This window comes from Eumetopias jubatus, unplaced genomic scaffold (genome assembly GCF_037043125.1).
Source record: "Eumetopias jubatus isolate StellerSeaLion01/CBP00866 unplaced genomic scaffold, mEumJub1_p1.0 scaffold_109, whole genome shotgun sequence".
Classification (NCBI taxonomy): Eukaryota; Metazoa; Chordata; class Mammalia; order Carnivora; family Otariidae; genus Eumetopias; species Eumetopias jubatus.
This window is the reverse complement of record NW_028274915.1, coordinates 127,619-249,514: the sequence shown is the minus strand read 5'-3', so window position 1 is coordinate 249,514 and position 121,896 is coordinate 127,619. Positions and strand designations below refer to the sequence as shown.

The window sequence follows — 121,896 nt, the reverse complement described above, 5'->3', positions numbered from 1 at the left end:
GACAGAGCCTTCATTTAAAATAATATATTATTCTAAATGTATTAAGTGGAAATGAATATTACAAAAATGTAAGCCTTTAATCTTCAGGATTTTTAGAATGTTAAGTTAAAAATATTACAATTTTGTTTTATTAAACATGGTAAAAACCTACCAAAAGGAGCCCAAGAAGAGTCAGTTTTTACAGAGTTATTACAACCATGGTGAACCCTATCTGTAAATGTGCTGTTAATTTCACCAGGAATAGAAGAAATTCTTTGGATTGGTGGACAAAGAACAATGGTGATGGGGAAATTTAATTTCTTTATTTGCTTTAGGCCTCATCACTTTTTTAAAGTAATCTCTACACCCTTGGGGCGTCTGGGTGGCTCAGTCGTTAAGCGTCTGCCTTCGGCTCCGGTCATGATTCCAGGGTCCTGGGATCGAGCCCCACATCGGGCTCCCTGCTCCGCGGGAAGCCTGCTTCTCCCTTTCCCACTCCCCCTGCTTGTGTTCCCTCTCACGCTATCTCTCTCTCTCTGTCAATTAAATAAATAAATCTTTAAAGTAATCTCTATACCCAAAGTGGGACCTGAACTCATCACTCCAAGATCAAGAGTCATAGGCTCCACTGACTGAGCCAGCCAGGGGCCCTAGCCTAATCACTCTTTCAATGCTTTCTTTGCTTGCTTAGTTTTTTTAAAAAAAGATCTTATTTATCCACTTGAGAGAAAGAGAGCATGAGAGGGGGCAGGGTCAGAGGGAGAAGCAGACTGCCCGCCGAGCAGGGATCCCAATGCAGAACTCGATCCCGGAGCTCCAGGATCATGACCTGAGCCGAAGGCAGTCGCTCAACCAACTGAGACACCCAGGCGCCCCTGCTGACTTAGTTAAAAGGCAAGGGCTGTGCATTAGATGTTCAGGGATCTGGGTTTTAGTCTAATGCCTTTTTGGCAATCCACCCTGAACCTCTACCTCACCTTTCTCCAACCGGTGCCCTGAGCCCCAGTCTTTTTGTCAACAGCATTTAGTACAACAAACCAAAGGGAAGAATCTCCTCCTAGGAATAAGGTGCTATTCATTGCTCTCAAAGTGAACGCTAACCAAGCTCAGGTGCAGAGAGTAAGAATCTCCAGGAAGAGTAAAAAGGCCTCGATGTAAGGAAGCAACATTTTGGATCAGCCTGGCATTGTTCTAGTCCAGAGGATGAGTGGTTTCCAAACCCGGGACTGTGGAAATAGTACCAGAGATCTGTGAGTCCTGAACACACCTCCCAACTCGTGGACACACCGCATGTAGACCTCACACATCCTGGGCTGCTGTTTCCTAATACATGGAAGTGCTGCTTGAAGGATCAAATTCCAAAGTTCCTTCCACAAAGTGATGTGGAAATGAACTCACAGTAGCTTTCTGTTGGACTTTTTCAGAGGAGCCAGATCACAATTCTAGCTCCTCAAACACAGCCCATAGAAGAAGGAAAGATTTTTCTTTCTAAAGAAATAAGACCAGAGTTTAACTATAGAGAACAAACTGATGGTCACCAGAGAGGAGGTAGGTGGGGGATGGGTGAAATAGGGGATGGGGATTAAGGAGGGCACTTGACGTGATGAGCACCCGGTAATGCATGGAAGTGTTGAATCATTATATTGTACACCTAAAACTAATATGACACTGTGTATTAACTACACTGAAATTCAAATCAAAACTTAAAAAAATAACACCAGAGAGAGTCTAGAATATGGGACACTAGGCGACATGGAGGCTGAAAACTAGAGGGTTTGGTTCCAGTCTACAGATAGAATGTGGATCCTCAGGATGCCTTCTTTAGCCTGTTTCCAGATCACTGGCAAACAGACATTACCCCACTGCCCTGCCTCAGACAGACGGTTGCATTCGTGTTCTCTCAAACCTGCGCATCTACACCCCAGATACTGACATTTGGGGTTACCTCAGTGAGAAGGTCAGCTATTTAATTTCTTTAAATTATATGCATCTGTTAAATTGCAAGAATGGGGTATGAAGATGTCCAGTGTCCTCCTCGGGAGGTTTGCTACTTCCTGCGGTGTGTAGTCATCCTCACTCTGCCTCAGTTTTTCTACTGTCCTTGAACCCTTGTTTTCATGACATTTTATAGGTAACCTGGACTTAAAAAGATGAAAACTGAAATTCTTTCAGCAGCAACTGTTGGTTTTTTTTTTTTTAATTCCCTGGACTGATCAGAGGGTGCTCCTTATATATCCTTAGGACTGTGAAGAATTACCTAGAGGCAAGATAAGAGCTCATTAATTAAATATTTCTGTACTGGACACTCATCATGCCTGACAGTTCTCTCATTATGCCTCTGAGAGGGACACTAGCTGTCAGCAGCTGATGTAAAATAATTTTCTCACTGCTGCAACTGGAGGAGAAAAGGCTTGATAGCAGTTTTTCATGTCTATTAGGTAAATTATTTGAGAAAAATGGTTTTGCACAGAAGGGAAAGTCAAAACATCTCATGTGAAATCTTAAATAATTTATTTTTCATGACAAGAAAAAAATTAACTTTCTTCAAATGTAAACATCTTTTACTGTGCCCTAGGGACCCCTCCACTTTAGCATTTGCTGCCTCTTTCCTCAGGTACATTTGTCTATTTATTATATAGAGAATATTCTACGTGCCCTGATGTACTGTAACAGAAATGCTGAGGTTAAAGAATTCAGTTGTTTTTAGTGAATGTTGTGAACTGAGAAATCCAGTACTCTGTGGACTTCTTGGTGGGTGAGATCTCTGGGTACTTTTCAACATTCTTTTCCTTGACAGAGATGAACATATTTAAAAATCCATATCTATGTCCATGATCTACATTTATATATCTATCTATACCCAAAGCTGATGAAAAATTTTGCTTTGTGATTTCATTTTTACATTAATTATAAAAGCAGAGCTCTGGTTATTTGGCCGATCATGCTGGTTTCCATATATAAAACTAGTGGATCATATCCTGATTCCATAGCTGATTATAGCCACATGCAGAAGAATGAAACTGGACCATTTTCTTACACAATACACAAAAATAGACTCAAAATGGATGAAAGACCTAAAGGTGAGACAGGAATCCATCAAAATCCTAGAGGAGAACACAGGCAGCAACCTCTTTGACCTTGGCCACAGCAAGTTCTTGCTAGATGCATCTTCAAAGGCAAGGGAAACAAAGGCAAAAATGAACTGTTGGGACTTCATCAGGATAAAAAGCTTTTGCACAGTACAGGAAACAGTCGACAAAACCAAAAGACAACTGACAGAATGGGAGAAGATATTTGCAAATGACATATCAGGTAAAGGGTTAGTATCCAAAATCTATAAAGAACTTACCAAACTCAACACCCAAAGAACAATTCGATCAAGGAACGGGCAGAAGTCATGAACAGACATTTCTCCAAAGAAGACATCCAAATGGCCAACAGACACATGAAAAAGTGCTCAACATCGCTCGGCATCACGGAAATACAAATCAAAACCACAATGAGAGACCACCTCACACCAGTGAGAATGGTTAAAATTAACAAGTCAGGAAATGACAGATGTTGGTGAGGATGCAGAGAAAGGGAAACCCTCTTACACTGTTGGTGGGAATGCAAGCTGGTGCAGCCACTCGGGGGAACAGTATGGAAGTTCCTCAAAAAGCTGAAAATAGAGCTACCCTACGACCCAGTAATTGTACTACTAGGTATTTACGCCAAAGATAGAAATGTAGTGATCCGAAGGGGCACCTGCACCCCAATGTTTATAGCAGCAATGCCCACAATAGCCAAACTGTGGAAAGAGCCCAGATGTCCATCGACAGATGAATGGAATACAGTGAATACAATGGAATATTATGCAGCCATCAAAATTGGAAATCTTGGGCGCCTGGGTGGCTCAGTTGGTTGAACGACTGCCTTCGGCTCAGGTCATGATCCTGGAGTCCCTGGATCGAGTCCCGCATCGGGCTCCTTGCTCAGCAGGGAGTCTGCTTCTCCCTCTGACCCTCTTCCCTCTCGTGCTCTCTATCTCTCATTCTCTCTCTCTCAAATAAATAAATAAAATCTTTAAAAAAAAATGGAAATCTTACCATTTGCAATGACATGGATGGAACTAGAGGGTATTATGCTAAGTGAAATAAGTCAATCAGAGAGATAATTATCATATGATCTCAATGATATGTGGAATTTAAAAAAAAGGCAGAGGATCATAGGGGAAGAGAGAAAAAAATGAAACAAGATGAAATCAGAGAGGGAGACAAACCATAAGAGACTCTGAATCAGAGGAAACAAACTGAGGGTTGCTGGGGGGGGAGAGGAGGTGGAGGGATCGTGTAACTGGGTGACGGACATTGGGGAGGGTATGTGTTATAATGAGCACTGGGTATTATAGAAGACTGATGAATCACTGAACTCTACCTCTGAAACAAATAATATACTATATGTTAATTAATTGAATTTAAATTAATAATAATAGAATGAAGCAAAGGAAGGCACATCTTGAAGGTCGTCAGAGACTTACCTCCAGGGCAGCACTGGATCCAAAGAGTCTTACAAGCAATTCCTGGAAACTTTCCTGAAAGAAACACTATTTTAAATATTTCAACCCTTCACAATTGGGTTTTATAATAACTGATGCTCAAAGAAAACCATGTATAAAGCTAGCCTGATGCAAAAGTATCAGATTAGAAAAACAAGCGGGACTAAGGTTTATTCTGAAATACAGGTATTGTGGATGTGTTGATGCCCCGCCCACATCAGACTTCCACCAAAGTGAATCCTCAGCTATTCTGCCCCTGGGGCATCTCCCAGCCTAGGGGCTTGAGCTGTCTACAGGCAGGTGCAGCCCAGAGGTGTGCAGGAGTTTATGCCTCAGAGACAACTCACAGCCATTGGGATGAAAACTCAATGAGGATGAATTACAAGGTGCATCATACACAATTCCTCTGAGGGAGCTTAAAAGAAATTGAACACTAGTTGCCCTCAGCAGTCATGAGCTTATCAATGCATCCTTTATTTTCTTCACCTCCTTCCCTGTCTTATTCTCCCCACTCCCTCACTCCAGTTTCCTGGTCACCTCTCAAGTAGACTACCTGTACCAACATACCTGCCTCTGGTTCTGCTCTTGGGGAAACACACTAAGATGTGGAAATGATTCAATATTAGGAAATCTCTTCATGTAATTAATTTCATGAGTATATCCACAGAGAAAAGCAATATAATCCTCTTAACAGATAAAAAAAAAATTCACTATAATTCAACATCCATTCTGATGAGAACTACTGTTAAAATTTGAATGGAAAACATTTCCTTACTATCTCTATCAGTTAGGGTCCATTTAAAAAAAATAGAAACCACTCTAGACTTGTAAAACAAAAGTAATTTGATATGGGAATTGATTACAAGCATAATGGAAGGACGGGAGGAAGGTAAGGTCACTAAAAACAGTAACCGCAGTGAATGACCAGTATCCTCGGGCTTGAGGGACGAGGTTTTCCAGCAGTTAAGGGAATGATGCCACAGAGGCTCCTGCTTTTTGGTCAGCTGCTACGCAGGACTCAGGAGCCTGCACCCCCCAACCACTGTTGGCCATTGCCACGGTCACTGTTGGTGGTGGTGTTGCCACTGTCCTTGCTGTGCTGCCACCAGATATGCCATCAGAGACTGGAAGTAGGAAGAGGGTTCCATCCTCGTCTTCTGGTCTCCCACCAGCAGAAAGATCAAAAGTCAGCTGGTGACAATACCTGCGAAATGCGGTCTTTGGTATTCCAGCCCTCCTACTATATATATCAAAGTACAAACTTGGTAACCAAAATCATACAAAACGGAAATAGTAGCCTGGAATATTTTCCTTTATTGTCAGGGACAAGACAAAGAGGCAAGGTATCACAACTCCTTTAAAATATATATATATGTATATCTGCATATATATATGATGATATACATATATATCATCATCCATTTTAGGTGTACAATTCAGTGATTTTTTAGTATATTCATAGATACATGCAACCAACAGCACAGTCAATTTTTGGCAATTTTTATCACCTCAGAGAGAAATCCTGTGCTCTTTGGCTTATCACCCCCTTTGCCCCCTCCCCTGTCTCCACATGTTTCCTCCATCCAGCCCTAAACAACAATTAATCTATTTTCTGTCTCTTCAGATTTACCTATTCTGGATTTTCATATAAATGTAGTCGTATAATACTTGGTCTTTTGTAACTGGCTTCTTTTGCTTAGAGTATTTTCAGTGTTCACCCATGTCTAGTATGTATCAGTACTTCATCACCCTTTATGGCCGAATAGTATTGCATTGTATGAATATGCCTATATTTCACAACTCTTATTTAATATTTTCCTTAAAACTGTAATTTGGTTGGCTAATATTTTTCTTTAAGTTTCCTTTAAGTTGTAGCTCTTATTTAATATTTTCCTTTAAGTTATGAAAGTAAGCATGACTATTGGAAAATAAAAGAGAAAATTATCTTTATTTTCCGATTATATGATTGTCTACCTTGAAAACCAAAAGGATTAAGGAAAAATGATTATAACTAATTAAAAAGCTCTGCACAGTGACTTTCCTGTATAACAGCCAGTCAGCAAATACTGTAGAAAAATATTTCATCCATAATATCAACAAATGCTTCTATACTTATTAACAAAACTATGGTGCAATGTACAGGATACCCACACACACAAATCTCAGAAACATGAGACTTCCATAATGAAGCTGTCCTGTTGCTAAAGAGAATATTGTAAATGTACTGTGAATTAATTTATAAATATGTTGCTTTCAAATGAAAATCCTAATGACACTTATGTAGGAGCTTTATAAAACAGTTCTTAAGATTACCCAGAAGAATAAATGGATGGGAATATATCAGTAAAATCTTAAAAAAGAAAAATAGTGAAGAGAGAATTTCATTATTAAATATTTAATGTATTACAAATAAAATAATTTAAGCAGTTTTCTTATATACCAAGAATAGACAGAGTAATTGGTAAAATGTAATATATAATCCAGAGGCAGTGTTAAATATGAGTAAGAAATTAGTATATGATAAAAGTATAATTAAGATTCATCATTATTATTCAATAGGACACCTGACTAGTCATTGCAACCTTGCAGTCATGAACGCTCCTAGTTGCAGACATAAAGAAAAAAAAAACACTTTAATAAGCTGTCTTATGCTACATTAGCTAACATTATTAGGTAGCTTTCAGAATTTTCAGAGTTGAAAGAGAATAACTTGTATACCTAGCAAAAATATCCTTCAGAAAGAAGGTGAAATGAAGGTATTTTCAGGTAAAAACTGAGAGGATTATTCACAAACAGATTTGCACTAAAAAAAAAAAAAGCTACTAAAGGAAGGTCTTTAGGCAAAAGCAAAATGATCCCAGAAGGAAATAGAGAAATACAGGAATAAATGAAGAACCACAGAAGAGGTAAATAGGTAGAAAAATATAATGGATAATGGAAAAATTGTATAAAAAAACCATAATAATGATGTTATTGGGTTTTAAATATATGCACAATTAAAAGGCATGAAAATAAGAGTTTAAAAAGGCGATGGTGATGTAAATGGAGTTGAAATATTCTAAGGACCTAATATTGTCTGGGGAGTGACAGAAGAATTGAATATAGATACAAAAGTTCTAAACAAAATATTTGCAAATAGAATATCAATTTATTAAAAAAGGTAATATATCATAATCAAGTTCTATTCTAGGTAGGCATGCAAGGTTCTTTAATATTAAAAATGTCAATCAATGTAACTCAACACATTAACAGAATAAAGGGGAAAAATAATATGATTTTCTCAGAAGATGAACACACAGTTGGTAAAATTCAGTACTTACATTTGTTATTTAAAAACTTAGGAATAGAGAAAGCTTCTTTAATCTGTAAATATGTGTCTTCAAAAAAACCTACAGTAAAATCATAGTTAATGGTGAGATACTGAAAACTTTCCCTCCGATCCCAGGAATGAGACAGATGCCTGCCATCATCACTTCTGTTCAACATTTCCTGGAAATCCTAGGCACAGAAAAAGGCAAACAAAAGAAATAAAATATATAAAAATTTGAAACAAATGAACAAACAAATACATCTTTCATGAATTGTAAATGTCATGATTACATGTCTAGACAATCAAACAAATCTGCAGAAACACTATTAGAATTAATGAGTGAATTTCGGAAGGTCACTAGATATAAGATCAGTATATAAAATTCAAGATGCAACAAACAAGTAGAAAATAAAATTTTAAAAATAATATTACAATATCACTGAAAACATTAAATAACTAGGAGGAAGATCTAATAAAAGATATGCAAGACTTTTATACAGGAAACTATAAAACTTTATAAAAACCACAAAACTATATAACTAAACGAGAGATGTATCATTCTCATGGACTGTAAAGCTCAATATTGTAAAGACATAGTCCTCCTAAATTCATCTATAGATTCAATGCAATCCCAAGTAAAATTGCAGCCGACAATATTTACAACAAAACGAGGTGACCATGGGTGGGAGACAAGGACATGTGCCCCTGAAGGAAAGACTGGCTGCCCAGCTCCGAGGAGCTCTCAGCGATTTCAGGATCTGCCTCAGCTGCAGAGAGCCACCTTGCCTGCAATCATACCTTTCCCGGGGCAGGCCACTTCCAAGAGCTGAACAAGAGGAAGTATACACTTGGCGCCGTTTGCATCCACGGTGGGACAGTTGTGACAGGCAATACTTTCTCCAGACCTCTGCTGGGTTGCTGGAGGCATTGCCAGCATGCACTGAAGTTCTGCAAGTCCTTCTGCCCCATCATTCCTTTCATCTGTGTTGTTTCCTAAGAAGCACTCTGCCCTCTAAACTCCATCATAATGGATGCTTCTGGCAATCCCCAACCTGAGACATAAGGCATTCCTGTGAACTGTAAAATACTAGCAAGCAGGAAAAACCAGTAACTATCATGATACCTGCATGGGACCTGCATCTTCACTGGGGGAAAGCAGAGGGAAACAATGCAATGTTTGACCTGAGAAGAGCAGATCTCTAAAGTCGCCTCTAAGTATTTTCTAAAAAGCCTGATGGGCTAGGTTGCAATCCCTGAAAATGATATATCCCCTCTGGGAGAGGTTTTGCCAAGTCTGATAATGGGTTAGTGCAAGGGGACAGTGGTAAGGCCTGAAGAAGATGAAGAAATCTAGCCCTTGTGAATTTTCAAAACTGACCATCCAGGATTCCCTTCTTAGTGTCCCAGATGAGTATGACAGGGATAACAGGTGGGGGGAAGAGCAGGTGTAGGTAAAGGTGGGAGATGGGGACAGACCTGGGGAATATAAGAAGTTAAGCTGCTATATTTTTGAACACCAAAAAAGCAACAGAAGAGGGAGCTCTATAAAGAAAGCTGCCCCGAATTAGGCCTCCATATAAAAGTTTTTTTTTTTTTTTTTTAAGATTTTATTTATTTAGGGCGCCTGGGTGGCTTAGTCATTGTGCGTCTCCCTTCGGCTCGGGTCATGGTCCCGGTGTCCTGGGATCGAGCCCCGCATCGGGCTCCCTGTTCAGCAGGGGGCCTGCTTCTCCCTCTCCCACTCCCCCTGCTTGTGTTGCCTCTCTCGCTGTGTCTCTCTCTCTCAAACAGATAGAATCTTTGAAAAAAAAAAAAAGATTTTATTTACTTATTTGAGAGAGAGAGAGACAGAGCATGCTCAGGGGGCAAGAGGCAGAGGGAGAGGGAGAAGCAGGCTCCCTGCTGGGCAGGGAGCATGATGCGGGGCTCGATTCCAGGACCCCGATTCAGGGATCATGACCTGAGCTGAAGCCAGACACCTAACCGACTGAGCCACCAAGGCGCCCCTCCATATAAAAGTTTAGGAAAACAAATTTCATGTGATAAATAAGCCACAGAAATTATTGAGGTAAAATCCTACATAAAACTGTAAGAAAAAAAATCACTGTTAGAGATAATTATACCATTCCAGAAAGACAAGCCAATAGGACAGATGAAAACTGTAAACTCCTATTTTAATGTGAGCTAGAAGACATGAAGAAAATACAAGACATGACCCACTCCCCCCCGAAAAAAATCAGAATTAGAAAAACAGAGAAATGAAGTGATAGGACTCAGAAAGAATTAGAAGAAGAAATACCATATGACCCAGCAATCCTGCTTTATCTATCCAAAGGAATTGAAATCAGGGTCTTGAATTGCTATCTTCACTCTCAAATTTATTGCAGCATTATTTACAATAGCCAGGACATGGAAGCAACCTAACTGTTCATCACAAGATGAATGAATAAAGAAGATGTAATATATAAATGCAATGGAATATTCTTCAGCCTTAAAAAAGAAGGAAATCCTGCCATTGGTGACAACATGAATGAACCTGGAGGATATAAGGTAAGTGAAATAAGCCAGACATGGAAGGAAAATTGCTACATGGTACCACTGAAATGAGGAATCTAAAATAGTTAAACTCATAGGAGTTTAGAGAGTAAAATGGTTTAGAGAGTAAAATGGTTTAGTTTAGAGAGTAAAATGGTGGTTGCCACAGCTGGGGGCGGGGAGAAACAGGGAGGTATTAGTCAAAAGCTATGAAGTTTCATTTTTTCAAGATGAATAAGTCAGAGAGATTTACTGTAAAACAGACTGTCTATACATAATAATACTGTATTTTATACTTAAAAATTTGTTAAGAGATCTGATGTTAAGCGTTCTTATCACAAAGCAGTAAAAATAAAAAAAATAAGTAAATAAATAGGGCAGGAGGAAACTTTGGGAGGCAGTGGATATATTTATGGCATAGATTGTGGCAATGGTTTCACAAATGTATATTTACCTCCATATTCAAGTTGTGTCAATTAAATATATACAAATTTTTCTATGTCAATCATACCTCAATAAAGTGGTTTTTAAAAGAGAGAAAGAACTAGAAACTAAAAGAAAACAGTAACTTCAGACATAAATACTAAACTAGAAAGAACACAGGGATAAACATTTTGGAAGAGCATTTAAATATTATTTTTATTTATCATGCATGTAGGTTTACATGCTTAATCATGAACATCTAGACTCTAGACTTCCATTCTTAAGAAAGATATTCACACAGAAAAAAATCTCTCAGTGAAAAATGATAGATTATGACATCATGAGTTAGAAAAAAAAAAACAAGTTCCCTGACTTCAGAGGAAGAACTTTTAAGTCACCCAGCCAATCTTCCCCTCCACCCGCTACCTTTCTTGCACACCTGGAATACTCTCTTGCCCAAGTTGCCAAGGGCTTTACTGCCACACTGACATGGGTTAGAATCTTATTGCATGATCTCAGACAAGTTATTCAACTTCTCTAGGCTCTATCTTCTTGATCTGTAAAAGCAGATAATATATATAATCTACCAATGGTTTAATATGTGAACTAATGTCTGCAAAGGATTTGGCACATAATAGTCAGTGCTCGGGAAATGTTAGCACCCTTTCTTATCACTCATGAATTGACCCTTCGGTTTATCATATTTGGCTAGGCCACAGTACCCAGATATTTGGTCAAACATTATTCTAGATGTTTCTGTGAAGATATTTAATTTTTTTTTAATTTTTTTAAATTTTTTTAAAAGATTTTATTTATTTATTTGACAGAGAGAGACACAGCATGAGAGAGAAACAAGCAGGGGGAGTGGGAGAGGGAGAAGCAGGCTTCCCGCCCGGTAGGGAGCAGGATGGGGGGCTCGATCCTAGGACCCTGGGATCATGACCTGAGCCCTGGGATCATGACCTGAGCTGAAGGCAGACGCTTAACCACTGAGCCACCCAGGCGCCCCAGGCTACTGATTTTAAATGTTAATCTCATCTTTAAAATACACAGAGGGGCGCCTGGGTGGCTCAGTCGTTAAGGTTAAGCATCTGCATTCGGCTCAGGTGAAAGAATGAAAGAATCTCTGAAATGTCCTTTTTCTTCTTTTTCTTTTTTTTTAAGATTTTATTTATTTATTTGAGAGACAGAGAGAATGAGAGAGAAAGCACATGAGATGGGGGGAGGGTCAGAGGGAGAAGCAGACTCCCTGCTGAGCAGGGAGCCCGATGCGGGACTCGATCCGGGGACTCCAGGATCATGACCTGAGCCGAAGGCAGTCGCTCAACCAACTGAGCCACCCAGGCGCCCTGAAATGTCCTTTTTCCCCACTCCTGGCCAAACACTGTGCCCCAAAGCTACCCCTTTTCTCTTGCCTACCTCATCTTATGAATCCTGCTTATGACTGGGGCGCCTGGGGAGATGATGATGCTTTCGAATTGAATACGTTCGGTGCATTCTTCAAGGAGGGCCCTCTCTGGCTCTGACAAAGGCCGTTCAGATCCTAGAGGCTGGGAGTTTTGTAGGGACAAACGGCTGAGGGAAAAGAGAAGCAGGCTTTGTGCGAAGCCCTGAATGAAGCACTTTCCATATAGAGAGTCTGAATGGGAGTGGTCTTATCTTGTATTTTTGTGAAAACCAGCTTTCTTTTCCTCTCTTCTCATTCCCTCTATCCCTCTGTCTTCCTTCCCTTCCTTCCAAAAAACAGTTAATTAGCTGGTACTATGTTCCTGACACTGTTTATATGTGCCAGAGATGCATCAATGACCAAGACAAAGTACCTGTACTCGTGAAGCATGAGTTCTAGTAGGGGAGAAACACATATAAAATACAGATAAGAACAGACAGTGGCAAGAGCTAGATAGAGAGGGACTGAGAGGTGCTGTTTATCAGGATTAGGCAGGGAAGTCCTCACATTGAGGTTGAAACCTGAATGGAAGGAGGCAACATACAGAACTCTATGGGAATATGATCCTGGACAGAGGGGACAGAGTCAAGAATGTGGTGTGTTTGAGGGATGAAAAGATCAAAGTATCAGGAGCATGGTGGGCGAGGGGAAAATGGCAAGAGGTGAGATTGGAGAGGGAGGCAGAGGTCATATCACATGGACTTTGGAGGCCAAGGTAAAGAGTTTGGATTTTATTCTAATAATCGAGGGAAGCCATTGGCAGGTTTTAAGCAGGAGAGTGATGGCGATCTGATTTATGCATTCCATATATTTTTGACCTTTTCACTTGAACCCTGGCTAGTAATTTTGAGTCTGGCAGTGCCATTAGAAAGCCTCAAATTACCAGCTCTAAATCAAATTGGTCAGAAGTGCTGTCACCCTTAGTTGAGAGTTGAAGTCAACATAGGAATCAACCCAATTTAAAAATGAGCAAAGGATTTGAATGACGTTTCGTAAAAGAACATATATGAATGGTCATTAAGCACATAAATAGATGAATGAACATTAGTCAGGAAAATGCAAATTAAAATCACAGTGATATATCACTATACACACACTAGAATGGCTAACATTAAAGACAGACAATATTGAGTGCTGGTAAGGATGTGAAGTAACTGGAACTCACATACAGTGCTGATGGGGCTGCATAATGGTACAGCCACTTTGGAAAATAGTTTGGCAATTTCTTATATTTTCACTTTACTGTAAGATTCAGAAATCCCCCCCTAAATATTTACCCAAGAGAAATGAAAGCATATGTCCACACAAAGACTTGTACACACATGTCCATAGCAGCTTTATTCATAACACCCAAAACCTGAAAACAATCCAAATATCCATCAACAGGTGAATGGATAAACAAACTGTGGTGTATTCGTACAGTGAAACTCCACTCAGCAGTAGAGAGGAATGAACTTCTGCTACAAACAAGCAGGAATAAATATGAAAAATATTTGTTTAATAAACAAAACATTGTTTAGCAAAAGAAGTGAGATGAAAAGACAGTGTTTAATGTGGGATTCCACTTATATGAAATACAAGAACAGACAATAATCCACATCGACTGAGAGGAAATCAGTGGTCGCCCCCGGGACTTGGGGTGAGACAATAAAAGCCTTGAGGAAATTTCGGGGGATGATGAAAATATCCTGTATCTTGACTGTGGTGATGATTACACTTGTGTAAACAAATCAAACCATATATTTAAAATGGGTGCATTTTATTTCTGTGACTATAAAAACCAGCAGGAAATACTTGCAGGATATTCCCACGAGGGAGCCCCTGCCTTTCAGAAAAGCTTGTAATCCCAGGCTCTGTTAAGCCTTGGGGAGTCAATACAGAGACACACCTATCTTCTTCCTTCTTTCCTTCCGTTTCCCACTTCTAACTCCAAGTAACCCCAACTCCAAGTTTCCCCACCAACTGAGTCAAGTATGACATGGAATTATCATTTCTAATAGGCAAGACTAATAAGCTACCCAAATATCCAGCAACAGTAGAATGGATAAAAGACATACTAATTAACAACAAAATGAATGAATTACGGCTACCCACAACAAAATGGGAGAATCTCACCAACAGTACCGGGTCCAAAAAAAAAAAAAAGAGCACTCACCTAAATATACCCCTCTACCCCATGGAGTTTTCTAGGCACCCATGTTGAAAAGCAATTAACCACAAATTTAAGGCTTTGTTTCTGAACTTTCAATTCTGAATTTTTGCGAGTTCTATGCTGTCTACATTATTCTAACGTTGAATAAAGTTTTGGAATGGAAAAGTGTGAATACTAAAATTTTATTCATCTTTTTCAAAACTGTTTTTCACTATTCTGGGTCCCTTCTGTTTCCATATAATTTTAAAATCAGCTTGTCAATTTCTGCAAAAAAGTCAGCTGGGATGTTGAGAGGGATGGCACAGAATATGTAGATCAATTTGGGGAGTACTGCCATTTTAACAATATTAATACTTCTAATCCATGATATCTAGGATGTCTTTCCATTTACCTAGGTCTCCTTTAGTATATTTTGACACTGCTTTGTACTTTTCAAAGTACAAGTGTTGCACTTTTGTTGCTTATTCTTAACAATTATTTCATTTATAAGTATTTTATTCTTTTTAATGTTATCATAATGGAATTTTTTTCTTAAAAAAATCACTTGAGCCTTTGGGTGTGTCTATTTCTGGGTTCTCCACACCATTCCACTGATCTTTATTTCTTCTTACACACTGTGTTGGTAAATAAAGCTAGGTAGTATGCCTTAACATCAGGAAGTGACCCTTCTCACTCTATTCTCCTTATGAAGGCCGTTTTTGCCATTTTAGCCTTGACAAATTAGTTTTAGAATAAGCTTATTGTGTCTAAAAAAGTAAAAACAAAAAACAAAACTTCGGGGCACCTGGGTGGCTCAGTGGTTAAGCATCTGCCTTCGGCTCAGGTCATGCTCTCAGGGTCCTGGGATCCAGCCCCGCGTCAGGCTCCCTGCTCCATGGGGAGCCTGCTTCTCCCTCTCCCACTCCCCCTGCTTGTGTTCCCTCTCTCGCTGTCTCTTTCTCTCTGTCAAATAAATAAATAAAATCTCTTAAAAAAAAAAAAAAAAAACCTCGCTGAGATTTTAATGGGAACTGTATTAAACCTATATTCAATTTTAGGAAAACTGGAATTTTATAGTGTCTTTGATTACTTTCATGAACACAGTTATTTTCAGCATACCTAAGATTTTGTTTTCATTAGTACTGCCTATAAGAGTACTTCATTTTTAATTTCAGTTTCCACATGTTGGAAATGGGATTGGTATTTGAGTGGTGATCTTATAATTGGCCACTTCGCTGAACCTATTCATTATCATTAGTTCCAGGTTTTTCATCAGTTCCTTGGGATTGTCTATATACACAATCATGTCGTCTGCAAATGGGGACATTTTTATTTCTTCCTTTCCAATCTGAATTCCTTTAATTTCCTTTACTTGCCTTATTCTATGTAGCTAGAAATGTCAGTTAAATAACAGTGGTTAAGAACAAACATCCCTGACTTACTCCCAGTCTGAAAGGAGAGGCATTCAGAATTTCACTGTTAAGTATGATGTTGGCTCTATGTTTTTACAGATGCCCTTTAAATATAATTAAGGTAATTACCATCTAATCCAAACTGTGGATAGTTTTTATCATGAATGGGTGTTGGATGTAGTCACATGTTGATATGATCATATAATTTTTTTTTAACCTGTTCATAGAGTGGATTTCACTGGGTGATTTTAGAATGTCGGAATGGGCCTTAAGTACCTGGAATAACCTCCACATCATCATGATGTCGAATTTTCTATCTATATTGCGGATATCAACACGCAATTATTTTCTTAAAGAATTTTTTTTGTGTCTCTATTCACAGGGAATATTTGTTTTCTCTTGTTGTGCTGTCTTTCTCTTGTGCTGACAGGAGGATAGTAACTGGACTCCTAACACGAGCCTGGGCAGTGTTCCATCCTCAATTATATTCTGGAAACTACTGTGTAAAAATGACACTAGTCTTCTTTAAGAGTCTCAAGGAATTCTTCATTGAAAACATCTGGACCTAGATATTTCCTTCCTGGAGATTTTAAATTGCTAACTCCATTTCCTTACGGTTTGTAGAACCATTCATACAATCTGTTTAATTCTGACCGAGTTCGGATAGTCTGTGGTTTGGGAAGAATCGGTCCATCTCATCTAAGCTGGGGTACAGCTGTCGGTGGCGTATTCCGCAATGACCCTTTCAATGGCTCGGGACCAGCGGTAATGTCCCCTCTGTCATCCCTGAGATTGGTGAATACTTTTGCTTTCACTGATTTACTATCTTGTCTTCCTATTCTCTGTTTCACTGATCTGCTCTGATATTTATTTCCTTTCTTCTGCATGCATTGGTTTAATTCTGCTCTTCTTCTTCTAGTTTCCCAAGCGAGGAACTTGGATTATTAATTTGAGATCTTAAGTCGGCACTGACTGCTATGAAATTCCCTCTCAGCACTGCTGTACATGCATTCCGTGTACTTTGTTGTCTTTTCATTTTCATGCAGTTATATATATTTTGTTTCCGAGATACTTATCTCATAACTAGAGCACACTGTTTACTTTTCACATATTTTAGAGTTCTCCTGTTGCGCTGTTTCTAGTTTCTACTTTGATTCTACTGTGATGAAACAACCGCTGTATGATTTCAAATTCTTTTCCAGTTTTTTGAGGTTTTATGGAAATGCTTTATCTTGGTACATGTTCTATGGACACCTGAAATAAATATGTGCTCTCCTCCTGTTTGGTAGAGTGATCTGTATACGTCAGTTAGATCTGGCTGGCGGATTCAGTGAGGATCTTCTGTCACTGCTGATTTCCTGCCCAGCACTTCTATCCAAGGCTCAGAGAGTGGCGCTGAAGTTCTCACTCATAACTGTGGATTTGTCTATTTCTTTTGTTCAGCTCCAACAGTTTTTGATTCATGACTTTTCTGATTCCGTTATCTGGTGAGTGCAAATTGAGGATTATTTTCTTCTTCCTGATGGGTAACCCTGATATCATTATGTGATGTCCTTCTTTATCTCCAGTCATTTTCTTTACTCTGAGCTCTATTTCACTGGATATTAATATAGGCCCTCCTACTTCTGATCAACTTTTTGTGGTTTATCTTTCCCATCCTGTTACTTTCTTTCATCCTACCTGTGTCATTGGATTTAAATTCCTCGTGAATGGCACACAGCTGGGTCTCACTTCTTTATCCACTCTATCTCAGGATTGGTATATTCAGACTGCTCATAATAAAAGTAATTACTGACACATTAGAGTATAAGTCTGCATTTTATTATTTGTTTTCTATTGGTTTCCTCTGGTATTCATTCTTCGGTTTCAAATTTCCTGCTTTCTTGTGTGTTACCTGAACCCTTTTCGGGAGTCCATCTTAGTATCTCAGACTGTATCTCTATGCATATTTTTTGTAGTGTTTGTTCTGGGTACTAAAATATACATGCTAATACTTATTAAATTGTTTAAAATATTTATTAAATTGCATTCCCTCAAAAAAACAGGATAAAGAAACTGTCTTTCAAATTTACCTGTTAAAAAAGATGTTTAGGCTGAATAACGAAGGAGGACCCCTCAAGTGTCACCTTCAGTCCTGCTCTGCTTGTGTCCCTCTGGATCCTTCTCAAACACCTGGACTTCAGAGCCGATGTTAGGACCTGGACAACCTTCAACTTCTAAGTCTCCTGTTCCAAACAGTTACCCTCCTTGACACATTCCTCAAGTAGTAATATTGAAGTCGACAGATTCGTCTACAATTTTAGGTACTTCTTAGGAGGGTGCCTTCTTAAGCCAGGAAACAATCTTCTTCGGGTTTTCCTTCTTCGCCCTGCAAGCATGATCTAACCTTGACTCTGCAGAGTTCTAGCCTACCACTTTCTAAGTGCATGTCAATGAGCTGCTTCTCCTACGGAGAGTTTGAGGCTGGAAAACGAGGAGTTTATACCCGGACTCATCTAACATGAAAGCCCACATTCTACTCTCTCCCATTGTCCAGGCTGCTGCTCTCCTGTGAGCTGTACAACACTCCCTATACCCGCAAACCTGGTCCAGGTTTGGTGAACACACTTCAAACACCCACACAATGACTATCAATACACTAAGTTTAATTTCACATTCAGATACAGAATTAAAAGGGCTACCCTCAAATGTAAAATCCACAATGGAAATATCCAAGCATTAATTCCTGAGTAGCAGTATGGTTAAATAACAGAGAAATTACTTTTCTGGTTAGTGATAAGTACTGCTAGGATCCTTAAATAAAAAATAAAAGGACAAAGCCATTTGCAACCATATTGTTACTATTTCTTTATGATGGTTAAGTCAACCAGTAACTTTTATCACTACAAAAATCACAAAATTGGTTTAACAAATATAAATCCACTAAAAATTTATCATTTCATAGTAATTACTAGAAATTATATCTCAAATTTTTCAATATGAGTGTAAAACTGGAAATATAAAAAAACTAAGTCAGGTACAGAGGCCACCCCTATTTTTTAGCGTACAACAACATTTCCTAAAGGCTAGTGAAAATATTTTAGAAGTCCTGCTGCTACCAAATCTGTAAACATCAGGGTCAGGTAGGGACCGTACACATGCTCGTATACAATATGGATCTAGTGCGGGAGGACTACCCACACCGTGCTGCCCAGGGAGCACTGAAGTGACAAACAGAAAGAAAGACGTACAGCTACCACCGCATTCAAGTAAAACGTTTCCCTGGACGTCTACAAAGGCCCACGTCACTCATCCATCTCTCACAGGTGGAGAGCAACCTGGGGGCCAGAGAGAAGCTCAAGGGGAAGGCCCAGACACAGATCTAGATGTCTGTCTTTCACATCCATCTATAGAACTGAAGAGATGAGCTCTTACAACGTGGCCAAGATGGGCTCACGTGTGACTCAGTAAAAATGTGAGCACCAAAGGGTGCACCACTCCACCAACCTAGGCTGCAAAGGGAAGGAGAATGCGCATAAACAGGAGAGCAAAGGAAATGAGAAGGCCAAACAGCATTCCCTGAATCACAACGAGAGACTATCTGCTCTTCAAATCCCACCATCAACACTATACCGTCTCTTATAAGGGAAACAAGAGGTGATGGAAGTCACTGCTGACAGCAGGTCCCAGCCCCGAGTCCACACTGCTGGCACTCCCACCTTCTCCAGGCAGGCCACTGTGAGCTGCCCTGTGGAGGGCCCCCCCCACCCCCCCCACTGTGGACAGGAATGAGGGAGGCCTCCAGCCAAAATCTCATGGAACTGAGGCGCTGAACCTGCCAACAAGCCTCGAGTGAGCTGGAGGTGACGGCCACTCAGCTGACTACAGCCCCGAGAAGGACCCACACCAATCTATACCCCAATTCCTGACCACAGAAACTGTGAGGTAATCAACACTGGTGTTTGACTCACATATGGCTCAATCATCTCTCATGTCAGCATTTATCCTACAGAAACAGGCAGAGATGGATGTAGAAGGGTGCTCACACAGCACTTTATAATAACAGCACAACACAGACACCACCTGAAAATCTAAGCATGGATCAAAAGCTAGTAACTTACAGTGTCCAGACAACTGAATGCTATAGAAATGAGCTCCAAAATCAGTTTGTTCAATTTAGTCCCATTTTGTAAAATCAAACATACCCAAAAACATTCTCTGTATACAGATTACTGTAGCAAGATAAAGCCCACTTTAGTCTTGAGGAAAAAGACCTTCTTGTACCAAACATCTCCACGATGTGGCTCAGGCTGGGTACATGGCACCAGATGGCAGCATGGGCTCCAACTATTCTTGGAAGAGGCCCTAATACAACTTCTCAAACAAGAATGTTTTTTCAAAGCTGTTCTAGAGCTTTAAAAACAGAGAGAAAAAAAAAGAAAGAAAGAAAAAGAAAAACCAGAGGCTGTGCATTCATGCACCGTTCCTCAGAGAAGTCAGGACATGCAGAAGTACTGCATCCACAGCAGGTGGCCCACCCAGTCACCCAGCAGGGCACCTGAAAACTTCCCAGTCTGACACTGAGGGGTTTCTTAATGGCCTTTTCCTACAATGGCCTAATAAGCCTTTTCTTTCTAATATTCTCTTACTTCCACTGACCTTTCCTTCTTGAAGTTTCTCAATCCCAAGAATAATATCCAATTCCCATGTGTAACATATCTGTCTATAAAAAGAGGTTTTAGAAAATGAAACATATTCTAAATAGGTTCTAACTAATGTAATTCTTTGGTCCAATGAAATAATCCTAACAATGCAATATTAAGCAGTTCACACATGTCTTCTTTTAGACAAAATACACTTTCACCCGCACACACTGAGTGCACTGAAGCCGGCTCCGGAGAGTCTGGGTTTCCTTTATGTCCATCGTATCTTACACAAGGAGTCACGAGTTAGAATCAGTGTCTCAGACCATTTCTCTTCAAAGTTACTGCAATCAGGCTAAACGTTAATCACTGGCATAGACAGGTCTAAAATATATAGAAAATGCATCAACCTTTTCCACTATGATGAGGTCTCCAACTTGTATGTCTGAACTCTTAACTTGCACTTTACCTTAAAAAAAAAAAGAAGTATAATCAACTCAAGGAAACAACAGCACACCAGAGTTAAAGTTTCGATTGACAAATAATACTTTAGAAATAACTTTTGGGGAGGGGGGGAAACACTAGGAATTTATCTGTACTTATACTTTCAAAATAAATTTATTTCACACACAGTCACTAAAAATTAACTTCTCTCAGTCAGCTCCAAAGTGCAAACAGTTAACTGCCCCCCAATCAAAGATGCGGGGTGTGGGACATGGCTCCAGCCGGAAGGTTCTTCCCAAATCTGCCATTATTTCAGGTCTGGGTCCAGCAATGACGACGAGAAGCAGCACTAAAGATGATTTAATGAGTGAATAAAATGAAGATATAAGATCCTCATATTAATATTGTGAATGGCACTGATGGACACGGAACTGACAGAACAAAAGTAAAGAAAACGATACATAAAATCACCGTGCACTGGTAGCTTTACAGATGGTTCCGTACTGGTAACTGATACCGATAAGGCTGAAAGCCTTATCGAGAAGTGATTCTTCTACATGATACAGTGTGTAAATTCTTAGATTATCTATATAATATCTAGTATCATAATCATCTATAAAATTTAACAGACAGCACTATATAATGTGAAGATCATACAGAGTAGATGAAATGTTATATACATAACTCGAGATGCCATCCTACATAAGTAACAAAACTTACTCAAGTTCTCTCTCTCCCTGGGACTCTGGACCCTCCCTCCCTGCCTCCGTCAATCTCCCTTTTAGAACTGGCAACAGCCTTGTGGATCTGTTTTTACCTTTTAGTGGCTCTTTTAACATGGGAAAAGACCTATGTCTTTCCATTCAATTTATTCTGAAAGCTCACAGAACAAGAGGTAAGTTCATATCACATTATCAAAAACTAATATTACCAGCCATACCACTTTTAGACCACGTTCAACTTATTACAAACTTATTTCCTAAATACTTCTTGAAGCAGCTGAGTTTCATCAGTGTCACACCTGTTCCTAAAGATGTTTTGAGGACATCAAAAAAAAGTTCTGTAACTATTATATTTTTTCATGTTCCTCAAATATACAATAAACACATAAGGACTAGAACTAGTGGGGGGGAGCTATTTTTTTATTCATATTATAAAATAGCAATGTTCTTTAAAATTACATGTGAAACAAATCTTAAGATATCTTCATAAGTGGTAAGTATACGTCTATTCATAGCCAGAAAGTATACTTACAAAAGAATGTCTATTTTAATTATTTTTTCATTTGGTCCCTTCAAGCTTCATTGTCTGTGCTCCCACGATTATGTTTTCTATAGCTAAGCACCAGGCAGCAAAGTTACTCACTGATCTCATGCTGAGTATTAGTCAACAGAATGCCTGTCTTATCACTTAATTTTATTTTCTCTCCTACTATCCAATCCACTTTTCCTTCCCTTCTGCTTTTCTATATTCTTTACAATGGACCCATTCAAAAAGGAGAGGTAGAGAAAGAGCTGTAATCATAAGATAAAATAAATGTATACATAATTGATACATATTTTGAAACAGAAAAATATATCCTTTTCTGACTCCTTAATCAAGATCTTATATTTCTGAGAAAGAGAGATATTACTCACTCGGTCACATAACAAACACAATTTATATTTAATAGCCTTTAGTTTGGGGGCATTATATAGTGATTTTTATTCGTTTCTATGGAACTTACTTACAATTATATGTTTCAGGAAGACAAGTGAAAGTAAAATACACTGGAGAAAGTTCTCACGTTACAAATATGACAATATGAACAAAACAGAAGGCTATCATGTCAAACCAGTATGGCAATCTGCCTCACATACCTCCTCAAAGTACACACTTCTGAATTTTGAAGAATTGGTCAAATTGCTTAATGGCTCTTGGCTCTCTAACAATTTTAATTAATCTCTGTGCAGGGGACTCCTTGTACTTCCTTTACAGCCTTGGTCCCATGAACTCACTGACTTCTCTTCTCTTTCTTCAAGAGCAGTTAGGACATTAGACAGAAAAGATGGAGGAATATTACTTGCTCCCCAGGCACCTGACCCCCTGCAGTGACAGCCCAGCACCATGACCCTCGCTGCCCAATGGGAACAGCTCATGCCCACAAGAACGGTTTGATTTCCGGCCACCCTTTGTGAACTGAGCTGACAGCTGACCATAGTGACATACTATTATCAGAGTTGGGGGACTGATAACAGAAGAAAAAAAAGAAAATCCCTAAATTTTACATGTCATAGCACAAAGAAAAGACAGAACTGCCACCTGCTCTCACAACCCAATAGAGCCATCAACAACGCAAAGTGTTTTTGAAATGGGCATTTAATATTTAATAATTTCAGGGGTGCCTGGGTGGCCCAGTTGTTAAGCATCTGCCTTCGGCTCAGGTCATGGTCCCGGGGTCGAGCCCCGCATTGGGCTCCCTGCTCAGCGGGAAGCCTGCTTCTCCCTCTACCACTCCCCCTGCTTGTGTTCCCTCTCTCACTGTGTCTCTCCCTGTCAAACAAATAAATAAAATCTTAATGAAATAAAATAAAATTTAAGAATTTCAGAGTTACACTTGAGAGAAGCAAGTTCTAAATACAGTAATGATGTATAGGCCAGCACTTATACCTAAGGACAGTTGTTTTTAAAAATACTGTTTTCAATTCACCTGGAGTACAAGCTGGGGCCTTTTCTGGTGAAATGGTTAACAGTGAATGTTACCAAATAAGGTTAACAGCCATCCTTCCCCCTCTCTAAACGACTGCAATGAAATCCTTCCATTAAGCTCTCCTCCTAGCAAAAAATGTTCCCAGCCACCATGCTTCCAAAGTGCAGCAGCTTACATGTTTCTCACAGAAGAAAAGCATTCGACTGGCTTGTTGCATGAACCAAGTTTCACAGGCTTCTTTGAAAGATCAAGAAGTAACTCAAAGGACTACTTCTCCTTACTCCAAAGCTTCTTAAACATAGACCCTGCCCACCAATCTCAGTGCTATTCATTTTTTACCTGAATAAAGAGAATATTCCCCTGCCCACCAATCTCAGTGCTATTCATTTTTTACCTGAATAAAGAGAATATTCCCCTAAATGGTCTCCATTACTATCAACTCCCTAATTCAATATGAATTCCAGATGAAGTGGGTGGCAAAAGTAAGGATTATGTTTATCTCCACCAAAAAAAAATCTCCATTATTTGACAATTACTTAGAAGATAATTCAGACTTACATCATTATACACATATTCTTCACAACCAATCTCAAATTAATTTTCTGGCTTTAAAAGGGTCTACATTTGCTTTTAGCACTGTATGCTACAACTCTCTGGGGCCCGAGTTCTCTATACTTGCTGTTTCTTTTGACTGGAAGCCCTCCCTTCACAGCCCTCCTTAATTCCACAGCAAACAGAGCCTCCCAAAGCCTTCAGGGACCCACAGGAGCACCCAGTATGCACGCACACCTCTGACAATGTGCTTACCTGCTATGAACAGACTAACATCACAGTGTCTACTAAACCCAGATCCTGTGACAGGTTCAAAGCATAACTGAAATATACTTTTATGACATTTAGTTTGTTTTTTGCAAATGCATCAAACTTACCCCACTTCAAAACAAGACAAGTTTATGACCAATCTATTCTTAATCAGTTAAATGAGCCAAATGTCGTAATGGACCAATGGCAAAGTAGCTCTATAAGCCACACTGAACCAGACACAGATTACCAAATAAGGATGAAATTATATCATTACTTCTTTCCCAACAAAACACACACAGGCAATAAGAGTGGAAGATAATTAAGCGACTTTTTAAAAAAGGAACTGATGACATATAAATGGCACTCTAGAAGGTCACCAGGGGATGACACATGTAGTTCCCAGGCAGACAACTGCACACTACATTAGCAGGTCGTGTGGCTTGTCTTTGTTGTTTGGGTGGGACCGGCACCCCCCACCAACTCTCTCAACACTTTAAGTGGCTGAGGAGGTCGAAGCCGAATTTAACATGGATTATGAAGCAAAGTGGGTAGCTGGGAAATGTAATTAATACGTTTATTTACATATAGAAGTAAACTATATTTTAAAAGAGACCTAGACTCTGAAAAGAAATATTGCTGAGAGAAATTTTAAAACTTAAATAAAGGGAAAGATCTATCTCATTCATGGGTCAGAAGACGTAGTATGAATAAGATGTTGATTCTCCCTCAAATTTATCTATAGATTCAATGCAATCCCAGTCCAAATCGTAGCAGGCATTTTCTACAGAAATCGACAAGCTGATTCTAAAAGTCATATTGAAATACACAGGACCTAGACGACACTCTGAAAATGAGAAACAAAGTTGAAGGGAAAACAGTACATGATTTCAAGAATTATTATACAGCAATGGTAATCAAAAAAGAATGGTATTAGCATAAAGAGAGACAAACAGATAAATGGAGAAGAGAGTCCAGAAATAAACCCACAGATAAAAGACAAGTGATTTTTTTTTTAAAGATTTTATGTATTTATTTGAGAGAGAAAGAGAGAGAGCACAAGCAGGGGAAGCAGCAGAGGGAGAGGCAGAAGCAGGCTGAGCAGGGAGCCAGATGCGGGACTCGATCCCAGGGCTCTGGGATCATGACCTGAGCCGAAAGCAGGCGCTTAATCGACTGAGCCACGCTTAACCAACTGAGCCACCCAGGCGCCCCAAAACACAACTGATTTTTGACAAAAGTGTAAGGCAATGCCATGTGAAAAACATCACTCTTCCAAAACATGGTGCTAGAAGCATTTGGATATCCACATGCGAAAAAAGTACTTACACAAACACCAGGTACTGGTACAAAACTTTACTCAAAATGGATATACCTAAGGCAAACCCTAAAACCAAAGAACTTCTAGAAGAAGAAACATAGGAGAAATATAGCAGAAAATCTTTCTGAACTTTAGTTAGGCCAAGCAAAAGCACAATCCTAAAGGAAAAAACTGCCAAATCAGACTTCTTCAGCTAGAACATGACAGGGGCTGGAAGCAGCATGAAGGCATTAAGAGCAAGGAATCGGCAGCTGAAAGCCACTGGATCGGGTGTATGAGGGAGGAAGAGGGAGAGACAGGAGGAGTGCCTTGCGCCAGGTGAAGCAGCCCTAGGCCCTGCTTGAAAAACCACCAGCACGTGACAGGGCTGCAGAGGAAGAGCGCACTCAATGAAGTCCAGAAGGTACACCAGGTACATCGGAGAGGTCTGCAGTGGGAGCCAGAGGCAGGGAAGGAACCTGAGGGCTAGAAACACAGCGGAAAAGGCAAGGGTACGAATAGAGATGGACAAAGTCTCGTGACAATGAAGGGCGCTTTACAGTCTGAGGCTGTCCCCGGTAAGCGATGGAAACAAAGACGGGCCCCGTGAAACCCGTCTGGGAGCCCACAGGCCAGGACTCTGCTCCGGCTGGGTGGCCCATTCTGCCTTCAGCTGAAGGCGCGCAGGGGCAGGGAGGCATGTGGTATCCCTCCCCCAACACAGGCTGGGGGCAAAAGTGGGAACAAAATGGGCAAGGCCCTGCCCACAGGAAACCTACACTCCAGAGAGCTGACAGAAAGCAGAGCGAGATCAAATACAGTGATGTCTGAACGGTAGTAATTACAGCCTAGGACATTAAAAAAAAAAAAAAAAAAAAGGAAATACTGCTGTTTTGGGGTGAGGGTTATAAAGCATCTTGCTGGAAGTAACCAACTTTTACTCTTAAACATTCACTAGCAATAATTAGAGTAGTTTTAAAAAGCATTCTTTAGCAATAACAAAAAAATTAAGATGCTCAAGTTAAACAAAATCAAATCTTTTTCTTGTTCCATCAGTAAAAAAAATGAGATAGCTTTAGAAAGAATATGGAAATAATAAAATATTCTATCGTGGTAAGAAACATTTAAAGCACATAATGTTCTTTACTGGATCAATTATATTAGGCAACCACTTCCCCTCTAAAATGATGTCCCTAGCTAAAACAGTCTATACCATCCATGTAATTACCAACAGAGTTCAGAAGCTGCCAGAAGAGCGTATCCATACAGAATACTTTATAGCCCACCACGGCACACATCTTTTGCCTGAAGCAATATGCAGAACTAAATAATGAAATTAAGTATCGATTGCAATTCACTGCGTTAACTGAAGATTTTGTAGAAAAGTACAAGGGTTTGAAAAATTAGTATCTCAATACTAAATATTTTCTCAACTAACAGGTACAAATGAAAATTTTTAGGGTCTTACTACTGACAGGACATTTCAAAGTCTTGGTGAAGCCTGCTGGTGTTTGCATAAGAGAAATGTCTAATCTTTGTTTTCTGTGCTTAGAAAGAATTGTTATACATCTACCAAATGTTAAAATACAAAATATTGTTAATATGAACAGTCCATAATTAACAAGTTCTAAGGTTCTCAAACACGAAAACCAGAAGCTTTAGGAAAAAGCCTTCCTCTCTCCTGGGCCTACAAAGGTACAAAAACTCCAAGGCCCTACATGAATCAGCATGGTGACATTACTACTGAGAGGTATATGAACTAAAGATGGTTCAAAATTGTCCCTAGTCTCTCATTTCCTTAGATTTTCAATAATCCCATGGCAGTTTCTTACTGCTCAAAGACTCCCAAGTGTGGAGGCTGACATCGATCCTTGGTAGAAGAATGAAGAAATCACGGATGAAGACGGCAAGCCACCATGAGCCTATTTATGAGGTTTCGACGCCACTGGTCTAACTCACAAGCAGAAGGAAAAACTCCCAATCATCTTATATTTAGAGTGTTTCGTGTTTCTCAGGGAAAACAAGAAAAAAATGAAAACGAAAAATAACTGATGGAGGAAGGGAGGGGAGGAGGGAGCGAGGGAAAGATTTTCCAAGACACTAGAACATGCTAAAAAGGAACATTATTTAAAACTGGAATGGAACTGGCACGGAAATCTGGATGAGCCCGTGCAGCAGACAAGAAAGCGAAGAAAAGGGCCCAAACAAATCTGATCCATTTCTCCAAGGTCTGAGAAAAGAGCTTTAGTAACGTTAATAACTGCTTTTAAAGGAACTAACTAACCATTTGAGGAGAAAAAAGAAGACAGATCCCTTTCTCCATACAACGCACACCTGATACGTAAAATTACAAGCGGCTACGGAAAATGAACACACAGAAACACTGTAGGGAGATTAAAACACTCATTTACATCGGGGTTGAATGGACCTTCTAAGATTGAAGTAAAAACCACAGAGGAAAAGATCAGATCTACATACATAAAAAGTACAAATTTATCTACATTTAAAAGAAAAAGATACAAAAATGAGTCAAGACAAAAATATTTGTCACCAGATAAATTTCTTAGAGAAATTATGAAAAGGTAAAGATGTATGAAAAAAGATGAATAAACTTTTATCAAAGATCAAAATGAACAATGAAATGTTAAAAGGTAAGCAGCAAGCAAAACACAAGGAGAGCATTTTTCACCACGGAAGTTGGCAAGTTAAAGAAAGTAAAGCGGGCAAGGACGTCAGGAAAAGGGAACCCTCACTGGGCGGCTGGCTGACAAGATCAGGCTTCAAACTTTTCCTATTTGATCTGGAAATTCCTCGGGTGTCATCCCATTTCCTGAGTCCCTACATATGCCAGCCGCCCTACGTAACTCGGGAGAAAATAGCGGTATGAACACAGCTGAGAAGCCGATAATTAACGGTGACCACCAGAGTGACACCAGGTAGCAGAGAGAGGTCCCAGATGCTAGCACATATAGGTACCTACACACAAAACAACAATCACTTCTCACCTGTGAAAAGGTACTTTGTGTTAGCCAGTTTTTTCCATTACTTTCTCGTGGCCCCTAATCTCCAAACGATGCAATAAAAAACACGGTGTAAAGGGGGATGCCTGGGTGGCTCAGTCGGTTAAGCGGCTGCCTTCGGCCCGGGTCATGATCCCAGGGTTCTGGGATCAAGTCCCACATCGGGCTCCTTGCTCAGCAGGGAGCCTGCTTCTCCCTCTCTCTCCCTCTGCTTGTGCTCTCTCTGTCAAATAAATAAGAAATCTTAAAAAACAAAACAAAACAAAACAAAACATGGTGTATGAATATCATGAAGTGAAGCTCATACAGATCCTCTTAGGGTGACGTGAGGAAGAAAGACTGGTGAGGGTAATGAGTACATACCTAGTTCCGGGTATCTATGTCCACCTTGGTACAGCCACAGAGAACTGAACTGATGAGATAACAAATCTCAACTGTGTGTGTGTGTGCCTGACACATACTAGGATCAAGAACTACTGGGCGCCTGAGTGGCTCAGTTGGTTAAGCGACTGCCTTCAGCTCAGGTCATGATCCTGGAGTCCTGGGATCGAGTCCCGCATCGGGCTCCCTGCTCAGCAGGGAGTCTGCTTCTCCCTCTGACCCTCCCCCCTCTCATGTGCTCTCTATCTCATTCTCTCTCTCAAATAAATAAATAAATAAATCTTAAAAAAAAAAACTACTATTATATGGTACAAATGTAGTAATGTATACTGTACATTCTTCTATGGATGCTTTCCAAACGCTGCTCAGACCACAGACAGGAAAGAAGACCGCATGATGTAAACACGTGAGAAGGTGAGCACATTTATCAAAGGACTGCTCTGACTACATACAGAAAACACACAGAAAGGACTTCCAAGTACCCACTGTTCTTCACCTGCACTGTCACAAAAGTGGACCACTGAGAGATGAAACCACTCGAATAAGAGAAGGAAAGTCACTGACGCCTCTCTGCGGACTGCATGGCGACAATCCATTCTGATTACTTCTGAGTTTAGGAGCTCTCAAGCAATTTCTGATGGGAAAATTCTGCTAACATTTGAGAATACTGTTTTTTAAAAAACCCAACTATCTGAAGACATGACTGTCACAAAAGGAAATCCTTCTTACCAAGTGGAACATGCAGTAACTCATGAAACCAGTTACATATTAGGATTTCCCTGTGAAAGTGCACATCACCCACAATGTGTAAAAGGCAGTAAAGACGGATTTTAAGATCCCTTGATTTTTCAAGAATAACTATGACACACAATTTCATTAAAAGATGAATTTCATTAAGATAATTCATGATATTTTATGTAAAAAAAAGCTACTAAGAATTTTAACAAGTATGTAGCAACAGTGTTGACGGTAAGGATCAAAGATGCTAAAACAGACAGGAATAAAGGACATGGCCACTTTCTGTGGATAAAGTTCCTTTTTGGCAAGGAAACTGGAACACCAGAAGCATGTAAATATGTAAATGTTCTTCCTCGCATACACACATGTGCACACACGCACAATGCACAATGTTCAAAGACAACAGACTTCCCTCTCTCCTATGTCTGAATATTAGAAAGCACGTTAAATAACAAAATGCCGTAACCATGACAAGAAACAGCTAAGACGGACTGCAGTCATCACCTGCAGTCACCTGCATCATTCTGCAATCACAGAATTCCAGATCCATTTCTGAATCGAAAGTCCCACATTAGCTTTAGGTGTAAATTTGGAATTTCCACCAACAGTGGGTGACACGATGTTGTCCTGCTGAGATCTGGTGGCTGATGAAGACAAAAACAAAACTCTGAATTTATCGTCCCTGCTAGGATAGTGCATGAACTCTTTAAAAAGCGTCGTCCAGGACTTACTCATGTTTGAATCCCATCAGGTCATCGCAGTGTCTCACACACACTGGGTTCTTAGGGACTATCGGGAACCGAACTGAGAGCCAGCCAGTGGAATGACTGCAGCCAAGTGTGCAGTTCAGACACCTCTCCTGAGCAAGAGGTAAAAAGAATCAAAGTACAGAACGGCCCCACAATTCAAAGTCCTTGTCAGGGATTTTTGTAAGAGCTGCCAACAATTTCACATTCTCCTGCTAGGCTCTGACTCAGATGCTGTCCATTGGGCTAAACATGAAGAATAAAGTCGTCACAAACAGGGAGAAAGCAGTGACAGGGGCAGCAGCAGACACAGAGAATTCCCACACGGCAAGAGAAGCAGCTTCTCAAGTAACGACACATGCAGCTAACTAAACAGCATCCGTGTCAGGGCACCCGGCTGGCTCCACAGGAAGCACATGACACCCCTGATCTCACGGTCGTGAGTCTGAGCCCCACACTGGGTGCAAAGATAACTAAAACAATAAATCAATAAACTGAAAAAAATAAATAAAGAATCTCAGTGTTGACTGACATGGCATACCAGTTAAAATACTCTCTGCTTCTAACAAAGCACCCCAAAGATAGGAGCATACTTAAAAGTGGACATGGCTTTCCTTTTCCACAGAAAACATAGAGAAAACTTTTCCCAGAGTATTTCTACAAGAATGTGCTTAAGAACTCCAAATACAAAAAGATCAAATACTGTAAATATAACAAACCACAGTTAAGTCACATAAGGAAGTAGCCATCAATGCCATTCAAAGAACAGATCACTACGAAATACTAGAAATTAAGGAGATGAACGTATTCTTCACAAGAAAACAAATTTCAAACTAAAGTCAATGAGCATATACATGCATTTTTTTTTACATCCCAGATTTTACCTATCAGTCATTTGCATCAGAATAACCAGCCACAGAGCAAAGCACTACAGTTGAAAGAACACTGGGTTTGACATCAGAATGGTCTGGGTTCAAATATGAACTCTACCAAAACTGCAGTGGTTCAGGGGAAATCACATGGCCTGAGCTTCAGGTCCCTCACCTCTAACATGGAGATAAGCCAACCTACCTTGAATGGCAGTTATGCAAATGAGCAAGTTACTGACACTCACGAGGAAGTCAAAAAAAAAAGCAGTATCATCATCATCTACACGTAAAAATGTCCTTCCAAAGATCACCAATGATGATCTATCTTGTTTAAAAAGGTAAATTTGCATTTGTCTTTGAAATAAACCCACGGACAATTATTTTTAAAATATTCTGAGTTGGAGTGTCACAGAAGTGTAAAAGATATGATTAGTATGCCTTCTTCATTTTTTACTATTTTTAGGTGACAATGACATAACAAAATCAGCCATTTTAAAGTGAATACAGCACTGAGTCCATTCACGATGTTGTGCAACCCACTCTATCAAGCTCAAAAACATTTCCCTCACACAGAGGACGTGTCATGCCCACTAAGCAGCTGCCCCCCGCCCGCCGCTGCCGCCACTTCCCAGGGCCGTGGCAACCACAACCTGCTTTCTAGCTCCATTCATCTACCTGTTCTGATACTTCGTGTAAATGACATAGAGTCCGTGACCCTCTGTGTCTGATTTCTCTCACAGAGTGTAATGTTTCCAAGGGGCATCCGGGTTTATCAGTATTCATTAATTTTTATGGTTGGATAATATTCCAATGTGAAAAAACACCATAATTTGTCCATTCACCCACCGGTGGACATGTGGGCAATTATAAATAGTGCTGCATGAACATGGGTGGATGCCTATCTGCCTGAGTCCCTGTTTTCGATTCTAAAGGCATCTGGAAATGTCTCAATCCGCCTTCATTTGTGAATGAGAGGTTTACGGACATCCACTGCTTTGTGGTTCATTTTTTTCTTTTCCCATCTTAATAATGTCACCCCACGTCCTTCTGACCTCCAGCGTTTCTCACTCAAGAGCCCTTCCTTGTGTGTTTCTCTCTTGCTGCTTTCAGAATATCCTCTTGGTCCTCGGGTTTCAACAGTTTGATTGTCATGTGTCTCAGTGCGGATTTCCTTGCATTTATCTTTCTAGGGATTCACTGATTTTCCCGAGTATGTAGAGTCATGTCTTTCATCAAATTTGGGAAGTTAATGGCTACTACTCCCTACAACATTCTCTCCACCCTTTCTCCCTTCCAAGATGCCCAGTGTGTGCACATGTAGTACACTTGGCACCACCCACAAGTCCCTTAGGACCTGCTTATTTTCCTTCACTCTTCCTTCTGCTTCTGAGAATGGGTGATTCCACTTGAAATTATCTAGTTATTGAAATTACCTAGGTTCAAGGTCACTGATTCCTTCTTCTGCCAGCTCAACTCTGCTGAAACTCTCCAGTGAGTTTTTCCTTTAATTTATTATACTTTTCAGCACCAGAATTTTTGCCTTTCGCTTCTTTTATAATTTCTATACCTTTATTGGTATTCTGTATGTTAATACATCATTTTTCGGGGTGCCTGGGTGGCTCAGTCGATAAGTGTGTCTGCCTTCGTTTCAGGTCATGATCCCAGGGGTCCTGGGATCGAACCCCACACCTCGGGCTCCCTGCTCAGCGGGAAGCCTGCTGCTCCCTCTCCCTTTGACCCTCCCCCTGCTTATGTGCCCTCTCTCGCTGTGTCTCTGTCAAAGAAAGAAATATAATCTCAAAAAAACAAAACAAAACAAAAAAACCCATCATTTTTCCTAATCCTGTCAGTGTTTTTCAGTTGTTTCCTTTAGCTCCTTGGACAGACTTAAGGCAGCTGATCTAGACTTTGTCTCCTAAGTCCAGAATCTGGGCTTCGGCAGGGACGGTTTCTGTTCATTTCCTCTGTGACTAGGCCACATGGTTTCTCTGCATGTTCTGTAAGTTTTTTGTGGAAACCTGTACACTTTGACTATTATAATCTGGTAACTCAGGAAATCAGGCACTTCCCCCTCTTCTGGGTTTGTTTTGTTGTTCGGTATATGCTGCAGCCATGCACGTAGAGTGACTTTTGTAGACTCATTTTGTAAAGTGTGTATTCTTTGTCATGTATGGAGAGAAGTCTTTCAGCCAGTGTTTTGGAAAGGATTTCCTTGCATGGGGAGGGGGCGAGACTAAGAAAGGGAAGGATGGTGGGAGGGAAGAAGGAAGGCGTTGCGAGGGGGGAGGAACGAAGCAAGGGAGGGAGAAAGGGAGACCAACCTCTCCCGATCGTCGCAGACTGCCTCTGTGCTGGGGACTCCAACACAGAGCCAGGCTGCCTAGAACTCAGCCTGAGCTTTCACCTCTGCTTGCACTGAGCCTAGAGACTGGCCAGAGGCAAAACGCTTTCTCGGGGTCTTTTCTGAGTGTGATCTAGGGCTGGCCTTGGATGTGACTTTCAAAACTCCCCAGGAAACACGGGCACTTTTACATGCCCCAATTTTCCAAAGAAGTCCCCTCTCCAGCTTCCTTGGCTTGGCACGTGACCCTCTATTCTGTGTGTCGACTGTCAATGCTGGCCCCAAGCTACTGCTGCCTCTCCTCAGCCTGACATGGGCTTGAGAAATGCCCACCGGCTTTTGGCTCCTCTGTCCTGAGTGACATCCATGTTAGATGAAAGAAAGACATCCTGAGTCCGTCCTTCATGTGTCCCTCACAGGTTGGACAGACAGACACAATTCTCTGCAAGTAAGTTCTGCTCTACTCCCTTCAGAGCAGGGTCCAGAGTCCCCAGTCCAGATTGTGGGCTGCATTCCTCATGGCAGGAGCTTGACTTTTCCGTGCTTCTGTGGAAGAAAGGAAGGGCATGCAGGACTGCCTCCTCTGCCAGTTTCTCAGATGCCACCATACCATTTAGTTCTGAATGATACAATTAATACACAGAAACAAATCTTTACACAGTCCAAATACCACAGTTAAAAACAATTTAAAAAATAAGCCAGGATCTGTATTATATTCTAAAAAAGACATACCAAGGTTACACCTAATTTGCCTGGCCATTCTGGGGACTCTCTTTTCCAAAACGCAAGCATACCTCTTTTCTACAACACACCTAACCTCTATCATGCCACAGCTTTAAGCATCAAAGCTTCTTAATAGTTAATCATTCAACTTAACCTCAAAAGAATAGTCTTTTCAATAAATGGTACTGGGACAACTGGATACTCACATGCAAAGGAATGTGAACCCGTATCACACACCATACACAAAATATGAAATGAAAGTGGATCACACATCTGAATGTCAGAGCTAAAACTATAAAATCCCTGGAAGAAAATAAAGAAGTAAATCCTCGTGACCTCGGGTTGGTAAACTGTTTCTTAGCTCCAATGCCAAAGGCAAAAGCAACAGAAGAAAACACAGATGAGTTGGACATCATAACATGAAAACTCTGTGCGTCAGAGGATACCGAGAAGAAGAAAACACATGCCACAGAACGAGACAGAATATTTCCAAACCATATATTGACAAGAGATTTAAATCCAGATTGTATAAAGAATGCTTACAAGTCAATAATTAAAAAACAATTAATCCAGTTAAAACAGTAAGCCCGGGGACGGGTGAGCCTGGGGATGGGTATTTACGAGGGCATGTTCTGCATGGAGCACTGGGTGTTGTACGCAAACAGTGAATCGTGGAACCTACATCAAAAACCAATGATGTAATGGATGGTGACTAACATAACACAGTAAAATAAAATTTAAAAAAAAAAGGTTGTATGTTTTTTTTTTTTTCTCATTAAACTTTTGTTTTAATGGGTCTCAAAATTCTGTGACAGATTTTTGGTCAAGTTGTTTCCATTAAAAAGTACTGATTTTAAAATCTAATAACTTAAAACTGCCACACACACACACAAAAAAAACATGGTCCACAAAACATTCTCCTTTCCTTCTGAAGGTTTTACGATGCATTGTTATCATTAACCCGTCTTTTACTATTAAACTTAAATGGCCAATTGACACAAACAGTTCTGAGACCGTTCTTCCACCACTGATTAAGACTGGGGTGGCAGGTATTGGGGATAATATTCATTTAGCCTTCTGAGCTTTCTGGGCAGACTTGGTGACCTTGCCAGCTCCAGCTGCCTTCTTGTCCACTGCTTTGATGACACCCACAGCAACCGTCTGTCTCATGTCACGAACAGCAAAACGGCCCAGAGGAGGATAGTCAGAGAAGCTCTCAACACACATAGGCTTGCCAGGAACCATATCAACAATGGCAGCATCACCAGATTTCAAGAACTTGGGACCATCTTCCAGCTTTTTATCAGATCGACGATCTATTTTCTCCTTCAGCTCAGCAAACTTGCAAGCAATGTGAGCCGTGTGACAATCCAGCACAGGTGCATATCCAGCACTGATTTGGCCTGGATGGTTCAGGATAATCACCTGAGCCGTGAAGCCAGCTGCTTCCATGGGTGGGTCATTTTTGCTGTCACCAGCCACATTGCCACGACGAACAATTTGACAGATACGTTCTTGACATTGAAGCCCACATTGTCCCCAGGAAGAGCCTCGCTCAAAGCTTCATGGTGCATTTCAACAGACTTTACTTCAGTTGTAACATTGACTGGAGCAAAGGTGACCACCATCCCAGGTTTAAGAACACCAGTCTCGACTCGGCCCACAGGGACAGTACCAATACCAATTTTGTAGACGTCCTGGAGAGGCAGACGCAAGGGCTTGTCAGCTGGACGAGTTGGTGGCAGGATGCAATCCAGAGCTTCAAGCAGTGTGGTGCCACTGGCATTCCCATCTTTACGGGTGACTTTCCATCCCTTGAACCAAGGCATGTTAGCACTTGGCTCCAGCATGTTGTCACCGTTCCAACCAGAAATTGGCACAAATGCTACTGTGTCGGGGTTGTAGCCAATTTTCTTAATGTAGGTGCTGACTTCCTTAACGATTTCCTCGTATCTCTTCTGGCTGTAGGGTGGCTCAGTGGAATCCATCTGGTTAACACCAACAATTAGTTGTTTTACACCCAGTGTGTAAGCCAGAAGGGCATGCTCACGGGTCTGCCCATTCTTGGAGATACCGCCTTCAAATTCACCAACACCAGCAGCAACAATCAGGACAGCACAGTCAGCCTGAGATGTGCCTGTAATCATGTTTTTGATAAAGTCTCTGTGTCCTGGGGCATCAATGATGGTCACGTAATACTTGCTGGTCTCGAATTTCCACAGGGAGATATCAATGGTGATACCACGTTCACGTTCAGCTTTCAGTTTATCCAAGACCCAGGCATACTTGAAGGAGCCCTTTCCCATCTCAGCAGCCTCCTTCTCAAATTTTTCAATAGTTCTTTTGTCGATCCCACCACATTTGTCGATCAGATGACCAGTAGTGGTAGACTTGCCCGAATCTACGTGTCCAATGACAACGATGTTGATGTGAGTCTTTTCCTTTCCCATTTTGGTTTAGGTTGAGCGGTGGTTTTCACGACACCTGTGTTCTGGCGGCAAACCCGTTGCAAAAAGCAAAAAAGGTGGTATCTTAAAAGAGGTACACACAATGAGAAAAAAAAAAAAAACAGTAAGCAAAAAATCTGAATAAACATCTCTCCAAAGACATACAACCACCTAATAAGCAGATGGAAAGATGCTCAATAGCACTAGTCGTCGGGGAAAGACAAATCAAGCCACAGTGAGATACCACTTCACACCCGACAGGACGGCCACAATAAAGAAGACAGACAGTAACAGTGCCCGTGAGGATGTGGAGAAACCGGAACCTTCACACACTGCCGGTGAGAATGCAAAATGGGTAGCCAATTAGGAAAACAGCTTGGCAGTTTATCAAAAACATAGTTACCATATAATCCAGCAATTTCACTTCTAGGTATATTTACAAAAGAAATAAAACAATGTTCACACAAAAACACTCACATACGGACATTCGCAGCAGCACTATTTACAACAGCCTAGAGTGGAAACAAACCAAACGTCCGTCTACAGATGAATCGGTGAACACAACGCGGAATACCCCAGAGTGGAATATTATTTGGCAACAAACAGAAATAAAGCCTGACAGGTGCCACAACACCGACGAACCTTGAACACAGAATGCCAAGTGAAAGAAGCCTGTGACAAAAGCCCACATACTGCACGATTCCACTTCTGTGACCTGTCCTAAGAGGCAAATCCACGGAGACAGAAAGCAGACCGGGGGCTGCCTGGGCCTGGAAGAGGGTCAGAAGGGGCAAGAATGGGATGATGGCTAATATATTCAGTTTCTTTCTAGAATGTTAAAAATGTTCCAAAATTAGGGGCGCCTGGGTGGCTCAATTGGTTGGGCGGCTGCCTTCAGCTCAGGTCATGATCCTGGGGTCCTGGGATCAAGCCCCACGTCCAGCTCCCTGCTCAGCAGACAGCCTGCTTCTCCCTCTCCCTCTGCCTGCCACTCTGCCTACTTGTGCTCTCTGTCGAATAAATAAAATCTTTAAAAAAAAAAAAAAGGTTCCAAAATTAGATGGTGCTAATAGTTTCATAACTCTGTGAACATACCAAAAACCACTGAACTGTATACTTTAAATGGATAAACTTTATGTTATATGAAATATATCCCAATAAGCTACAGAAATATTTTTTGGAGAATTATTTCAAATAAATAAATCCAGTGTACAAATGTCCACATGTAAACAGAAGATACAAACTCCATTTTAAACCTCATTTTATAAACAGGCTTCCAAGTTCTTATGCATACTTGTCTAGCTCTTCAGTGCCCTCCTTCACTGTCCCTCGCTGAGGTAATGACTGTCACGGTGTCACTTTCCGACAGGCATAATGCCCGCCTATAATGGCTTCTCGCACACTCCTCTACACATCGCTTCTTCTCCACTGGGACTGAGAGACCAAATAAACAAGCTCCTTAAAAACATAAAATTAGGGAAGGGTTAAAGCCCTGAATGAAGTGAAGGAGAAATGGGCATAAAGCAGTTATCATTTTGGATCATGACATTTATTGTAGGGGCTCCAAGTCCCTTCACTTAAGGCCATGGTACCAGATGTCTGTCCAACCTTTACGACTGCGTTTAAATAGAACACAAACAGAGATTTTAGGTAAGGTGATATTCACAGAAAATGTGCATACACCAGTTGGGTTTCACATGTGTTCTCTTGAAATTGTAGTCATGAGATTACTAAAAAAAATTAATTAGATACCATATGTAATCGAAAAATACTATTTTGTAACAGAATTAAGACACGTTTTCTTTCACTTATGTTCACTCTAAAATGATGATTACAGTTAGCAAATGATAAGCTAGATCAAAAGGGTCTTGCTAACCTCTTACTGTAAGCTTGCTGTATAGCTGTGAATTCACTTCCTTGTCTCGCTGAAAACGCCGGAATTCATCAATTGCTTCCCTCATGATAGTAACAGCCAAAACAAATCCCTATAAAACAAAATAAAATATGGTATTTGAGAAAACTAGCTTTAACAAAAAAGTTAAGGGAATATTCTTTTACCAAGCAGTTTTACTTCCCCCCCATTTATATTACTTCTAAAACATAAACGAAAACAAAGAAAAAAGACAAAAAAGTAATAATGAAACACTACAAGAGGAATATAACACATACTAAATGATTTACAATTCTCCCTATTCCCAAATAATTTTTTTAAAGTCATATCATAACATGTACAAGCTAAACATCAGAAAATACTTAGTAACCCAAAGAAAAAAGAAATCAACAATCTGAAAAAACAAAAAAACAAAAAAAACCCCAGGAATTCTATTTAGAACGCTCATGCCTTTAAATATCAAATTACCAAAGGCTGACATAAAATCTTATGCTTTCTGCGCTTGAATTCTGTTGGTGGAAGAAAGCAGGAAGGAACGCGGCGCAATCCCAACACGACAGCCTCCTCCTGTGCAGGCTTGTCCGCTTTGTAAGCGAAACCTCAACAGGTCAACTTGAGGCTACATAAATAAACTCTGATGTGCTTGTGATCTCTTGTGAAATCTGTTATGCCCCCGACATGTGGCTGACAGCTCAGAGGCTACACTTGTGTTTTCCGAGTGTGAACACTCTTCAAGTCTACCTATGACCACAGACTCTTCAGAAGGCTGCATGTTACACGGACGCGCATTCCCCAGGCTACTCTGTGAATGACCCAACGCTGGACAACTGCCCTCAAAGGACAACAGTCTGTCACTCCAGGGCTGTGTCTGTGTCACCAACAGGCCACATGAGGTGAGCCCTTGTGTTTACTCAAAGTTGATCCTCCCTGCTACGCTGAGTTGTACCATCACCGTCATCTGACTGTAGACTATTCTCATCACCCCAAAGAGAGAGAAATCCCACACTGGACAGTGGTCACCCTCAGCTCCTCCAGCCCCCAACCCCTGGCAACCACTAGTCCAACTTTCTGTCTCTATGAATTCGCCTCTTCTGGGTGATGTGGCCCGTTTAGCATTTTGATGAACAGCCAAGCTTCCTCCCAAAGTGGTTATAACCCTTAACGTGAGCTTATTGGCCATTCGTATCTTCTTGGGATAAATGTGTGTTCAGATCCTACACCCACTTGTTAACGGTGTCATTTGTCTTTTCACTGTGAAGCTGTAAGAGCTCTTTGTATTATTCTGGAAACAAATACCTCGTTAGACATGGGATTAGCATATGTGAGAGTACAAATATTTTCCCCCACTCTAGGTTATCATTTTATTTTCCTGATGGTATCCTCTGATGTCCAGAAGTTTTTAATTTGGATAAATACAATTTAAGTTTTTCTTTAGTCACTTGGGCTTTTACCGTCCAAGATCACAAAAATTGGCCTCTATGTTTTCCGCCAGGAGTCTTACAGTTTTAGCTCTTCCGCTGAGGTCTATGATCCATTACGAGGGGTTTTCTGGGTATGACCTGAGGGAGGGGCCCAACTTCCTTCTTTCGCATCCAGCTGTCCAGGTGCCCCAGCACCATTCGTGGAGTGCACTGAACAATCCACCGGACGGTGTGAGCATCCTTGCCGAAAACCAATCTGTCATGAATGTAAAGATTTATTCCTGGACTCTACGTTGTGTTCGTTGGTCTATTCATTTCTCCTTCTGCCAGTCCCACACCTTCTTGATTACTGTGGCTTTGAAATGAGCTCTGAAATGGGGAAGCAGGAGTCCTCCAATGCTGATCTTCTTTTCTGGGTTGCACTGGCTACTCTGGGTCTCCTGCATTTCCATATGAATTTTAGAGTCAGCTCGTGAGTTTCTGCCAAAAAGCCAAGTGGGATTTTTGACAGATTGTGCTGAATCTGCAGATCAATTTGGAGAGTGCTGCCACTGTAACAATACTGTCTTTCAATTCCTGAACATGGGATGACTTTTATTTATTTAGATCTTTGATTTTTTTTAAAAAAAATGTTTTATTAGTTTCCAGCAGGCAACCCTGTATTTTAGCTAAATCTATTCCTATTGTTTTCTTTCTGATGCCACAACAACGGAACTGTTATTGTAATTTCATTTTCAGATGATCACTGCTGGTATACAGAAATACAAGTGGTTTTGTGTATCTATGTTGTACCCGACAACCTTCCTACCTCATTTCTTAGTTCTAACATTTCTCTGTGTGTGGACACCTCAGACTTCCCAGTGTACAAGATCACGCCACTGTGAAAAGAGCCCAGGCCTCCTTCTTCCCTTTCTATCTAGATGTGTTTTAGTACAGGTAAAGACAGAGAAAAAACTATGAAAATCCAAAGCAGGAGACACCAAAATATTCTCTTAACAAACTTAGTGTTATCAAAAGCCTTAAAGTTTGCACACACTTTAACCAAACAGTTTCACTTCTGGAAATTTATCCTAAAAAACAAAACAAAACAAAAAAACAAGGATCCCAGCAGCAGCCAATATAAAAAACTGGAAATAACCTGAATGTCTATAAATAGGAAATTCATGGTACACCCATATGTTGAAATACTGTATTTCCTGAATTCAAAGATGCGGTTAGTCTCAGGTGGGAAGACAATACCACTTTAAAAACAAAAACTCTAAGTCTCAACTGAGTTTTAGTAACAGGAAACATAACGCATCCACCGTAGCAGGAAATACAGTTCTATGCAGCTGTTCTCATGCAGGAGAATATTTACTGTTGCACACCATGTTCACAGTGTATATGTAATTCTTACAATTCTACTTGTGACCCCCTTGCCTTGAGAGAGAGAGGGGACAATGGCTGTCAAGCCTATGTTCCTTAGAGACTGAAGACAGTATTGTCAGAGGAGTGGCTCTGAATCAGGCAAACGTGGCACCATCACCGGGAAGGTTTTCTGCACTACAGATCTGCTCGAGCCCTCTGCCTGGGACGTGTACTTTCACCTCCCCTCTCCAAGGAACAGGCCCACACATACATATGTCACCTAGACTCTCCAGGTCAGTCTGCCTTCCACCCTGGACACCTATGACTTAAAGACAGCAAAAGTTACTTCTCCATTCATCAAGTAATTATAAACCACAAAACATAATAGTTCCTAGTGCTTCCAAGAACTCAGGAAGTGAAAATAAGCTCTCATTTCTAAGGCAGTAATATTAGAGAAGATCACCAAATAGGGGCAGGTCCCAACTTCTGAAACTGGAGGGAAGCACTCTTCAAGGAGACAGAGCCCTGGTCACAGGCAAAGACTGCTAGGACCTGCAAGCCACTCTGGGCCACACCTCAAATCTAGGGTTGACCTGAATACAGGACAGATGTGCAGGACCAGCAACAACCAAGAGGTGTCACGCCCATACTACCATGTCAGTCGCCGGCATATCTACCCTGAGAAAAGCCCCAAGAGCCAGCCTTGCAACATAAAGCAGGTGACGAGAAAGGCACAGCCGATGCCATGCCACCATTTCCTTCTTAACAACTGGAGTCTACCACACATGGGCCTCCACCTTTAGGGTTTAGATCTACTGGGTCGTAACTGGATCAGAACAGACCGGTGGCCTATGGAAGATGTGGACAAGTGGCCCCACAGGAGTACCTGGACCTTCCCGTGACCTCAGCACCAAGCAGGTCAAAGATGGAAGCTACAGTAATGCCACCTAGAAGAGCCAAAAGCAAACCCAAGAGGGTGACGGTATTTCACAGCAAAACCACAGTATTTGTGGCATCAGTCTGTCAGTCACAATGCCTGACAGGAATGTGTCACACAGCCGGTTCATGGCCCGGGACTAAATCTTGTACCACAAAGTAGAATTCCTTCTTCCTACTTCTCCGGATGGCCCAGGGGCCATGTGGAGTAAGTGCCAAAACAAGAGGTATTTTTATAAAAAGAGAAAAAATTCTACTGATATATCATGTATTAAATATTAAATTATATAATTATATAATTCTATTGATAGAATATCAGTTTAACCACACCAGAAACTTTTCTATGTATTTTAAATAAGCTACCTTTTAAATGCCACAGAAACGCTCAGCTCTACTTAAGACAGGGAAACTCAGACACAAGCAGCACACGTACCTTTGCAAAGGTCACACTAAATGTGCAGCTTATGTTAAGCATGTTTGTCTCTGGACAGCAGGAGGTATAAGTCTAGGTATGATTTGGTTTCTCCTTTCTATACTCCATCCACACCTCCAACATGCAGAGACACTAAGAAGAAAGAGTGGACAGAAGGAAGGACCGAAAATCAGAGTCCTCGCAGACTGACTGATCACCTACGCAGTCTATCTGGCTTTCCATTAACAAAATACCATGAACACAGCTTATGTGGAAGATGCCGTGTTAACGATCCAGACCTCCTTTATCTAAGAACCGCTTGCATGGCTAGATCTATTCTACCCGATTAACTGATAGAAGCATTACAATCCGTTTTCTTACTATGATTACACTAGCTTTTCCTCAAAGAGCTGCTGTGGAAACTGAATGATGCAAAAGGTAATCTTCATTCTGACACAAGAATGCAGTAAAATCACTTATTTTCAGTTTGCTCTCCTGTTCTATGGCAAATATAACAGAAATTAGATCAGAGCTGAAGCTAGTAAATAACATTGCCCAGAGTGCTTGATATAGAAAGATTATTAAACCATCACTGTCTTCAGAAATACCCTCGAGGTGGAGAGCAGAACAAATGTGAAGTGCCCTGTTTAAAACTAGTGGACGTGAGACGTAAGATTTTATAACTGCCGGCTGTATGATGGTTTTATGCTTCCCTGGCAGGCTTCTGGCAAGGAGGAATCTGGAAATGCTAACTAATTCCTTCCTCTGGGCAACCTTACAGGTACTTACAGAACCTGAGAAAGCAGGCAGAGAAAAGACGTCAAACACTGAGTGTGTGTGTAAGGACCACATGCTAGTGCAGGCCCTCGACACAGGACAGGGCCAAACACAGTGGTCAAGAAAGAGCAAGGAATCGGGAGCTAGGAAGGAATCCCGCTGAAGCACACCTCCTTTATTTAAAAAAAAATATATATATAGGGCGCCTGGGTGGCTCAGTTGGTTAAGCGACTGCCTTCCGCTCAGGTCATGATCCTGGAGTCCCGGCATCGAGTACCGCATCAGGCTCCCTGCTCAGCAGGGAGTCTGCTTCTCCCTCTGACCCTCCCTCCTCTCATGTGCTCTCTCTCTCTCTCTCTTTCTCTCTCTCAAATAAATAATCTTTAAAAAAAATTTAAAAAAAAATAAAAAATATATATATTATGTGTGTGTGTATACATTTACACATTTTAGATGTAGATTTAGTTTAAAGGTTCTTTAAGTTTGCCTAGATTAATAAAAAAGATCTTCTGTATATAATATCTGAATTTTCAGTTTAAAAAAATTTTTTTCTGAGGTGACTTTGGATCAACGAACCAATATACCTCAGCCTGCCTCTTGGATTCAAAGGTGAATCTAATGGACACATCACCCTTTTAAGAGTTTTGCTAAATCAGAGGTTAAGATGTATATAGCAGTGCAAGCATAGATACTAACAAATCTTCAGTATCGATTATCTGATGAAAGGCATCGATCGTGGCTGCTACCCAACCAAAGAACAACAGGACATGGTTTCGTAAAGCAGACCACTTCTGAGGTCTAATGGTGCGGTATGAGAGCAGGGACATGAGAACCTGGCCAGGCATGTCACCAGGCAACATTAAGCGTTACGCAAATGGGAAAAATGGGCTTTTCATCTTTCTTTGGGGCCCCTGACACACAAGTGCAGCAGAGTAACAATGTCCCTTCCCTGAACACCGCAGCAGGGGCTGACCTAGGCACTTCTGTAAATGCAGTCGTTAATTCTCACACGCCAACAAGAGAAGGACTAAGTACTTCCAACGCCTCTAGCTGACAATCGAGTCAGAGGACGTAAACATCACACGGAAGCACAAGAAGGACAGGCACTGACGCTCACACGCACGCTCTCACTCCAGCTCTGGCCGACACAGTCAATTCTGTGCATGAATTCCTCATCAGGAATCCATCTAAAACTAACATTTTCTTTGGTTAAAAGCTACTGAAATCACAGTTAATAGGAAAGATGCAAAAGCAAAACAGAAATGAACACACTTTACCTTAGATTTTTAAGAAGATCTTAAATTCTGAGACTATCACTGCTAAAGTGAATTTCAACCCAAGATGGGAGTGAAACTGAAGAGGTTCAGGGCAACCTCGTGAAGCCGGGGATAGAAAAAGTGGCCAGAAATAAACACACTGAAATCGTAAGTATAGTTGTGTTTTTAGGATGAGCCAGTATTTTCTCTATGCTCTAAAATTTCTGTCATGCTCTACTGCTTTTATTGGAAACTGGGAAAAGTAAGGAGCAGTCTGTCACTCAGACTTCCAGGATGCACACAGCCTAAGGGGTCTCCGGCTCACGTGCACAGGGAACAACATACAATCACAGTGACCATTATAGCAAAGTCTGTAACTGTGAAAAATGAGAAGAAACCTCAAAGTCTCTTTTTCTGGAAAGATGGACATGTTCATTCAATGGAGTACTTCAGAGAAGTGAAAAGTGAATGTGTCATCATGGATCCATTTTAGAAATAAATGATAAGCCAAAAAAGCGTGATACAACAGGAAACGGACAGTAAGATAATCTTTATATAGATTTTTTAAAGCATGCAAACAATACTATTATTTTAGTGACACAAACATAAGTAGTAAAATTATTAGGAGATGTAACAACTGAATTTCAGACGCAGAACAGAAGTTGCCTGCGGGGGAAGAAAGGTGCGAGGAACAAAGCCAACAGTCTCTGTCCTCTCTCCAGAGCTGTCCGGCCTGAACCAGCTGTGCTGTCCTGTGACAAGTGGGGTCCGAGCCTCAGTGTCCTTTGTGTGCTGTGTGACACCCACAGACACAGACAGCTCCCTCTCCCGCTCAGGAGGAGATGGGAGCCCTCACTGACCTGCCTTCCAGCACAGCCACCGCGTCCCTGTGCTCCAGCAGCACCCCAGCACCCGGCCCCTTGGCCTGCACATCTCTTTTCCCTGTTCTGCACACGGCCCAGCCACTCTGCCATCTGGAGAGCATTTGAGTGCCGCCCCTCAGAGGGGCCTTCCTTGACCACCCTATTTAAACAACCCCACTGTCCTCCAACCTTGCTAATTTAAAGAGTGGACATGTATTCATTCATTCGGTGATTTTGTATTTGTAGGACAATGCAGTGACTTTCACCGCTCAAATCCATGCTACTCGAAAGTCTGTGTGGATGGGAGGAGGGGCTAGTTGAAGGGACCCCGTCAGGGAGATTTCGGCCCCCTCTGCCAGTCCTCCCCGGTGCATCTGAGAAGACCCTCTCTGGGGGGCCAAAAGGAAGCAGTACGTTTTTCCAGGTGAGAGGAAGAAAGAAGGCACACATTTTGTCTGTATAAGCTGAAAATTAATGAAAATTATTGGCAAACAGCATCAAACCATTAAAACAGCATTATGTCTGAAGTTGAAATATTTGATGTTAAGTGTCATCTGCCTTCCAAAAACTTCCCCACACTGAGCTGCCAACCAGAAACTGTCTGGACTACTGACTGAGCTACTTCAGCCAAAAGGGAAGAAGTGCCCATCTCTCAGGATGCCAAGAGAGTCACTGAGGAGACCCCACCCCATCGTTCCCAACAGCGCCATCGGCATGGGGGAGCCGGGCTGGAGAGACAGACCTGGTATCACAGGGCACGTACAGGATGCCCCAAGGAGACCACCCCCCATGCCCGCCAGCAAAGGCGCCCAGTGGCCTTTGAGCCAAGACGCACAGGCAGCGCACGGGCCCAACACCCCTGGCGAGGCTGCGAAGTCGGTCAGTGGCAGAGCTCTGGAAAACCCTGTAAGTGAAGTCCAATGGTGCACAGCAGCAGTATCATGCTTCTGAAAACCTGATCGATTTATCTCTCAACCATCTCCACTCTGAAAACCAAATACTAAATATTAATAATTTAACTTAATTTCAAAAATCTTTTCTTTTACCAGAGAAGCCCAGTAGGTGTAGAGATAGCCTATTTTCAATGCTGGCACAAACTGTGAGCAGGATAGAGATTCAAGAAAAACTTGAATTGTTCATATAAAACCTAAAAAGGAAAAGAAAAAATTAACACAATCTCTCCAAGGACAACCTTTAAAACTTCAATTAAATAATTAAATCAGCACAATAGCTAACTATATTTCCATCAAACAGTGACAATATGCCCTCAGTTACAGTAAATTAAGTAATTCTGACACTGGCTTCCCAATAACTAAATTACATATATATTTATTTAAAATTATATTTAAAATAAACTGAAAAAACAATTAGAACTTCCAATTATGTTAAAAGCATCCTCTAAAAGTTTTTATTTTCTTGTATACAATTTCCAGTTTTGCACACTCCTCTGTAAATCTCTGTATGTATATCAAAGCAAATGAGATAGCGAAATCTTCCCAATGTAAGTCAATAAGTATATTATTTATATACACACAAATGTGTATCTTGATAACTCAGAAACTCTCAATGGGAAAGTTCTATTAACCTTATATTTATGAAACGGTAAAAAATAAAATATAATAGCCACGTTTCTGAACACGAACATCTGGGTAGCTTTAAAATAACTGAGCGAGGGGCGCCTGGGTGGCTCAGTTGGTTAAGCAACTGCCTTCGGCTCAGGTCATGATCCTGGAGTCCCGGGATCGAGTCCCACATCTGGCTCGCTGCTCAGCAGGGAGTCTGCTTCTCCCTCTGACCCTCTCCCCTCTCATGCTCTCTATCTCATTCTCTCTCTCAAATAAATAAATAAAATCTTTAAAAAATAAAATAAAATAAAATAAAATAACTGAGCGAACAAGCAAAACATACACAATTTGACTTCACAAAAACTGTCTTAATCTCCTCTATTTACTTCTCTCGAAGTATAAGAAATAATGACATAAAAAAGTATGTGAATTGCACACCAACTCCGGAAGACAGCGACCTATATATTCTTTATAATCTCTTGGCAGTTGATCTGCAATAATATTTTCAAATACAAAAGAAGTATCCTTCAACAAAATTTTAGGAATGCAAATCCTGCAACTTTGTTTTTGTTTTTTAATTCAAATAGAGTTATTTTTAAGGAAGAAAACCCAAGAGCCAGTATATTAATAGACTTCTATTTACAAATTCTCAAATTATTAAATTTAAATTGAAAATCAAAATGGAACAAATTTCATGTTTATAGATGAGAATAATTCAAACGGCACACTATCATTGCAATTAAACTTACAACCTTGCAACTTCCAAATCAAAATCTCTTTGGATGCCATTTTATATGCAACTTGGAGGGTATGGAAATTTTAACAAGAGCAGAGCAATGGGTTAAGTACTTATTGTTGACTTTTTAAAGAGTCTGGAACCACAGTTTTTATATAATGAAGTTTTCTACATGACCATACAGCTGTTTGTGCAACTCAAAAATCAGCTACAATGATAACACGTTTCTATTCATAATCATATTCAATTGCTGTCTAAAGATGTTTTGAGTCATTTCATAAATTAATCTCAGCAGGAGAGAAAGCTCTTTCTCCTCAGTGATTTCTTTAAAATCTCAGTTAGCATAAATTATATCTATTAGCAATTCAAAAATTGCCATTTGTGCTAAAAATGGCATAGAATTCCTACTGTGCAATTACCAAATGTTTCTAAAATACTACGTTTTAGATGAAAAGCCTAATTTAAGAGACAATCTAAGAACGAGAATTCACACGGTAACAGTGGTGCAGCCACACCAACAGGTGCTCTCAGGACACAGCCCATCCTGGTGGGCTGCAGGGATTTGCTCTGGTCAGAGTGAGGCTGCACTGTGGGCTTTAAGCCACTGTAATCAATACTCTGTTGTCTACTGAATGAACTTTGTGACCTTTAGGAAAATGTACAATGCTTCGCCAATCTGCGAGTATTTAAAATTTAAAGAAAACAGGGCGCCTGGGTGGCTCAGTTGGTTGGGCAACTGCCTTCGGCTCAGGTCATGATCCTGGAGTCCCCGGATCGAGTCCCGCATCGGGCTCCCTGCTCAGCGGGGAGTCTGCTTCTCCCTCTGACCCTCCCCCCTCTCATGTGCTCTCTCTCTCTCATTCTCTCTGTCTCAAATAAATAAAAAAATCTTTAAAAAAAAAATAAAATTTAAAGAAAACAGTAACTTCATTCAAGAAAGATGAGAATATTTATCTGCCTGAAAGACAGCTTACATTTTATTGTCCTGACAAAAGAGCTGTCTTTTAATGACGGAGACAGTAGTTTTGTGTGTTTTACTAAAGAGTTAATTAGATATGAAGCATTCACCAACTATTAGATGGATGGGGGAGGGTGGTGAGGGGCAATCAATGCCCAGTATAAAATCAGCATGATTATTTAAATTAAAACATGAAAAATAAAACAGCCCTTATTTCACTTTACCAAGACATTTTCTTGTAAAGAGCGTAAGAGCAAATAACTAGAATGTGTCAGAAACTTTGATATAGAAATATAACCAGTACCAGCTTCCTTTTGCCTTTAGAAAGACGAATAAATTGGTCTATAAAAATAGGAAATGTACAAAAACCAAAAATTAGTCAATCATCCTAAATACATACTCAGTTTTGTAACTTAAGCCAAAAATACCACTAGCAACAAAAAAAGTAATCAAATATTTAAACTTCATTATTTACACCTAGCATAATACCTAATTAAAGATAACTAATGATATAACAACATAACATGGCTTGAAATTTATAATGTGAAGTAGAAAATATTATCTATAAATGCTTATAGATATTTTGTTACTGAGTCACGTTTCTATAAAAAATTATTTTACTTTCAGCATGAAGTTCCTTGGCAGGCTTTAAACTTAACATTCCACTTCACCTCCAAACAAAACTTAGGACTTATTTTCTGTTAATTTAATTTAGGCTTGATTATTTCTACAATAATATAAATATATTTATCTAGGACTGAAGTCAAACTATAAATTTTCTCACCTTGAACTTCATGATGTACCCATTAAAAGTGCGCATGAATTATTTAACAACTACTTGAAACATAAATGGTTCAAAAGCAAAAGGTCACTGATTTGGACAGGACACAATTAACGGGAAAAAAAATTAAAAAATAAACAAAACAGTGAAAACAAAAGGAGCCAGCAATCTCTGATATGAAACCCATTCTTAAGAATGTAATAGTCTTACCCCAGGTATAAAGGTAAATACATTGTATTTTTGATTTTTTATAGAATTTCTGGGACGCTTTTCTTCACACTTTTCAGGATATCCAAGCCACACCGTGCGAGCTTTCAGTTCTCTCTTTCTTTGACAAATATTTATCAGCCAATCACAGCAACTGCATGAAACAAAAGACACTCGTTATATATGCTTTTTAAAAAATGTTTAAATTAATGCTACATATTTAGAGCCAATACTGATTGTTTCTGTATTTACCAGACACCGAAAGCATATCTAATGTTAATCTGTAAAGGTTATCTTCAAATAGGTTATACTGAAATAACTTTGACATAAAACACTGAAAGAGACTTGTATGAGTGCATAATGACTTCTAGAACCTCAGGCAAATGATCTTCCCTGTTTAGACCCTCTCACTGACAAAACCATTAAGTTTCTGAAGCAATCAATGCTCTTCTATGAGGAGAAAAGGAGAGCCGTGTCGTTTGCAATTCTCAATACACCGCTCAGTGATCTGATGACAAAGGTCCTCGGACATCTACTCTCTCAGGTAATCACTCTTTTCCTCTCTTAAAGAGGACTATTTTAGTAGCATTAATAAAAAATTAAGACTTACGGCTCCATTCAACATTGGGAAAGAACACTGATGTTTAAGGGGATAGGGCTAAAGCTATCTTCCAGTCCGTCCATGTGCCATAGTGTCAGGACTCCAGCAGCACAAACACTTCCACTTCCTGGACATCCAAACCATTATGTTTGGATAGAGAGAATAAACTTTTCTCAAAATACTTAAGAAAATGGTGAAAAGGTATCAAAATCGCCTAAACTAAGCATAAAATAAGAATCGTGAATTTAAACTTCAGCATTAACAGTTTGGCTTTGCTCAAATCTCCAAACTGCAGAAGGAGACCTAGAATGGCTTATGAAGGCAGGTTGTTGAACTGTATCTTCTAGGTGTAGTCTGGGCTACACCAGCAAGCCAGCAGCAAAAGGCAGAAGCTCTGAACTTCACTCTGTGACAGACTCAGCCGAAAAATTAACATGAAGTTTTGTGTGACAATGTCAGTCTCAGGAGGTGTGATTATAAAATGAAGTTGGCATATCAGGACTTCCATCTTGAAATCACTGCATGTCTTCCACGGCAGGTGGGGAGGGCGCACTAGCCCTTTACTCCAATCACACTGACATCAATCTTCAGAAGTCGCCTTACTTTGGATAGCATCCACGGTGGCATCCTATAAACTGAAATCGGTGTATCTCTACTGAGTATCTGCCTATTTCGTAGCTGTGCACAGAAAATCTTCAGTCCGGAAGGACAGGAGTGTGCCCTCCAGGTGTGGGCATCCACCTCTCGCCCGCCTGCAGGACTGGGAGCACTGCTACCTTGAGGAGCTCCCTTGGGATGGCAATCCTGAGTGCCAGGGGCACAGCCAAGCAGGTCGGTTCTAAACCACCCCCCTAGGACCCATCCCACTTCAACTTTTAAGAACAGATAGCATCCTCCACACATAAAGGATACTTTTAAATCCCAGCAGTTACAAACCAGGCTATTGTTAAAGCGATTTAAGATTGCCACAGTACGTATTCCCGCCTTTACTGCCTTTTGTTGGCGGCGGGGGGGGGGGGGGGGAGGGTTAAGTAGATTTCAGTAAAATATCAGGGATATGTGATCTTGCTCATGCTTGAATGAAACAAAAACTTAAGTAAGGCTTCAAATACAATATAATCTGCTTCAAATCACTCTTTCTCACCTCCTGTCGCTTTCACCACGCGGCCTGCCCCAAGGTCAGGCTTCTAGCGAGGCTTCTTCCCTCCAGCACGACTCCCCTGGCCACCGGCAGACCTCGCGGCCCCACACGCACCCCTCCCCGCAGCACCAGCCCGCACAGCCCAGCGCTCCAGGGGCGCCTTCCCCAGTCCTTCCCGGCGGCAGCTCTGAATCGCCAACCTCACTAGTTGCACACAACACGTTCTCCTGAGGCGCGAACACCTCCGGTCCCGCTGCACCAGACAGACGCGCCGTGCGAGCTCGGAGGGGCTCTGCCCTACTCGGGATGTAATCAGTCCGACACCTGCGGCGGCACCACAGCGACGGGAGACTCACACATTTTACACAGGCGGGAACGGGAGGCCGGAAAGGTACATGATTTCTCTGAGACGAGACAACCAGGCGGGGGCAGAGCGGAGAGCAGAGCCCGACTGCGCGCTGCCCGTCAGCGCAGTGCTCACGCCGCCCCACGGCAGGCCGGGCCAGTCAGAACGCGGCAAACGCAGGGAACAGACGGCACAGGAGCGCCCAGCAGCTCGAGGGGCTGCGTGCGCGTGCGCGAGAGCGCGGGTGACGGGACGGAGCGCGCTGGGGGGCGGGGCGCACCGCGGGGCGCGGCCGGCACCGCGCAGCCGCCCTGAGTCACACTCCGCCGGCTCCAAAGCTCCTTCTGGCACAACAAGGGTCCGTGCCTGCGCTGCCCAGCGAAGCGTCCACCGGCCGCACGTGACTATTTTCATACGAATTCACATGAAGTGCAATAAAAAGCCCAGTTCCTCGGTCACATTAGCCACATTTCAAGGGCTCGAGAGCCGTCCTGGCCACTGGCTCCCACAGTGGACACCACAGATCTAGACCATTCCCACGTCACGGGAGTGTCAGGGGCAGGGCTGCCCGTGGGAAGCACAGCGCAGCAGGTCCAGCAGATGAGACACAAGCCTGCAGCACTGCGATGATGGCGAAAATCCTCCAGCGAGGTATTCAAATACGAATTCTTGTTCTGAAACACCTCACTGCCTAATATGACAGTTTAACGTACACAAGTCAGACAAATCTAAGATGAAATAGAAGACAGGCAAAATTAAGTGTGTGAAAAATAAATACAAAATTTAGGAGACGTGGATTTTACCGAGTTTACGGCAAAAGGCTCTACAAATGCAAAACCACTCTGTGCATCACATGAACGCTGCAGACCACAGCCAGAAGAAAAACCTCAACACAACACACTGTGTGCTGTACCTGCAACCGACGACCCACGAAGTTCCAAAGCCTTCCACGCTATAAACTCTAAATTAAATACCAGGGGCTAAAAACACATATAACTCAACAGTTTACTAATTTTTTTCTCTACAAACTGGTAGAGGGAAAAAAAAAACCCAAGATCCCCAGACTTCCAAGATGTAACTCAACTATTTGTAACACTTTGCTACTAAGAACTATCAAGAAACAAAAGTGTTATTACTAATTATTTCCTTATGCAAGCACAGAAGCAAGTTGTCGTTAGCCATAATCAAATCACACGCTATTTCACAAAATTAAATGAAAACAACGCTTGAGGTTTTACAAGCCTGGAGCACCACCAGATTTGCCACTGGATGATGCAGACAGAAAGCAGGACCAGAAAGGAAGACAGGTGACTTGAATGCAAAGAGTAAAGGGCATAAACACCAAACATTTAAAACAAAACAAAACAAAATCTGTAACCCAGAAAGTAAATGTAAGCCTTACTAAGTTGTAGAGCTAAGCAGGAAAATAAAATTATGGACAATTTTTTAGTAAAATATACTGGTCAATACTGATACGGAAAGGGAGAACCTCAGAGACGGTGGGAGAAAATAACCAGGAGCCGCAGCTGATAATACTTCCATGCAGACGGAGCATTTTCTAAATGTGTGATCACTCAGGGGACACTCCCCATTTATATATAAGTCACCTGCCATCATCAAGGCAAAGTGACACTAAATCCAATATTGCACAAAGTGTATTCTTCCTTACAACATTGTAGGATTAGCAGCTTTTCACAAAGGCCTCTATAATCAAAGTAATACTCTCATATTAAATAAAGTATCTTTAATATACCAAGATCCTGTCTCCTAAAGCTTGAACTAGCCATAGTTATATAACTCCCAAACTTCAGAGAGCCTTCTTCCCAACACAACCAAATTTAGACACTTATGCTATCCAACAGGTACCCATGGTTACCAAGAGCAGCACAGCCTACTATCTTCTTCAAAGATTAGCATCTCCCCACGCTTCTGCACTGCACATGTGCTGCAGATTCCCTGAAAGTGTAGAGACCCACTAAGAACAGGAACAGTTCCGGTGTTTGACATCCCGCCCCCGCCCCCGCCCCACCTATCCAGTCCACTGTTCCTATGAAAATGCCCTCAGTGGCTCCACTTTCCTAAGGGACAAAGTGACTTTTAGTAAGAAGTGAAATCTAAGTCTCATGAGAAAGACACCACCACCAGCCCCAGAGAACTAGCGTATCGACGTGCATCACAGGAACTCACAGGAAGGACAGTCCAAGTTTTAGAGGGCAGATTACAGTAAAATTTCAATGTGTCAGAGCTGCAATTTTTACCAAATAATAAAAATGAGAAAGCAGTTTTTAAGCCATGAAGAAATTAAAGCCCACTCAGTTGCTAAAACTAGGAAGAATAATTTTAAAATAAGCCTCACTAGTCAGAGTCTACAGAGATACACTGAAATACTTACAACTCATTATTGTTATTTGCTACCTACCTTTATTGCAATATTCACCAACATTTCCTCCTACAATTAAACTAAGTAATTTTATGTATCTCCTACTCATTGATCCAACACCTAATAATGTTAATAAACATTGTATTTTATAATGCTTAACATTTAGGGGGAAAAAAGTAACAAATACTCAAAAATAAAAATCTGTAAGAAATGAAGAAAATAAAACGAATCTAAGTTGTTAGATGTACAATTTTGTTGTGTAAGGTGCAGTTTTTATTTATTTATTTTTAAAGATTTTATTTATTTATTTGAGAGAGAAAGAATGAGAGAGAGCATGAGAGGGGGGAGGGTCAGAGGGAGAAGCAGACTCCCCGCCGAGCAGGGAGCCCGATGCAGGACTCGATCCCAGGACCCTGGGACCATGACCTGAGCCGAAGGCAGACGCTTAACCGACTGAGCCACCCAGGCACCCAAGGTGCAGTTTTTAATTTAAACAGTAATTTCTCAGTATGGCAGATAGCACTGAACAAGAAGCGCGCCGACAATATCCTGGATCACTGCTTATTCCGTACAGCAAAAAAGACACACGTCAGTGCCATACAGACTGATTAGAAACCACCAACATGGTTCAGTTAGTTTTTTCTACACGATCACCACTTACAGAGATAAAGAGTTTATATACACATCTATTATGTTTTATTGTTTTAATGTCCCCCAGACATGGGTGTTTTGCTAACATCTAGATCTGGAATATTAACATTTTCCTTTAAAAAAAGTAACATATTACAAATAAAATCCAAAATTTGTCTATGTTCCATTTGGTAAAAACAAAGTGCTATAAAAGACCAAAAATAATTCCACAATGGGGGCATCTGGCTGGCTCAGTCAGAAAAGTGTGTGATTCTTGATCTCGGGATCGTGAGTTCAAGATCCATGTTGAGTGTGGGGATTACTTAAATAAATAAAACTTTCAAAAAATAAATTCAACAATGTTTTCAACACTATGAAAAGACTCCTAACATTAAAAGTCCGTAATTGTTGGCAACTATTTGGGAGCACGGATTAAGTACCACTTCCATAGCACACAAGCCCCCTAATTTTAGAGTCCACAGCATTAACATTAACCGGTCCGTGTCCTCAGAGTTTGTGCCGGTCAGTACCCACGCCCACTTCCTCTGTGTTTTCAGCCATCTCTGACGGCTCCTGTAGCATTCATTCAGTGATTCTCCACGCACACAGATACAGCTTCTCAGCCTCCTCGACTCCAGCGATCCTCATGCCGGGTTCCCCTTAGGATGGCGAGACCGGCCTTTATCCACTTACAGACACCAGTCAGGATTAGCCTTTTTGGAGCACAACTCCTCACCCTAGCACTTTTCCCAGGCCACAGAGCAAAGAGCAAGGGCTTTGGTTTGTCAAAGGAGACCTTGGTTCAGTTTCCGGCTTGGCCCCAGATCATCACAAGAGGGACTTTTCCAGTTCTTGGCTGTAGACAGCGCTGAGAATGGACGCCCAGCTCCCGAAGAAGGTGCGTACCATGGAGAAGAGCACCAGCAGGACGGCTCCCACTCGTCCCTGCGCCCTGCGCTCGTGGAGGACACACAGCTGTGAGCTGCACACCACAGCCATGAAAAGATGACTTCTAATGGCGGCTCCACCCAGATTCCTCTGCTGCAAGCTCTTTCCTCGGTTCACAGCCCGGGGCACCCCCACCCCCAGCTCCCACAGCCACACGTCCACTGCCAAGTCTGCGACAGGTCAGGCTCTCTCACGGACAGACAGTCCTAACATGACACTGGATTCCATACAAATGCACGACTACTGACCTTCCGTCGTTGGTTACTGATCTCTCCACCAAAGCACGACCGATTCTCCCACGTTCTCAGTCCTCATCTGAATCCCGGTCGCCTCCCCACTCAAATGACCCCACGTTCCCAACTAACGGTAAAAGTCATCCTCTCCACCACCACTTCACTCTTCCACTCCTACCCCTCCCCCTGCCTAAAAGGATGGATAGTAGTCTTCCTTCCCAAAACTGTCTGTCTCCCCCAAGGTGTCCCTTTCCTTTATTTTTCAAAGACCTACACCACATGTCCCTTGACGTTTTCAGAAACGTCATCCTTCTGTGTGGCTCCCCTTAATCCCAATGATGACAGGACACTGAAACCTCCATCTCCAGATCCTGCTTCTGAATCTGACAGGATTGTCTGTATGAACACTAACCCAATACAAGATAGATTTTAATTAAGAAAACTGTCAATAGTTTTAGATGAGCAATCTAGGAAAAAAAAAAAACAAAATCCATCGCTCACATCATACTTAATGGTGAAATACTGAAAGCTTTCTAGGACTATGAACAAGGAGCAAGAAGGTACACTCACCACTGCTATTCCATGTAATAGTGTATGTTCCAGACAGACCCATAAGGCAAAAAAAGAAAAGAAAAGGCATACAGGCTATAAAACAAAGAAATAAAACTGTTTGCAGATGACAGGATTGTCCAAGTAGAAAATTACACGGAATCTACACAAACACTCTTGGCACTAACAGTAAGTTTAGCAAGGCTATAGGATACAAGACAAACACAAAATCCAACTCTAGTTCTATACACCAGCAATGAACATGTGGAAACCAAAATTTAAAATACCAGTTATAAACATGAAGAAGGAAAAAGGAAAAAAAAAAAAAAAAGAAATACTTAGGAATAAATCTAACACGTATAAGACCTGTGTACTGAAAACTACAAAATGCTGATAAAAAGGTCAAAGTTCTCAATAAATGGAGAGAGGTAAACCGTGATCTAGACGATTCAACACAGTAAACATGTCATTTCCCCCAAGTTAATATACAGGTAAAACATAATTCCTATCAAAATCCCTGAAAAGATTTTACAGACTGGGCTAGATTATTCTAAAATGTCTATGGAAAGGCCTAATAGCTAGAGGGCTAAGAAAACCTTGAAAAAGAATAAAATACAAGGAATCAACCTACCCCATTTGAAGACTTAGATAACGAGACAGTTCTCCAGACTGGGTAGCACTAGCAGGGCAGACGAAGGGACAATACAGGCAACAAGCCCCACTCGTGTGCAGCCAACTGACCAGAGACACAGGCATAAAAGCAGTTCAACAATGGTGCTGGAGCATTTGGATATACATAGGCAAAAAATAAATCTAAACCAAAACTTCCCACCTTGTACAAAACTAACTCAAAAAGGATCTAAATAATGTTAAACTATAAAACTTACAGAAGAAAATCTTTGAGACACAGGGCTGGGTGAAAAGTCCTTAGACGTGACAATCAAAGCGCAGTGCTCAAAAGAAAAAAAACAAACAGTTGGACTTCATCAAAATGAAAGACTTTGGATCTGTGGAAAAACTCTTAGAGGATGAAAAGACAAGCTACAGAATGGAAGAAAATATTTGCAAACTACCCACCTAACAGAAGACTCACAAGTGAAATATATAAAGAACTCTTAAAACTTCACCAGGAAAAAAACCAAACCAAGAAGAAAATGGAATGGACCTACAGACACATTTACTGAAGACGACATGCCTATGGCAAATAAGACAGTGAACCTCACTAGGCCTTTAGAAAATGCAAACAACCTGAGGCCACAATGAGCTGTCAGTACACACATATTCTAACAGCTAAAATAAAAAACAGTGACAACAAGGTTGACAAGGAGATACTGAATCTCTCCTTCACTGCTGGTGGGAATGTGAAATGGTACAACCACTCCGGGAAACAGTTCAGCACTTTCATAAAAAACTAAACATATGCTTATTATGCAACCCAGCAACCGTACTCCTGAGCATTTAGCCCAGAGAAAGGAAAACTTATGTCCATACAAAAAAAAAAAAAACCTGTACATGATGATTCATAGCAGCTTTATTTGGAACATCCAAAAACTTGGAACAATCTAAATGTCCTATCGTAGGTGAATGGTTAAACAAACATTCATCCATCCCCTGGAATGCCAGTCAGCAATTAAAAGGAAAAACTATCGATACAACTACGTGAGTGGTTATCAAGGGCCCTGTGTTGACTGGAGTAGGCCAATCTCCAAAAATCACAAATGGAATGGTTTCACTTATTTGACATTCTCAAAATTAAAATTATACAAATAGAGACGGATTAGTGGTTGCCAGAGGCTAGGGCCTGGGGTAGGAGAGAGAACATGACTATAGAAGGCAGCAGACAGGAGACACCTGCGGTAATGGGACAGTTCTGTATCTTTACTGCAGTGGTGGTTACACAGACCTGCACATGTAGTAAAACGTAGTGAACTATACACAGTTTACACCAGCATCAACTTTCTGGTTCGATGCAACCACTGGGGGGCGCCTGGGTGACTCAGTCAGTTAAGCGGCTGCCTTTGGCTCAGGGTCCCGTGATCCAGTTGCACCTGGGGCTCCCTGCTCAGCAGGGAGCCTTCTTCTCCCTCTCCCTCGGCCCCTCCCCACCTCAGGCTCACTCTTTCGCTCTCAAACAAATGGATAAAATCTTTAAAAAAAAAAAAAAAAGAAAGATGCAACCACTGGGGGAAACTGGGTGAAGGATAAGCAGGACCCCTCTATACTAAGTTTGCAATTTCCTGTAAAGCTGTAATTATTTCAAAAGAAAAGGTTTTGTTTTTTAAGATTTTATTTATTGAGAGAGGGGGGGAGTGAAAGAGCATGAGCAGGAGAGAGGGGCACGGGTAGAGGGAGAAGCAGGCTCCTGATGTGGGACTGGATCCCAGAACCCTGGGATCATGACATGAGCTGAAAGCAGATGCTTAACGAACTGAGCCACCCAGGCGCCGCCAGAAAAGTTTTTTTTTTTTAAATAAAACAAAGTAAAAGGATGAAAATCATATACCATGCAAATACTAATCAAAGAAAGCTGGGAGAGAGAGAGAGAGCAAAAGAGAGAGACAAATCAAGAAACAAGTCTTAATAACAGAGGACAGACTGACGCTCACCAGAGGGAGGTGGGTGGGGGAGGGACACAGGTGAAGGGGATGAAGGAGGGCACTTGTGTTAAGCACAGGGTGATGTATGGAAACCTGAAGCTAATATAACGCCGCATGTCAACTAACTGGAATTAAAATAAAGAAATAAAAATAAAGAAAGCTGGTATCATTTCATAATGTCTATTGAAGATAGACATTATGAGCCCACATAGAAGAAATATTATCAGATAAAGATCAATCCAACAGTGAGTTAGTAACCCTACACTCGCATCATCTAATAACATACTCTAAAATATATAAAGCAAAATGACATAATTTAAAGCAGTAGACACATCCTCAAAGATGTTGAGACTCACACAAGCTTCTCAGTAACTGATAAGTAAACTTCGAATATGAATACAGAAGATTCAAACAAGACTATTAACAAATTAATCAAATAAGTGGATAAAATCTTTTTTAAAAAAAAGCAACACAGAGCAACACAGTCAACAAAAAAGGACAAATTCTTTTCAAATACACACAGAAAATTGACTAACACCGCCCATATACGATGAATCATAAAGTAAGTCTCAACACATTACAGAGACTGAAAGAAAAAAATCCCAAGTATGTTCTCGGGCCACAGTGGAATTAAGATAAAGTCGATCACATGGCACCGGGGTGGCTCAGTCCATGAAGCGTCTGACTTCAACTCAGATCATGATCTCAGGACCCTGGGATCCAGCCCCAGTGTCTCCAGTCTCCCAGCTCAGCAGGGAGTCTGCTTCTCCCTCTCCATCTGCCCCTCTCCCACCGCTTATGCTCTCTCTCTCTTGCTCTCACTTTCTCTCCCTCAAATAAAAAATAAAATCTTTAAAAAAAAAAAGATAACAGTCAATTACAAAAAGATAATCAGGAAAATTCCTGACTGGAAATTAATCAGCATGGTTCTAAACTGAACATCAACTAAAGCAGAAATGGCAATGTAAATCAAAATATTTTGAACTAAATAGTAATAATAATACCATGTGTCAAAACTGAAATGCATCTATTTTTAAAAAAGAAAAAAGTACAATGCTGGTGACCTGAGAATCCATCTAACGAAGCCAGAAAAAGAAAGGCAAGTTAAACTCAGTATGAAAAAAATTAAGGGCAGACCAGACTTCAATGACACAGGAAGCAGACATCCTAAGAGGGACACAGTGTCACTCATACAGTGTCCCAGAGAATGTTTAACCTGAATCTAATGGCGAGGAGACCTCAGACAGACCAAAACCTGAAATGTTCTATAAAATACCTGTTGTGTAGTTCCCATAAACATCAATGGAATGCAAGACAAAGTTAGGGCAAGAGTGGCTCCAGATTCATGGAGATGGCTCATGGAGATGGCCACCTAAATGCCAGGCCAGCCTAGAGAGGAAGGGTGCTCTGTGGGCAGGAGACAGAGCTGTGTCAGAGCAAAACCTCCTGAACGTGGCAACTGCCTGGTGGCCATGTACGAAAATAGCCTCTTCCTAAGAAACATGCACGGAACACTAAGATCAAAGAGGAGTGAAGTAACAAGCAACCTCGTCTGAAATCACTCTGAAAATAACAGTGAGATATAAAGAGAATGGTCAATAAATGTGGCAAAAGATTAAACATTAGTGATCTTAGGCAAAGGGCATAGGAGGAATTCTTGCAACTTTTCTATAAGTTTGGATTTATTTCAAGATAAAAGTGAATTTATTTCAAGTCTGGATTTATTTCATGATAAAAGCTTAAAATTTCAAAAGCAAAGACAACACCAGAAGTTTGGCTCTTTGAAAAGAACTGATAACCTCCTATCAAGATTAACAGGGAAAAGGGAGAGATAAATTAACAATATCAGGAATAATAAAATGTGACATCCCTCCAGAACCTCATACATTTTCTATTACAGGAATTTATATATTTGAAAGTAGATAAACCCCTTGAAAAGCACAAAGCATCACAAGGGACACAAGAAAAAACAATTCTGCATAGCCCTGCAACTGTTAAAAGGAATTAAGTCTAGACAAGGTTAAGTACCCCCAAAGAATACTCCAGGAATATTGGCTATTTAACCTAGAAAATGTTTTGTGAAAAAACTGTCTCACTCATTAAAAATTAGTAACACAAGTCAGTGATTTCTAAAGCCTTGTTTAGCCATGAAATTGCTTCTTCATATGAACAGCTTACAATATACGGGAAAGATAAAGACAGACACTAATTGGAAGCTGAGAGGGGGTGATAAGCCTAAATCCTGCTCAGGCTCACTTCCCGATTCTGCGTGGTCGATCTCTTTGAGGGATTCCTCAGAGTCCCTGGGAGTCCACACACCACTGTTTGAATACCACTATGTGAGCCGACCCCAAAATCAAATTGGTTGTAAAAACATCTTTTTACAAACTTCTAAAGAGATAATGAGGATGATATATAAGGTATCTTTCTACAATGACTTGTATCTCTTTTATGGTCAAAGGGATCTAAGTTCATGATGGTTAAGAAAGGCACTGACCACAAACTTTAAAGAGCAGAAAGACTATCAAAGCAGTAATTTATTCGACATACCCCACTCAAGTTATGTTGGCATCAGTCAGCTGAAATCTTGCTCTACCCGTCCCTAGGGCTGGAGGACAGTCAATGGCCAAGTGTCCTAGACACAGAGTGTGGTTTCACAGACCAGCCTCTAAAGTCAAGGGTGAGCACAGCTGATGAAGTTTATCTCAACCACCAGTGAACTTGTTTAAATATGAGCAGGTCTTACCTTTGTTTCTTTCTGGTTAAATTTACTGAAGAATCTTCTTCCAAGTCAAAGCATTTGAGTCAAATAATACACAGAGTTCCAGTATTATTAAACTGCATTTTACAGGCCCATAATACACAGAGTTACAGTATTATTAAACTGCATTTTACAGGCCCCTACCTGCCTTTCTGGATGAGAGCAGGACCGAAGATGGAAGAGAGCACGGTTTACAAATGCTGACACAGTGACCAGAATTGACTCTACCATGCAATCAATACAAAACCACTAATCTTTCTCCACTTTCTAAACATTTAAACGTCGCATGAAAAAAGTGAACTTGAGGACGCCTGGGTGGTTCCGTCGATTAAGCGTCTGCCTTCAGCTCAAGGTCATGATCCCAGGGTCCTGGGATCGAGCCCCACATCAGGCTCCTTGCTCAGCGGGGAGTCTGCTTGTCCCTCTGCCGCTCCCCCTGCTTGTGCTCTCTGTTTCCCTCTGACCAATAAATAAATACAATCTTTAAAAAAAGAAAGTGACCTTGGCATTCTGTCCTTTTCTGATTAGCAATGTTTGGTTTTGACTAATGTTTAACACTTTCCATTATGTCATTTCATTGAGAGTGTCTTCTTTATTTGATATAAAAATAAGTATGTTAGAAGCCGAGCTTCTAAATACCTTAACTGTATACCTGAGAGCATAGGAAATTAGGCAGCAAGAGATCACAAACCTGGTGCAGAGGAACTTCCATCCTCCACAGACAAACCACTCTAGTCCTCTTCTTCTCTGTCTGATCCTAGCTCGTGGTAACGTGTGGTAATCACTTTCATCATTCTCGAAGCCTTCTTCAGACATCATTAATGGCATTTCATCCAAATGGGCAGACTCATCTTCCAGCTGGTACCTGGTCAGAGGTAAGGAGAGAATGCTGAGGCAGGCCAAGCAGCCTTCTGTCACCAGTAAGGGTATTATTTAAGACAAGAGCTGGTCCCATTCTACTAACCACATTTTTCTTTTTTCTTCAAACTAAGCTGTCTACAGCAGAGGCAAACCATTATAAATAAGGGATGCTACTTTCCTTTACAAAAAATGTATTTAGCCAGGGTCAGAAGGAAAGGAACAGGCTGCCCAAGGAAGCGAACATGACCACGCTAGAAGGGGAGCCCTCCACAAAGCCACTGGTGTGAACAGTCAGCTCAACAGTACCACCCACTCATGGTGTTCAATTCAGGAATATAAAAACAATCACCCAAAATATTAGCAAAAAATGTATACTTCCAGGTCATATCTAAATACTCTGCTACAGATCGATTGGATGTAAAATGTGCCCAACTTTACATTCATCAATCAAAGTCGTGGAAGTGACTTTTGAACTATGGAAGTATCTTCTTTTGAAAGGTGGGAACACGGTCCCTTGGTTTGTTGTCAGATTTGATATACGCAGCAAGGATGCTATGTCCCACTTACACTTACTCTCTGTCTCTGTTATTCCCTTTTCTGAATTTTCTATTCAAGGAAATAATTTCCTCCACAACCAGCATCCCTTTCAGAGTTCAATAATCCTCTTCTGATTCCAAAAACAGGCAGCCTACTGTATCAAGTTCCCATTTTATCTCTCCTCAATCACAGACATATGTACATTTTAAAACTAAAAGCTTACTTTGAGAACCAAAAATTCATCAGAAAGTAGATTGCAGAGCCCACGAATGCTATCTTATTTGATTTTACATCAAACCTGTGGTAGGTATTCACCTCAATTGTAAAAATCAGAGCACAGACCTGTGTGTCCCCGGGACATGATGGTAGTCACTGAAACTGAAATTTCCCATCGCACCCTCTGAAGTCCACAGACTTTATACAAGACAAATAAAACCAACCAAGCCCACAACTACAGCATAAATGAGTGCCAGACAATACTACAATCTACTTAAAGACAACAGCAAGCTGAAACAGGATAAAGTCAAAGGAAATCACAAAAAGCACACTAATCAAACTACTCGAAGCAAAGATGAAGGAAAAATTCTTGGAAGGAGCCAGAAGAAAACAATTCATTACATGGAGAAGCCCATCAATTCAAATGCCCATGGACTTCTCATGGAGAGAGATGAGGCCAGAGGACAGGAACTCCATGTCTAAGTGCTGAAAGGGAAAAAGGCTCAACCCAGAATTCTATATCCAGCAAAAAGATCCTCCAGGAATGAAGGCAGAACAAAAACATTCTCAGATGAAAGATAAAACTTGGAGGGTATGTTACCATCTGACCTCATACAAAAGAAAGCTAAAGAAAGTTTCAAGACGAAGAAAAATGATACCATCAGGAAACTTGGATTTTTGGAAAGAAAGAACACAAAATTCTTTAAAACGTGTATGACTATTGAAAGCCAAAGCTGTCACATCATCTGGTGAAGTTTTCAGTGTAGAAAGATGTGAACTGATATGGCGGCTATCCTGTAAGAAGCAGGCGATTCCATAGCTTACATTAAGTGTAAAATATGAACAGTGAAAAGTTAGCTATGTATATTGCAATCCTTAGCGTGGAGCTTCTCAACAGCGGTACCATTAACATTTTGGGTCTCAGAATTCTGTTGACGGAGCTGTCCTGTGCATTGTGGAGCATTCACCAGCAAACCAGGCCACTACGCATTTGATGCCAGTAGCAGCATTCCCCCAGTCGTGACAATAAAAATGTGTCCAGATGTCACCAAATGTCACCTGGAGGACAAAAATCACTACCTACAAAAAAATAAAAATACTTGAAATATAATGGCATATGTTAAAAGATTAAAAGTAAAAAGATGGAAGAAGATATGATGCAAACACTCGTTCAAAGGAAAACAAGTAGATACTATAAGACAAAGAAGACATCAAAAAAATAAAATGAAAGAACCGCCCAGGATAAAGAAGAACATTATATAATGATAAAAGATCAAATCACCCATAAGCTCTAACAATCATAAATGTGCATGCACCTACCACCAGTTTCAAAGTACACAAAGTATGAAATATGTAAGTAAAAGGAGAAACAAATCCATAATACTGCCGGAAGACTTCATAACTCCTCTCTCAGTAATTAATGGAAGAAACAGTATCAGAAAGGACAGAAAGACATGGTCAGCACTGTCAGCCAACCTACCCTGGCACTCTACCCTGTACGGCAGAATGTTCTCATCAAGTGCACCATGAACACTCATCCCCACGGACCGCAACCTGGGCCATAACACAAACTAACAAATTCAAAAGAACTGAAATTAGACAAAGTATGTTCTCTTACCATAAAGGAATTTCTTTTTTTATGAAGATTTTATTTATTTATTTCACAGAGAGAGACACAGCGAGAGAGGGAACACAAGCAGGGGAAGTGGGAGAGGGAGAAGCAGACTCCCCGCTGAGCAGGGAGCCCGATGTGGGGCTCGATGCCAGGACCCCGAGATCATGACCTGAGCTGAAGGCAGATGCTTAACGACTGAGCCACCCAGGCGCCCCATAAAGGAATTTCTTTTAAAAATCAGTAACAGAAAGGGACGCTTGGATGGCTCAGGTGCTTAAGGGTCTGCCTCAGCTCAGGTCATGATCTTAGGGTCCTGGGATCGAGTCCTGCTTCTGGCTCCATGCTCAGTGGGGAGTCTGCTTCTCCCTCTTCCCTTCCCCCCACTCATGCTTGCACTCTCTCTCTCTCTGAAACAAATAAATAAATCTTAAAAAAAAAAAAAAAATCAGGGGCACCTAGGTGACTCAGCCAGTTAAGCGTCCGCCTACAGCTCAGGTCCTGATCCCAGGGTCCTGGGATCAAGCTCTCTGCTCAGCGGGGAGTCTGCTTCTCCTTCTGCCACTCTCTCCCTGCTCATGCTCTCTTTCTCTCACTCTCTCTCAAATAAAATCTTTAAAAATAAACTTAAAAATAAATCAGTAACAGAAAGATATTTGGAAAATCCACTAAAACCTGGGGGGGGGGATTTGGGAACAAATTTCAGAAGCACCATTTGGGAACAAAACTGTCACGATGCTGGAGAATCATCCAATTCTTCACAACTGCAAATGGAAACTTACGAACAGCAGAAATTCTACAGAGATCAGCACCTTAAGCTAGAACTCACACTCAGAACCAGTCACCACAGGACAACCTGATGTCTGCCTGCTGGTGTGATACAAGAAGCAGCAGATCCAGCATTCCTGCCAACACATGTACACATTTACCGTATTTACTCAATCCCAGAGCAGTGGTTCTCAAAGTGCAGTCCCCAGAAATTCTTGGAGCCACCCCCAGAAACAAGAAACTTCTGGAAGTAGCCTACAGTTGGTATCAAGAGCCCTCGCACTCTGCTGCTTGAGAAGCACTGCTCTGGGGCTAATTTTCACGTGACGGGAAGTGCACAAAATAAGAGCACTACACCCAACTCCAGGAGGTACTAATCCAGACACTACAAACCACCAGCCTGGACTCTTCAAAAATGCCACATGAGAAGAAAGAAAACCACCACAAAGATTTCTCCAAATTAAAAGAAATTAAAAAGATATAACCAAATGAGGGGCGCCTGGGTGGCTCAGTTGTTAAGCGTCTGCCTTGGGCTCAGGTCATGACCCCGGGATTCTGGGATCGGGGGACTCCCTGCTCTGTGGGAAGCCTGCTTCTCCCTCACCCACTCCCCCTGTTTGTGTTCCCTCTCTCACGGTGTCTCTCCCTATCAAATAAATAAAATCTTTAAAAAAAGAATGAAAATGGTGAGTGCTACTCCAGATGGTCAGGAATATCCAAGAACAGAATTATTTCCATTCTGCTCTAAGACGTTATTGAAATACATCTTCTACAGTACATAACAAGCTTTAAATGTATATGAAGTATACACCCAGTGCAGAGTACATAAACGAGCTTTATATGTGCCAACTTAGCAGTCCCTCAGGGAATCTGTGGATGTGGGTGTTCACACACCTGCATGTGTGTGGGGGCGTGTGCATGTGCGGGTATATGCAGTGACGGTGCCAGGCAGTCCTTTGCTTACTAGGATTCTGTGAAAAGGTCAGAAGGCAAGATTCCAGAAGACTCCACCTTCTTGAAACTTTATTTTTTTGAAACAGGTGCCTAGCTGTCAAGAATCCAAACACAAGTGGGGCGCCTGGGTGGCTCAGTTGGTTAAGCGACTGCCTTCGGCTCGGGTCATGGTCCTGGAGTCCCGGGATCGAGTCCCGCATCGGGCTCCCTGCTCAGCAGGGAGTCTGCTTCTCCCTCTGACCCGCTTCCGTCTCGTCCTCTCCATCTCTCATTCTCTCTCAAGTAAATAAATACAATCTTTAAAAAAGAAAAAAAAGAATCCAAACACAAGTGGAATTCAATGACTATAAAGATGTCCTTGGACAATAAGGCCAATGCTGACCTGCTACCTAAGCTCCTTTTACCATCTTTTTAACATGTGGTAACTAAAAAAATAAGCCAGCAAGTGGATTACTGAGTTAAAGGTTACTGAGGTATCCCCCACTGTTGGACAGAGAAAACATTTATAAATTCCCACTAAATAACGTTTCCGTGCAAATATCTGTACACAGAACTTTCTCCATATTTTTACATGAATTCTTTCAAAGAATCCCAGAACTGCAATAGTTTGTACAAAGTCATAAGCTCTAAAACACTTGAAATATTATTGCCAACTGCAAATTTAAACTCCCACCACTGAGTGCTATGAATAATGCCAAAAGCAATTTTACCTCACCCTCATCAGATGAGAGCTAAATACATGTACCCTTCGCTTAAATAAAGGGAGGAAAATGGCATCTTGTCATCACCGGCACCGATTCACGTTTGCTAGCACACGGGGTCCTGCACTACTACTTACAAACCGTGGCTAAGGCTGCTCCCCATGCTGTTCAGTGGAGCTGGGCGTATTTGGGGCGTGTGCACTGGGGGCACCCCCGGAACTAGGACCCTCTCCCGTGGCACCAGCCTCCTCACAGGTAAATCTTCACTGGCCAGGAACTCAATGTGCCCCTTCAGCAAATGTCACCAGAACTATGACGGTTTTTGTTAGTGATGTGGTCCCCAGTGGTCTGCCCTAACTTACTTTTGCCCATAAACCCTGTTACTTCCAGCGAGCATTTCTACGAAATACGAAGTTTTGCAGGGATATATATACTATACAACAACAGAAATGGCGATGTTATTTATGCAAGAGTCCATCTCTTCCACACTGATTGGTAGTATCTCTTAAATGTATCGTATTAGAGTAATTTGGGCGCAAGAAAACAGGACTTTAACCTACAACCACATGGAACTGGACTCTCTGCAAGGACCTACAGGAGGAGATGCTGCATATTGACACCCTGACTGTAGCCCTGTGAGTCCATACGGTTCTGACCTTCAGAACTGGAAAATAATACATTTGTTTTAAGCCACTACATTTAGGATAATTTTAGAACAGCAATAGGACACTGATACAACTGCATAGCAATTAATGACGATTTTTTTCTTTGTATTCTGAGTCAATTTGACAATCCTGCTTCCCGCGACCTCGCTCTCATCTTTCCTCCCTCATGTGAAACGGCCCTCGGATAAGAGAGGGTGGTGAGGTGAAGACAGAGGTGCTCTCCTCGTGGAGGATGTAAGTGTGCCGACGGCCTGTGCTGAGGCTCCCCCGGGCACTCTGGTGCTTCAGTGCAGTGCCGATTAGGCATCGAGGGGACCCGACACACAGCACACGACAAACACAGGCACCACCTGCCCTGAGACCGTAAAGCAGAGAATAAGCCTGAGGAGACGGTGGGCAGATCTTTAGCAAACACTAACCACGCAAACACTTCTCCTCCTCCCAATATAATGTCATATAAAAAATAAAAACCACGAGACCTCTGAAAATACTGGAGTACAAAGAGTACGTTAGGCTGAGGACCCCAAGAAAAATCACCTCTCAAAATCCTTACAGGAAGGTGAGAAAACGCTCTGCAAGCCGTTTGGCTGTGCTGGGTACATACCCTCAGTCACCTGCTGAGCACCACTACATGCGTGCCCACACTGAAGACACGGCAGTCAGTAACGGACACAGCTGGTAACTCACAAGCTCAGACTCACTCACCAGGAAATCTTAAATGATAGCAGTGGCTACTGGCGAGACAGTCCCCTAGCCCTTGGAAGGTGCCGACTGAGCTCAGGCTGCAGGGGCTGCATCCAGGTAGAGGGGCAGGGTGCGTGTGGAATGACCACTGCGGACGGGAAGGTAGGGAAGGTAGGTGGGGCAGCGCACAGCTCAGGAAGGACTGCCAGTCACCCAAGCTCAGCCACAGCTATCCGTGAGAATTCTGGAACTGGAGCTGGGACACAGAAGGCAGCCTGCTTCGAGATAACTACAACTGTCAACTCCTGTAAGGAGAGCGACGAGAGGTCTACACCGCTCTGCAGATTAGGACGCCCAGAACAGCTGTCTTCTGAAAGAGAAAACACAGACAGACAGACACACAGGTAGAAAGGATTAGAAAGTGTTTCCCATAAAAATGGAAGATTAAATACACGACTGCCTTCAACACCAAAAACACTGCTTTTTCTTAAAGCTGAAACCTACAGAACAGAAAACAAGAGATGATAACAAAATGCAGAAAGCTAGAGAGCAGATAGATGGATGGTAAATAAGCAGATCCAAGAAAAACAGGGGTCTCAGCACAGCCGCGAGGAAGCAGGAGAACCCTGGGACCCCGGAGGGGCGGGCCTGGCGTCAGGGGGACCTCTGAAGCGGGTGGGGAGGGAGGAAAGAGTAGGAACTGACTGAAAGCTACTGAAGACCATCTGGATCCTCAGGTGACCCCTCCCAGCTACAGAGCAAGGGACAGCTACCCCCTGGGGGAGGGAAAGCAGAGGGCGAGGCTGAAGGAAGGACAGTGAACGTGGGTGCAAGCCAGCGTGGCCTCCCTTCCCTGCTGCCCAGGTAGAAATTCAGCGTTGAGAGGAGGAGGAGGGACAGGAGAAGCCTGCGGCCAGTGTTTGCTGAAACTGTCAGGCATGAATTTAAGCACCTCGCCTACGTTCATTTAATTCCTAGTTTTAGACAATTAACATAGGAAATTCTTACTATAAAAAAGAAACATAACTGAAATGTCCAAGACCAAAGGTGGTCTATCCATACCACGTGACATCACCCGGTTTAAAAGAAGTAGGCAATGTGACGTGTGCTATGGCACGAAGCTTGAAAACATTTCGCTCAGTGCAATAAGCCAGACGCAATACGACAGACCCCGAAGGGCTCCACCTCCACGAGGTGACAGCAGTCAACTCCACAGACACGGAGGTACAGAAAGGCTATGGGGGCCGGGGAGGGGGGACAGCGAGGCGTCTCCCGGGTGCAGAGCTTGGGTTTGGGAGGAGGAAGGAGGCCTGGGGGCGGGAGGTGAGGACAGTGGTACAACAGCGTGAATGTGCTCACGGCCACTGCACTGCACGCTTGGGTAGACGTGCTTAAGATGGTAAGTTTTATGTTAGGTCTGATAAATTTTTTAAAAAGGAACACATTCTATAAATATCGCTGAAATCCAGCTTCCTAGCAGCCGCGTAACCCCCGGAAGATGGGTATTTCCTCATCACTACCCACATCTCCAACATACGAAGCTGGTTTCTACCCTGGGGTCGGCCTGAACGCACCACCAGGCCCCTTCCCCTCACCCTCCTGCCGGCTGCCGCAGTTAAGGAACTAGAATCGGTATGGCTATCCTGGAAAAGCCAAATCCTCACACACCAGGCACATTCAGGCAAGAGTTTGATCACTTGGGGAGCTGGCCTGTCAATGAGACCAAACACCAGAAGGAGAGAGAACACTCCTGAAGGCCTCCTGGACTGTGAGGCCCTGGAGAAGGGGGCTGGGGTCTACGGAGCCCTTCCCACAACCGGGCACCCAGGGTACCTGTATTCTGCATGGTCCAAGAAGAAAAGTTTAGCGCAAATGAGAAACTTTTACAGCACATGACAGTAAAACCATTCCTCAGCAACAGTTCTCACAAATAAAATTTAAAAAAAGCAAACACTTGGGTGCCTGGGTGGCTCAGTTGGTTAAGCGACTGCCTTCAGCTCAGGTCACGATCCTGGAGTCCCAGGATTGAGTCCCGCATCGGGCTCCCTGCTCGGTGGAGAGCCTGCTTCTCCCTCTCCCTCTGCCTGCCTCTCTGCCTACTTGTGCTCTCTATCTCCGTCAAATAAATAAATAAAATCTTTAAAAAAAAAAAGCAAACAATTTGAATGACAGATGAGCAAAGACAATTCATAAAAAAAGAAATACAGCTGTACTTAGAGAACTATGTGCAGCCACATTAGGAACTCTAACCCTTCCCACACACACCTGAGGGACCGCCCTGGGCGAGCGCTGTCCCGACGAGGACAAGCACAAGAAGCGGGCTGCCTACTTGCAAAGGGAGACGTGCTGGGAAGACTCTAATACAGAAGGCGCGAGGGCCAGAAGGAAGCCGAGTCTCAAGAGGAGACACCTGCATGAAAGGAACCAACCACAGAAGGTCTTGGGAGACCTGGAAGGGGCTGCAGAGCCTTGAGGGCTCAGGACTGGAGAGAAAGCCGGGGCAGCTGGAGTGGGCAAGGCATGGGAGGGACACCGGATGCGGCTGAAGGGGTGGGCAGGGCTGAGTCCCGTGGGCACGGCCTGCCAGCATAAGGAGTCTCACTTTAACTCTCAGGGGAAGGGAAGTCAGTGGAAGGTTTTAAGACTAGGAGTCATTTTTGTTTCCAAGAGAACTTCTAAAACACGCAAATTAAAACAACTGAAAAAAATTCTTCACCCTTAGCATTCTTAACAGTCTTGGTTAACGAAGCACTCTTAATGGCTAGCAAGAGTGTGAACAACTTTTATGGAGGACAGTTTGTGAAAATGCCCTGACAGCCCTTTTTTGTAATGGGAGTAACTTTAACCATAGCTTCTAATGATCCATGAAAGCAAATATTTGAAAACATGAAAAATGTACAAAAGATTGATCTACCAAGATGACCATGACTGTGCTGTGCTGCTTAAAAGTCTACCCAAAAAGCACGGAAGACTTTAGTTCCAGTGATGAGACCCGGTCCCGGGTGTCGGACACCCACACGCTGTCGCTGACAGCAGTAAGGCGGAGGGAGGGCCTTCCGAGAGTCACAGGGAGGAGCGGCAGCACCTGTCCCCGCCCCGACCAGCACCCAGGGTCCCCTCGCTCCAGTCACCATCCACACACCACACAACATCCCCACAACAGGAGACTCGTCATTTGAGGGGCTCACACAAAAGCTCCTCTCAGCTGTGAGGGAGCGGGCCTAAAACAGAGTCAATAGGTTTCCTCAGAAAAATTCCTTTTTTCTCATTCTCTGCATAAGATCACTTCTTTTAAAACAGTCAACTAGAAAATGAATATTTATACAAAATGCAATTAAAATTCAAAATGCCACTTAAATATATTATAATATAGTATACAAAATGAGATTTTTAGTCTTTTTCATTAAGTTCTTTCAGCGATTGTGCTGCATTTTAGCAAAAGTCACAATCTTATCAAGTTTCATGCTAGAAAAGTAGTACAAAGAGTCTGAAAGATAATGAACATAAGCAACATCACGTTTAGTAACCTCCACTTCAGAGATGGAGCCTTTGAAGTGGCAAGCAATTTATTCCATTTCCAAAGCAATTTTCCTATCGTATTGAAAATTTTACCTCAGTATTTAAAAACAATAAGATGATGAATAATGGATTTTTTCAGAGACAGGATAAGCAGAAAATCCTAAGTGTCTGTGTTGCCTAGTGTCATACACACTTAATTGGTTTGTCACTCAAGAAAAATCAACGTTTCCAGCAATTAAGTATAATTCTGGAAACATATTTTTAAAAAGAGTAAAAACAATGTGAACAAAGACGACAGAACAGATGATACCAAACCCAAGAGTACTGCCACACTAAGAAACGGAGACAACTCTCTTAGCTGCTGCCAAAGGTTTAGAAAAATTGGGAACCTTCAACAAAAAACACTCAAGTCCTAGAAGGTGCGTAATTTACATGTATCTAAGTAAAAGTAGGTCAATACAGTAACTAGCTTAAACTCACATTAAGTATGTAATAGCCTTATTGTTTCCATTTTGAGGAGAAGCATTGCTGAGAAGCCAACTGATAGTAAAGGGAGAAACCATTTAAAATATGCCTAATGCTTAAACCTTCTTTAAGAAAAATAAACACTGCCCTCTTTGCCTACATGTTAATAGAGTAGAAAAACAAAGCAACAAAGTACTATAAAGAAATGGGTATGTTTCCTTCATCAAACACAGCTTCCAAGTTCAAGCGTGTCACTGATGAGTCACTAATAAGCAGCAAAACTGTATACTGGGAAACTGGGACTCTTCCCTTCCTACAGTAGCAGAGGAGTTAAACAGCAGAATAGTTGTGTAGAAAAAAAAAAAAAAAAAGGAAAGGAACATTGCCTGAAAGGCACGCCTTGACCTCAGCAATAAAAACAAGCAAGACGCGCAAGGGCCAGTCAGTGCCCACGCCCGGAGATGCCCCCCATGTGGACTATGGACACAGTAACCTCGGAGCCACCGACTCCTCTTCCACGGCGTTCTGTAAAAAAACCTCAATACCAATTTCTTAACATAAGAAATTACACCAACGCTATACATGAATCGAAACAAGCCTCTAAATTAGAGTAATGGGACAATATCTAATATTATGTAAACGCCAATCCAGAAATTAAAAACATACGTGGGCCGATTAGCTCAGGACACATGACCCAGTTATACCCAAAACTGTCATGTTCACAATCACCAAATCTATCTTCATGCTAATACTGTCAGCTGTAGAAACTACAGTGAAACAGACCTGTTCTGGCAGGTTTAAAGAATTTCATGAACTCGAGTGAACTACAGATCCTTAAAAATATGTCTCTGATTCCAAGGAGTCCTGGGCCTGAGCACTTTGATAAACACTATCTTAAGAATCATTTGGTAGCGGCACCTGGGCGGCTCAGTCACTAGCGTCTGCCTTCGGCTCAGGTCGTGATCCCAGGGTCCTGGGATCGAGTCCCACACTGGATTCCCAGGGGGTCCGCTTCTCCCTCTGCCCCTCCCCCTGCTTGTGCTCTCTCTTTCTCTCTCTCACTGTCAAATAAATAAATAAATCTTAAAAAAAAAAAACAAAGGAAGAATCATTTGGTACTTGAAAAAACCTTTTCAGCTGTGAAAACACAAAAAAGAAGTTTCATCTTTATAACTAGAGTAAAGGCATTTTTTTAGATCATCATAACTGTAAAATTTTTAAAGATTCAGAGGAAATCGTGTATAGACACTCATTCTGAGTGTCTATAAAAAAAACTGTGTTGCCTCTATTAAGAAACACACGAATATTTTAGAGATAATCAGACAAGAGCCATCTGTTCTCAGCATGGCTCTCTTCTCAAACACTAAAGTTTAACCATTATAATATTGCAAATGACTCTAGGCAGGGCCAAAAGCCACACTGCAACATGAAGCAAAGAATAGGTACTAATAGACATGGATAAACACAATGATGTCCAGTGTCAGTCATTCTCTTTTCAAATGTGAAGATAATTTGAATGACATGGGTACCATTTAAAAGACAGAAATGAAAAATATCAAATTAACAAATACCTTACTTTTACCCACCTATACATACTTCAAGAAGAAAATCAATGCCTCACATTAGTTCACAGAAAATGATCTTAACAAGTAATTGCACTCTTACTGAACTATTAAATACTATGCGTGGGACACAGCATTTCATTCACCTAGGAACTTCCAAAAAAAAAAACAAAACCCACCCCCCCAAAAAAAACCAAGAACATCCTCCTGTATTAACCATACTCAAACATATCTAATTTGTCCCCTTGAAATTTTCATAAAGTACAAACCCAATGATGAAAAATTTTATACCAGTTGTAATAATTTATGATCACTACATGTTAAATATATTGTGTCCTAAACTAGCATGATTATAATGAAATAAAAGTAGTTTCACTCCAAGGAAAACCTGAAAACCTTTAAAATACATTACTACAGTTCCTTATACCTTATGAACACAAAATGACATTTTTATATGGTCAAAAAAAAGCCTTTTAAAGCTCACAAAGCAAGAAAAGCCCGTGTCAAAGCTGTTTTTCTAACAACTAATTAGCTTTCAATTGCCAATGTGGAAGAAAAAGACCCCATAATATAAACTTTTGTTATTGGAAATAGAAGACTGAATTTGCACTTTTTATTTTTTTATCTATTTTTTTAGCTGTCTTCTAATTTACAGCACACATTTCCCAAAACAGAAATACTAGAAAAGCCATAATTTGGATATAAAACTTTACTCACTTTACAGTTCTGAAATATGAAATTAGAGATTTGTTATATATTAAGTCAAAAGTACCCTAAACACAGTTAGCTTTGTTAAGTATATCTCACTGCAGTAAGAAAACCTCCAGAGATGAGGTGCGGGAGGTGCTGAGAGGCGGGGCGCTAGGTCTCTCTCAGAGGTGAAGAAAATCTTCCAACCCTGCCCGTGGTGATGGCTGCATTTACCTTGTGAATACATAAATAGTGTATTTTTTGAATACACTGAATTTTACACTCCAAACGGGAGGCCTGTATCCAAAACTTATTAGTGAATGGAAAAATAAATAATAAGACGGACTTTCAAATACAAAGAGTAAAGACAAAAACAGAACAAAGGTAAATGACTCCTTCCTGCCAGTTCCAGAACAAGACTTGAGCAGACAGGGCGCCCTCCCCCTCTCCCCCATAAGCTATAACCCTGGAGACGACAGAGGGAAAGGTGAAGAGAAGGAGGCAGACCAGGAGGGACCCAGACCCCAGAGGTCACACAACAGGGAGTTCCCAATGCGCTCCTTCAGCCTCATTTATCCCAAATTGTGTACCAGAGAGTCAGCAGCCAGAAAAACCACGGACATAAACCAAAGAGAGCCCCAAGAACAGCCCAGGCCCTCCTGCCCATCCCTACCACTGGGTTCACAGGAACCCAGACGTAAAGGCCCCCCAGGCCATACTGCAGGAGGCCAGAGGCTGCAATAAACAGGCATTCCTCCCCTCCCCAGACAAGGGGACATCAGCAGAGCCCCACGCGGCACCGCAGACCCCATGTCTGCCCAGCGGTGAAGGGGGGACCACCCGCAGACCCCATGTCTGCCCAGCGGTGAAGGGGGCACCCTCTTCTCCCAGGTGTCAAAGGGAACCCAGCTTTCACCCCATCTGCCAGCAACAAGGCAGCACCACCTCATCCCACCTCCCTATCCCCCAGTCCCATGGGGTGTCAGAGGAGGCCTGATAAAACAGAAGATTATTTGAATAAAGTCCAGAACCTCCCAGCATAATACCCAAAATGTCCAGGATACAATTTAAAAAAAAAAAAAGGACTCATTATACCAAAAGCCAGGAAAATCTCTAATCCTGAAGGAAAAATAACCAACAAATGCCAACACCAAAGGGATGCATATGGTGAAATTATCTGACAAGGATTCTCATATCCATCATAAAAATGTGTCTATGGGCAATTACAAACATACTTGAAGCAAATGAAAACAAACAAACAGCTATTTCAGCAAAGAAAGCTAATATGAAGAAGAACCAAATGGAAATTCTAAAACTAAAAAATACAATAATGGAGATTTGAAAACAATGCATAGGGTTCAGGGGCAGAAAAGAAGAGACAAAGGAAAAGTCAATGAACTTGAAGAGTGAACAACAGAAACCAATCTGGACAGAAAATGGACTTAAAACAAATGAGGAGAAACTCAGGACGTTTGAGACACAAGAAAGATCTCACAAGGTGTCTCCAGAGAGAGCGTTAGAAGAGATGAAAGAGGGTGGGGCTCAAAAAGTTCTAGACAAATAATGGCTGAAAACTCCTAACCTGACAAAAGATAAAACTTGCAGATTCAATATGCTACGTGAACCCCAAACAGTATAAACCCAAAGAAATCTATGTCAAGACCCATAATAATCAAACTACTGAACTAAAGACAAGAAAAAAAGCTTGTAAGTAGTGAGAAATGACATCTTACCCACAGGAAAAGAAAACATTCCAATGACATCAGATTTCTCATCAGAAATCATGGAGGCCAGAAAGAAGTAGCATAACATTTTCCAAGGGCTTAAAATAGAAAAAGGACTGTCAACCCCAAATTGTGTATCTGGTGAAATTACCCTTCAGGAATGAAGCAGAAATAAGACCTTCTAAGACGAAAGAAAACTAAGAGAATTTGTTTTCAGCAGACCTACACTAAAAGAATAGCAAGGAATTCTTAGAACAGAAATAATAAGGAATTCAGGACCTTCAAGAAATAAGAGAACAACAGAAATAGTGAAAACATGGGTGAATAGAATAGGCATTTCTTCTCCTTTTGAGTTTTCTAGATTATGTTTGAGAGAGAGAAAAATTAACACTGATGTGTAACTCTAGTCATATGTAAGGGAAATATTTATGTACTTTTGCAAAATTAAAGTATTTATGTAATTGTACAAGATAATTACTTTACCAGTAAGGATGAGTAAAGGGATGTAAAGAGGTACTGATTCTTCACTTTACTAACACTGATAAAATATCAACACCAGAATACTGTGATGAATCACATATGTATAATGTCATATCTAGAACTACCACTAAATAACATCTATACAAAGACATACAGTGGAGAAACACCATAGGTAAATCAAAATGGAATTCCAAAAATTGTTCAAGTAACCCACAGAAAAACAGGAAAAAGAAAACAAAGAAACAACGCAGCAATCAAAAAGGAAAATGGCAGATATAAGCCCTAACTTGTCAATCATTACACTGAACATAAATGCTCTAAATATATCAATCATAAGACAGAGATTGGCACAGGCTCAGGTCTTGATCCTGGAGTCCCGGGATCGGGTCCCGCATCGGGCTCCCTGTTTGGCGGGGAGTCTGCTTCTCCCTCTGACCCTCTCCCCTCTCATGCTGTCTATCTCATTCTCTCTCTCAAATAAATAAATAAATTCTTTAAAAAAAAACAAAAACAAAACATAAGCCAACCATATGCTGACTACAACAAACTTACCTCAAATATAAGCAGGTGGAAAGTAAAAGGATGGAAAATTATATGCCAGGTAAACATTAGTCAAAATAAAGCATGAGTGGCTATATAAATGTCAGAAAAAGGAAAGCCCAGAGCAAAAATATTACTAGAGACAGATGGAAATTATAAAATAATAAAAGCATCAGTCCATCAAAACAGAGCAATCCCAAACATGTCTGCACCAAATGACAGACTGGCAAAACAGTAAAGTAAAAATTGATAAAACCAAAAGGAAAAATAGACAAATGCACAATTACAGTTAGAGACTTCAACGACCCACTCTCAACCAAGAAAACAACTAGAACATAAACTAGCAAAGATAACAGGATCTTATCAACATTTCAGAACATTTCACCCAACGACAGCACAATACACCTTCTTTTGGGCCCTGAAATTCTTACCAATACAGACCATATTCTTGGTCACAAGACAAACCACCAAAATTAAATGAAGTAACACGAAGCATGTTCTTTAACCACAAAGAAATCATGCTAGAAATTAGTAACAGAAATATAACAGCAAATTTTCCATACACATTCCTAAGTAATCCATGAGACAGAGGGGAAGTCTCAAAGTAAAACAAAATGCCAAAATTTGTGGGACACCGATAAATCAGTGCTGAGAGGGAAATTGACAGCACAAAATCCTTATGTTAAAAAAAGAGGAAAAGTCTCCAATCAATAATCTAAACTCCCACCATAAGAAACAAGAATGAGAAGATAAAAAATAAAACCTAAAGAAGCAATCAAAAAGAAGGAAAAGTAAAGCACAGAAATTAATAAAAGTAAAAACAGACAACTACAGAAAAAATAAGAAAAATAAAGGATAGCTCTTTGAAAAAACTCAAACCTCTAGTAAGACTAACCAACAAAGGAGTGAAGGCACAAACCACCAATATCTGAATGAAACAACATCAAAAAGATAGTAAGAGAATAGATGACGAACAACACTACACACATAAATATGGCAACTTTCCTGAAAAGGACCGATTCCTCAAAGGGCACAATCACAACTCACCCCAAACAAAATAGCTCATTTGAATAGCCTAGTTAACTATTAAAGAAACTGAGTTTGTAAAGTGAAACACCCAAAAAAGAAATCTCTTAGGTCCAGACGGTTTCACTGGGAATTCTACCAAACATTTAAAGAAGAGAGCAACTCTATTCGAAGTCTTCCAGAAAGCAGGAGAGAAGGGAACACTTTCCAAGTCATCTCATGAGGCCAGGCATCAGGGCTAAAATCTGACAGTCACTGCCGTTCCATTCATGGAAAAGAGACATCTACAGTCAAGTGCAATCTGTGCTCTGAGGGGGAACAGGGGCCTGTAGGAGCCAGCAGGGGCATCTAACTCTATCCTGGCTGGGGTTGAGATAATGGAAGGCTTCAAAAGAAAAGTAATTTTCGATGCTGACAGAGTCAGAAATATAGCCACTGAAATATGGAGATTTTAAATGCCAGAAGAAACAGCTAGAAGAATCCAAAATAAGTGCCTTGGGGGTGAGAGGCTGGGGTAAGGAGGAAGCAATAAGCGGAGTACAGAGCCACAGTATATTCTCATTAGCCTTTTACCATATGTTATTATGATAAAATACAACCAACCTTCACAAAATAATGTAAAAGCACAACTTCCAGTTTAAGATCCATCTCTCCCTGCTCCTCTTCCCTAAGCCCAACTATAAGCTTGGAAATAAAGCAAGAGCCAAACAAAGGAGAGCTCTGGAAGGGGGCGAGAAGGCAGCAGTGAAGAGGAAGAGGGTTAGGGGGGCTTGGGACCAAGGACTGAGAAACGACACAGCGGCAGGACGTCCTACAGGCCCTCACCCAACAGCAGGAAGGAGACAGGCCTGGCATTCCCTAACTCCCAACCCAGCAAGGAAAGGCACCCCGGAAAGATCATTCCTCCCCTGGAGGGAGCAAGAGTACACCACCACCAGCAAGACAGATCAAAAAGTGCCGTGGGAAACGGCATCCTTCCCCATGGAACTAAGACTCCCCTGTCCCATCGAGGGACAGTGGTGCATCTGGGCGGCAGCAGTTAGAGGAACCCTGCCACAAAAACAGGTTAGAAGCCTCAGAAAGCCCCTGTGTCCCCGTGGGCCGAGACGCCCCTCTCTTCTCACCAGGAGGGAAACCAGGCAGCATCACCAAGCACAGCCCCACTTCAGAAGCAGCCAGTCCAGGAAACCGCTTCTACTCAGGGCCTGAACTCCCCTCCTCTGCCACCAGAGACCAGAGCAGCAGGAAGCACCAGCAAGAGGGATTCCAAGGGCCACAGCGGTGCTGAGACTCCTCCCCTAACCAGACACACCAGAACAGCCAGCAGGCTCGTGCAGAGCGGGTACAATCACAACCACTGCCCATCCAACAAGGCCTTTTCATCACATGGACTGACCATTCCTTCTCTTACCAAGAGACACTGGGCCTGGGGAGATCGCCTCTTCCTTTCAGCACGATAAGCAGGGACAAGAAGGAGTCCCAGTACACCACATAAACCAAGCACACCAAAAACTGTAACACAAAATTAAACTGTCACTGGGATCACAACCCACAAATGTAGGCCAGGACCTACAAGGTAAACCTAAACAGGGCGATCACCTGCTAAAGTAAAAGATATAAACAGAACCCACATTCTCCAGACATAAGAGACAGAATGTCCAGGATAAAATAAAAAATCATCCATCACATCAAGAACCAGAAGATTCACAGTGTGAGTTAGAAAGGATAATCAACAGACACCAAAACTCAAATTAACTCAGATACTGGAATTATGTGACAATCATTTTAAGCAGCAAACATAAACATGCTTCAACAAGCAATAACAATTCTCTTGAAACAAACAGAAATTATAAAACTGACAAACACACTAGTTCAAATGAAACACTGCTGCATGGACTCAACAGAAGAGTGAAGATGACAAAGGACAGAATTAGGGAATTTGCGAACAAAAATCAATACAATGCACACAATCTTAACACAGAAAAAAGAAACTGGGGGGGCGGGGAACCTAAGGGAATTATGTAACACTAACAAAAGATCCAACATTTGTATCACCCCAGTACCAGCAGGAGAGAGAAGACAGTGGAAACCAGAGTCCTTGAAGAAACTCCCCAACTTTGGTGAAACAAAACCCAACAGATTAAAATCTCTTACTAAATACCAACCAAGATAAACCAAAAGAAATCCACACCAAGATACATCACAGTTAAACTTGTAAAAATGAAAAACAAATAAGACCTTGAAAGCAGTCAGAGAGAAATGACACGTTACCCGCAGGGAAACGCCAACTCGCGCAGCAGTGAACTTCTCATCAGGAATCATGAAGGCAAGGTGGGCAGTAGCCAGTTTTCAAGGCTAACGAAAGAACTGTCAACCAGGAATTCTATACCCAATACATCCATCCTTCAGGAATGAAGGGGAAATAAGAACATTCTAAGGTGGAAGAAATTTCAAAAATTGGCTATAGGAAGCACTTCAAATAGAAAGGAATGGGGAAAAAAGAATCCTGGAATACAAGGAAGGAGTAACAGAAAGAGCAGAAACGTGGGTACGTACATTAGACTATCCTTATAATCATGAGTTTTATAAATATTTGATGATTTAAACAAAAAGTGTAACACCATCTGATACTCAAGATAGGATATTTGAAGTGTAGGGGGAGAAGATGGGTAAAGGGACCAAAATGCAAGTAAGGTTTACACACTCTACTCCACAGACTAAAATACGAATCCCAACACCCCATGGTGATAAGTCACATACGTATACTGCAATACCCAACAGAGCACACACTACAAAAACTACAAGAAGACCTACACTCAAAAACCCCGCAGAGATCTCCAAAAAAAGTTCAAATGACCTAAAGGAAGTCAAAAAGAGAAACAGAAGAGGAATGAGAATCAGAAGAAACAAAATAAACAAATAATAAAATAGCACCTACACTCTAATATGGCAATAATTAACTTAAATGTAAAGGGTCTAAATACACCCATCCAGAGAATGACAGAGTGCATAACGGAAAACCAGGATCCAACAAAGAGACTCCAAATTCAACTTAGGCTGAAAGCAAACACCATGCAAACATTAATCCACAATAAAGCAGGAGGAGATTTCAGAGCAAAGAAAATTGCCAGAGACAAAGAACATCATGCAAAAAAAGAAACACTCTACCAGAAGACGTAAGAATCCTAAATATGTACACACCAAATGACAGAGCCTCAAAATACCCGCAGCAAAAACTGAGATGCAAGCCGCGACGGAAACCTATTGTGAAATAAATAGCATATTTCCAAATAATGATCTCCCCAAATCAAGCACTCAGAGAATTTCTGACACAATCACTGTTACAGGTACTGTCAAGGAGGAAAAGAGAAATGGTACTTCTGGCCAAACGCTAAACACAGGCACCTCAGTAGGTTCTCCTGTAACCCTTCACCATCCTGTAGGAAAACAACAGTATTCCCCCCCATTTTACATCCCAGGAAATGGGCGTTCAGGTTAATGAGATCAAACAGCTAGTCAGTAAATGAGCCGCGATTCAATTCAGCTCTACAACATTACAACACATACTTTCTGACTCTATGTTACAGCTTCTCAAAGAGCCCAGAACCAAAGTTACTCTAAAACTCGAATCCTGAAGCAACTGGATATTGAAATTTTTTTTTCCTCTTCTGTACTAAAAGTTAGCAGCTTCTGCGGCACCTGTCCAACTCTCGACTTCAGCTCAGGTCGTGATCTCAGGTGGTGGGATCAAGGCCCGCCTAGGGCTCCACGCTCAGGGGGAGTCCGCTTGAGGTTCTCTCTCTCTCTCCGACCCTCCCCCCGCACGCACGCGCACTCTCTCAAATAAATTTTTTAAAAAGTTAATTGCTTCTACAATTCCTTAGGAATAAAATCTCGATTAACTGCAGAAGACAGTACTTCCTCTTTTTATAAGTTCCTTTTTTATAAAATGTAGTATTCCTCTCTTCGGGCGAGAAACAAGTGCGAGCTGAAACCAACTAGGGGAGGAGGCTTCCATTTTCAACGAAAGGTCTCTATGTTTTAAATGGACGACTGAAGTGGGGTCCCATTAAACAATCTAACCTTGTAAAGCTCCGTTTCTCATTGCTAAAAGCAAAACTTCTGGCCAACGAACATGATTAAGTGCACCTGGGTTTGGCACATGACCTGAACCCTTTGCATCTGTGACAGGCCGTGCTTCTCCACTCAGGTGTGTGCTTCGTGTCTGCACGTTCACGGTCCCTACGGGAACCACGCCGAGGCTCGGACAGCAGCAGTGTCTGCGGGATGAGGGCCCCGCCCGCCCGGCTCCCGTGAGAGCGCCGCAGCCGCACGCCGGCCCCCACCTCCGAGGGCGTCGATGGCCAAGGCAGCCCAGGACTGGGGCGGAGCTGGGGGTGACCCCGCCCGGCCCCGACGCTGGGTCCCGGGGCCTCTCCCAAGGGTGGACGCCCCCTCAGTGTGCAGGCGCGCGGGAGTCGGAGCACTGTGCGCGGCCTGCGAGCTGGGACAGACCCGCGGCCGGGGGGCGGGGGGCCCGGACGGGGCGCGGGGGGAGGGCCGCCGCGGGGGGAGGGAGGTCGGCGCCGTCGTTACCTGCTGGGCCGTTCGGCCCCCGGCCCAGGCCCGGCCGCGCTGTAGTAGGTCGCGCGTTTGCGGTTGGCCACGGCGGCCGCGCTGCGCACCGGGTACAGAGGGATCCGCTCCGCCATGTTCCGGCCGCCACCTTCCCGCCCCTCCTCGATTCACTGCCTTTCCCCGCCCTCTCCGCTCAGCTCCAACCCGGCTGAGGCGCCGCCCGCGCGGCCGTGCCCGCCCCGCGAGCGCCGGAGCCCGAGAGCTTCACAGAGCGTCGGAGCCTGATGACGACAGCTTGCGGCGAAGGCAGGGCACAAAACGCGGCGGCGTTAAGAGGCTCCGTCCCGCGTCCGGGCCCGATGACATCAACGCCGCGGCGCGGGCGCAAGCGGAGGCGGTGACGCGCTGGGGCTCCGCCTCTCGCGCGCCGGGGCCGGATGGCGTCACCGCGGCGCGCAGAGGGGGTGTGTCCCGGCGGCCCCGCCCCGGGCTCTGGGCGCTGGGGGCTGGGCGCGTGCGCGTGCGCGAGGGCGCGCGCCGGAGGCCGGCCCGGGGCTGTGCCCCAGGTGCGCGTGTCCGGGGACGGCGGCGGCCGCGGCCCCCGGGGTCCTGCCTTTCCCGGTCGCCGGGGACTTCCCGGTCCCTTAACTCGCCGCCTTGTCGGGCTTCCCCTGCGCGCAGGTGTGTGCGGCGTTGTCCCGCACCTACGGAATACAATTCCCGTAAGTGGCCTCCAAAGAGTGGGCCAACAGTCGAGCCAAGAGAGTGCTCAACTTCGCGCTCGTGTTGTTAAAGTTTGTTACTGATTCATAGCTTGGAAGTGTGGTCTGAACTCTTTCCATGCTTTAAAATTGAGGTTTTTTTCTGATCAAAAATAAAGCCAGCTGTCCGCGATGTAATTGACCCAGGACCGACAGAGTTAGCTGTGCCTGCTCCCCTCAGTCGTAATTTTTGACCGAAAAAACTTGACTTCCAATGCCTGCTGTTGGCCGGAAGCCTTACCGGTAAAGTAAACGGTGATGAACGCGTTTTGTATGTTGTATGTATAACATACTGTGTTCTTACGATAAAAAGCTAAAGAAAAGAAAATGTTATAGAGGAGCTCATGAGTTAGAGAAAATGCATTTACAGCACTGTTATCTATATTTATTGGGAAAAACCCCCGTAGAAACCCATATTATTCAGGGGCGCCTGGGTGGCTCAGTTGGTTAAGCCACTGCCTTAGGCTCAGGTCATGATCCCGGAGTCCCGGGATCGAGTCCCGGGATCGAGTCCCGGGATCGAGTCCCGGGATCGAGCCCCGCATCGAGCCCCGCATCAGGCTCCCTGCTCGGCAGGGGGTCGACCTCTCTCTTTGACCCTCCCCCCTCTCATGCTCTCTCTCATTCTCTCTCTCCCTCTCTCCAAAAAAAAAAAAAGTTATTCAAGGGTCATGTGTCTTGGCAAATAGATTTTCTGTTCCAAGATGGAAATGCTAACGGAGTAGTGGTGTTCTTGGAGACCTCCTTCTAATCCACCCCAGTAGGTGGTCATTTCCTTAATGCTCCTTGAGAGTCGGTTTGGAGGCACCTTTATCATGGGGTCACTTCTCAAGAGGATACTCACTCTAAAGAGTCCCAGCGGCCCCACTTGTTCCAAGGTGCGGACCCCTGCAGAACACCTGTCTCTCCTAGCATCCCACAGTACGTCTTCTTGGAAGTTGCCCAAACTGCTTCCTGGCCCCCTTCAGACAACCAAGGACGGTCAGAAGTACCTGCAGACAAACTGAAGTCTCTTCTACTCCAAAATCCCACCTTAATAGGATGCTTCCCAGTCCAAGGCTTTTCCCCTTCTATGTGATAAAACTTAATTTCCTTTCTAAAACCCTTGAAAGTGACATCAGAAGGGCTCCCTTGCTGCAAGTTGATGGGTAAACAGCCTTTATTAATTTTGTCTTGAGGTCGTTTTGTTTGTGATAGTTTGAGGTATTTATTTCAATGACTTTTATTTTTTACTTTGAAGATTTTAATTGGTCCTTTTTCCTATGCATCTATTCTTATTTCATTTCTGTCTTTTGTTTCTTACTTTCAATTATCTAAGGAGAAGAAAATGTTTTGACTGTTGATTTGTTAACTTTCTTAGCATTGGGTTTCTTCACATGTCCTGGAATTTAGGTTTGCGGGCAGCGGGCAGGAGATAGCGGCTCTTCCCCCTTCCCCTCCTGCTCCTCACCCTTCCCTAGTCAGTGGCCTTGCCATCGCTTCCACCTGCAGCCCAGAACGGGGTCCCACGTGGCATGTCAAGGCTTTCAATAACAGGGAGAGCATGTCAGATGCAGGGTCTGCAGGCAGTGGTATTCATTCTTGGTCTTCAGTTTGGGTCTCTGTCTTTGTACTCCTAAGCCCCCACTGTGTTCAAAAGCCCTAGGCAGCTGTCAGCAACAGGGTTTTGTTGGTTGTTTGGTTTAGTTTCCTACACCACGTAGGACAGCCTCACCCACGCCTGTGGGGTGAGCCCCTTGCCCACTCCGGTGGCCAACTTCCAGCCCCAGAAACCAGCCGACAGGAGCCACTCTCACCTCTGTTTCTGGTCCAAGAACTTTGGTGTTTTCGAGCCCTGCTGTGTCTTTTTGTTTTCTGTTTCCATAATTTATAAATCCATTATGACTATGTGTTTGAAGCAATGTGTTCAACATAAACTTCTAAATTCTAGTCTCATCTTGACTATTTTCATGTATTACCTTCTCCATTTGAAAACTTATTTTTAAAAAAGTTAATATTCTTGAGTAGTTGCTCCAACTTTCTGGTTCCAGTTTGCTATTTCGCTGCTTTTTATGTGGCTTGAATACAGGCCACTTTGTGGACACCCCTCTCAAATGACGCCGTGGCCTCCTATGTGCAAAATGAACTTGTGCTCATTCTTTTCCTTACTCCGACTCACTGCGGCAGCTGACATTCACCTCTTTCAACAGCTGACATTTGTTACACCAAGTGCTCGACCACACTCCACAGAGGACACTGTTAACACAACAGCTCAACCACACTGAAGACTTAACATTGTAACACCAGGTCCTTACATATTTCCCTTCTGTGATAACTTTGAGACAAATCCTCTGGCTCTCCTCGATTAACTCACTCTCTCCTGGATAGTTCTCTTTCACAACCTACCCACTTTAAATAAGAACCCCTCCAGTCTTTTTTCTACATGCTGACCTCTCCTGGCTCCATTTCTGCATTGCTAATTTAGGTCAGTTTAGCCAAGATTCTTCATTCCCATTTTGTGCCCAGGTGAGGGATGGGTGTGGTGGGGATGCAAATATAACTAAGACATGGCGTCTGCCCTGCAGGAGGCTCTTCCTGGGCAGGGAGGCCAATCTGCAAACTGCTGGCTGCAACTTGGGCCACAGTGGAATGAATACGTGCATGCTGTAAGCCTAAAGTTCCGTTAGGGTCTTTGCAGGAGCTGGATGGCCTGCTGCAGCATTCAGTTGAAGAGTTTAGTGGAGGAACTGTTTACAGATGTGTGGGTGGGAATAAAAACCAAAGCAGTTGGAGGGACTCCCGGGGACAGGTAGATGGGAAACCGTTCTCACCTCCAGGCTCAAAGAGACCGGAAGAGGAAGAGTAGTACTGGAGCCAAGGGGAGCCCAGGAGCCAGATGCCCCCCCCAACCCCTACCCAGAGATGCTGAGGCTATAAAGCCGGGGTCACAGCACACTGCTCACAGGTAAAGTCTACCTGTCATCTGTTTGGTAAAGATAGTTTGTTTAGACATAACCATGCTATTTTATCAACATATCATCTATGGCCGCTTTCAAGCTATAATGGTGGAGTTGAGGAGGCCCTACAAAGCCTATGTGGCCCTTTACAGGCAAAGCTTGCAACCCCTGTTACAGAGGCCCAGGGCCTTGCTAATATCTGGGAACAGGAGGGGGGCATGCCCTGACAGCGCAGGGATGGACTGTTTCTATGGGGACAGCACTTCCCTTGAGCAGTCCCTGAAGGAATAATGAGAGAAGGCATAATAACACGTTAATGGAGGGGACTGGAGTGACAGAGAATACTTGCATAATCTTTAGGAAGGCATGGAACGAGTTTTCAAAAAAAGAACAGATGGAGGAAAGAGCAAACCAATAAGATGGTAGAGTTACACCTGAATGTCACTTCATGTACATTAAATGTAAGCCGACTAAGTACACCAATAAAAAGTCAAATTGTCAGATTGGACTACAAACCAAATCCAGATATATGCCTGAGGTCTAAGAGGCCTCATATGGAGAAGCAGAAAGTGAAAGGATAGAAGACCATGTGATCACTGGCCATAATGACGCGTCGTGAGTGTCCCTCACCTCCGCAGATGAGGACCCCGAGGCACACCATGGGTACGCAGCTGACCTGGCTCACAGCCAGAACTCGAACCCAGGCTCCAAAGGCCATGTTTAGCCTCTGAACCAGAGTTGCCAGCTGAGCGAGAATAAAGAGAATACTGACCGCCCGAGCTTGGACATAAGGCGAAAGGAGGCTGGCATGTCATTTCTTCTCACGTAAGGGTACAGGCCACCCGAAGACTGGGAAAATGGACTTCGTTCAACTGACTGCTATTTAGTAGAGGTCCCCAACTTAGTGAAATTAGACATTTGCGTGAAGGTTTTTGCCGGTAGAGAAGCAAATAATTTCGGTCCGGGAAGAAAATAGAACATCAAAGGATATAGTTTATTGTCCTTTACGATATTAACCACTTTTGTGTCTAACTAAGTGACCTGATCCTAACAGCTGTGAATTCTAGGTCCTGAAAAACTCTCCGAGGCTGTCTTAAGGTCCTACTCACCCACAGTCAGCTAGCGGGCGATACAGAGCTAGAGCATCTCTAACACGAGACATTGCAGGAGGCATGGGGCAGAGTCAGCCCTGGCGGCAGCTAAGATCTAGAACCATCTGATGCACTAGAACGTACCCCCGCGTTGACTCGAGCCAGCCATGGAAGCAGCTCGAGAGCCTGAGCCAGTGCCCCCACAGACTAGAGCCCCTCTGCTCCGACCCGTGGACCCCGTCCACAGGCAAAACCCGCTCCGGCATGAGGTCCGGAGCAAAGCCAACTGCACACCAGTTCTCTCATCCGATCCAGCATCATTGCCAGAGTGAGAGCCAGCCCGAGATCGAGAGCCCCTTCTCAAGGCAGCTCAGTGCTGCTGTGGGAGGCTGTGCGGGGTTTCCTGTGAAAGTCACAGGGACAGGCGGTGGGGATCAGCACAGGGTGATCACCCTGGCAGGGTGGTGATCTTCTCTCCTCCTGCTGCTTCGGCACCATCTGCAGATGGAGGACTGGCCACTGCAGCGGGGCTGGTCACCACTGCAGGGTTGACGGGGCTCAGAAGCAGCTACAGACCCAAAGCCCGCTCCAGAGCTCGAGGCATTTCCATCTTCTGCTGCGGTGCCTTTGTCGGGAGCTCGGGAGCTGGAGCCAAGTGCGCCCCAGTGTGGGTAAGCCCCCTGCCCCTGCAGCCAGCTCCTGCCCCCGCTGCACAAACACAGGGGCGCTTGCCAACTAGCGAGCTAGAGCAGACGCTCAGACGTGCGCCACGCGAGCATTACCTCCACCCACAAAGCCAGAGCCACCGCACACAGCAGCCCCCGCACCGACTGCGGACGACGGCCCCCCCCCGGCGGCAGCTCCCGGGCTAGAGGCCCCTCTACCTGCTCGCCTGGACCAGCTCCAGTGCAGCAGTCCTCTCTGCTGCCGGTTCCTCCACCAAATTTGGCAACAATGCCAGCCTGAGAGTTCACTGAGCCCTGGAGTGCATTCCAGAACCAGCTTGAGCCCCACCACCGGGGACGGAGCCAGCTCCAGCTGCAGCTCCAGCTCAGGTCCCGGGCTGGTTCCACGGCAGGAGCCGGGGGCATCCCTGGCATCGGCCGTAGCTCCGGCCCATGGCTCGAGCCACTCTGCCGAGGTCCACCTGTCACCGAACCTTTTTATTTTTTTCAAGAGAAACTTTTTTTTAGCATTTTATTTCTTAGAGAGAGGGAGGGAGCGCAGAAGCAGGGGGTGCAGCAGAGGGAGAAAGAGAGAGAGACCCCCCCGCTGAGCAGGGAGCCCGCACCAGGACTCGATCCCACGACCCTGAGGTCCTGACCTGAGCCGAAGGCAGATGCTTTAACTGACTGAGACACCCAGGAGTCCCCACCCTTCACCCTTTTCTGTTACAGGTTTTATGATTTTTACATTTAACAGTTAACATTTAGATTCAGTAAAAGTTAAGCTTCCGTCACTTTCAGCTGTACCATTCAAGGCTACTTCCTCAGGCTCCTGCATGAGCTCAGGCTTGGGTCAGGTTGACCTGGGTTCAAAGCCACAGCGGAGCCATGTCACAGCCCTGGGACAGGCAAGCTCCTATGGGAACTCTTGGAATCATGCCCGCGGCCATTGCGTGGGGAGGGGTAACTTGCCAGTCTGAATGCCAGGGGTCCCCGTGATGCACAAAGTGCTGCCATGGGAACCTACATTCCAGAAACAGCCCCCTGCCCAGCTCATTTCGTTGGAGATCCTCGAACCAAAAACATGTTTGCATGTTGCATCCCAAAGACCGGAGGCTACAGGCTGAGGAAAGCAAACTGTGCAAACACTCCCTCGCTGGGGATGTCGTGTCAGGGCTCCCCGACGTCTCTGTCCATTTGGCTGGAAAGACCGAAAGGAGACACCAGGAGGCCCAGGGCCAGCCACCCAGCCCCACAGGGTCTAATCGATGTATGCAGCCCCAGGTCCCCTCCCCGTGTGTGCGTGTGTGTGTGTGAACAGGGGTCATGTGGGGCGGGCCAAGCCGTTCAAGAGCAGGCTGATGAGGGGTCAGATACCCGGGGGACAGGTCATGTTCAAGGTCAAGGCTGGGTGGGTGGGACGGGGTGTGGGGGGCTGCGCGCTTCTGCCTCAGGGTTTATCCCGATGGCCCTGCGGGGATGGCTCAGTGTCCCGCGTGCAGGGCTGTGCACGCACAGGTGTGGGTCTGATCTGGGAGCAACAAGGAAACGGGGCAGGGGGACAGGGAGGTTGGCGGGGCAGGGCTGTGATGCCTCTGGGCCGGCTACCCGTCCCTGTCTTTGCAGGCCACAGATGAAATGGGGACGAGGCTGGCAGACACTTCCTCCTACTCCATGAGCTGGGGCGTGACCCCACAGGGGTCCCCAGGAGCAGGGGCTGGGGATTGTGGGGGAAGGCCTCTGAAACCACCCAGACCACTGTCCCTGGTGGTCATTGACTGGATTGTGCTCCAGGAGCCGGAGCCCATGGAGGTCAAGCCCGAGGCTGAGAAGCTTGGGGCTGGGTGCCTGTGGGTGTGTGGGGACGGGTCGGGGCTGGCCCCACAGGGAGGAGCCCCAGAGGCTGGTGAGGGTCCAGGAGAAAAGACTGGGCTCAGAGGGCCCAGCGGGTGGATGGCAGGCGGGGAGACGCCCCAGAGAGGGCTCTTTCCTGGCTGCGGCTTCTCTGGGAGGCCCTGGGCTGGGCTCTGTCTTGCAAAGGCCCATGGAGAGGAGCCATGGGCTGAGCTTTTCTTCTCCTCTCTCAGCTGCTCCACCATCTCAGGAGCTAGAGCCAGGCTCCACCTGTGTCCCTAACTCGTGTGAGGAGCCAGGTGCAGGGGCAGAATCCAAGCCAGTTTCCATGGGGCTCTGGAAACACAGGAACTGTCACTCAGCTCGGAGGCATCACAGCCCTACCCGATGTCCTCACTATCCCCCTGCCCAGCCCCCTGCTGCTCCCAGATCAGACACACACCTGTGCGTGCACAGCCCAGAGTCTCCCAGAGATGCCCCAGGTAGGAAGGAGACCTCCCTGGGACGTCTCCCGGACTGCAGTCCACCCACTGGACGCTCGGAGCCCAGTCTTTCCTCCAGGCCCCACACCAGCCTCCGGGGCTCCTCTCTGTCGGACCAGCCCTGACCCTTCCCCCCACACACTCAGGCACCCAGCCCCGGTGTTCTCACCCTCGGGCTCGGCCACTGTGGGTTCTGTGTGCTCCAGCCGGGTCAGCAGAAGGTGGGCATGGCGCTCCAGGTCGGAACAGGGCATGTTGAGCTGCACATGGGCCACCAGCTGCTTGAGGCAGGGAACGTCTTTGGCTGACACAAGTCCTCCGAGTCTAGTCCAGCCATGTGCCCAGAACGGAGGAGATGGCCCTGGAGGTAGGTGGGCAAGAAACAAAGTCAGTGGCCGGGCCTGCCCTTCCACACACCCCCTGGGGCAGCCTTGGGGATGCTCCATCCACAGGTCAGGCCCCCCCAGCCCACCCACACTGGCCATCCAGGCAGGGGCAGGTGTGGCCAGCAGGTGCGGGGGGCCGGCAATCTGCATGGGAGGGAGCCCTCCATCACGGGTGTGAGCACCCCTGCCTTCCTCAGGGGAGCGTGCCCCATGCCTCAATCTGTCTGTGGTCCCTCCTGTTGAACTGGAAACCCAAGGAGGGGGTGGTGTGGGTGCAGTGTCTGCTCTGTCCCAACGCTGGGGAATCACAGAGGAACTGCAGAAGTCTGTGAGGGAAGAGGGAACCCAGCGGGTCCTGGGTTGGGGCTTGCTGCGCGGAGCCCACTGGCTCTAGCTCTGCAGGGGGAGCGAGCGCCTGCTCCGTGTCCGGGGAACACCCGCAGCTGACTGTGGAGCTGGGCCAGCTCGGATTTTGCAGTGGCTCTAGCTCTGGAGTTGGTGATGGAGCCGTAGTTCCAGCGGGCTTACTCACACTGGGGCGCACTTGGCTCCAGCTCCCGGGCTCCCAAGCTCCCAGCAGTGGCACCGCAACAGAAGATCAAATGCCTCGAGCTGCGGAGCGGGCTTTGGGCCTGTAGCTGCTCCTGCATCCACGTCGACGGTATAGTGGTGACCAACCCCGCTGCAGTGGCCAGTCCGCCATCTGGAGATGGTGCCCAAGCAGTGAGGACGCACGGTCCCTGCTCGTGTGGGGCTGGCCGGAGTAGAGGTCAAACGAGGACTTCACGACCCAGGGGAGTGTCTCTGATCAGGTGGGATCAGGTGCCGGGAGCAGCGGTTCAGGCCCTTGCCCCTGTCGGGCACCTCAGGACGGACCTGTATGAGGCACGAGGTGAAGGTCATGCAGGATCCTTGGGCTGAATCCCCCCGTAGCCATTACCCCCAGGTAGCCGGTCCCGTCACCGCCCCGAGTTTTGTCATCCATGAAATGGGCAGGGGAGGAAAGCCGTTCGTGGGTTCAAGAGCCTTATCCGAGTGCGGAACCGGAACTAGATCATCTCTGGAGGGGGATTCAGCTCTAGCAGCTGCCCCAGAGCTCGAGGCAGGTCCAACAGCGATGCGAGCCGCAGCTCCCGAGACTGGGGCAGCTGCAGCTTCACCTCTCGCGCCAGCTCTGGGATCAGAGCCCGGTGTGGAGCCTGAGCAGCTCCGACACCAGCTACGGAACTGGCCAGCCAAGGGCCAGCACCTTCATCATCACACCCTCGCCATCGTGCACGAGGTCAGGAGAGGGGCTGGGGACCGAGAGGGTCCCTCCTGGGCAGGTCACCCCGTGTGCTTTGGTCACTCCATTCAGAGCTTACCCTCCCCACCCCTCCCACAGGTCACAGCCCCGGGCGTCCCCACCCCTGCTTCCCAAACAAGGCTCAAGGTGGACAAGCAGACCATGGATGTTGGAATTCGAGACTTGTACCTTAAACACTGTATACGTGTTGACCCACAAACTCCCCTTTATGGATTCTGTTGCAAATAGGGGATTATGGACACGGGTCTTCCCTTCAACAAGCTGGGATTGAGCTGCCCACAGTAGGTGATGGGTGCACCTGCAGGCTGGGATGGGTGCTGTGCACTGTCCTCCCAGACAGGGGTGCCGTCACCCTTTCCTCCAGGGGACCTCCGCTTCCTCACGTTCTCCCCAGGGCTGCTGGTCCCCAGACCAGACACCTGCCCGTCTGAGGGTGACCAGCGCTGCCTCCATAGGGTTTTTTGTTTTTGCCAGAGTCCTTACCTGCTAGCTCCGCTTCTTTGACTCCCCCCGTGCCTGTCCCCACTTGGACTTGCATGCGTGTGGTCTCTCCCTGTGGAACCCAGTGACTTGGAGCGTGGTTTGGACCAGAGTCCGCTGAAACCTTTCTCTGGCCTTGGGTTGTGAGCAATGCATTGCCTTTTGGGGTGTGTCTTCCAGCTTTCTGCATTTCCCTGGTTTCTGTGTGGGCCACAGGAGGAACCAGCCCTGTCCTGTCTGGGGTCAGGCTGAGGTGTCCCAGCAGGAACAGGGGTCTCGGCCCCAAGATTGTGCCCATAATTCCTAAAGTGGCCTCTCTGATTACGTCTGATCTGTAACCCCCAGGCATTTCAATATCGAATAAGGGAAATTCTGTGTCCAATAAACACAGAAGGAAACGAGTTCCCTTTGAAAATAGGGGGGCAGACACAAAGGCCCCTATTGCGTGATTCCACGTACAGGAAACACCCAGGAAAGGAACAGAGAGAGAAAGCAGCTTAGGGGTTGCCAGGGGCTGGGCTCGGGGAGAAATGGGCAGGGAGGCCTTCTGGTTCAGGGTGTCCTTTGCGGAAGCAGATATTGTGCAGCAATGTTCTGGGGTGCGGTGGCACAGCATTGGGAATATAATTAATGCTCCAGACTTGTCCAACAGAAAACAATTAATTTTATTTAAAATAAATAATAAACAGCGTAGAGGATAAGGAAAGATAATATAACAGTTAATATGTACCAGAGAGAAAGAACACAGGGGGAGGGGATGAAACAATCTGGCGGGGCATCAGGGTCGGGTGATGGAAATAAGGGGAATTGTACAAGGGGCTCTCCCCACGAGGATGTGGGCTCTGGCTGTGGTTCTGGGAGCCCTGCAGGAACAGGAGGAGGGGCAGGGCCAGATGGAAGAGCAGAGCCAGATACAAGAGCAGGGACAGGGTCCGGATGCACGGTAGGAGCTGGGTCATGGGCAAGTACAGGAGCACCGGCAGGGCCAAGGGAAGGGCCCGCGGTGCTGGAAAGCAGGGGAAAGGGCATCGGTTCTGGCAGGGGCAGGGGCAGGAACAGGGACCCAGGCAGGGGAAGGGGCATAGGCTCTTGCAGGGGCAGGGGCAGGGACAGGGACCCAGGTAGGGGAAAGGGCATTGGCTCTGGCAGGGGCACGGACAGGGACACAGGTAGAGGAACGGACAGGTGCAGGGGCAGGAGGTGGGTCATGGGCAGGAATGGGTGCACCTGCAGGGGCAGGGAAACGGGTAGGGAAAGGGGAAGGAGCTGGGTCAGAGGCAAGCACCGGAGCAGAGGGAGGGGCAGGGGAATGGACAGTTGCAGGGGCAGAAGCCGGGACAGGGGCAAGAACAGGAATACAGGCAGGGGCAGGGGAAGGGGTAGGATCCAGGGCAGGAGCTGGGTCAGAGGCAAGAACAGTTGCACACGTCGGGGAAGGGGCAGGTGCAGGGGCAGAAGCCGGGACAGGGGCAAGAACAGGAATAGAGCCAGGGGCAGGGGAAGGGGCAGGATCCAGCGCAGGAGCTGGGTCAGGGGCAAGAACAGGTGCACACGTCGGGGAAGGGGCAGGGGCAGGGGCAGAACCCGGGTCAGGGGCAAGAATCGGAGCACAGACCGGGGCAAGGGAAGGGGCAGGCTCCAGGCCAGGGGCTGGGTCAGGATCTGGAGCAGGGGCAAGAACAGGTGCACAGGCAGGTGCTGGGGAAGTGGCAGCTGCAGGGGCACGAGTAGGGGCAAGGGAAGGGCCATCGGCTCTAGCAGGGGCACGGGCAGGGACAGGGACATGAGTGGGGGCAAGATTTGGGTCAGAGGCGAAAACAGGGACACAGGCATGGTCAGGGGAAGGGGCAGGACTTGGGTCAGGGGCCAGAACAGGAGCACAAGCAGGGGAAGGGGAAGGGGCAGGTGCAAGGGGAGGGACGGGGTCTGCAGCAGTGGCACATACAGGAACCCAGGTAGTATCTGGGTCAGGGGCAGGGACAGGGGCACTGGCAGGGGTAGGGACGGGTCAGGATCCAGGGCAGGAGCGGGGTCTGGGCAAGGAGCAGGGCCACAGTTCGGGGCAGGCACAGGGGCCCTGGCTCCGGCAGGAACAGTGGCAAGAACAGGGGCAGGCTCTCTGGGCACAGGTTCTCGAGCAGGCCCTTCCTGGTCGGCGTCAGGCTCTCCGTGGGCAGGTGCCGGGTCAACTGCCGGCTCCTGGGCTCCTGCTGAAGTCTCTGCAGGCACCACCCCTCCCTGTAGAGCTGCTGAGGGAGTTGGAGCCGGCTCTAGCTCCTTAGGTCGTGGAACATCTGTGAGAGGAGAAAAGCTCACCCCCGTGCCTGCTCTCCGTGGGTATTTGCAAGACAGAGCCCAGCCCAGAGCCTCCCAGAGAAGCCGCAGCCAGGAAGGTGCCCTCCCCGGGACGTCTCCCCGACTGCAGTCCACCCGCTGGGTGCTCTGCACACAGTCTTTGCTCCTGGCCCCACACCAGCCTCTCGGGGCTCCTCCCTGTGGGGCCTGCCCCGACCCGTCCCCACACACCCACAGGCACCCCGCCCCAGGCTTCTCAGCCTCGAGCTCGGTCTCCGTGGGCTCCATTCCTGGAGCACAATCCAGTCAATGACCACCAGGGACAGTGGTCTGGGTGGTGTCGGAGGCCTTCCCCCGCAATCCCCAGCACCTGCTCCTGGGGACCCCTGTGGTGTCACGCCCCAGGTCCCAGAAATATCATGGCTGTCCGCCAGCCTCCTCCCGATTTCATCCGTGGTCTGCAAAGACAGGGACGGGTAGCCGGCCCAGAGGCATCACAGCCCTGCCCAGCCAGCCTCCCTGTCCCCCTGCCCTGTCCCCCTCCTGCTCCCAGATCAGACACATCTCTGCGTGCCCAGCCCTGCACGCGGTACGGTGACCCCCGCTCCAGGGCAATTGGGATAACCCAGGGCAGAAGCTCGCATCCGCGCACACCCCGTCCCACCCAGCCACCCTTGACCTTGAACAAGACCTGCCCACTGGGTATCTGACCCCTCATCAGCCTGCTCTTGAATGGGGTTGGCCCACCCTATATGACCCCTCTTCACACACACACACACACACACACACACACACACACACACACACACACACACACACGGGTGGGGACCTGGGGCTGCACAGGTGGATTAGACCCTGTGGGGCTGGGTGGCCGGCTCTGGGACTCCTGGTGTCACCTTGTGGTCTTTCCGACCAAACGGCCAGAGGCGGTGGGGAGCCCTGAAAGGACATCTTGAGACAGCATTTGCTGGGCGCGCTTTCTTCCGTCGGCAACCTCCGGATCTGGGAACACAGCACGTGAACATCCTGGTTTCACTATCTGCAATGTAATGAGCTGGGCCGGGGGCTGTCTCTGGAATGTGGGTTCCTGGTTACCTGGGTTCCAAATTCTGATGGGCTCTGTTGTCAGGGAAGTGAGGTCACCATGGCCGGGGTCCCCTCACCCAACTTCCTCCTCAGACAAGAGCCCCAGCCGCGAGGGCCCCTCCCCCAGCTGTTCAATGCTGACCCCCCCCATGCCCCATCTATACAGTGACACCCTCACACCCCACCCCACCCACAGCCCACGCAAGGCCTGGGTGCAGCCCTTGTGTGAGGACACAGAGCTGGGTTCAGCCTGGGCTCCTGCGCGTGCCCAGGGCTGTGACCCTCGACAGACCCTGTGCAGGCCCTTCTGCACTTGGGGTTTGGCCCCTTGACATGCTTCACTTAGCCGCTGAGGCAGAAATGCAGTCCTGTGCTGAGCCCTTCCTCCCAGCCTGCTGTGGCCTCGCCTGCTGTGGCCTCGGCGTGGCCGTGAGACGAGCGGGACGTGGCCGCCCTCGGTGAGAGGGGGACAATGGCAGCAGAGCCGGCACGAACCAGTCACGGACAGTCACCCCCCAAGGCGGGCGCAAGCTGCGGAGACCCCCGCCGCCCAGCAGGGCCGGCCTGCACCACCTGACCCCATGCTGCCCAGACGGGAAAGCTAAGTACATTCGTGTCGGTTCATAGCACAGAGATCCTGTGGGTGGTCCTTACGTGGTAGTAGCTGACTGATGCCATTCTACTGTGTTCTCCTCGGGTGGCCCTAACCGCACCAGCGAATTGCATCGCCAACTACATACTGGTGACTCCACGTGTCCGGCTCCCACATCTCTCTGTCCTCTGAACTCCAGCCCCCCACGTGGCATCTCCGTTTGGGGGTCCTGGGCTCCAAGCTCAGCCCCCGAGCCTGCCCGGGGCTCCCTGTCCTCGGACTGAACCTCCCTCCACGGCCTGTGCTCTCCCCCCCCCTCACCCTTCCCTCCGCTTCCACCACTCTGGGGTTTTTCACAAGTGGTCTCCTCTTCCGCGGAAGCCCACCCAACTTCCCTAACTACCTCTGTGCCTCAGCTCTCTTCCGAATGTCCCTTCCTCCGAGAAGCCCTCCCTGACCCCTCCTGCTCCACCCAGCGTGAGTCAGACCTGCCGTTGTTTTGCACTCTCTCCAGACACTTTTCCCCGAGTCTGCGGTCGTGTGAAGGGCGGCTGCGCTGGTGCGAGCCTGTCCTGGCATCAGATCTCTGAAACTGAATTTGCCAGTTTGCCTCTCTCCGGCAGCTAGCACGTGCCTGGCCTGTCACGGGTGCTTGGAAATGTTGGGCGAATAAGTGGAAGACTTCCTGAGGAAGTGTAGGACGTCAGGGCCCACGGGGACTGGTGGCAGACGCGCTGTGGGACGCATACAGAAGGACGACATTGGTCCAAGAGCCGTGGTCTACTTCCCAGCAGAGAAGTGTGGCAGACTCTTTCCCCCACGGAATCTGGAGGGCGTGGGCAGAATGGGTCCGGTCGGGCATCCTCCTGCCTGGCCAACACCTGCCCTCCTACCGCCTTCCTATCCCCATCTCTCCAAGATCATAAAGGATCCCGCTTGGGCTACGGCCATGGCCCTGGACTTCACCCCATCAGTGGCCTGGGGTATTCCAACGCGTCCCAATAGGCCATTGGCTGTGCAGACCTGCAGTCTTGAGCGATGTTCCCAGGGTCAAGGGGGACTGCGGGTGGAGCCCCGAGGGGACGGGTGGGTGGACGCGGGCTCTCAGGGCAGGATGGTGTGGGCACACGAGGCTGTAGGAGGGAGAGAAGCACTGAGCTCTACGGGATGGATGGGGGCCGGGCGTGCTGTTGGCCTGCACGGGTGGGGCCGTGGCCGTCTGTTACCATCTTTGGGAGAACAGTCACACCGTTTGCGAGCTCCAATATCTCACGTATGTCTACGAATTTTTTCATGCTCGGGAAGCTGGACCTGCTCTGTCTGCCTGCAGTTGAAAGCAGAGTCACAAGGTCAGAGTCCCCAGCTCTGGCCCTCTGGGGCTGTCCCCGAGCCCGTGGCCACCGCAGCGCCCTCCGAGCTGGCAGGACAGAGAAGCCAGTGTGCTGCCAAGGGAGGGGGCAGCAGGCGGGTGATTGGGAGTGTGCCTCTGTCCCCTCTGTGCTCCGAGGTAGGGGGGTGTCCCCAGTGCAGCCCCAAGGCGGGCACCACACAGGGCCACTTGGGGAGGCCCCTCTGCTCACAGGACCCATGGGCCGGAGCCTGATGCCCCTCCCGCTGCGCTCCTGGCCACGCCCTCCTCCACGGAGACTCCACGGGACCCCTCCGACCTCTCCGATGGCTGTCCTGCAGGCCTCGGTGCCCCGAAGTGGGTTTGTGCCCACTTCCCCCCACCCCTCCCTGGACAGCAGCTCCCCGCCCACCCTCCCTTCACCACCTCCCCCTGCTGCCCTGATCCTGCCCTCAGCCCAGGGGGTCCCCTGCCTCCATGCAGAGGGTCAGTCCCACTCCGGGCCTGTTGCCCTCTGGGCTCCGCCCGTGCACTGGCCGCCCGCACTCAGCCCCGTGGCAGCCGCACCAGAGACCCGCCCACCCGGTCCCCCCGTCCGGGCGCCGCGCTCCGCCCGCCCACCTGGCCACCCGTTTGCTGTGTGTGTCCCAGCCCTGACCTCCTACCTCCCACTTCCTGCCAGCCCGCAGCACAAGGGCCGTGACAGGAACGGATGTGTGTTCGTGTCCCCCTAAATTCATCCATCAGAGCCCCAGAGGGATGGTGTGACGTCCTGGGGTCTTGGGAGGTGTGTGGGGTTAGCTGGGTGCTCATGATGGGGTCAGTGCCCGTATAAGAAGAGGAAGACACCGGAGCCCTCTCCCCGACACTTGACATAGTGACGAGGCGGCCATCTGCAAACCAGGACTGGGGACCTCCCCGGAATTCGCCAGGTCGGCGCGCTGAGCCGTGAGAATCAATGTCCATCGCGGGCGCCCGTGCGGTGCGGTCTGTGGCGCTCTGTCAGGGAGCCCGAGCTGAGGCAGGTGCTTCCATACCTTGCCCTCCGAGCTTGTCGCCCCTCCTTCCCCCACCTGACCCGCAGCCCGCACGCCCCCTCCTCAGATTTTTCCACTGGACTCACTGAGGAGCAACAGGGTCTTAGAGGTCCGGCCAGCCCGGCCCAGGCGCACGTAGACCACGCCGTAGCTGTAGTCGGTGGACAGCACGTGGAAGCCCTCGACCCCCTTCCCTGGACCGGAAGAGAAGCGTGGGGCCGCCCGATCAGGCCTGCACAGCAGGGGCAACAGGGAAGGGTCAGGAGTCCCTCCCACACACCCAACCACCTTCCAGGCCTAGGCTGCGGGCACTTGCATGCTCGTGGGCTCTGGGACCGTGGCCTGCCTGCCCGCCCCGTGGGCCGCTGTCCCTCCCATCCACCCAGCCCTGGGACAGAAGAGCGGCCTCTCCCGGGCCTGTGGCCGTGAAGCCGGGGAAACGCCCACCCCCAGGTCTTTCTCTCCAGGCCCGGGCCTTCATACGCACAAGTATTCCTGAACATCGCCTTTTTCCTATCTTTCCGCAGAATTAATGTGTGTGACTGACACCCCTGTGCCCTGGGGGGGGGGGGGTGGTGGCGGCAAGGCGGGAGCCCTTTGTTGGCTCTGGTTTCCTGGAATTTTCCAGTTTGGTGCAGGGTCAGTGCCACAGCTTAAGGGAAACCCTCGGAACACCCACTCTCTGCCGAGTGCTCCCGTGTACGTGGTGGCCTCTCCCAAAATCAGGCCTTAATTTTTAGGGGCAGGAAGGGTTTCAGGGCCGCAGAGATGGTCTGTCAGATGTGCAGGTGATCATGGGTCTGGCTCCCCCCGCCCCCGGCTCCCTTTCCCCTCTTGACAGGGAGATGTCTGGGCTGTTTGTGGTCAGGGCTCTGTGAAGAATGTGATGGGCCCCCTCCCCGGTCCACTCACTGGCTGAAGGCAAGGACCACCTTCAACTGGCCCGCTTTGTGGACCTCCAACATCGATGCCCCCATCTTCCTCCTGTCTCTGCCTGGCAAGAATCTCTGGCCCTCAGAGGTGACAGCCAGAATGTACCAGAACCCTGAAAACTGTGGAGAGCATCATGGCGTAGCTGCCCGTGCCAGGCTCCCAGCCGGGCCCTCAGGACCCCACCGGACACTGACATTGGCCTGAGGCTCGGGCCGGGTCCAGCACCCACAGGTCGGCGCAGCCCCTGCACAGGGACCCGGCTGCCCCTCTGGGCCTTGGCGGGCAGGTGCCGGGTGTGCTGGGGCCCCGAGGGCTGGGCTGTGCTTACCATGTGCTGGAATTCCCTTCCCGTGAAAGGCCTCCCCCTTCCTTCCAGCTCGGCCCTCGGCCCCATCGCTCTGACTTCCTGCAACAAACCCACATTCCTGGGGAGTCAGTTCCCACGGCCACCTCCACTAGAACCTTCCACCTGCCAGCCATCTGGTTGTTCTGGAACACGCTCTGCTCGTTCGGCCTCTGCCCACCTAGCATCCCCGGGGCCCTGAGGCAGCACCTGCCTGTGGCCCTCGGCCCTCCCTCCTCTTGCGTGGCCACCAGCTCCTCAGAGAGAGGCCAGGGCCTGAAACTCCTTCCGCCCTCGCGGCACTGCCCCCTGTTCCAGGATGGCCCTTTGGAGATTTTCAGGGAGTGATCTTCCAGCCACCACACACACTGCATGCCTGGCCCCGGTCGGCCTGGCTGTCAGCCTTGGGGAACGCAGGTGTGTGGCTCACCTTGTTCCAGTTGAGGTTGTGGGACTCACTGGGTAAGCTGTTCCTGCGGCCGGCACCCCGTAGCAGGCCTAAGCACCAAGACCAGCACACACGTCAGCCTCCCTGGTCCCATTATCACCCTCCTTCCTCGGCCACCGGGGCACTGAGTTTAAGTCTCCCCACCCCCCTGACCCTGCCGTGGGCGTCCAGCCAACCCAGAGCCTTGAGCCAGCCTGGGGTGGGTCAATGTGGGGGGGGAGGGGCTTTGGGACACAGGCGGGCGGCCTAGGGGCTCGGCCTGGCGGGTGCTGCCTGAATTTGAAGGCCATCGTGTTCCCCTGTGAGACCCCTGGGCCTCCCATCCTAGGCCCCGCGGAAGAGAGGCAAGCAGCCGGGAGGCTTCCCTGTGAGTCACTTCATAGAGATATTTGCACGTGAGAAGCAGGACCACGGTGACGATGGGGCACAGACGGCACCAGCGTGACAGCAGGGCTCTCCGTCCCGAGCAGGTGCTGACGGACAGGGCTGCTGGATGTGTGTGAGCATGCCCACCCCTAGCCTGCACGCACCGCCCCCCTCCGTGAGTGATGGGCAGCCCCCAGCCCAGCTTCCGCCACGACGTCAGGCACGGCCCCACCAGACCACAGGAGGAGCCACAGGCTCGGTCCCTCTGGAATTCTGCCCCCTGCCCTGGCCCCAAAGCCCCAGGCCTGGGAAAGCCACACTCTTGTGCCCTGGACACTGTGGCACTCCAGCCGCGCACCCTGGTGGGCACCCACGCCCACTGCGTCAGCCCGCACCTGTCCAGACCCCCGAGGGTCTGCTCTAACTCAGACAGACAGTCCTGCCTCCAGCCCAGGGACTGAGGTGACCTCTCCTTGAGGAGCAGCTGACCCCAGCCCAGCCCCCACTCAGGAGCCGAGACCCACGTCCACGTGCCCCCCACCCAGAGCTGGTTCTGGGCTGTATGGCCCAGCCCTCGGTGAGCCCCACGCCCACCTCCTCCCCCTGCACCGACCGGAGCCCCGAGAGGGCAGCGCCCCGTCTGACATTGCCGTCCGCCCTCGGCACACAGGTGAGAGGCATCTGTAGGGCCTTGTGGGATCGTTTTATTTGGAACTGCCGTGAGTCCTGAGAGCAGCCCGCCCCACACCAAGCTCCCAGGCAGCTGAGCAAGGAGGCCAGCGCCTGGCGAGCCTCACAGGACTCGGCGGGCACAGTCCCACCGGGAGGTCGATGCTTCCACTGAAACCCAAGCAGAGCGTTGCACGACCCCAGATTCACCTGGAGGGGTGTCAGCCCCGTCCCGGTCCCTGGGCCTTCTCGGGGCAGAGCTCTGGGGTGTCGGATCTGGGGTGATGCTCAGGAGGACAGCTGACCTGGAAAGCCTTGTGCGCACAGGTGACTGGGGGGTAAGAGGACTTGTGAGGGTGGGCACCCAGGACACACCGCGGCCACCCCGCTCTGCCCACGGCCTCGCCCGAGACGGGGCCGGCCCTGCAGGCCTGGCTTTGGGCAGGAGCAGGAGACTCCGTGTAGAGCTCCCCACCCCCACCCTGCCTGACTCCCTGAGGCTCGGAGGGACCCCAAGACCCACAGAAGTCAGCCAGGGGCCCGTGGGCATCGGGTGACACTCACGGTCCGGCCTCAATGTGGCCTGCTGCTGAGACAGGAAGCCCAGGACTGGCTCCACCTAGCAAAGAGGCGCAGGGCCTCCTGGCTGGCCAGCTCTGTCCGGCCTGTGGGGCGGGAGGGGAGCCCTCACCACGTGTGCCCCTTGCCCCAGCCACCCCTCCTGCAGGGGGCCGAAGGGCAGGGATGCTGCTCTGGGACCCTGGAGGCCCGGGGCTCAGCACAGTCAGCGGGAGGTTGCCCAGCGTGGCCGCCCGTGGCAGGGAGTTCGTGGGGCCGGCCCGTGGTGCCCACCACTTACTGTACAGCTCCACGGTGTTGAACGCCTCGTCCTTGAACTCTAGCTGGGTGAACACAATGGTGTAGTCCCTGAAGTTGGTGCCCAGCCCCTGGTAGTCCAACACTCCTAGGCCTAGGAAATACGTGCACCCCTCAGGGCGGAGCATCAGACCTCACGAGAGGCCCTCCCGGAAAGCATTGTCCCATTGACCCCAGAGCCAGCGCACAGAGGGCCTCAGGGACAGATGCCCGGCGAGTGCCTGTCCCAACTCATGCCGGGGGGGGGAACCCTCCACCGATCATGTCCCCTCGGGGGCACCACCCCAGACGGAGGCCCAGGGTCACCGCGGGGCACGCCAGGGTGAGCCCTCTGTCTTCCAACCTCTGATAATAAAATCTTTTTAACATTAAAAAAAAAAAAGAAAATTTTCCAGTGTGTGTCTTTCAAGGATGCGTGCGTCTCATCTAAGCTCTCTCAACTGTCGGCAAGCAGTTGTTACTAGTGTTCCCTTAAAATGCTTTCAGTTTCTGAATTATTCTGGTGTCAGCCCTCCTCTTCCGTTCCTGATTTTAGAGTCTTTGTGTCTCTCCCCTTCCCTCTCTCTGCCCCACCGCACCTTCTGAGTTTGGTCAGTCAGCTACTGTTTTATGCACTTGTGGTGCTCTTCCCAAAGGACTCGCGTTCGGTTTCACGCTTTTGTCCTTTTCTTGGTATTGTACGTTCTTAGGGTCAAAATTTAAGCACCGACTTGAGATTTTTTCTATTCCTATCCAGGCATTTACCGTCTAAGTTTCCCTCGAAACAGGACTTTGGCTCCGTCCCATGAATGTTGGCCTGTGGTACTCTCCTTTCCATGCAGCTCAGCAGACACGTCTCGGCCCCGCCGGTTATTGAGAGGCCTGCTGCTTCGTCCGCACGTGGTTGTGGGGCTCCCGAAGTGCCTCGTCGCTGCCCTTCTCACCTCGCTCCCTGTGGTGGGAGCGCGTGCTTCGTGTGAGAGCGATTCTCTTCAATGCTTCGCTCCTCGTTTTGTGACCGAGCACTTTTTGCACCTTGCAGGATGTTCCGTGTCCCGCTGAGGACAGTGTGCATTTTGCCGTGTGCAGCACCGAGTGTGGTGGGTGCTGTCGGGCGGTCTAATCGGTAACCCTGCTGGCTGCTGGGGGGGGCTTACATGCAGCACTGTGCGCAGTGACGCCCTCCTGCCACTGTTGGTGGGAATGCAAGCTGGTGCAACCACTCTGGAAAACAGTATGGAGGTTCCTCAAACAGTTGAAAATAGAGCTACCATATGATCCAGCAATTGCACTACTGGGTATTTATCACAAAGATACAAATGTAGGTATCCGAAGGGGTACGTGCACCCCAACGTTTATAGCAGCAATGTCCACAATACCCAAACTGTGGAAAGAGCCAAGATGTCCATCGACAGATGAATGGATAAAGAAGATGTGGTTCATATATACAATGGAATATTATGCAGCCATCAAAAGGAATGAGATCTTGCCATCTGCAATGACGTGGATGGAACTGGAGGGTGTTATGCTGAGCGAAATAAGTCAATCAGAGAAAGACATGTATCATATGACCTCACTGATATGAGGAATTCTTAATCTCAGGAAACAAACTGAGGGTTGCTGGAGAGGGTTGGGGTGGGAGGGATGGGGTGGCTGGGTGATGGACATTGGGGAGGGTATGTGCTATGGTGAGCGCTGTGAATTGTGCAAGACTGTTGAATCACAGACCTGTACTTCTGAAACAAATAATGCAATATATGTTAAGAAAAAAAAAAAAAGAAGGAGATAGCAGGAGGGAAAGAATGAAGGGGGCGAACTGGAGGGGGAGACGAACCATGAGAGACGATGGACTCTGAAAAACAAACTGAGGGTTCTAGAGGGGAGGGCGGTGGGTGGATGGGTCAACCTGGTGATGGGTATTAAGGAGGGCACATTCTGCGTGGAGCACTGGGTGTTATGCACAAACAATGAATCATGGAACACTACACCAAAAACTAATGATGTAATGTATGGTGATTAACAGAACAATAAAAAAATTTAAAGAGAAAAAAATACTATTTATTTCACAGTCAGAAATGCAAGGCAGAAGGAACTTGGGTATTAGCTGATAAACCTCTCATCATTTTAGACATTAAGAAAATGGGTGACCATGTGTCTAGGTCATATAATTAAAAATTGGCCAAAGCAGACTAGATTTTGAGTTTCCTGACTTCCAACACACAGGTCTTCTCCTTGACCACATGAGGCTTCCGTCTCATTTCCCCTTTTCCACCTTCTCCTCACTGGTGAGAGCTCAGGTCATATAAATATCATGTATCCTGCGAAGCCCACTTCAACTCACCTACACAAACTGTCTGCTTCCTCTTCTGTTCCCCCACCCATCTTAGCCCCCTTTGTATCCCAAGAGACAAGTAGTGCCTGGCACATAGTAGGTGGTAAATAAACGTTTGCTGAATTAATAAAACTGCAAATACAGAATAGCAATCAAATTTCAAGCAACATCATTTAATTACTTCGCTATCAATATAGCTTTGAACAAAAGCACTCATTTGATATAAAGGTTGTGATAGGATTATTGATAGGATTATATTTTTTAAAACAAACATATAAAGATTTTCATTTTAAATATCAACAGTTAAATGTGATTTAGAATTAATGAATTCAATGTATTATCATTCGAAGAAAACTTTTTATAAGAATAAATTTAACTTTTACCTTTCAAAATGAAAATTAAACTGCTAAAATACTAAATGATCAGCAATTTAAATACAAATATAAATACCTGCTTTTCTGAACTCCTAAGAAATACCATGTCCAATGGAATTCTTTGATTCTGCAGAGAGTAATATAAAACACTAATTATCTATATGCAAGTTTATAAAGTAATACCATTCTATTACAAAGTAGAAATAGCTAGTAAAAACAACTAAAAAAAGTTATAATTAAAATTTATACTGAAGCAATTAACATTAATAATTTGTTTTAACAATTTGTATAATTTATATTTAAATTCATTTTTTAGTTGGACTTTTTTTTTAAAGATTTTATTTATTTATTTGAGAGAGAGAGCATGAGAGAGAGCATGAGAGGGAAGAGGGTCAGAGGGAGAAGCAGACTCCCTGCCGAGCAGGGAGCCTGATGCGGGACTCGATCCTGGGACTCCAGGATCATGACCTGAGCCGAAGGCAGTTGCTTAACCAACTGAGCCACCCAGGCGCCCTTTAGTTGGACTTTTTAACGATTCTTTCCCGTTAACAAACCATGAAAACAGCATTTATGATGACTTGAAAACGTCTCCATTTCTGAAAAATGTTAAATATTGCCTTTTCTGTGGCCTCTTTAACTGAACTCATACATACAATATAGCAGTTTTTGCCCTATAATAAATTATGTCCTCCCTAGTAGACTAACCCTCGAGAGTGAGAATAGGATTCTTCCAAAGCCTAACACAAAACAAAACACATCATAAATAAAACACTTACTGAATGTTGAATAAATGAATAAATGTACAACTGAGCAGACAAAAAAGTCAACCCTATAAATTTGAGAGATATTCTTTTATAAAGCAGAAAAGGACAAAAACTCAAAGGGACTTACAGCATATAAATTTAGACAAGTATTTGCTATTCGTGCATTTATTTAATCATTACTAATAATTTTGTCAATTGGAAAAGCTGTATCAAACTAAAGGAAAAATATATAATAAGAACACAATTTCATGAAGTACTTATATTTTTGGAGACCTAAGTAAAGATTTACCCACACATGAAAAAGAAATGGATTACCTGTCAGTAAGCAAGCAATAAAAACAAATATAAGTCGTTAAAGGTGAAAACGATATGTTGTGGGATAAAGCTACCTTTTTCTAACATGAATAAAGAAAGGTCAATTATTAAGATCTAAAGAACTCTTAGGTCAAAAAAGAAATCACAACGGAAATTAGAAAATATTTTTAACTGAATGATAATAAAAACTCAACGCAGCAACGTGTGTGAAACCATTCTGCCAGAGCCAAAAGAAAATGTTAAGAGGAAAATATTCACAATTCAATGCATACAATATATAAAGGAAGCTAAAAATACGAGCTAAATGTCCATTTGAAAGCAGGGGCAGGGGGAGCCAATGAACCCCAAAGAAAGTACAAGGATGTAAGCAAATATAAACACAGAAATTAATGACCTAGAAAACAAGTATAGAAATAGAAGTAATGACAAGCAAGAAAGTATTTTTTAAATACGCCCATTTCAGCAATAAGAAAAACTAAGGTGAGACTATAACTAACAAAAGGCAAGTTCTCTAAACGAAAACTATCAAACATTATTGAAAAAAGTTAAATAAAACCTAAACACACAGAATACATCATTCTCCAAAATCAGAATCTAAAGAGGTCATGTGCCCATCAACTGGTAATATGTATTTAACACAAACCCAATCAAAATCGTAACATGTTTTTTGAGAGGAATTGACAAGGTATTCCTAATATTTAGAGGGAAATGCCAAGGCCAAGAATGAACAAGACAAATGTGAGAAACGTGGAAGGTGGATTCCACAGTGTAACAAAAGTAAAATATTAAAGTAGAGCAATGAAGACAAGATGGTATTCCTCTAAGATAGATAATTATACCAATGGGAACACAGAGACTCCAGAAGGGAGGCCCAGATAAGAATGGACACTAGATTAATGAGAAAGGCGCTCCTGCAGACCAACGAGGACACTGTGGTCTTCTCAATAAACAGTACTGAGAAACTAATTTATTAGGTATCTATAGGAGATGACAGGAGCTAATAAATACTAAAGCTCTGTATCAATCAAAACATAAGAATATATTCCAAATGATTTCTGCTTCTAAATGTCAAAGTCAAAACTATAAAGCCCTAAAAGATATTACAGATATTTTCACAACTTTTTGGCAGAGAGTCATTTCTTCCCCACCAACCCTAACAAGATTCCTCCTTCTCCACAAACAAAAATTTAAAAAACAAAACCAAAATCCCCAACTAACTCCAAATGAAAAGATTAATAAAGTGGACTTAATCAAAATTAGGAACATCTCTTCAACAAAGCACACCAGGGAGGAAAAAATAATTGCAACATATAACTAATAAGAAACTCCCAGCCAGAATACACAATGGCCCATAAACAGTTAAGAAAAGAAGGGATAACTTAGAAGAAAAATGGCAAGGGATTTTAACAGGCTCTTCCCAAATAAGAAAGATTCCCCAAATCCTATGAAAAGGTGTCCAACTTATTTTTCCAGAAAATGCATGTGAAAACCACAACTACTACATAAATATTGGAAATGCTAAGTTAAAAAGGCTGACAATGCCAAGTGTCAGCAAACATGTGAAGCAACAGGAACTCTTCCACACGCTCATTACAGTATAATTGGATACATTACCTTGCAAAAGCATTTGCAGTATCTACTGAAGTGGAACATCGCACAATCCAAAACCCAACAATTCCACTCTTTAGGTATATAAACACGAGCAACGTGTGCCAACTGAGTCAAGTATGACATGGAATTATCATTTCTAATAGGCAAGACTAATAAGCTACCCAAATATCCAGCAACAGTAGAATGGATAAAAGACATACTATGTAACGACAAAATGAATGAATTACGGCTACCCACAACAAAATGGGAGAATCTCACCAACAGTACCGGGTCCAAAAAAAAAAAAAAAGAGCACTCACCTAAATATACCCCTCTACCCCATGGAGTTTTCTAGGCACCCATGTTGAAAAGCAATTAACCACAAATTTGAGGCTTTGTTTCTGAACTTTCAATTCTGAATTTTTGCGAGTTCTATGCTGTCTAGATTATTCTAACGTTGAATAAAGTTTTGAAATGGAAAAGTGTGAATACTAAAATTTTATTCATCTTTTTCAAAACCGTTTTTCACTATTCTGGGTCCCTTGTGTTTCCGTATAATTTTAAAATCAGCCTGTCAATTTCTGCAAAAAAGTCACCTGGGATGTTGAGAGGGATAGCACAGAATATGTAGATCAATTTGGGGAGTACTGCCATTTTAACAATATTAATACTTCTAATCCATGATATCTAGGATGTCTTTCCATTTACTTAGGTCTCCTTTAGTATATTTTGACACTGCTTTGGAGTTTTCAAAGTACAAGTGTTGCACTTTTGTTGCTCGTTCTTAACAATTATTTTATTTATAATTATTTTATTCTTTTTAATGTTATCATAATGGAATTTTTTTCTTAAAAAAATCACTTGAGCCTTTGGGAGTGTCTATTTCTGGGTTCTCCACACCATTCCACTGATCTTTATTTCTTCTTACACACTGTGTTGGTAAATAAAGCTAGGTAGTATGCCTTAACATCAGGAAGTGACCCTTCTCACTCTATTCTCCTTATGAAGGCCGTTTTTGCCATTTTAGCCTTGACAAATTAGTTTTAGAATAAGCTTATTGTGTCTAAAAAAGTAAAAGCAAAAAACAAAACTTCGGGGCACCTGGGTGGCTCAGTTGTTAAGCATCTGCCTTCGGCTCAGGTCTTGCTCTCAGGGTCCTGGGATCGAGCCCCGCGTCAGGCTCCCTGCTCCATGGGGAGCCTGCTTCTCCCTCTCCCACTCCCCCTGCTTGTGTTCCCTCTCTCGCTGTCTCTCTCTCTGTCAAATAAATAAATAAAATCTCTTAAAAAAAAAAAAAACCTCGCTGAGATTTTAATGGGAACTGTATTAAACCTATATTCAATTTTAGGAAAACTGGCATTTTATAGTGTCTTTGATTACTTTCATGAACACAGTTATTTTCAGCATACCTAAGATTTTGTTTTCATTAGTACTGCCTATAAGAGTACTTCATTTTTAATTTCAGTTTCCACATGTTGGAAATGGGATTGGTATTTGAGTGGTGATCTTATAATTGGCCACTTCGCTGAACCTATTCATTATCATTAGTTCCAGGTTTTTCATCAGTTCCTTGGGATTGTCTATATACACAATCATGTCGTCTGCAAATGGGGACATTTTTGTTTCTTCCTTTCCAATCTGAATTCCTTTATTTTCCTTTACTTGCCTTATTCTATGTAGCTAGAAATGTCAGTTAAATAACAGTGGTTAAGAACAAACATCCTTGACTTACTCCCAGTCTGAAAGGAGAGGCATTCAGAATTTCACTGTTAAGTATGATGTTGGCTCTATGTTTTTACAGATGCCCTTTAAATATAATTAAGGTAATTACCATCTAATCCAAACTGTGGATAGTTTTTATCATGAATGGGTGTTGGATGTAGTCACATGTTGATATGATCCTATAATTTTCTTTTAACCTGTTCATAGAGTGGATTACACTGGGTGATTTTAGAATGTCGGAATGGGCCTTAAGTACCTGGAATAACCCCCACATCATCATGATGTCGAATTTTCTATATATATTGTGGATATCAACAGGCAATTATTTTCTTAAAGAATTTTTTTTGTGTCTCTATTCACAAGGGATATTTGTTTTCTCTTGTTGTGCTGTCTTTCTCTTGTGCTGACAGGAGGATAGTAACTGGACTCCTAACACGAGCCTGGGCAGTGTTCCATCCTCAACTATATTCTGGAAACTACTCTGTAAAAATGACACTAGTCTTCTTTAAAAGTCTCAAGGAATTCTTCATTGAAAACATCTGGACCTAGATATTTCCTTCCTGGAGATTTTAAATTGCTAACTCCATTTCCTTACTGTTTGTAGAACCATTCATACGATCTGTTTAATTCTGACCGAGTTTGGATAGTCTGTGGTTTGGGAAGAATCGGTCCATCTCATCTAAGCTGGGGTACAGCTGTCGGTGGCGTATTCCGCAATGACCCTTTCAATGGCTCAGGACCAGCGGTAATGTCCCCTCTGTCATCCCTGAGATTGGTGAATACTTTTGCTTTCACTGATTTACTATCTTGTCTTCCTATTCTCTGTTTCACTGATCTGCTCTGATATTTATTTCCTTTCTTCTGCATGCATTGGTTTAATTCTGCTCTTCTTCTTCTAGTTTCCTGAGCGAGGAACTTGGATTATTAATTTGAGATCTTGAGTCGGCACTGACTGCTATGAAATTCCCTCTCAGCACTGCTTCTCCCTCTCCCTCTGCCCCTCCCCACCTCAGGCTCACTCTTTCGCTCTCAAATAAATGGATAAAATCTTTAAAAAAAAAAAAAAAGAAAGATGCAACCACTGGGGGGAACTGGGTGAAGGATAAGCAGGACCCCTCTATACTAAGTTTGCAATTTCCTGTAAAGCTATAATTATTTCAAAAGAAAAGGTTTTTTTTTTTTAAGATTTTATTTACTGAGAGAGAGGGGGGAGTGAGAGAGCATGAGCAGGGGAGAAGGGCACGGGTAGAGGGAGAAGCAGGCTCCTGATGTGGGACTTGATCCCAGAACCCTGGGATCATGACATGAGCTGAAAGCAGATGCTTAACCAACCGAGCCACCCAGGCGCCCCCAGAAAAGTTTTTTTTTTTAAATAAAACAAAGTAAAAGGATGAAAATTATATACCATGCAAATACTAATCAAAGACAGCTGGGAGAGAGAGAGAGAGCAAAAGAGAGAGACAAAACCAGAAACAAGTCTTAATAACAGAGGACAGACTGACGCTCACCAGAGGGAGGTGGGTGGGGGAGGGACACAGGTGAAGGGGATGAAGGAGGGCACTTGTGTTAAGCACAGGGTGACGTATGGAAACCTGAAGCTGATATAACGCCGCATGTCAACTAACTGGAATTAAAATAAAGAAATAAAAATAAAGAAAGCTGGTATCATTTTATTGAAGATAGACATTATGAGCCCACATAGAAGAAATATTATCAGATAAAGATCAATCCAACAGTGAGTTAGTAACCCTACACTCGCATCATCTAATAACATACTCTAAAATATATAAAGCAAAACTGACATAATTTAAAACAGTAGACACATCCTCAAAGATGTTGAGACTCACAAAAGTTTCTCAGTAACTGATAAGTAAACTTCGAATATGAATACAGAAGATTCAAACAAGACAATTAACAAATTAATCAAATGAATGGATTTGAATTTAATTAAAAGAGAACATTCATGATTTCAGAATAAAGCTTATCCCTGCTAATTTTGAAAATTAATCTGATTTATTCCCACTTGGATTTCTAATGCTTCTGAAACAAATCTTTCAGAAAATGAATAGTGTATGGTTCCTTTTCAGTGACCTGACTACAGGAAATGATTGAGTGGCTTTCACAAATAATTCTTCATTTAATGCTACATGTTTATTTGCATGCTTTTTCTTATAAATATTATTCAAATAACAGGTTAAATCCCACTCCCAGGAGTAGGCCAGGAGCTAAGCAAGACAGACATCACTGTAAGAAGAACTGAGTGTGCAGCCTGAGAGGAACTGAGCCTCCTCACTTGTATTGATAAAGGCTGCTGACTCGGGAGCTTGGGCATTAGAACTGGTTATGAAGATAAATTGTAGCATCCCAGTTCCCTGGGATCTTCAAAACACACACGTGCACACACACACACACACACACACACACATCCAGAGGCAGCAGGCTGGGTAAGTTTTGAGATCCCAGACTTTAACTTTTTTTTTTTCAATGTGATCAGTATAACTTTTCTTTCTTTCTTTCTTTTTTTTAATTAACATATAATGTATTATTTGTTTCAGAGGTATAGGTCTGTGATTCAACAGTCTTGCACAATTCACAGCGCTCACCATAGCACATACCTCCCTCCCCAATGTCCATCACCCAGCCACCCCATCACTCCCACCCCCCACCACTCCAGCAACGCTCCGTTTGTTTCCTGAGGTTAAGAGTCTCTTACGGTTTGTCTCCCTCTCTGGTTTCGTCTTGTTTCATTTTTCCCTCCCTTCCCCTATGATCCTCTGCCAGACTTTAACTTTTAAAACAACCAAATGAACAAATCAATCCTCATATTCTTTTTAAAGATTGATTTATTTATTTGAGAGAGCGAGTAGGGGGAGGGGCAGAGGGAGAGAGAGAGAGGAACCTCAAGCAGACTCCCCACTGAGCATGGAGCACGACACGGGGCTCCATCCCACCACCCTGAGATCATGACCTGAGCCAAAATCAGGAGGAGTCAGACGCTTAACCGACTGAGCCACCCAGGTGCCCCATCAAACCCCATATTGTAATGATACAGTGACAGGACAGAAAGTGAAGAGAGTACCAACTGCCCTGTGAATGTAGACAGTGTGGACGGTATGTATCATTTAGCCCAAACACTTACTCTGTCCTCAGTCCACACGAAATTGTTATTTTTTGCATTGCAACCGTGCCTCTATGGTCTCTGGGTGATGTAAGACAATATACCATGGGCAGCGTAATGCAACACAACACTGCACAGCACATGAAGCAACATGAAGTCACACCACACTAAACAGGACAGTGTCTCCAGCCAGACCTCTGCTTCTGTGCTCCCCAAGCTCCCCCCGGACAGACAGCCCAGGCGCGGGTACAGCCGGACATTGCACATCGAGGCTTCCACCGATGCTGCTTTATGTTGGAAAAATCACAATAACGAAACAACCTTAGGCTGCATAATAGAGATGTACAATTTTGATAATGTGAGTAATAAACATTAGAGGCAGGCAAACAAATGAGTACAAAAATGTTTTTCCAGATCAGCAGTTTTCAGTGCCCACAATAAACATTTATCAAGACAGCCAATGAAAATGAAAACACCTACATCTCCTTAGAATACCAAAGCATATTCCAGGAGCATCTGAATTCATAAATTGTGGGATGAATGTTTTCAACAGGCTGGCCTAATATAATTCACAGAGATATTATTTCTTGCCCTAAGAGCACTCTCTTGCACTGTGCATTATAGGAATGTCAGGTTGGATTTATATGAAGGAGGATTTCTCTTGGAGGCATTATTGATGGCAAATGGAAGATTCACCAGACATTGGAAATCGGAAGTATTTCTGAAAAACCCCTTTTTCACTTGAAAGTGCTATAAATCTAAAAATAATTTTGAATTCACAAGCAATCCTTTTATGCAATAAGTTGATAGCAAATATATTACTGAAGAGACACATAATTACCTTAAAATCTACCATGGTTAGAAATGTATTGAAGCTCTTAAATTATAATTTAATTTTATAATAGTAAAACATAAAACAAATATTTTTACTGTTTTTTTGAGTTTCCCTTCTATCCTTGCATATATAAAGACAAAGTAGAATTATTTATAAACTACTCTCCCACGCTGTCCCAGGAAGCTCCAAAATTTTCCAACTACATAGAATGTTGATTTTGATGAACAAGAGAGAGGGAAATTTTATCATGCCTTTGAGTCTATGGAACCAGCGTCCTGCACTCCCTGGCATGGCGTCCCTTCAGCAAGGAGTTCTGTGGACTGAAGGAAGCCAGGAGCTACAGTCTCTAGACCCAGGCTTTCTAGTTGCATCTCAGAATTTTAATTTGGGGGGCACCTGGTTGGCTCAGTCAGTTAAGCGTCTGCTTTTGGCTCAGGTCATGATCCCAGGGTCCTGGGATCGAGTCCTGCATCGGGCTCCCTGCTCAGTGGGGAGCTTGCTTCTCCCTCTCCCTCTGCCTCTCCCCCTGCTTGTGCTCTCTCTCTCTAGCTTTCTCTGTCAAATAAATAAAATTAAAAAAAAAAAGAATTTTAATTTGGCCAGCTCAAAGGAGCACTTTGTATCTGTCTCTATCTTTGTCAATGTCTATCTATGACCATATATTTACCTCTGCATCCATAACCATCGGATCGACAGTCACAGTGTATCAATGACGGTAACTATGTTTATGGTCTCTAGATCCATAGCTACATCTGTCTGTGCTGCAGCCGCTTCTGTATCCAGAGGTCTATGCTCCCCTGTCCCATCCCCCGTTCACTCCCTTTCTCCTGGACTGGCCGTGGGGCACTTCACAGAGGGCTCTGGGCTTGGGACAGAGGTCAGGAATTCAGAGCTGCCTCTGCTGCTCATTCTCTGTGCCAGCCTGGGTGCGCTAATCACCATATATTTCAGACTCCTCATCTGTTGAAAAGCGGTGATAACCTAGTTTATCTTGGCGGGTTACTGTGAATTTAAATAATGAGTAAAGTACCACATACCAGCAGAATGTTTTTAGTGATGGGCTGTTCAGGCCCCGCTGGGGAGGCCATTCCACTTCAAGGCCTATTCCCCAGGGAAGCGTGCAGTTGGTTCGGCTGGGCTCCCAGGGGTAGAGCCTGCGGGCAGCAAGAGGATGGAGGAGCGGGCCGCCCGGCCTGTGCTGGGACAAGACCACGCAGAGGACCATATGCTGAGCACGGACCCCTCCCAGCCTCAGCTTCCTTCTGTGTAACATCGTCCCTCGGTTCCCTTATAAGACGTCGCCCTAAGATCTGGGCTAAGTCCACGAGGAAGGAAAAATGAAGTGTAAAGATAAGCAGGATAAATAGTGTCATCTTTGGTCCAAAAGATGTCAGTACTCTGACTTGTGACGGGCTCCTGAGCTCAAAGCCTGGGAGCCCTGGGGACAGGGGACCGAGAGCCGGCTCTGGAGGCCACAAGTCCCCAGCCGCCTGAGCTGCTCACGTAGCACAACTGCCCCCTAGCTCCGCCAGGGCTCCCAGGGACGCCGACGGCCTCCTTCAGGGCCCCTCTGCCAAGAGGACGGGGTGCAGGCTGGTGGGACCCGGCTGGTGGAGCCAGGGGGAGGTGGGGGAGCCGAGGCTGCAGCCCAGGTACCAGCCTTTGTCGGGGATGGATCCCAACCTCCCGTTAATGTTTCCAACACCGCAAGCCCAGGCGTGCAGCACCCCCATCACACAAACGGCAAGCTATGCCTCTCTACCGGCAGCATCTTCCGAACCAGGGCTTGTGTGTGTGTGGTTCTTGTGTTGAATTTCTAAGTGTCCAGCTCGGAGGGCATTTTGCCTCCGTTGAAGATTTCTTGATGACGTGAGCAAGCAAGGCATTTCGAGGCGTCTGTGATGGTCTGTGACCTCCGAGTCGTTGTCTACGGCAAGCCTTTCCCGCGCAGCCCAGGGAGAACCGAAGCAACACCAGGGAGAGAAATTACAGGGGCCGCGCACTGCCCTTAGAGGGCTGATACTAACGGAGACAAGACGCGCTCGCAGATACATAAACAACGACAGGAGAACTTCGGCTGTGCCATACATCACATTAGAACAGAGCCGCGCAGGGTCTCGGGCTAATGTTTTGTTTGTGTGCTCGTCTTGATGTTTTATGGTCAAAGAAACCTTCCCAGAAGGCAAACGCACGAATGAGCAGGACCTGCGCCGATGGCGTAATGCTTCTGTGTCCTCTCAGATCGCAGTTTCTCACGAAACCTAACGGGTCCCCAGCGACAGCCGAGCGGTTCCTCTGTTCCGTTCCCCGGTGTGGATCCTCATGTCCCGCTGAGCTGCCGGTAACTTCCCGAAGGAGCACATTGTGAGAGCACATCAGGGTGTCCCAACAGCATTCTGTATCTTGCTGTCCAAGTTTATGTCGTGGAGATTACGGCGCTGACTTCCTGGATAGAGTGATTTTTATGACACTCACTTGAAAATTGGGTTAGAAAGACGATAAAAGAGGAACATAAGCAGTAGGATGTTTAGGCATGCCACAGCTCAGGAGTGCAAAAGGTAACCAAGATATTTTTGTCAGTGTTACAAGCTATATGTTATAAGCCTTTCTAGTTCCTTAAGTAACACTGGGCGAGATGCCTGCCTCATGCCCTTGAGGTTACAGCCGACAGCTGGAGGCTGGTGCTTGTTCAGTGACTGCTCGTTATGACAGTGAAGCTGGACTGTGCCCCTCCCGCCACCGCCCCTCCTGCCGCCATCCCTCCCTCCCGGGCCCAGTTCTCAAGCATGGAGCCTGGGCGCTCAGGGGCTAAATTAGTGTTTTCTTTTCTTTTTTTTTTTTTTAAGATTCTGTTTATTTATTTGACAGAGAGAGACACAGCGAGAGAGGGAACACAAGCAGGGGGAGTGGGAGAGGGAGAAGCAGGCTTCCCGCTGAGCAGGGAGCCTTATACTAGGCTCGATCCCTGAACCCTGGGATCATAACCTGAGCCGAAGGCAGACGCTTAATGACTGAGCCACCCAGGCGCCCCGAAATTAGTGTTTTCTAAAGCCACTGGAATAGGCAAGAGAGAGTCCCGGCTGACCCCTCCCTTCTGGCATTGCTGACTTCATTTACCCACAGTGGGCCTGTCCTGGGGGCGGCAGCTCTGAGGGAGGCCTGGGTGATGTCTGCGTGAATTCCCCAAGGTCTCTGAGGGCAGTCTCCCTCCCCAGGCCCAGTGGCCAGGGAAGACTTCAAATGTGACCCAGTCCCTTCCCAGCCAGCTTTGGCTCGGTTCCCCCAGGTGCCCCGGGAGCCCTCTGCCGTGATGGACCTGGGCCCCATGCAGCCTTTGCCAAAAGCGCCTGGGCTGCCTTGGCTTCATCTGGAGCAAACCGGAGGAGATTCTCTCCAGTGGCCCACTCGCCCCCAAGACTCCTACAGGCGTGCAAAAATATATGTACAAAGGATATACAGTATAGCACTGTTCTGATAAGACTAGAAAATAAAAAACCGCACAATCTAAATATCTATCCACATAAGACTAGATCAATAAATGTAAAAAGTCCTAGTCAATGGAGTACTGATGAAGCGGTGGGAAGCATGAAACAGAGTTGTACATAGCGATGTGGTACCGTAGCCGAGATACGTTGTCAAATAAAAGTATCAAGTGGAAAAATAGCTCTGGCCTGGGTGACAAATACTTCTTTGTGTGTGGGAATGGGCAGAGGCCCTCACCCCTGGCTTTTCCAGAGAGCAGGTCTGAGGGAGAGGGGAGAAGGGCTCACTTCTTCAATATATGTTCCTCAGCATTTCTTTCATTTTCCTTAGACAGAAGAGTTAACAAGCTATCATAAAAAGGGGAAGGAAGGTCAGCCTCCTTTGCCTGAGCACTTAACTCCTTCTAGAGCCGTCTCCGAGCTGGCTCTGCCAGCCAAGGATGTTTTCTCAGAGAGTTTCTGTACCTTGGCGTCAGGCCCCAGCAGGCTTTGCTGAGCCGCAGGGAGATATTCAGGCCGGCACGTCGTCATGACAAAACCATGGCTGTGGTGAGTCCAAGAACACGCCTTGTTCTCCTGATTCATCCCCGACCAGCCTCGGCGTGTCCCGTCTCCTCCTGGTCCTCCTGCTTTGTTGGCCCAGGCTGCCATCCCTACTGCTGTTCTGCTCCCTGCCACCGGACGTACACCTTGGTGAGAAAGTGCGCCTCCTCTAGTTGTTTCTGAGTCAGAGATCAGGCCATTTTGTGTGGATACTGCAAGGGGAAAACCTTTAAAGATGTCTACAGGTGTCTTCTCTTGGAATTTAGCGGGTCCCCCTTTCTTGTGGCATCTGATACATTATTGTGGAAAGGGTGATGCGCGCCACAGTGAGGTGATGGCACACTAGGTGAATAAGACCAAATTCTCCCCACACGTGAATTCCTCACGTCCCTCTCCTTTCCTCTGCAAGCGACCTTGATCATCTCTTTATTCCTGCTTCAGTGACAGTTAGCAGGGCAGGTGAAAACCACGTGACTCACCTAAGACAGAATCTTGTCCAAATCAGAAGCTGACACCAAAGTTGAAGGGCAAGTCGAGGAGGGGATGCCCTTTCTATCTGTGGACTTATATTTCCCATGATTCCCTGTAATCACACCCACCCCTGCCAACGCCAGGTCCACATCCCTTCATTTCCTTTGGTTGGTCCTTCTAAGTCCCAACTCTTGGATACCCACAGCCACGCAGTATCTTGGCAAATTGAAGCTCCGCTCTTCCACTGTAAGCATTGTCTTTCATCCCCTGTGTAGGAGTTACAAGTTTGCCATGAATTTCCTTGAAATTTGTGACTATTTCGTGGGTACATAACCCAATAGGTAAATGTCAGCGCAGTCCATGCTGAGGTCCTGGTTTTTCAGACGACGATGGTGATGACAGCTAAATTTCGGGTGCCTTTGCACTTCGTGGATATGGCATTTCACCACAATGACCAACACCAGTGAAGCCTCTTCATTATTTCCAGCTGATTTACAGATGAGAAAACAGGGGCACAAAGCAGATCAGTGACTTGCCCCGAACCATCCAACCAAGAAGTGGTAAAGCTGGTATTCCAATCCAGTACTCGGATGTCTGACACTGTTCATAAACACCATCCCCTCTAGGTTTCAAAGTCGCAGTTCATCTATTGATGTTAACAAACGCTGGTCAGCACTGAGCACAGTAACTGGAGAGCAGGGCCCAGGGTGCTACTGGGCAGAGGGGGCCGTTAGATGCTGGGGTCTGGTGCCAAGCTGGAGCTTAGTGCTGCCGGGAAATGATGTGCCTTTCCTCATCCATCCTGCTCGCCCCTGGGGGCTCTGTCCACCCCTGCCCACTCCCCTACTGTGTCTACTCCTGCCCACCCTCTAGTGACTCCGCCCACCCCTGTCTGTCCCTTGGTGACTCTGCCCACTACCTCCCACTCTCTGGTGACTCTGTCCACCCCTGCCCGCACCCTATGACTCTGTCTACTCCTGCCTGCCCTCTAGTGACCGTGTCCACCCCTGCCCGCCCCCTGGGGGCTCTGTCCACCCCCGCCCACCCCGACTGTGTCTGCCCCTGCTAGTACCCTATGACTGTGTCCACTCCTGCCTGCCCCTTGGTGACGATGTCATACCTCTTCTCTCCCAGGACCTCAAACACTACATTCTTCCCTCTGGAGGACGATCTTGCTGTTTCTTTCCCTCAGAAAAGCAGACAGTCAGAAGAGAACTTAAACATGCTCCCTATTGGGCTGAATTGTGTCCCTCTAAATTCACATGTGGACATCCTGATCCCAGGACCTCAGCATGCGGCTCTAATTGGGATGGGGTCTTCAAAGAGGTGATTCCGTTGGGGCATGTGGGTGGCTCAGTTGGTTTAGCGTCCGACTCTTGATTTTGTTCAGGTTGTGATCTTAGGGTTGTAAGATCTAGCCTTGTCTTGGGCTCCACGTTGGGCATGGAGGCTGCTTGGGATTCGCTGCTCTCTCTCCCTCTCTTACCACCCCCTACCCCTGCTCTCTCTCTCTCTCTCTCTCTAAAAAAACCCCAACAAAACAAAACAAAACAAAAAACACAAAGAGGTGATTAAGTTAAATGAGGTCATATGGGAGGGCCCTAGTTCAATGTGTCTGGTGTCCTTGTAAGAAGAGATGAGACAGACACACAGACGGATGACACACAAAGACAGCCATCCACACGCCAAGGAGAGAGCCTCAGGACAGCTAGCCCCGCTGTCGACTTCAAGTCAGGCTTCCAGCCTCCAGAGCTTGGAGAAATTAAGATTCTGTTAATCTGCTCGGTCTGGGGCACACTGTGGTGGCGTCTCCGGGGGACTGATACCCTCCCACGAGGTCTATCTCCTCTCTGCACCTGGACCTGCTTGCTGCTTCTCCCGTGACAGGGAACAGTGATTTCATCTTGGCCCTTTAGAAAACCAACAAAATACACAAACCACTGGTGAGTTGTGATCAATGTGAAACCTAGTTGTACTCTCATGGGGTTAGAACTGTTTTCCTGAGAAAATCCTATTTTCCCTGTAGGAGCCCTCTACCTCTCCAGACACCTGGGATGATCAGCCACGAGTGTCTCATTCCCCTCAATTTCCCTCCAAGGACACCAACTTTGATCAGCTGGTTGTTTGACATTAGCTCCCAATATGGAAAATCTTCACTTAGGTGATTTCCAAAACTTTGGCAGCTTCCATGGTATGCTATAACTAAAAATTGCTCTACAAGGGGGAGGAAAAAGGGCCCTGATTTGTATCATTTGCTGATTTCCATGGCGTAGATGCTCCCACCATGGCTGATTCCAGCTGCCAAAGTGAGGTCACTGAAGGAAGAGTAACACATTGCTGTAGACTGAAGTAACTTTAGGAGCACAGCGGAGAGTGAAGTATAAGATAATGAAGACATGATGGCTTTTGAATATTTGCTACCTTTTAAAAATATAAATTTTAAAAAAGAGTTTATTTATCAGAGAGAGAGAGAGAGAGAGCGAGCACAAGCAGGGAGAGAAGCAAGCTCCGTGCTGAGCAAGGACCCCAAAGCAGGACTCGATCCCAGCACTCTGGGATCATGACCTGAGCCGAAGGCAGACGATTAACCGACCGAGCCACCCA

The 121,896-nt window shown here is 45.0% G+C and overlaps 1 protein-coding gene across 24 annotated transcripts; it reads right to left on the bottom strand.

Moving 5' to 3' along the window:
* Positions 1-283: 283 nt before the first annotated feature.
* LOC148161614 (putative phospholipid-transporting ATPase IIB) lies at positions 284-84,098 on the bottom strand. Of its 24 annotated transcripts, none has more exons than XR_015767458.1 (9): positions 83,832-84,093; positions 62,923-63,096; positions 57,505-57,609; positions 50,049-50,199; positions 38,772-38,880; positions 20,807-20,865; positions 7,837-8,014; positions 4,499-5,720; positions 284-1,467 (listed from the first exon to the last, which is right to left on the bottom strand). XR_015767458.1 is itself a non-coding variant. In XM_088020700.1 (9 exons), the coding sequence occupies exons 3-9, from the start codon at positions 63,057-63,059 to the stop codon at positions 5,704-5,706; spliced, it is 756 nt and encodes a 251-aa protein (XP_087876826.1). In that variant the 5' UTR covers positions 63,060-63,096; positions 69,251-69,599; positions 83,832-83,921; the 3' UTR covers positions 2,474-5,703. The 24 variants fall into 24 exon arrangements, 12 of the variants coding, with proteins under 12 accessions (XP_087876826.1, XP_087876827.1, XP_087876819.1 ...); XR_015767457.1 differs by lacking the exon at positions 284-1,467 and adding an exon at positions 2,474-3,147; XR_015767459.1 differs by lacking the exon at positions 284-1,467 and adding an exon at positions 2,474-3,147 and having other exon boundaries at positions 4,499-4,552.
* Between the last annotated feature and the right edge of the window lie 37,798 nt (positions 84,099-121,896).

Bases quoted from the DNA above. Each gene is read 5' to 3' on its own strand.
- LOC148161614 (XM_088020693.1), bottom strand. From the start codon at position 83,947: ATGGCGGAGCGGATCCCTCTGTACCCGGTGCGCAGCGCGGCCGCCGTG. The intron at 57,610-62,922 runs GTTTGTGATCTC...GTCTCTGGTCAG, and splicing joins TGGAAGTTCCTCTGCACCAG to TTGGCTGCACACGAGTGGGG. The intron at 20,866-38,771 runs GTTAGCAAGACC...TTTTTTTTTAAG, and splicing joins CAGCAAGCTTACAGTAAGAG to GTAAAGTGCAAGTTAAGAGT.